Source organism: Rhamphochromis sp. 'chilingali' (genome assembly GCF_963969265.1).
Source record: "Rhamphochromis sp. 'chilingali' genome assembly, chromosome: 2".
NCBI classification, from domain to species: Eukaryota; Metazoa; Chordata; class Actinopteri; order Cichliformes; family Cichlidae; genus Rhamphochromis; species Rhamphochromis sp. 'chilingali'.
In genome coordinates, this window is record NC_137930.1 from 57,047,386 (window position 1) to 57,191,564 (window position 144,179).

The 144,179-nt window shown below is 41.6% G+C and overlaps 3 protein-coding genes across 4 annotated transcripts; all 3 read right to left on the minus strand.

The window, feature by feature from the left end:
- Positions 1-28,202: 28,202 nt before the first annotated feature.
- LOC308392682 (annexin A2-A-like) lies at positions 28,203-32,375 on the minus strand. Its single transcript, XM_080875849.1, has 13 exons — positions 32,231-32,375; positions 31,600-31,652; positions 31,221-31,314; positions 30,626-30,720; positions 30,404-30,517; positions 30,169-30,259; positions 29,900-29,979; positions 29,669-29,728; positions 29,386-29,479; positions 29,173-29,268; positions 28,970-29,028; positions 28,592-28,714; positions 28,203-28,489 (listed from the first exon to the last, which is right to left on the minus strand). The coding sequence occupies exons 2-13, from the start codon at positions 31,645-31,647 to the stop codon at positions 28,430-28,432; spliced, it is 1,014 nt and encodes a 337-aa protein (XP_080731975.1). The 5' UTR covers positions 31,648-31,652; positions 32,231-32,375; the 3' UTR covers positions 28,203-28,429.
- A 152-nt stretch (positions 32,376-32,527) lies between these two features.
- ice2 (interactor of little elongator complex ELL subunit 2) lies at positions 32,528-42,006 on the minus strand. Of its 2 annotated transcripts, XM_080875847.1 has the most exons (15): positions 41,869-42,006; positions 40,496-40,597; positions 40,048-40,399; positions 39,818-39,937; positions 39,581-39,715; positions 39,242-39,358; positions 38,724-38,883; positions 37,808-37,989; positions 36,936-37,716; positions 36,665-36,834; positions 36,455-36,584; positions 35,290-35,374; positions 35,040-35,090; positions 33,329-33,572; positions 32,528-32,855 (listed from the first exon to the last, which is right to left on the minus strand). In XM_080875847.1, the coding sequence occupies exons 1-15, from the start codon at positions 41,880-41,882 to the stop codon at positions 32,760-32,762; spliced, it is 2,739 nt and encodes a 912-aa protein (XP_080731973.1). In that variant the 5' UTR covers positions 41,883-42,006; the 3' UTR covers positions 32,528-32,759. The 2 variants fall into 2 exon arrangements, with proteins under 2 accessions (XP_080731973.1, XP_080731974.1); XM_080875848.1 differs by lacking the exons at positions 40,048-40,399; positions 40,496-40,597 and having other exon boundaries at positions 41,869-41,996.
- A 2,000-nt stretch (positions 42,007-44,006) lies between these two features.
- Positions 44,007-90,893, minus strand: roraa (RAR-related orphan receptor A, paralog a). Its single transcript, XM_080875490.1, has 10 exons — positions 90,759-90,893; positions 58,979-59,064; positions 57,233-57,374; positions 54,887-55,282; positions 54,126-54,247; positions 53,888-54,020; positions 52,798-52,905; positions 51,702-51,812; positions 51,397-51,509; positions 44,007-50,997 (listed from the first exon to the last, which is right to left on the minus strand). The coding sequence occupies exons 1-10, from the start codon at positions 90,787-90,789 to the stop codon at positions 50,833-50,835; spliced, it is 1,407 nt and encodes a 468-aa protein (XP_080731616.1). The 5' UTR covers positions 90,790-90,893; the 3' UTR covers positions 44,007-50,832.
- Between the last annotated feature and the right edge of the window lie 53,286 nt (positions 90,894-144,179).

The following is a 144,179-nucleotide window of genomic DNA, read 5'->3' on the forward strand; positions in this document are numbered from 1 at the left end:
GTGTCATTTGTCTTATTTGTACTGCATTGCTAAAAGGTTTATGTAATATAATAATGCAGATAAACGGCTGTAAGGAACTTTTGTGAATAAGAAGTCATTTATTGTTAATACAACCCAAATGTGAAACGCAAACACAACCAGTGTACAAACAGAAATGCAATATTTTAATGTGCATTTAAATCATGAAACTCTGCCATCCTACAGCTCTGTTTCAGATTCACTGGATGGTTCAATTTAATTGTATTGGGGGGGGGGGGGGGGGGGGTATATAAAGGTATTTGGTGGGCAGACAATCAACTCAGTTACAAATATATGAACACTACAAGCTTGATGAAATGTGCAAATTGATTTAACCTTTCCCAGAGCCAATGGGAGCGTCTAAATCTCCTTGCTTTAAAGTAACAGGTGGGAGGTAAAGAGACACGTCTGACACTTATGACACTGTAAAAAAAATCACATTTTTTCATAAACCCATATGAATAGATTATTTTTTCCTTTACTAGCAAACACAAACCCAGCGTTCCCTTCAGCAAATAAATGCCAGCCTTGCTGTTTCACTCCCTTCTTCAGCAGCACCAGTATGAACTCAGCGGTATAAACCAAGTCTGCATTGTCCTTATTCTCTCAACTATGTTCCACTTATACAAAGAAGAAGGTCATCTTAGGCAGGGGATGAAATATAGACCACATGCAAAACCCCAATGTTGTAGTTTAATTAAAATAATTCATTAAAGTGGAGGCCCAAGGTAATTAGCATGTATAATTTATGATTTGCTTAATGCATGCAGGCAGTGGCCTCTGCAATGAACTCAACTTAACCTCAAGCAGGGAACTGATATGGACAGGGTGCTGTTATTTACTATGTGTTTACTGTTTAGATATTTGTCACGAGGAAGCAAGTAGAAAATCCTGGCTGCTTCCAATGCACACAAACAACTTGTTTCTTCGGTGCTTATCTTGTAGATTTATGCTCAGCCATAAGAGAGGATGTCATATTTGCTGAGGGGAAAATATATTGGGATTTGCTCTCACCTTTATCCGTTTTTTGGGGGGGGGGATATATAATTGCATTTATTCAGCTGGTCACTACTGTTGAAAATAGTTTATGCTGCCTGTTTGAGCTGACAGAATGAGGACATATATGTACAACACAAGGTAATTCTTCCTCGCTCCCACTGCAGACTGCCAGAAGTGGCTTTTAGAAGAAGCAAATAATCACTGATAGACAAAATTTGCATTAATTATACTCAGCAAAATGTCAGTGCTTGACTTGCGTTTGGCATTTTGTAGCATGGCTAGTGGCTTTATTTTATTATTCCTTGCAAGTATGTGCAATTTGTATTTAAAAAAACCCAGTAAAACAAATATTTTCAGATGGAGCTGTGGACCATGGTAAACAGGTTTATTTTAGTGGTAAGCAGGGCAACTTGAAGCTCTCCTGATGGGTAAAAGAGTAGTTGTGGATTAAAAACAAATCTCTACTTTCAGACATTTACGACTGAGTCTCTTTTAAACTTGAGAGCTTGAGGCCAGTTAGGGATTTATCCCAAGGTTTAATCCCTGGGAAATAAAGAAGATAAGCTCATATGTTTAGCTTATAATAAGTACTGGAATTATATTTTACAACTTTCAAGACATACTCCTGACTTACACATTATCAGTCCAACAGTATTTGGTCAAATCCTGAGTCATAGGCTAAATACATTACATGGCTGTGTCGCAGGGCAAAGGGCAGGTATAGCGGGCAGCTGGAGCGAGAGAGACGGGGGGAATGCAGCAACATTCAAGGCTGGCTCAGCCAAACACCCATGTGTGCATGAAATTAGAGTGTCAACATCTGATTCATGCTGCTGGGTGGTGACTGTGAAACAAATTATGTCAGCGGGTGGCAGCGGCGAAATTCCACTGAGCTGCAGCAGACGGTGGCTGTGCGGAAGTTATAGGCCATCGAGTCTGTTTTATAAACTGCGGTGAAACTTTTTTTACGCCATAAAGTTTATGTGGTTCAGATCATATTCTCACTCACATCACAGAGATGGTGTTTCCAGCACAGAGGCAGGTGTTGTAAAGGAGATTCAGTGGTTCTAGGAAATGAGGTGATAATTGATATTCAAGATAAGAATGCTTATTGTGACAGGCTGTGAGGTGAAAATGAGTCCCTGTTGTTACACTGTCAGCACAGTTTTTTCTGAATTATATATGTATGTTCATATATATGTGTGTGTGTTTATAAGTAGAACCCCTTTTCTGTACAATATATTTTTCTGATTCTGTATAATTCCATGTATTTCTTCTGATTCAAGCTAACTTGAATAATAAATTGAATAATATACATATGGATTAGCTGTTACAGGATATCGTGAATTGGCGACAGTCACTGACACATTTCCCATCTTCATTTTACAATATGTAATGTAACGCCATGACACTTCTATATGTAGATGGATCACTTGTTTTTGCCTGAGTGTGTGCAACTGTTGGGCGGGTTGAGACAAGGTGAGAAACACAACCAACACAGAACTATTCATCAAATTTCGAGCTGTCATCCTGAACTTTAAGCAACTGCGTGTGACTCACGATTAAGTTATGTTGCATTTTGGCGCATAAAGGGGTTCAGCAAGTAGCTGAACGCATATCTAATCCTATTAAATGAATTACAGATTTTTAAAAGTGTTTTTACTCCCCAGTTTTTGGTAATTGGCATGCCTGTGAAGGGCGTGTTTTGGGGATTCAAAATATCTGCTCTGTCCCAGCTTGCCTTGTGTATCCTAGTGAATCTGTTGGATCGGCAATATTTATCAAATTCTGTTTTCCAAAAAATGGCACTATGAGAGATTTCACCAAATGCTTGTCATACAGAGCTTCATTGTGGGAAGCAAGTAAACTTCCTGCAAATAATCTGCTTTAATGAAGTTGCTTAACAGATTTGGCACTGCAATGTTTTGCTTCTCGAGTGCTTTAGCTGTTAGGTGTCAGAACTGTAACTGATTCTGTGGATTTTAGCAGGCTGCTATTTCCCCTTTTAAATGTGGGACGAAAAGCTAATTTATCACCTTTCCTTGGGATCTTATCGTACTCTCTCCAGCCATAAACTAACACTTACAGAGGACTTCAAAGGTGCAATAGGTAGCAGAGGTGAGAAACGCACATACATCCACTCGGGGCTGATTTCTTCCACACAAAAAAAAAGAAAAAAAGAAGAAGATGGAGCTGATTAGCAGGAGTGCGCAACAAGCCCCGTGGGGCAGCAGCTGGAGGAGAACTCCCAGTGGGAGCAGGGAGAGGTGTAAGTTTTGACAGCTTCTGTCTCTCCCCTCTGGATAGTGCGGGGTCAGGGCACCCTCAGCGGGCCTGGGCTCAGTGCCTGGTAGGAAATCGTCAGTAATTGCCATTCAGCCAGGGGGACAGAAACCGAGACAACAATAACCAGTGAAGAACATACAGCCCATTTCCTCTTTGTCTTAATGTATTTGAGGAGAGGATGCTACCTCCTCTCAACCAGAACAAAGCTGCAATAAAGTTCTCACAATCAAATCCAGTCTTCCAGAAGTTGTTGAGGAAGACGGGAGCTCTGGCGTGACCAGTTGATGCTGTGCACTTGTAGCCTTTCCTACCCCAGAGAAGGCCCAGATGGGCTGTTTGTTGTTGCATAACAAGACTGCATTGTTTTGTTAATGTAACTTCATCTGTCTTTGATCTAATCTCATGGTGTCATGGCCGGTGTGAAAATCCCCATTAAGTGCATGATCCAGCACTATGCTCTTTGTGATTGTGATAATCTTCTGCATTGAAATTCCACTTTGTTCCTTTGTTTCTTTGTTAGCGAATACAATGCGAGGTTAATTAGCAGCCACTGGTAACCTCTGCGTTCCTGGATACTTCATCACAGCTGAAGTGTACTCTTCACTGGGAAACGGGGGCCCGCTGGCACTAACAAGACCAAACACGAGGGCTTGAGCCAATTGAAAGTAAGCAGAATACAAACGCGGCAGTAAGTTAATCCCTTTCAGACTAACGCACGGGGCCCCAAAAGTATAAACTGTAATTGTCTCTTCTTCACATCATTAATTGCTCTCATCATTGTTTTCCTTTCTAGAAGTGAAAACACACAAAGGAAAAACCGACTAAACCGGCGCCGCATCACAATATATTTACAGGCGAGGTTGCAGTGGTCGCATTTGTCAAACATTAAAAGATGTTAATTCGGTTATTATCCGATTCCAAGGTGTCATAGTGCAATTTTCATTCTTCCGCGGTGCAGAAGCTCTAAGCACAGTGCATTTATCTGCAATATTGCCCTTCCGCCACTTCAGATCTCCCCATTCCCTGGTGGTCTAATTTATGTTAAGTCACAAATCTCCCCTATGGCTGTTTTGAAATGTTCAGAATGGAGACTGTGTGCTCCAGGTTTATGCCAGCGCCACAATCCCCTGTGTAATTGTTCTCTATGGGAAAGCACATCTCAGTGAAACCATCTGCAAGTCCATGGGGCAGTTTCCTAAGAATGAGTGGACTTCTTAGGGGGTTCCACAGCAATCCAGTTTCTCTTGTGAAGCAAGTAATTAATTCAAATCTCAGGAAGTCAATAGCTGCCTGGATCAGAGGCATGTAGCACGCAGCTGCTGATACCTCCGAACACACCGCTTGTCCTCTCAGGAAGTCGCCGGACAAAAAGGTCACAATGGGCTCACACACCCATACAAGGCTCACATAACGCCACTTTTTCTTAAAAAAACACAATTTTTGTGTACTCTTATCACATGGTGCACTTCATCAGTCTAATTGTCATGACGATAAGAGTCACTAGTACACTTGGGAACTGGGATTCTTTATGAATGATGTAATATCCTGTCAATAAGTGAGCTTTCAAGGTTCATTTGATCCTCTAGCTATAATTATTTATCTGCTGCTGATCACTTTGTTCCTGACAATAAAAGAAAAAATAAACTGCCCTATAACTGGCTTGCCATCATTTAAAATACTGGATTGAATGTGACTCCCCAAATAGTCCGAATTGTTTTCATCTAGAATTGAGTTTCCAAAGAAGTTTCTGTGTGGCAGCTTTTGTGATGATGCGTTCAAAAAGTGGTTGTTCTTCCCATTTTCTGCTTTTTTTTGGCTCATTAAATTCATTAAGAAAAGTGCAGAATGATGAAATGCGATGAAAGAGCCAGGGAAGCACTTTAAGAACCAAAAATGAACATCGCTTGCTTGCTTGCCGCCTCCATCTTTCTTTTCTGCGAGCTGCAAAGTAGAGCAGACGAGAACAATGAGTTACTTCAAGTTATTTACGCCTGAAGTTGACCGGCTGTGCTTCACGTTACTGGATCGCTCTCGTGAGCAGAAACTGAAGGTGCTGGACTGTCCGCACCGCCTCACACGTGAAATCAAAGTTTAGTCTCTTCCACTTGCGTGCATGATCTCCAAGCTGTCAAATCAGAAGTCAGTAGGAGGAGGAAGACGGTTAGGTGTGTGGGGAGTAAAAGTCTCTGATTCACAGGCAGTAAACTTCTCGCTTTCCTTTTTCTCAAGATGGGGCAGGGCCAGGATAAATGCCTTTCTGGGCTGCTCCCCTACAGCTCATTGTTATCCAGCCCATGGAGGAAGCCACTGCTGTGCTTCCAGCCTGTCTCTGACAACAAGTGTAAATAAGGCTCTAAATAACAAACAGAAGGCATGCAAGTCTGTGTGTGTCACAGTGAGCTTCTCGCAGCTCTGCTTTAGCCCTGCACTGGCTACCTTAATGACTCTGTCAAAGGGAGCGTGCAATGGTCTGCTAATTTCTTTTCTTTGGCATCAAGAGATGGAAGTGTAGTGGACTAACGAAATAAGAAGCCAGTATGTATGTGTGTGTATGTGTGTGTGTTAGTCAGGGATTATCAACTGACTGTAAAAGAATTGGCAAGACACAAATAAAAATATGATACATGTCATATGGTATTTAAAGGTGATTTACACTGTAGACTGGGCTACTATGAAAATTACATTTTGCAACATGTCAGCCTTTGGAACAGCTTTCTTTTGCAACTCTAGCTTGTTCTTAGCTAGTTTGATGAGCAAATTGTGGGAAATAACTCAATGCAGAATGATTGGTGCTGTATATGGACCCTGCAGCAGTGAATGAATTATATGCCTTATTTATGAATCACTTTCCGGGCATGTCAAGTAATTATAAAGAGCTACGGTCACAGCGGATTCCTAGCTTTGCCTTATGTTTCACTCTTTATTGAAGTTCTTCTTTCCTTACCAAAAGACTGCTGCCCTCAGCACTTGTCAATACTTGTTAACATTTTTGTTTGCATATGATTTTCTAAGTCCTCATGGTGTCACCCAAGTCTCCTTCCACTTGACCTTTGGCAGTCAGGAGCCCTGCTTCTTACTACGTGAAGTGTGTGTTGTGCTGCTCGATTGAGAGCCCTCGAGCATATCAGCAAGTTATCAGTTTGCCTCCTTCTGACGTCCTCCCTGGTTTTGGCGTGAGCATTGTGCAGGGCCCGGGTAAAGGGCTTGTCCTTCTGGCCACAAATCAGTGGAGAAAGCGAGCTCACATCTTCAAAGGGTGGGCTTCTCACTGTGATTTACAGCCCCCACAGAGACAAAGTTAGGCACGGCCACTGTCTCTGCACCTGGGCCTTTATCAAGCGGCCAGGATGAGCTCTTTGCAGAAGACATTCAAATGTACAAGGAGCAGATTAGGCTGACTCAATCTTCTTTTGCCCGGGGAGAGAGAGAGAGAGGGCGAGAGAGAGGGAGGGAGAGCAGGAGAGAGAAAAGAAAGAGAAGTGACTGACTTCAAAAAGACCTCTTTCCCTGTGCTTTTTGAATGAGTGAAAGAGTTTGGGAGTGAAAACAGCCTTGTGTATTCGAAGTGCTAATTCACAACTTATTCCTCTAATACACTCATGAACACTTTTAATTGTGTTAGTTCGCATTCCAAAGACATGTTTGTAGCTTTTAATTGGAGGTCTCTTTGAAATCATTGAAATGTATGACTTGTGGGGCCAACTTAAACAGTTCTTATGTGCTTGGCTTTGGAGGCTGCGTGGCTGCTTTTCATTCCCATGCCTGGGTGGCACCCAAATATTGGCTGTTAGAGTAAAAGTGGTCCTGATACCAACGTAAACACGGGTTTAAATAAAAAGAAATCTTTTGGACTTTTACAAGTTATTAAAACGTCTGGCACAGGTTTTGGTAACCTTTATTTTTCTCTTTTGAAAGACTAACAAAGATTTTTTTCTAACTTGACATTTTTTTGTTGATTTTTAAGAGCAAATAGCAACACTACAACCTCTAGAGGAAGGTATTTAGGTATAAGTTTGGTATCATATAACTAGATGCAAGTGCAATGCATGCAGAAATTGAGAATTTCACTTTTCGTGTTGAAATCTTTTAAGTTAAATAAATGAAAGTGTAAAGATGGCGCTGATGTGTAAGTGTGTGTGTTTGTGTGCGTGTATTTTTGCACAGACTGGGTGGGGTGCGGAGGGGCTGCAGCATATCTCTCTGTCAATCTTCACACATGTCCGCGGTGTTCAATGGAATCTGGCAACGTCTGCAAGTCTCAGTTACTTTCTTCCGATAAACTATGGACTCCTTTATCCTTGAATGATTTTTTTCTTAAGCCATTCTGCCTTCCACTCCTGAATCATCCTTTAATCCAGAGAAAAGACCTGGAGAACTGGCTGTCATTTAATGCTGCCACTGCCAGGACTCTTAGCTTAAATAAAGTCAGTGTAGCATGAATCTAATTCTGTGGATGTATGGGCCTGGGACGGTGAATGTTGCGTCTGGAGAGCCAGTCCCCCCTCCTCAAAACCTCAGTGTGGATGCCTGGCGACTGCACAGTTACCAACAGTGAAAGGACCACCCACTTAGGATTGAGAGGGGATTTGAAGCTTCCCTGCCTGCTCATTCCTTTCCAGGCCTTTCGGATACTGTTTGAGCTCATCCAATTGTGCCACTCTTACCATTATTGTATGTCTTTCTGCAGGCAAGTGTCAATCATTAATCTTAGGCTTATATCTGCGTGTGTCTTGAAGTACTTGACAACTTTAAGTGTACTTTATTAGGTCAGACTAGTCAAATATGTCGAATGTAACAATACAACATGTGTCTGTTCAGATATTAGCGGCAGAAATCTTTGACAGAAACAGCTAAACAGAAATTTCCTTTCAAAAAAAAGCGCTTTCTGAAATTTTTGTTGTGAAGCAGTTTTCCCAAACGCTTGTCTCGTTTGAATTCCGCTGTGCCAAACGAAGCGTCCCGGGAGCTTCCCTCTCTGCTTTTGCCAGATTTTCTTTGAGGTCTTGTATATTTGGATTTCCCGCTTCACTGCTCCACCCCAACGTGTTCATTTCCAACTGCCCATCTCCATTTACAACCTGTTTTTATCAACTTTTTTCACAAAGCGCAACAAAACAGAGGGAGGAGAGTCTCGCTGCTTGTAGGGGGGGCTAACACAGCCGGGAACATTGTCCATGAACTTCTCCTCATCTCCATCCCCCAGTGTTATAGACAAACAATCCTTTCCATATGCAGTGGAAGGGGTCATGGCGTTAACAGAAGGAGGAATGCTTTGGGGAGAAAATATTGTTCAGCAATGACACAGAAGTAATTTGGGTGTCACTGAGTGATTTCATCAGGACCCTTTGTTGCCTCAAAGTGTTTGACCCAGAGGTCCCTGTCAGCCCCGTTGTTAATGGGAGCCAATGCAGAGTGACAGCCCCAGAAAGTAAAACATTTTACTACTAATAGTGGGCCTCCAGAGGCTTAGGCATAAATATTTAAGCTCTTCTCTCTTGTCCCAAATACTGGGGGGTCTCCATGGTGTATTTATCTGTTATACAAGGAAAAAAGAGCAAATATATCTGCTTGATGCTTCTATACCAGCTTGTTGGTATTTTTGTTTTGTTTTACAAAACACAGTATGTTAAGTGCAACTTTTTGTTTATCCAGAAATCGCAACCATGCAGTCATCCTGTTAACGTTCACTAAGCCTCTCACGGCTGCATAAGCGCAAATATAAGCTTTTTAAAAACACTAATCTAATCATTAATAAGGACTGAGGAGATTTCCCTAATATAGCCCCGCATGAAGAAAAGCTACTAGCTTTGGCCTTTTCCTCAAAGTAAACTTCATTAAAAAGGCTATGTGGTTTGTGAAGGTGGTCTGACGTGCCTTGAATGATGGTCTCCACAAACAAAGCTGCTACACAAGCCATCGAATTATCTCTGTCAAACTTTGGCGTAATCTGAGCTGATCCTCTTAAAAATATTTAAATGAAAACATTTGCACATCAATGGGCTCCATGGCAACCCTGTGTGTATTCTTCTTCGGGGTGCCTCTTTAACACCGAGCTTTAGAAAACCACATCTCCTCTGTTGTGTTGACAAACAACAAAACAAACAATATTAAATGGAGGAGCTGGAGTTTTTCACATCATTGATGGATAGAGGGGGTCTAAAAAAGGCTGAAGGAACCCACGCTGAATGAATGCTCAAGTTTGAGACACTGGTAATTATATGATTGGTGCTTTTGGGATGTGTCGTTATACATGGGCTATAAACCAGACCGAGGGCATTTTGAATAAGACGACCAAGGTTGTGAGAGTGAATCTAATTCAGGACTATTCATAAGTATTCACTGAGCTGCCTCATCAGTACTTTATAGCTGGATATTATTGCTCTCCCTGGTGAGGCCTGCGAGGAGCACCTCTCCCCCTAGTGGCAGAAAATAAATCAGTCTCTTGGACCTAAAATCCATCTCCTTGCTCAGGTCTGTCTCCTCTACCCGAACAGCTCTCGCTGGCTTCTGAATACATTACAAAACAGTGGGCGCCACTGCTGCAGCAAAATGTGATTATGTTTGTGAAAATAATAGCGCTTCTCCGGTACTTCCTCTGCACGCTGTGTAATGGGCGATGTATTAATATAGCTTGTGGCTTAATTGGGTTTTGGATGGTAGATTAATTAATTTGTGGCTAATAGGCACAAACACGAGAAAACAAACTTCTTTACTCTAAGCTCGGGCTCGCTCATGTATCTAAGTAAGTAATGTAAATTATGCAGATTGTGTTGATTATTCTGACAAAGAGGTTTTTGTAAGAAGTGCTTTAAAAGATTACAGTCTTCCTGGCATTTTATCAATTGTTCACTTCCATAAATAAGCTGCAGTTTTGAATTATTAGTCTGCTTTGCTCTAACAAATATTGTGAGCTGATTAATGACACGGGCTGTTTGTAAGTGAAATAATATCATCGGTTTTACAATACAATAGCATCCGGACTATAAAAAATACCACGGATACACAGTGCTGTACAACAGAGTACAATATAATACAAATACAGTCTTTGTAGAGATACTAATACTGTCACTCTTTTGTAAGAATGACAGTATTAGTTCACACAATGCAGGATTAATCCCAAACACTAATTATATACTTTCTTGTCCTTTTAATCTGCACTTTTATCTGCAGCTTTCCCAGAAGAAACTGGATCCATGATGCAATTGGAAAATAAAAAATGATATGAGGTTCAGCTCAGCCTTGTAACTCTGTTGCAATCCATGCCTGCGAACTGATAGCTTCCAGAAATAGAGCCCTCTGGTCTTCTGCATAAAATGTGCTTTAATCAGCAGAACATCAATTAACAGTTGGAAATAAAATGTCACCTTGGTGTTTCAGGGGGAGAAAGCTTCTCCTTTCAAGCTTTCATTAAGCAAACCTTAAAAATCTTTTTTTTCCTTTATGGTAATTTTGTGATTGTGCTGTGTGCTAATGCTCTTCTCATTTGCCGGGGCGCTAATTATGTTTGCAAAGTTTTAAAACTCAACACAGCAATTAAAGCCAAACAGATGTAACCACAAAATGTCAGTATTCAAATATGTTTTTCCAGAGCTCTTGTTAATCTAAGTTTTGAATTAGGAAATGCCGACAAAGATGTTCTTTTAACACCAGCCGCGGACGGGCCAGGCAGATGATTTGAATGTTAATGCTGCTTTAAAATAAGGGTGAATGTGATGCACAGACTTAAACAACTATAAAACATATTTGCAGTGGTAAACAGTTAATTGCCCTTCGAAGCAATTCAAGCAATTGGTTACACTTACAGCTAAATTAGATGACTGATTCTTGTTTTGCACTGTGAAATGAGAGCACACACATGCTAAGACGTGACCATTTGTGGGATACCAAATTTTTATGTATGATATTTAAATCTCTTTTGTCAAATAAAGGCATCTATGCAAATGTTTCAGTGCGAGGTCAGGCCTCTATCCATTTCTCCCCCACGACATGGTCCAAATAATGTCACTAGATCTTTTAACTTAAAATGCAGGATGTATATGACACTATGCTGAGGTAGGACTGTGCAGCATATATCAGCCAAATCCTGCCCATGTGATAATTCTCCGAAGTTAAACAGCGATAAAAGGCTTGAGAACTCTGACCTTCACAATCTAACTAAGCAAGAGAAGCCAATGATGTGGAACAGACCCATCGCAGCACTCACATGATGATAAACTATTCTCCAGCTTTGCTAAAAAATAACTGTATGTCTTCGATGACATATATAGCGCCAGCATTTCAATACGATCCCAATTTATTTTGCACTAAAATGGTTTATTGTCGGCTATAAAGCATATGCAGCAAGAGGCGGAAGGACGAGGCTGCTTCTGTGCAGTGAGAGTGTCTCAAAGGCACATTGTTCTCTGTGCAGCTCAAGAGCACATCTCAGTGATGTGCCTCAGCTCCACTCGCAGGCCGTAAAAACTATCAAAACTTATAAACCTTATCATTAGTCTGCCTCTTGTCACTCATTCCCGCTACTTTGCTCACAGTTGCCTGTTTTCGTTCAACGACTTTCCGCAAACTCAAGAAAAATTTCTGTCACGAATGGGAATTTTTGGCAAAACAAGAAGAAGGAAAAAAAAAAAAAAAAGAAATAATAATTTGATCTCATGTGAAGTGTTTTATAACAACCTACCAACACAAGCACAGCATGCAAATTCAATGAGTTTACAGATGTTTAGGCTCCCAAACAGCGTTTGTCACGTCGTGTCAAAAACTTATCACAGAAGAGTCAAATCTAAAAAAAAATTAAATGAATGAAAATTAAAAAAGGGGGGAGGAGGGGGCGCTTGTTGTGACACTCGTGTCATGATAGCGGGGTCATTTACAATCCTATAAAATATTCAGACACTGAGCAGATAAGCGAGCGATACATCTTTCACTATGCCTGCCCTTCACACTTGTCATAGCAGCACCATAAACAGCATCCATAACAACTGAGTCCACAGAGGGAAAACCTCCAATATGCAGAGGAGCCCGGAGCTAGGGCATTCTTTGCAAAGCGGTGCTTTTTTCAAGTTGTTGTGGAAATATGAAAAACATTGTTCTTTTTTGTCACGCAATATATTCTCAACAACAACTTTATTTTTTGCAGAAAACACACCTGCAATTGACAAACACGGCAGCATTTAGTGAAAGCTTTCTGCCGCTTATATTGTTATCATTGTTGTATTATTTGTACTTAGTAAAGGAAATCATTATGGCCATGCAATTAATCACAATTAAGAAGATTTTGACAAGAGCTTGGGGACAGAGCAGGCAAAGCCCTCTTTCTATATTCCCAAGGAGGGTGCTAGGAGATGATGGGAGAGGTATGCAGGCAGCTAATGAGATATGTTTCTAGTAGGTCTTGTCATGATCTTTGGTTTCTTCTGTGTTAAGGGAGCTCAGTGAGGGTTACAACCGCTGGCTGGAGAAAGGGGGATGCATACCTTTTTGTTTCTCTAAACCTCCTCTTCAGATCTATTACAGAGCATTTCACAAGGCTAAGTACCATTTAATTTAGTTGCCCTCACATATTTATCTTCTGCCTGTGATTTACGAGGTTAGAACCTACGCGCTGAAAATGTAGGGTATGTCTTTACTGTGCCGATCTGCAGAATTTTTCACAATGTTGCACTAACAGTTGATACTTTTGCAGAATAATTTTGAGGTAAAATAGCAATGCATATAATAATATTAATATGCAAATTGTTCTTTTTGTATATTTTATGGGGTCTTAAAAATGATCACACACCATAAACAATGTGCAGTGTTAGAAATGTCAAAGCTAGTTTTGCAAGGCCACCAGGCTAACACCTCTGACCTGCACAGCAGACCCTTGGCTTTGCCTGCAGCGTCATCATCTGCAAATCCTGCCATGCACTTTACATGATGCACTTTTTAAAAAAACCTATATTTCTTAATTCTTTAGCCTTAATCTTAATCTGTGGAGCTCAGTAGATTGCATTTCAAGTTCAAGCTCTTACTTGCATTTGACCAAAATGTTAAAAAAACAAAACAAAAACAAACATCTAGACATCTTCTATTGGACAAGTGAAGTGCATGTGTACACACATTTTTACTTTTGGTAACACTGATAAGACAAAGGTCAGTGACCTTAAGACTGAGGAAATTTCCTGGGTGATCACTGCTTGTCAGCACTGGCTATGTTAAAAGTGCAAAGAGACAGCTGTTTGATTAAAATCCTGAAACCCTTTAAAGTCCAAAGCATGTGAGAGATAAAGAGGCGCCTATGTGATGAATGGCCTCTTCCCTCGGTCCACCTCTCTAATCCTTTTGAAAACAAAATGAACTTGTCTGTCTGTGTCTGCGCTGTTAGTTAATTGCTCTTCACAAGCAATGCTGAGAAAGTGGACGACAAAGTGAGCATACCATCTGCTGACTGGAGGCTAATGTCCCGAGAGCTTGCATACTGTCTTGACACTGGCATTTCTCCCACTGCACTGTTCATCCAATCATGAGAAACCAAAAGTTGAATAATTTAGCCATCGCCTTGTTATAATCCACAAAGACAGCCTGAGGAAATATAGCCTGAAGGTTGCATGGTTTACACATGTTTCACTTGGTTTGGGCGGGGTGGGGAGGCAGTGAAGGTACATGTGACATGGATAAAATGTGAGTTTTTTTCAGTGCAGGTGGGAGATCAGTGTATTGATTAATGCTGTTTTGATGATAACAAGAGTTTGACACTTGTAGTAATCACCGGGATTGCATTATAAGATCACGAGCAGTAAAGAGTGGAGATTTGTTGAGTGATGTAGAGAGCTGTCCCACATGGCGGAGAGCTGAATTGTGTTTGATTTCATAAATAATTGCAGTCATCAGGGACACACATTGTTTTAGGCTTAACCGTGTTGTTTACCCATGCCACATGTCTGAGGGAGAAACATTGTTGTGGATACACATCGCCCTCAAGGAATCTTACCCAGGGCCCGTGGTTGGCAAGTGTATTAAAGGCTTTTCCAGGCTGTGCATGTGTGTGTGTTTGTGTGTTTGCATGTGTGAATAAGAGAGGGTGAGAACTTAAAAGGGGAAAGAAAAACAACACGCATCTAGTACTTGAGGTATTTAGGCGAAGCTGTAAGCAAACACATCCGTAGCTAATGAGGCCTGGCATATGAAGTGATCGTTGGAATTCATCATAGCTCACAGTTGTTACACTGCAGGAGAGTTGTGCTCCATCACTTAGACAACCACTAAAGAAAAGCAGAAAAGCCTCTGTTTTTTATATATATATCCCCGTGTTAAGAAATTAACCAACACGTACGTGGGCAAAAAGGAAAGTTGAAAAGAAAGGTGATTGATTGTTCCCTTGTTGTCTTCCTGTCAGCTCACTTTCTGTCAGTAGAGGATACATGAAAGATGGAAACTATCTTACGCCTCTGGCCCAAATCCCACTTTGCTCTCACAATTGTAGAAATTCTTCGAAAATAACAAAAAGCAAGAACTTTTTCTGTCCTCGTGACCCCCAAGAGTTTTCCGAATGAGAAGAGGAAAAAAAAAGGAAATTTCTCTCGGAAGAGGTGTGGCGCTTCACTTCTTCTTCTGCAGAAGTCTCTGTGGTGGACTGGGTGTGTGTATATTCCTGTGTGCAAATGTGTACACTCCGATTTGTGTGTGTGCCAAAGAGAGCTGAGAGGTGGAGGAAGTGGAGACGAAGCTGATTAGGAATCAGTGGCTCTGCTTCCTCTGGCTGGTGCAGGAGATGAAAAGGAGCGTAGGTGGAGGTGTGGGTGCAGGTGTTTGAATCTGTGTCTGACTGTCTCCCTGCGCAGCGGAGGGACTGCTGCGTCCCTGTTATGGGTGACTGCGGAGAGCTCGATAGTCCCAGTTGCTCCTCAAAAACAGCAGTGCAGTAAGACTGGCGTGGTGCCAATTTGAACGGAGCGAGCAAACATATGCCTCTCTCAAAAAAAAAGAAAAAAAAGAAGAAAGAAATCCTGATGAAAGTGCATATTGATGCCATAAATTAGAGGAGTACAATAGATTGTTGAGCGTTTGTGTGTAAATGTTTAATTAACCTGTTTGCCTACATCACTGCTGTGTTTTGTAGCTAAGGAATCAATCTACTTAGCAACCCATTTAACAATACAAGGCCTGCCTTGTATGACACATTCATTGGGGACAGCCGAGCAGTTGTTAATGTCTTCAAATTAACAAAGCCATTAACCCAAGTGATAATGGTCTGTTTTGTGTGTGTGCGCGCAGGTTGTCCAAGGACGATAACTCTGTATAAAACCCTGGTCTAATTTTCTTTATGGCTTCAGGTGAATTATCTGTATTTTAATGATCACAGGCATATGTAAATCAGGATGCCGATGATCGAAGGTGTGCTCTTCCTGTCTGAGTTAAATCACAAATGAAAAAGGAATCATCCAACACAAGTGATAGTGGTAATTAAAAGAGTTTAGTCACTCAGGAGGATGGAGTTAGTGCATTCATTGTCCTTTCTCAGCTGCTTAGTATTCACCAGTTCAAATATTTATCCAACATTTGAGTTGTGAGTGAGATTGTTTTGGATGAGAAAAACTGTAAATGACTCTTAATTTGAACAGTCATTAGGTTCCTTGTGTTTCCTTTAGTACATAATAGTGAACAGTGTGCACTAGACCCCCCTTTTTGCAAAGATCAGAGAACACAGAGGGGGCCATGATGACCCCATCCCAGAGGAGCCTGCTGTTTTGCCTGCGAGGTAAGGAGCTGGGGTGCAGAGGAGTTTTTTTGATTTAATCACCGTGCTCCACAGTGCACAATGTGCACTAGGAGGAGATGGCAATTATAACGCCCGTGCTGGCCTGCTGTCCTGCCCGTGTGGTGATGTATTCCCCGGGGCGTCACAGGGAGATGGTGGCGGGGCACTCGAACCATGAAAGGGAGCAAAAATCCCCCCACAGACACGCCGGGCTCATCGCCCCACGCTAAGAGCCAATGACGAGCCGGATCAGCGGGGCGTGCCGCACTTTGTTAGAGCATTCTTGTGAGCAGAATAAACACTTTAAAAGAAGGTGCGGGGGTTTTATTTTTTGCTGTTGTCTTCTATGTGTACTTTTCTGCCAATCCCAAAAATCCCAGCACCGAACTGACCCAGTTTACTTTCCTGCTTCAGATCGATTTGATTACACAGCTTTGTATTCAGTGGTTTCACATTTCCCTTAATCCTCATATTAATGTTATTCTCACAGTCCAGATTTAAAGTACCCCCTTTAGATTGTATTGTTTATACTAAGCGGAGAGGATACGCATTATGATACAATATTGATATTTCCATAAATAAGTGCCAGTGCCACCTCTCACACATACTGCATTCGTCAGACTTTTTCACACCGAGAGGAACTAGCTCAACAACTTTTCATATTGGATCAATCCTACAAGGAATATTGTTGTTTATTGGCAAACATCCTGACACATCATCATACACAATGAAGCTGGCATGAATAATTAATACCCTCTCTCATACAAAATATTCACTCGCACTCCAGTGGTGTTTACTCCCCCTGCAGACATCCATACTGAGGATAACCTCTGCTGTTTAAAGCAGCTCTGCGTCTCACTTCTCTGCTGCTGAATGCTGAGAAGTTACAAGAGACACAGTAACAACATGAAAGAGGCAAGAAATAGATCAGTAAATACACAGCAGCACTGTTTAAAGAGTGGCTTGAAAATACTGTGATTGCGTTGTGTGGAATCAGGAAAAAACAGTGCAGCACAGCCAAGAAGTGACTGCAGAAAGACTTGGGCTAAACCAGGTGGCGTGACAATGAGCCTAATCTGACTTTTTCTAATTAAATAGAGACATTCAGGAACAGATGACGTATAGCTTTTTTTATATATGCAAAAATGTAGGTTGCTTTTTGTTGTCTGCAACATTTTTTGATCAAAATTATTAGCATGTTGTGAATTTTTTTACGATCTCCGCCCTGTCTTTGTTTGGTGTGTTTGCTCCAGTTGTTCACATGTATTTGGACTGGTTGATTCTAGCGTCGCACATTTATGGCATTCATTCTTCAGATTGCAGTGATTCTTCGGTCACACGAATTACGCTCTAGACAAACTGCTGTTATTGTTAATACTATTTTACTGCACTTTTATTAAAGTTGGTACCTCTGGTTTCGACTAAAACTAACAGACTTACAAGTGAATTTTGTATACCTTAGTGAATGTAACCCAGTTGGGTCCTGTAGACAGTGTACAGTTGAATATTAAGCTGATGACTGACTGACTGATGGAAGATGGTGGAGCCCTGGGGAGACATCTTTGCGGGAGAAAATGACACTCCCCTTGTAACTGTCTCGGAAGTCAATGCTATCACACTGTCAAACTCAGAACTTGCTTCCCTCATTTCTTTTATCCCCCGCCCCACCCATCTCTGCATTCAAAATCATTCCCACAGCCTACAGCTACGAGCGCAGACTTTTAGTGCACGTCCGCTCTAGACGGGAAGTGTGGGGGACGGGGAGCATCCTGGGCCACTCTCACCAGGGAAAGTGACAGCCCGGATAATTGGGACTAATCAAGCGACTGCCTGGATTGAGAGAATGTCGCTATCAGCGCAGAGAGAGACGAACAGGGATGACCCACAGAGGTAGCGCCCAAGGCCGTTACTCGCCTACAATAGATTCTGTCAATCCTCAGCGTGTGACAATCATCATCTAGCAGCGCAAGTCCGTCTTTGGCCAATATGCAAAAAAACAAGAAAGTGGAAGCAGTAAGAAAGAGGCGGGGGTGGTGGGAGAGGAGAGGGAGCGTAAGAGAGACATTTCCTATTTCACATGAAAACTAGGATGTTATGAAGAGCATACTACATTATTCTTTTTTATAATTTCTCTTACAGCTATTGCTTTGAATTACAGAGGATTTTTTTTCCATCTTTTTTTTTCTTTTTGTCAAGAGCGAGAAGGAGATGAATCAAAAATTCATCTAAAGAAGTTCTGCATAGGGTGAGGCGAATATACCTCTGGTGGAACCAACATTTGCAAAAGTTCTATCTCCTTAAGCAATTATTAGCGGTGATAGTTTGACATGTACAAGAGTTGTCAACAACTGACTTTAAACAAAGTACAAAGCAGAAGTAAACAGTGCCTTGGGCAAAATTAACTTGGGGGACTAGCCATCTCATGAATTATAAATGGCTATCTATTACTGCAGTGAGTGGTAGTACCAGGAGGCTTCATTCACTGGAATAGACTAACCTATTTTCAACACATCTGAAAGTCAAGTGTGACAGTGAGGCGCTAAAGAATGCAGTTCAGGGAAAATCGAGCCCGTTATTTAGTAAACGAGTTGTGTAATTTCTAAATTGTACCAAACTAACCATGGAATACCCTCAGGGGTTTGTGTCATGCGCTATACACATTTGCCTACTAACTGCCATTCAGTTGCAAATTAATTCCCTTCACAGAGCACATTTTAATCCATCTCATTAGCAAAGTGGCCCATACATAAAAGCCTATGTTTTATCTTTTTAATCCTCATCGCCCTGATGCCAGCTGGAAATAAATAAAATCGTGTCACCTTAGATAATATCAAGCTGGGATGATCTTGACAAATTGGGCTTGGACTTTAATTTGTCTGTGGATTCATGCAGGTGATTTTTTTTTTAAATCCACAAGCTCAGTGTATTTCCTCTTCACATAGCTTATTTCCCTTGTCATAATTCTCAGGGTGGAAATTTAGTACATCTACTGACCTGAGATGACAAAGAAGAGGGATTAGACAAGCTCCCAGATGCAGATGTGCGGGAGCCACGAGGAGTGTGGCTGGTCAACATTGATACAAGAAGCAGTTTGTCCTAACCAGGGACTTCTGTCTTCCCGCGCCTTCTGGGCTCTGTCTCGGATAGGTGGTGAAATGACTGGATTGGCACCTCTCTCGATGCAATAACCGCTGGAGAACTGCGAAGCCTGAACCGCAATGACTCCCTGTAGAACAAGCCAGACACCACAGGCTTTTTTTTTTAAAGACATGCAGAGTAAACAGATGCTGAAAGTCGATTAGACCAGGCACTTTAGGTGTGATTATAGCAAATCCCAACTGGTAAGATTTAGTCTCTTCCTCCGATTTATTTGCTTGCTAAAAGCTTCACCTTTTGGTTTCAGGTGACAGCGAGAATCTGTTCAAAGGAGCAGTGCTAAGTCAGTTTCCACTCTTGTCAGATAGGGAGACACGATAAAGCTGCAGTGGGAACACAATCACCAGATTTATGAAAGCGAATACTTTGCCAGCTCTGACTTTCAGTACACGCACGCCACACAGTTTGCTTTTCCAGCCCTGCATGTGCCGTTTTCTCCTGCTTTTCTTCTTTTTGCAATTTGCAAGTCTTTGCACAGCGTGTGCAGAAACGCCTCATCTTCAAAACGCCGGTAAATATAATCTTTTCACACCAGTGGAAATAAATACATAGCTGCATACAGTAGGAAAAACAAGACTGTGATCTAGCTCTACAAACATGGTGATTGGCAGGTGTAAGGCACAAAGGATCCAAGCGCAGCTTCACACATTAATTGTAGCTGCCTTTAAAGGATGTTAACCAATATATATTCAATGCTCTCTTTTTAGACTCAGTTCTAAGGAGGCACTCTTCAAGCATGGCAGTGTAATGTGAGCAGCATCGCTGCTGCAGATTTCAGGAGACTTGAAATACCTTTTTTCGTCAGAGCGTCACTGCAGAGGAACATTCCCTCCAGGTGTTTATTGGCAACAAAATAAACTTAAAATAACTTTAGTTTGTTTTGAATTGAAAGTCTTCCTAAATGAAAATAAACAGCGATGCAGCTATGTGCTGCTGAATATTCTTTCCCTCGCAAATGAAAATATATTTGCTTTGTACGCTGTGGCGCTTCGGAATGTCATTTTATCTTATTTGATCTGATCGTTTCGACAAGGTCCAGAATTATTTATCGCCCTACGGACACTTTGAAGCCATTATGCTTTGTTTTATTTTGTATTTTTTCTGATTAAGGGCCTCGGTTGCAAGTCTATGCTAATGTCAGTATCTGGTGAAGAACTTTGCAAATGAAAGCAGCTGTGCTCTGATAAAAGGACGGTGAACACAAACACTGCATAACATTAGTAAGGTGCCGTTACTTCTACTGACTCATAATTGTCCAACATGCCTGGGAGATACAGGGATGAGTTCATGGGACTCAAAAAAAAAAAAAAAAAATCCTCACCCCTTGTTTTGCATAATACTCAGCAGAAGCAGGGAGGGGCAGGTGTGAGTGATCTTCCCAGTGTCTCCAAGTCATTTTGTTTATCATTCAAATGCAAACCTTGTTCCATTATCCATGAGGGAGCAGGAGTAATGTGATAATGTCCCCTCATCTTTTGGTCCGAAGTGACAGCACTGTGCCATGTCATAGATGATGAGAGAGAAAAGACAGGCAGAGGGCCAAGCACAAAAACAGGTAATTACCTCCATACCTACAGTTTTAGAGAGGTGGCTCCTTCAGCATTCACATTTCTGTGTATTCTAATTAGACTAACCGGGCCACAGTCTGAGGACGAGGACACATACACCCGAGGACTTTGATGAAATCTGAGGTGTCAAGTAGACATGAAGGGACCACATCACTTGTGCCCTTCACTTTTTCGGTCTTGCATTTATGCTGAATACTGCAAAAGAGCCTCCTCATAGGGATCCTCTGCTTTTGTGGTGCGTGCTATGTGATTGATTATTTAGAGGAAAGCTCCACAACTCAAATCAGTGTGGAGCCAGCAAATAAAGTCAAATAACGAGGGAGAGTGCAGGTCTGAGGGAGGGAAAGATCTCAAGATGTTTTTGAAGCAAGTCAGAGTAGCCAAAGGCGAGCAGATCTTCACGCTTTCATATCTCCCCCTTTTTAATATTTCTCCCCATTTTAATGATGTGCTTCCTGTCCTTGAGTAAAGTTCTTCATAGCCAGTCTTTTTTGCCAGAAAGGATTTTTTTTCTCTTTGAAATAAAATGTAAGTATATATTTAGTCTCCTAGTTTAGAGGCTTACAGGCCGAGGCAGATATTCAAATTTGTGCTTTCAGGACTACGCCATTGCCAAAATGTTAACAATATTTTAATAAACAGTGTAAGTTCTGTGCTTAAGCTCTGCTGGAGGAATGTGAACCTTCAGTTTGTAAATTAACAAAAATAATCACATTGGCAAAAAAAAAAAAAAAGGTTTTTAAGGACTTTTCCAGTCATCTGCGTGTTACAAAGAGATCCCACTTATAGCATGTGAAAATAAACAGACGGGACTCAGTGTGCACATGCATAAGGTTGCATAAAGGAACGTGTAGGCTTTGCATGAAGAAAAATCAAATATTGATGATGATAGTGGAGAAAAACAATGAAAAACCAAAGCAGCAGACGGCTGTCATTACAACAGCTCTAAGTGTTTGAGGCCGGGATATCAAAGCCATTCCTTTGATATAAGCAGACTCACAAAGATCAGCTCTCCTTAAAAACCAGCTATAATGAAGGCATCTCATCACACTCTGTCCATGACAAGCCAGAGTGGCCTTGTACTTCCAGTCTCGAACCCTCAGGCCAGCTGAATATACCTGCATCTCTTTTTCTCCTCAACTAAAAAGGGGTAAAAGCTGGAATACGACATTTCTTAGTCTGTATTAGGCAGTGGAGGTAACTAGGGCCCGTGATGTGGAAATCATAAAATGTGCGAGACTGCACCTTTGAAATACAAAAGACCACGGATTTAAAAAGGGCACATTATAATAACCTGAGTATACTGAAGGCGTCAACTGTAGAGAAAGAGCGAGGGGTAAAAAAGCCAGGCTTCATATTATTTTACAAAAAATAATACAATAAACTAAAATAAATACAATCCAGAGAGGTTTGTATCATCTTTAGATTTTCTGTTACTAAATACTGCTCATAGATATGCTTAAAACTGATTTTTTAAAAAGATCATCATCTTTTTCTTTAGTCATATTGCCAGCATCTTGTTTATGCTCATTCCAGAAACAATTATATTTACAGTTGTAGTTCGCAGAGTTACAATAAAACGTTTAACAGCATATTGTTCTGCAACTTTTCCAGCAAAAACATTAAAAGCAAAATATGTATAGAACAGCCCCCACCCCTCTTCCCCAGTCTTGAGGCAGAGATAGCCACTGAAAAAGTGCTGGTTCAGTCTCCTTCTGTCTCTGGGCATAGCTTTGATCAGTCCCACCTCAAGACTTATCCTGGAGGGAACCGTGCACTTCTATTCTCCATGGCTAATCATACTTCCTGTCTTTGTCTTTATGTGCTTTAGACAAGCGTCAGATAGAAGCACAGGAACAGATTTGCCCCGAAAACCTGGAGAATAAAGCCTCTGGTTGTGCTGCAGCTCATCTTTTCCAGCAGATTTCCTCATAAATATTTCCACAGTTTTTGGAGTGGTGGATTTCAACCCCTTGCTGCTTTGAAAAAAGGGCTGCTTTTGAGAGACAAGGGAAGTCTTTCAGAGTTAAAGACGCGAGAGTATATGTACTGTATGTCACCTGACTTTAGCGTATTTTTAGCTGTACCTACAGTTGGTTGACAGAAGACATCAAGGCCAGGGGCTTATATCCTGCTTGCTGTAGAGCGCAGACACGATTTTCACAGAGCCTTGCCAAATGTGAGATGAGACCAAGGAGCGAAATAGTTAACAAAATAATTTCACATGCACAGCATATTCTTTGGGCTCGGGCGATATCGCTCTGCCTGCCACCAGTGGCACTTTTCACCAAGAAACCTGCTTTGTGTGTTTCGTGCAACTACAGAAAAGACCATTTATGCCAGGAGCCAAAAAAGAAGAAAAAGAAATAGACAAAAATCCCCTTTTCTTTTTTTCGGGGGGAAGCTGAAGGCTATGAAAACCATCCTGTGTTCTATTTTTGAACTGATTTCCATTTCCATGGCCACCTGAGGGAGGTCAGGCTGGTCCAGCCAACTTCCTCACAGGGACAAGGACTAACGGTGACAGGGACACAAACCATGTTCCATCCGTTCCAACACCCACGCCACTCATTATTCTCACTGGCACCATCAGGACTTTCACATGGATATAGAAATTAATCGCCATGAAGAAACAGAAAACAACAAAAATCCCTTCTCCTTTTACTTCTTTCTTGGTGTTTTTCTTCTGCTTCAAAGCCTGTAAGTCTCTGCTGTGCCTTAGGGTTAATTAACATGATCCAAACAGTGAATGATCAGAGAGAATGGGAAATCTCCAAAGGTTAAGTGTCACATGGGAAGCGTGTTGTCAGAAGACAAGGAGGTAGGCAGGTTCTTTTTTCTTCTTCTTCTTTTTTTCTGCTCCACGTTCAAAATCAAATGAGAGAGCAGAGCTGCTGCAGAGGGAAGAAATTTGTAGACACCTTTCCAAAACTTTGCATTTCTCTGTCAGAAGGGCAGAGCTTCACAGTCTGGCTTCAAACAATATCTGTAAATCCGTGACATTTTGATGAACAAAAGAACTCTGCAGGTTTCACCAACTTGTTCACCTTTCTGTATATCATTATCGTTCGCTTTAGAGAAGTACACACAACACAGTTTCATAATGTGATAAGCAAAAGATTTTTTTTGTGGGGGGGGGCACATCCATCACAGAGTTAATCACTCCTTTTTAAAGACCTACTCATTGAGATTGAGTCTCCTCTTAGTATCACCACAGGGGGGAAAAAGAGAAAATGACTTCATGATCCACAGATATCCTGGATAGCATGTCTTGCAGGTGAAACTGTATGATTTCTCTCTGTAATAATTAACATGGGCCCCTCTTCTCTCCCTGTGGCTTGTCGCTGACATTTGGTTCATGCTTGAGTGTCTGCCTAGCTGATTTCAATCTCTTGCATGAAGGTGAGCCTGTGTTTGTGTATGCGCGCATGTGTGTGTGTGTGTGTGTGTGTAAGTGTGCTTGGGGTCCAGCGGCCAGTCTGACAAGGACATTAAAGACAGGACTTGCCTTCAGCAGATGGGATTAAGCATCATGACAATATGGATTAGAGACCCCCTCGGTCAGTCTCAAACCTCCAGCAGGTTAGAAAGTTGAAAGCCAAACGCTGAAACACAAACGAGTCTCGTCAGTGTGTTTGTGCTCTTGCAAAACCGCATTATGTAAAGGGTCGTATCTCACTCGCCGCTGAATAGATATTTGACAATTCCGAAAATTTATCACACGGATCTTTATACATTTTGACTGCGGTGACACGCCGTATTGATTTACGCCACGCTCGCGGGATGAAAACACCTCAGAATGGTCACCTCGCCCACCGCCGCAACAGGCCTTATTTAACATTATTACATTATGTATGCAAGCTTGAGTATGGATAATGGATGAATCTAAAGCAAAGCAGTTTAATTACCCACCATCATTCTGTCTCACCTAACTGCGGAAGCACACATCTTATTAGCCACGGTGTAAATAAACATTAATATGCCACCCTGATAAAGACTGTCCTCCTCCTTGCAGTTCTTTGTATATTATTATCATTGCTGCAAAGTACACACAAACTGATCCAGTGGCATGTGCAAACAACGGAAGAGATACTGAAGCTGGGGCCAGACTATTACAACCACTTCACAGAAAATTATCATTAGTGCATCTGGCTTGAGGCCACCCAGCCTCATCAAATGATTAAACCGTACAAGGAGTATTTTTACACGGATCTTGCGCAATTGCATGATATAAAACGGGAGCTTGCGCGTGCGTTATTTTTGTCAAAGAGGTGATCAAATCAGGCGGTTAACAACACTGTAGGCAAGGAGCGCTCTTTGTCAGAAAATTTCTTGCTGCGTTCTTGGCAGACCAGGGAGTGGCAGGACAGGCAGAGGAATGACGGACGTCTCCTTGGGCCAACCTGGGACGCGACGGTATGAATATATAGCATGCAGGTTAACCAGCCACCGGGTATTTTGATCCTTTCAGCACATAGCAACAGAGAGAAAGCTTCAAGCAAAGAGAAAACTCAGCATACAGTCCAGCTCTGAGCATCAAACACTGCTGATCTAATAAACTGCAGTATGTGAAATACCAGTTATCCCCTCGGGGCGAGCTTTTTAACAAACTAGATTGTGACTTGTACCACACATAATTGATACAAGACGTAATTATTAAGAAAGAAATGGGTTTTTTTCTACTTTACAAGTAGTTACTGTATCAAACATGCTGAACTGAAGCAGCAGCATCCCAGTTTGCTTCAAGTTTAACCTTATTAAGATTATTTTTTGGCTTCTCAAAATGACAGAAGCTGAACTCTTCAAAGACATAAAATGCAGTGCATGTACACAAAGCTCTTTTATAAACTTCTCCATATGTCTTTCGTGTCTGTAGATGGTCTGACTGGAGCCAAAACCCGAGAGGAGACAGGCCTTATTCTGCTCTCTTATGTTGTTTCAATCACCAGTCGACTGTACAAAGGAAGCAGCCTGATGGCATGACGAGTGCACAGCGCTCATCTGCCTGTGCTGTTGTCTCAGTTTGAGCCTCATAAAAGGAAGCGGGCCTGACGATGCCAGAGGCAGGGGATCCAGCTCTACGGTCTGAGCCGAGAAACATCAGCAGAGCGCCATTCTTTAGAAGGAGATGTCCTTCAGAGTGGTGCCAACTCTCCCTGGGGCAGCAGCATGAGACACAGCCTCTTATTTACCATATACAGGATCTCTGCGTGCCCTTAATGAGCCAGGATATTCAGCATCACAGAGACAAAGGCCGCGCTTTCACTGAAGAAGCTGTGGTTTTGCTGAATTAAATAATGATAATTACGAAAATATTAATCAAACTCGGGCTCTCACGGCTCTGTGGATGTGTTGAGGGAGCCCGGTCTTCCAGCTTAGCCTGTAGGAGTTCTGATTTAAAGTATGCCCGCGACCTATAGAGCTGCAGGCAAACGTGCAGACACACGCAAACACACACAGATGCACACAATTAAAATCAAACCCTGGTGGCCCCCTACTCTATAATTAAACACCCTTTGGTGCTCTGCACAAATATACTAAGCCAGGTTCAGATGCGTCAAGGAGAGAGGAGTGAAGGCAAGCGTGAAGAAGCTGTCGGTCCCTTACACTGGAAGTTCTGTTTAATGCAATTAATTAATAAAAAGCACAAACTAATACCTTCCCGGTGTGCAGTTGGTATGTCTGGCGGGGCAGCAGCAGCTATACAGCTGTACTGTGAAACTTTAATGCCGCTGGATGCCTAAAGCGATTGCCCGGGCCCTTTCTCTCAGGTGGGGGTGTGGGGCGGATGGGCGGGTGCAGGGCTTTTTCCACATATTCGATCAAACTAACAAAAATGTTTGAAAGTAGAAGAAGAAAAGGATTTTTGTGTGACCTTTAAAGACACTGAGGTACAGGTGCCTGACAGGATCCATATCAGGATCCAACTGACAAAAAAAACCCTCCTCACAGAGCTTTTTCCTAAATATAAAGTATTCCAAACTCTCTTCTGCTATTCAGATGTTATTAGGTGATTATATGGTATTATTCTTCACCTTTTAGACTTCAGAGTGCTTGTCATTTGGCTCTAGTTGTTATGGTAATGTGAGGTATTCCATCTCCTTCCCAGCATGCTCTGTTTGACATTCATGGGGTTAAAGTCCCCTGAATGATGAAGTGCCAGTGTTTGGGACAGTAAATTGCATCGTTTCAATTGAGAAGAGAGTTCCCCTTGGGTTTGCTGGAGGTCCCAACGGGCTGGCCTTGAACAGAACAGCATGTTGTACATCCATATAAAAAAAGTGAAAAATATGGTGGTACTTTTCCCTTTATGATGCAGAGATTAATCTGTCACTGTATGCGTGCATAAATCTCACTCACTCCTTTGCAAAATACTGTTTTATCTTACTTTATGCTATATTTTATTTTTTTATTGCTCATAAACACAAACCATCACAAAGGGCTAATGTTCTCATCAATATTATTACAAAATGACCATAAATCTGACGCCTTGTTAAAATTTGAAGCCGTTTCTCTTCTCAGCCATTCAACCACTGAAAATATTTGACAGAAGCATTATTTTATCAGGCGGTTTCTCCCACAGTAACAGATGGGCTTCTATCATATTTGAGCCACAGCACGCCGCTTTATTTTCGCAAGATTATTGCACTTTCCTTCCGATCCTTTCCTCATCGCTGTGTTCAGCAGCACTGAACTTGCCTTTTGGGGCTATTTTTTTTCCTTATACTTCAGTAGAAATGCCTTGACAACACTGTGGTGGTTATTTCATCCTGAGAGACCACAAACTAAACAGCAGAAACACGTTGTATAGACACTTGTTTAGTGGTATGCAAATCATCTTGGCCGGAGGTAAAATTAACATTTTCAATTAAAATATTAGCACCAAACAAACACAGAAAAACACACTAATGATTAAATCATCTTGATGGAATCTCATAGTGGAAACCGAAGCTTTTTTCTTGTAATTCTTTATCTGAAAACACGCAGCACTGCTCACACTGTACATTAATGTTTTTATGGTCGTGAATCTTTATGTTTGCAAATGAGGCTTGCCATCGAATGTCTGAATTGGAAGAAAATGTATACAGTATTTTTTTTTTATATTCAAAGCTCAGAAATGTATTTTCATTTCTTGTGCAGACAAAATGTTTTTTGTCATTTTCATTTCCTTTCACATATTTATAAAATGCCCAATAATTAAGAATAAGGATAATAATGGTGGGTAAAAAGGTTGCTGTTAAAAAAATATTTTGTCATATATCTTTTGTTTTTTTTTTACATATCTGCATTCCTTCTGCAGATATAGGCAATGTAAGGCCCAGAGACAGAGGGGCAGAGCTTTCTGCAGCTGCTTTTACCGTTTACATATATCGCCCTCTGGTGGCGATTCATGTAAACATCCACATAAAGCAACATTGAGGCAAAAAAAATGAGCAATGTTCAAACAAAGCAACTTTATTTCCGTTTTGGTATAACAAACAAACCTTGACACAGACTCTTCATGTATGAAATACAAAAAAAAAGACAAAAAAAATCTCTCCTTAAATGTTGCATTCAAATGCAAATCCAGAAAACATGAGATGAGTTTAGGAGGGCTCCAGCTGATATTCAAAGCGCAGCTTTCCAGCTATGGATAAAGAGGCTCTTTTGCATCTGATGACTCTTTTTATTGCCCTGGTCCACAGAGGCCAAGCAGTACCTTCTGGTAGTCTCCCTTGGTATGTTCCTGGAGAAGGAACAGAAACAGCAAGTCAGACATGCTGCATGACAGAACAAGCTTTACTGTAAATCACTCATAGACCAGAGGCAGGTTAGAAAATTCACTTGCCATAATAGTCTGTTGCAGAGATTGCCCAAAGCAGGACTTGTATTCAGAGCAGATTTTTCTCAGGTCCACCTCACAGCGTGACACAATAATTCTGGTCACCATCTTCTCTTTGGCCCCTTTACTCTGAGGAAACGAGCACAAGTCAGCACTTAAGTTGCACACGCTCCAAACTTAACTGCAGCAGCTGATGCAACACTGTTGTAAGATAACTTTTGTCAACTTTGGATTCTCTGTGTTCCTGCAGCTAAATTACACTTTCACAAGCAGATGTATTTCTTACATCTGCTAGATTTAAAAAACAAAACAAAACAAAAAAACAGTCTAGCCCTCAAAATAGCCACATCTCAAGAAAAAGGAAAAGAACAGTAGTGCGAGTACCTTCATGGCTTCATTGAGTCTTTTGGCAAAGTACAGCTGTTTGTTTTCAAAGCACTGAACTGGAACAAATAAAAAGAACAAATATTAACAGGAGTACATCTTACATTCTGCAGATATGTTTCTTATCACTTTGAAAGGAATTCTTAAACCAAAACTGGGGAGTTGTCGTTCATTCATAATCTAAATGCACTGCTAAAGTGTACCTAGCACCAGGAAGGATGTTTGCAAGTCTCCTTTAACTTCCTTCACAATGCTCTCCTGCATGTCGTAGGGGCTGTAACTCTTGTACTTCTGAAATACTAAGACACAGAAGAAAAAAATCTTTGAGTGGTGTAATGGGTCCATTTCACAACTTGCAACAGAGGATCACAAATCCACATGTATTAATAGTGCTCTTAGTAAAAAGGATGGGGCACCTTTTTGGAGGTGGGGTACACTTCTCTCAGACATAATGGAGATCCAGGTCGCCACATCAGTCCCTTTAATTTTTATTCCAGCATCATAGAGAGCCTAGGCATGAGGAAATATCCTTAAACAGTGCCAGAATTTAGCTTGTGGCACAGAAAAGAGCCGTTCATGGACAACGAAAAAATTTCATTCGTGTCTAATTATTCTATATTAATTATTCTATTATTCTATACATGACGGGAATATAAGACCCAAACAAAAATCTGTTTAATTCAAAGGCAAACAACTTACTCTGGCATCTTCATCAATCTTTTCATAGTCTGTAATAGAGGACGGTTCAGCTCTCTTGGTCTGCAGCAAAATAAACAACATTCAGGTCATTTTCACAAGCAACTGCTGAAAAGTCATTTTTACAGGTTATATTTGGCACCAAATGCCTGCATGGATGTAATTATGAAAGTTTCTTTTAATTTGTCACCTATATGTATGTAAATCTTAAGGAACAATGCAGCTACGTCTCACCTGCACAAGAGCCAATAGTAACTTAGCGAAGTTTCCAGAAGTATCTCCAGCCACATCTTTGTCCAGTTCCTTTTTGAACACTATAAAAATTAGATTTTCACGTCAGGGATTTAGCCATCTCTTGAAACCAGAGTAGTCACATAACTTGATTTATGACTGATTAAGACATGATATGATATGTAATACAACAAGAACAATGCATAGTAAATGAAAAGCACGCAACCTCAACTGTAATCTAAACTTTACACAGGATTTCAAAGTGTACTTACATTCCTTGTAGACCTTCTTGATTTCTACCAGCTCATCATTACTACGTGAGCACAAAATCTCAATCAGTGTTTCTTCATCAGTTCCTAATCCCTGAAAAAAGGAGAATTTTAAACGATCACACCTGAAAGCCATCTGAAGACATAAGACTAATGGCTTTTTGTTTCCAGCAGAGGGCGGTGTTGCCCTTCCACAAAATCTCCCTGAGAGAGAAAAAACAAACAAACCACACTTTACCTTGATGGATGCCTTGATCTCTGAGGCATCAAACTGCGCCGTGCTCTTCATCAGTCCAAGGATTACAGTTTCCAGTGAGCCAGACAAAGCACCCTTCAGGGCTGAGATCATGTCCTATATAAATTATAACAGCATTACCTGATCATGCTTAATGTCTGGCATATTGCTGAAAAGACAAAGAATGGCGCTTTAAAGCCATGAAGGAGTTTAGGCCTGCTGTACCTTCTTTGCCCTCCTTTCATACGCAAAAGCAATCTCTCTCCTTTGGGCGTATGTCCGCTTTGTTAGGACATCAATGATGGTCTGCTCATCCACACCTGATTATACATGATTTGAACACATTAATTACACAAATGAATGAATTTTTTTTAACAATACTAAGAAATCTGATTAGGTTATGATGACAAAAGAAAGACACAATCAGTAAATCCCTACAACAACCTTTTAAAAGAAGAAGAGGGGATGGATATACACAAATATCGTGTCTGAGTAAAGGTTTAAACGCAACATGGGCATAAGGTGTAATTTCCTCCTATTCTTATTTGCAGAAAAACATTTTTCCACTCTGAACACATTCTTCACCACAGCACGATGGTGGGCTGTTAGGAGTGCCAGTAGCTCTCAGTCAGCAGCCAGAACACAGCTCTGCCAGCACTGGGGCGTGGACATGGAGATGTTCCCAATGTGGTCCAAACATTTTAAGCCACGAGGCTGACTCACAAATACCAGTCACTCATCTGTTGCAAGAATTTGCAGAACCAAGCACCATTTCTTTTTCCCTTTTTTTTTTTTCTTTTTTTGGAGAGAGAGATCTTGCCTTTGGTTTTGATGGCGGTCTCTATCCTGGCAGCATCTTTATCAGGGTCAAAGTCAGGAGCAGGTACCACAGTGGGGAACAAAGGATCCTGACCCTGAGAAGTCAAAGCAAGAAGTAAACTAACTGTTTTGTTGTTAACCTCTTAACCTCCATTAGGAAACTGGTGGCACACAAAAGGTCAGGTTGAGTGCACGAGTTCAGCTAATGTCAGTTTCCCAGAGAACGTATTTTAGTATGTGACTGAAACAAAGCTCACCCTTAAAGCTAAATGTGGCAGGCTACCGGTGGAGAAGTTAAACATTACATATACATGCAACAAATAAATGATAAAATAAGAGTTGCCATGATAAAGAAGAAAAAAAAGAAAGCAGAACTTTACCCCAATGTTGAGAGACAGCTGTCCCAGAAACTCTGATACCATAGCCATTTTCACTGTTGTGGGGAAAAAAAAATCTCATAATCAAATCTCGCTATAATCCTATCACTGACTTGCACAAGACCATGTTTATTTTGACTGGAGATGTAATCGTTTGAGAAGGTAAAGCAAGGTCTTTCTAACAAAGGCAGAGAAGTTAAATCAAGTTGTTGCTTTTTACAAAGCCGAGTGACTGCAGGGGAATTTATTCCTTTGACAAATGGTTATTTCTTTTTGACTGCTCTGCCACATTCAGAGGAGTTTCTAGTAAAAGATTTCAGACGCATTAGAAACACCGAAGTGACACGCCCTGGAAAATGTGCTGCTGCACTTCGATGTTGTAAGGCAACTGAGTTCTTTCACACGTGGACAAGGGGAAAAAACTGCTTTAAGAACCTGAAGAATTAAAACTTAACTGAAACTTAAAACAGAAGTGAGACTCTTTTATACAAACTGTGAAAATGCAAGTCATATGTCATGATTCGTGAATGCAAAATGCCTCCTTAAAACTCCTTGAAGCTTTATGCAGTGTAAACTGAACCGTACTTCCTTTTATTCTATTAACAAACAGTTGAAAAAATTCCAGCACACTTACCTGAGCTGTAAAAGCTGAGATGATGCACAGATTTGTCCTGGTGATGTTTAAATGGATTGGGTGTGGAGGCTCAACTTTTCAGAGATATGAAAAGGCTTCCCACTTCACTTCCCCTGACGGATTCCCTCCCCCTTTCTGTGGACTCATGACTCCACCCTAATCTGCTACGAGTCAGCAGCTCAGAGTTTTAGAGCTAAGTTTTCCCACACACTATTCAAAGTGACTGAAGCCTTGTGCCGTTAGGAGAAATCCTAGGTGTGTCTGATCCCAACTTCCCACAGTCAAAACATCCGAACGTTATAAATCACTTTCAGTTTATTAACTCTTTTTCACACAAAAAGTAAACAAAATACATACAAACATACCTTTGAACAAAATTACAGGTTATATAGAATAAAAGTGCATCAGGATCCACATTTATAATTTAAGGACTTTGCTTTTATTTCTTTAGGCATGCATGTGCAGCTCCTCCTCCAGCTCTCCTAATGCAAATCATGAAGTTATATGACAATACATTAACAAAGGGATCTTAAAACGACTTTTGAATTAGCTTTTTCACATACGTGTTACGCTTGGCTGTACGTTTCTTCTGCTTGCACGTCTTCTTGTTGCTTCCATTGGTTTTCTGGTAGGATGGACAATAAGAGAATATGTTTATTTGTCATTTTCAGAAGGACTGAGTGCTCAAAGTTGCTTGGCTGAAAACTTGTTTTACCAAAAGCTGTTACGGTAAGTGAATAAAGAATGCCGTTCAGCTATTTGCTATGTTAAATTTCAGACAGACCTCCAATGAATGTCTCAGAATCTAAACCAGAAAAGCCAATAACTCTTCTCAGTATTTGTCCCTGCTGTTAGTTTTAGGCTTTGCCATTAACAAATATGAGGCAGCTTCTGGTTCAACTTGTTAGAAGAGTTATTTTTGCTTTTACAAATTCTCTGGAGTGGGGGTGGGGACTTCCTAGATATTAATATAAACATAGCAACCTTTCCTCTTGTTGCTCTTTATTAACCTGGGCCACATGTCTGTTGTTGTGGAGATTTTTTCCCTATAATGTTTTGAATTAACAGGGTAACTGTAGCGAAAACATGAATACAAACCTTCACAATGGGTGTTGGTGGAAAGGTGCAGGGGACCCTTCCATGTTGCTGGTGGAAGGGCAGGACTACAGCTGGATCAACAGGTATCCAAGGCACAAAGCCAAAGGCCGGGGGTTGTGGAACAGAGCTGTGGGCCTGATGCAGGTCGTATCCCCCCAGATTCCCTTTTCCATGTGCTGCTTTGAGGATGGTCACAAACGGTTCCCCCGATTTATGTGCAATCAGGTATCGTCCTTCCTCTAACCTACAAAAGCAAACAAAGTCCTTGAGACTGTGTCACTCACAGAAACATGTTGTAGCACTGCAATGATTTCTCCATTCTTGGAAGAAATGATGAAGAATGAAGCGCTGACAAAGAAGTTGACACATGTACCGAGTGTCATTGAGTAATTCTCTGATTGAGTAATTCTCCAGCGCAAACATGAAGGCAGACTTGCGTCACAGTTTTAGCCCGAGGCAGCCAGAGCGAACAGTGTGAACACTTCATCGGCTTAAACAAAGCTTTACAAATCAATAGCCAACTTTCTGATAACCTGAAGGTGATGAGCAAGTTTGAAAAAAAAAAAAAAAAAAAAACTCCTTGGGGTATGGACTTTACATTCAATTCATCAACATTTAACCAAACACTATAGAGTTTATAAAACAGGTTGCCCTCAACAGGAGCCTCGTAATCTTGCTCATCTTCTGTTGTAGCCTGCAGGTCTTGTGAAAGAAGCTCTGAGGGGGTCAATAAAGGAGCAGGAAGTCAATGATGCACTGTTATGTTAACCAAGTCATACAGAAATTAAACCAACATATTGAAAATCAATCGACATCAACTTTTGTGTTCATTAGTGTCAGTACTCAGGGAGGGATCCCTCACTCATGTCTGTCCCGTCTGTAACATCTGAAAATAAAATATAATAAATAATAAAAACAAAGGTCGATCAAATGGACCAATACGGCAATGCCACGATGATCCATTTGGCAAAGTAAATCCATTGGGTATCCTTGTTGGTCTTCAGACAACAATTCTGATGGCTAAGGAACCAAATGGGGCAAGCAAAAAAAAAAAAAAAAGTACTCAGGGAGGGAGGGGGGGTCTTATTGCTCTAAAGCATGGTGAAGGCTCAGTCATGGTTTAAGATTAACAAAAGATAGAAAAGAGCTGTCAGATATTATATCCATACCATCTGGAAAGAGTCTGATTGGCAACTGGCTTCCTTTTCCAGCATGAAAATGACCATAAGCACATCGTCATTGCAGTAAAAGCTTAACTGGAGAGGAAAAACACACCATGGAACTCTATCAGTCATGGTTTGGCCTCCCCAGAAGCCGGGCCTCAACATTACTGAAGATGTGGGATCATGTTAACAGAGAATAAAACAAAAGACAGCCGACATTCAAAGAAGAGCTTTGAATGTCCTTCAAGAGGCCTGGAGGACGATTCCTGGAGACTGCTTAAAGAAATGAAAAGAAAGTTTGCCCAAGAGTTCATCCAGGTTGTATTGAATTATAAAGGCGGTCACACCAAATATTGACTTTCAAGTGTGATAGAATTATATAAACTCTGTTTTTGCTTTATATAATGTATCTGCATGTATGTTTGTACATTTTAATAAATCTGTGCACACACTTACAATTATCAAATAAAATTTGGGTGGAGGATCTCAATGACAACAATATACAAACAAAAATAGTAATAATATAATTTGTGTCAGCAACAACTTACCCAGTAAGTTTTTTCAGTAGGTGGTGGAGTATATTTAATGACTTGGAAAGCCTGGAAAAGAGACATCAGCAAGTTTCAGTCTATCTGCTTTACTTGGCATCTAACAGATTCAGAGGTGATGAAAAGGCCTGGATTATCAACACTGACTGAAACTCAAGAAGACAAACTCGAAATCTTAAGTAACACAATCATTCTGAGATGATTAGCTTAATCCTTTTTATCGACACACATTTGTTGAAACAACACTCACTTGAACCCACAGGAGACGTTCTGCTTCCAGTCATCAGGCAGCTTTCGCAGCAGAGCTACTTTTGATGTGTGTGCATTGATGTGCGCTACAGAGTCATGGAGACAGGGTGAAAGACAAACTGAGAGAACAACAAGAGCTAGTGTGCACATCAAGAGCTTCACTTCATCATCCGTGCTATGTCTGGTGCTCACAAAGTAATTAGTCTGTGGTGATTTGCCAGCATTGTTAACCAGCTTGAGTGGGTGTTAAGAAATGCTCGTTGGCCCCCTCTCATCTTGATCCTTCCCTGCCTCCCACTCCAGCTGGAAAGGCCTGCATATTTCAGCAGTGTCTTCCTTCATTTGCAGAGTGTTTTAGAGCTGACAACAGCAGCCATAAATACACAATAGCAGAATGCCCCATGACAAACCACATGATAAACCACAAAGAGCCAAGTAAATAAGGAAGTCTATTAGCACCATATAATTTCAATAGCTGGGGGATATTATTTATTTCATATAGCTCAATGTTCTTACCACTAGTGGCAAAACCAGACATTATTTTGCCACACAGGCCTGTTAGCCATTCTCTTGAATGGCTACATTTACAGCAGTGAAGCTGAACATATGAAACTTGTGCCAATGTGTGTACCTTTTGTGAACTATAAAGGTGTTTAATTAATCCAATAGGCAAAAGGAACACAGAACATGCATGTCAAGATTACATGAGTCAGTTCAGTGAACCTAGCACAGACAAAAGGTGCAGTCTTTCCCCGAATCTTGAGTCATAGATAAGCAGCACGGAGACACTGACAATGCAACTCAAGCCCAAAACAACACTTAGCTTAGCTTTGCACACTGCATTCACTGTAATAACACATGATCACATGTGGCTGTAGCTATGGCAACTAAGTAAACCTAACCATTACAGTCAGAGGAGGACGATGAGTCATCTGAAGACTATTTCTCTGGTTTGTGGAAGGATCTGCCCCACTGATTGTATTGTGGCCTGTTTTAAGCTGTCTAAATGATACATTGGCTATTTCCTTGGCAACGAGGTTAAAAAAAGGAAAGCCAAAGGGTCCCTCCTTTAGCTCAATTTAGAACCATGTGTGGAACATAACCATCATCATTTTAATAGTATCTCAAAGCAACAAGTTTGAAAGTAACAAGGATAAAAACGTTACCTATGTAAGATACTGTGCTGGAGTGAAGCAAAGTCTCTGTCCACAAGTTGCATACCTCGCTCCTGGTTAGGCACTCAACACCATAACACAACTGGTACTCCAGCTTAGGCAAGACATGCACTGGTGTATGCTATTGGGACAGATCAAATGTCAATATTAAAAACAAATCTCATTCTGAGGATTGTGCATATACAGAATGAATGTTTATACCTGGTTTTTCCTGCTGCCTACTTTTCTCGTGTGGGTCAGAGAGACAGAGCTGCGCACCATGAGTAACAAGTCTTGCAGACTGTAGAGTTTATAAAACAGGCTGCCCTCAACAGGAACCTCGTAATCTTGCTCATCTTCTGTTGTAGCCTGCAGGTCTTGTGAAAGAAGCTCTGAGGGGGTCAATAAAGGAGCAGAGAGTCAATGAAGCATTGCATGGTAATCACGTCACACAGAAATTAAACCACCATATTGAAAATCAATCAACACTAACTTTTATGTTCTTTAGTGTCAGCACTGAGGGATGAAGAGTTGGGGGGAACCACACAGGTTTCGCCATCCTTGCTCTGGTTTCTCTCCAAAAATGAAGACACACACGGTTTAACCAGCAATGTTGGATGAGAGTGAACTGATGGCCCTGCACATCGGGTGGGCGACTTAGCAGAGCATTTGGCCATCTCGTTGGCAGACTTGAACATGGCTGTCTGCATGCGCAGGATCTCACCTAGCTGGTCCCCAGAATCCTTTGCTCTTTTGGTTTGCCGTCTGGCCCTTGTAACTCTTTGAGGGGAAGACATCTCTGAACTTTCAGGGGTGGACTCAGAAGCAGGAACAACTGGAGGGTCTGCAGAGCACGTTACAGTTTGAGGTTTACTTTGTTTTGGGACAGTGTTCACTGGAGACATCGAGTCATCAATGACCAGTTTCTCATCATCCGAGTCTCCAGTAAAAGCTTGGTCTTCATCACTTTGCAGGGCAGGGTCTTGTCTTGCTTGTTCAGTCCCTGGTTGAATGTGCTCACTCAAAACCTGCTGAGCTGGCTCTGACACAGAGTCGTTAGTTTTTATTGAGGAGCTGCTCATCTCTTCACTGAACGTTTTAATCTTTTTTGAAAGTGGGGACCCTCTATCTTTTTTACTTTTAATATAACCACCCTGTTCATCTGGGATCTTCTTACACTTTGACGTCTCTCCAAATGTCTCCAGGTCGGTGAGATCCACCTCAAAATCCAGACCACTGTTTTCCAGAGAAACTTCACTCCTCTGGGAAATTTCCTATGTCAGAAACAGAAGAAGAAGAATTGCTCTAATGAAATAAGACCAGATAACACCACCACTACCACAGTTAATTTACACATAAACATACCTGTGAGGGGTTCTGCTTATTTACAGGAAGCTCTGTCATCAAATGGAACACATTTTTACTTCCATTCTTCTTGATGGACCGCTTCAAACTCTCTTCATGATAGATATGACTCCTTTCTCTTACTGTCATTTCAGTCTTCAGGAGTGGCGAGTCTATATACACAGTCTTCTTCTGATTACCGACTGTGAATAAGAATAAAAAGGGCCATGTGAAACAGTACCACCGTCAGGCCATATATAACATCAATACACACAATAGCTACCTAATGCCTAGTTTATGGTCACCACATTGGCTGTGCTGTGCACCAACTGTGATGTCCTCACAGTCTTGTTGCAGGAAGCAAAGACATTTTTGCCAGTTTTTGCCAGGAAGTGTCATCTTTTCAAGCTGTTACAGCAATGTTGTTACAGATTCTTCAAATTTGTGAGCTCCTGTACTGACATTTCAGTGAAATGGAAGTAATGACTGGCACGCGCACAAGGCTACAAAACTACAAAAGGTGCACAGCAAGCTAAAATGACGCTAAAGTAATGCGTGCCAGCAGTTGTGACGTCACTTTTGCAGCACACCACACTTCATGAAGGTGACAACAGTGAGCATCAATGAGGTATTAGATACTCTATGTGTCTCATAAACATATAATTTATTTCTCACTTTTAAAAAATGTGAACATGTCTTCTGCTCTTTTCTTTTTTGGTAATCCTATGAAGCTCAATTCTGCAGCATGTTTTTGTTAGGTCATAATATGCCCTATATTCTTCAAAACAGAATTTAATTTAAAACCTGTTAAGTTTAAAAAGGGTAATCTATATTTTTTTCTCGCTTCACCATGATAGCACATTTTTAATTGCTGGAAGTAAAACTTAAACTGGCTCTAATTAACTTCCAGTACGACAGCATGTGATGTGTGCTGTACCTTTTCCTTGGTTTAATTTGACCCAAACAGGCAGTTCCCATTGCTCCACAAATTCAGGGCCATGGTTGTCCAGCAGCCTGACCAAGGCATCTCGAGTCAAACAAACATGAGGCTCATAACAAGCACAGAGCTTCTCAGCATTCCCATCACCACTGACAGTCTGGAGAGGGAGGGGAAAAAACAAAACACACACACACACACAAAAAAATAAATAAATCACACTACCAGAACATGAGAAAATCTTCTGTATCAGTCAAACAAACACAGGTGGATACACAACTTTCTACAGTTAAACGGGGTTTGACATTAACATGTGTGACCTGGCATCTTTCAGAAAAATGCAATAAGGTCTAATTTTGCTGAGCAAGACATGAACACCCTCTGGTGTCTTTGGTGAAAACTGCAAGAGGCGAAAGAGAATTTCAATAGACCTGAGGTCATGAATCTCATTCTAGCAGTAAAACGTGTCTGTGGCTTACTTTGATGGAGCAATTACAAAAAGTGAGACAATTGCTTACAGCATGCATGTCCTTAGCCTTTTTAGCTGGAGGATTCTCTGATGAAACACTCTGATAATCCCATGCAAGTTGTGCATCAGCAGGCACTATCTTGTGGTCTGTAATATTCACACTGCCCTGGAGAAATAAAGGGAAGAAATATGGTAATAGAGAAACTTAATCAACAGCAAAAAAACTGATTCTGCAATTCAACACTTGAAGCTGAGAAGGTATCAAAGTGATGATAAAAAAATTTTAAACAAGGAAAAAAAAAGACATTTTAATTTCTGAACAACTAAATTATATACGGCTGTAGTCTGATACTGCTGAGACTGAAAAGCGGCTGCAGATGTACATTACCATATTCAGCAGCTGTTTTTCAAAGGTCAGCGCCAGCCCTGGATCGAATGTCCCTCCTGTTAAACTGGTCAGCTCGTGGATCTGGTAGAACTGGGGAAGCGTCCTAATGCATTCCAAACAGCTCCTTAAAAATTCCTTAAAAACAACAAAGAAAAAACAATTAGGGTTTGTGTTTCATTGCTTATGAACTAAACCACATAAAGCTAACGAGAGGTGCAACTGATGGAGTATCAGTACCTCTGAATATTGCATAGCTCCTTGTGATATGAAATTGTAGTCATCAGCACACATTCTAGCCACATCTTGGAGGTAGCTATTGAAGTGCATCACTTCATTGTTCACTCGTGCCTTTAAGACCTGGAAAAAACAAGCAAACAAAAAATCAGGGTCTTTTTTCCCCAAGTAATGGAATTACAACTACCAGGACTAAGCTCCCATTAAGAGCATTAAGATGCAAATGCTGATACCTCTGGAGGATCCTTGGTTTTCTTATTCATTAAAAAACCAAGAAATGTCTCCTGTTGTTTGCTAGAAATGTTGGACAGGCAGGGATAAGGGAGCCTGGGCTCGGGAAAGGGAGCATCTTTCTTAATCTGCTTCTGCTCTGCTCCTGATTTTTTGGTATCCTCAAAGTCTCCTGTTCTTTCAACGGCTTTGTCTGCACTTAGATCCTCACTATCACAGCTGTCCCAGCAGGATGCTTGGCTGCTGATGCAACTGTTGTCTTTAAACTCTGCAGCTTCATTTGTGGAAGGAGAGCGGGAGACTTTTGCAGCCCCATCACCACACTCCTGTTTGGCTTTGGCATTCTCTACAGGACTTGAAGAAGGAGAATGAAAACACGAGTAGAATAAACAGATAGTGTAAATGCACTTGAAATTATAGTTTACTTTAACTGTTAATTTAATGGCATACCCTCGGAGAAAGGCCCACAGTTCTCTGATATTAGGTGCAAGGGAATATTTGTCATAAACATCTCTGGAAAAGAAAGGTCCTTCAGGAACTGGGTGGTCTTCCCTTCAATTTAAAATGAAAAAATAAAAGATATTAGAGACCCTATGTTGTTATTAAACCCGTCCAAAGTGCCAAACGTTTCTAGAATTTAACTGGTGTTTTTATATTGCTGTTGTATATTAAAAAATATTGATTACTACGGTAGATAAACTTGTTTATGTAAGACAAAAAGAAATAAAAAAGCCACCTGACAGATAATTAACTAAAGTATAAATATTCAATATTCACTTTAAAAAAAGTATTTTATAAATAAAATTTACTGACTATGGGGGGGAAAACACCTTCTGAAGTTATTTTCTTAAAGGTTTGACTTAGTGTCGCAATTTCAAGGTATCTGACTCAAAGTTTCGAAAAAAATACCCCAACTTCATATTTAACTTATGGATGTTTTTTTTTAATCCCAGTGATAATAATAGCAATATCACAATATATCCAAAAAATGTAATATATACACAATTTGATTTCATTTTTCAGTTACTTTAATAAACGAAATATTAAAATATATTTTAATGCACTATTTTTTTGCACAAATATAATTCTAATTCTGGTATAAGTCTTATTATTATCAAATCAACGTTTCCGCCAAACAGAGAGTAAACAAAGTGAAACACGTGTTTCTCTGAGAGAAATGTTGCGCAGCTGTTCTCAGGTGCAACTTCCTGTTTTCCCTTTCAAAATATAAAAGTTGTTTTGTTGTTGTTATAATGAATTCTTGAACAGAACTGATTATAAATTTAAAAAAAAATTAAAAAAATATTAAAGTTGTAACGTCAGGTACAAACAATACAAAATCTAGTGTTTAGCTAACAGTATCAGCATACTGGAAAAATGAGCGAGAAAAACGAAATAATATAGAAACAACATTATTTTTTTAACTGGTAAAACAACATTTATTTAGATTTTTTTTTTTTTTTTTAAATGGTGGAAGTGTCTAACAGTTCTCTAACTTCCTGTCTTATTTAAGCAGCTTGACAGACAGCTAGCCAAGGATAAATAACATGGTGCAGCCTCGTTTTGTAAGCACATGTTTCGGCTCCTGTTCGGAGTTAAACATTAAAGGTTTTACTCCTAAGGTAGCCACTAAATGGGATTTGAGTCCATATAAATAACGTTAAGTCAACGCCGCACAAAGCGTAAGTGAGCTCTCTCAACTCCTGTTAGCCAGCATGTGCTAATCCTTACTTGATGTAGCGAGCGTACTTAGCTCAAGCTGACAAATAATATCCACAAGGATTCAAAGGACAGAAACCAGTGGCAGTGAGAATGCTACGTACCATGTGAGCTCCATGGTGGTCTGTGACAGCGGTCCACAGGAAAAACTGCACTACTGTCTGTTAACTTTAGTGTTATCTGGCTAACACACGTTTGTTGAGCGACAGTATTCGTCTTGGTAAAATTCTGCTGACATTAACCGCTCTGTGTGCATTGCTGCCCCCTAACGGATGGTAACTATTAATCAATCGATTTTATTATTTTTGTGTGTGTGTGTATTTGGTTACAAATAAGATGACATTTCTTTGCAGCTTTGCTTTAGTGCTCGGTAACAGTTTCCCTGCCCATCTATGAAAGAGAAAAATACACTTGAATGTGTGTTCACGCCAACAGCCTAAAACATCTCCATGGTGTCTGTTTACAAATAACTCTCCTTACTTTGAATTAAGGAAGACCTTTTTTCAGCAAAGTGAGGGGAAAAGAGCATGCTGTATTCTAATTTTGCTACGAGCAGGTAATTCCCTTCATGTAATAATAATGTCCAAAGAACCTTTGCTGTCCAGTTCTGAGCCCCGTCTCTGTGTGGTTTCTGAGACCGCTGTTAGTTGCTATCTTGGGGTCTGTAAAATCTTATTATATCTGGAGATACGAGTCCCAGCTCTAGTACAGATAATTATAGGGAGACCTATCTGGATCTCTTGCTCATATCCACAGCGGTCTCAGGCATTAACCTGAATGCAGCTTACATGCTCCACTACTCTGCTGAGGTGTATGAAAACTAAGATCAAAAACACCAAAAGTAATAGCACTATTTAACATTTGACAAACTTAAACCCTTCTATTGGTCTTTTCTAAAATCAAGAGACTTGATTTTTCCATTGAACTCTGGCGTCCATATAGATATTTTGTTGCCCGAGGAACCACCTTTAGCAGCAATAACTTGAAGAAATCATTGTTGAAGGATTTCTGCTCACTCTTCTTTACAAAATTGCTTCAGTTCATTGATTTGCAGGCAAAGCTCTGTTAAAGTCCCATTTGCAATGCCTTGATCAATTTATTTTTACAGCCTTTCTGGTGTAGACCTGCTGCTGTTCTTGGGGTCATTGTCTTCTTGCCATCCCCAACTTCAGCAATCAGACAGATTACCTCATATTTTAGAATACCACTCAGTACACTGTACAGAGGAGTTCGTGGTTCCCAGGTCCTGTGGCTGCACAACAAGCCCTAATTATCAGGACTCCACCACCGTGCATGACTGCTAGTATGAGGTGTTGGTGCTGATATGCTGTGTTTCACCAAAAGTGATGCTGTGCATGGCCAAACATCTCCGCTTTGATCTTGTCTATCCAGAAGACTTTGTTCCAGAAGTCTTGTGGTTTGTTCAGATGCAGCTTTGCAAACTTAAGGCATTCTGTCGTGTTGTTTTTAGGGAGAAAAGTCTTTCTTCTGGCCACCCGTCCAAACAAGCCATAAATATTCAGCCTTTTTCTAATTGTACTGTCAAAAACTTTAATATTTAACATACTGAGTCCTGTAGAGTCTGAGTAATTCTTGTTTTCTTTTCTCTGAGGTTTGCATTTGTTAGGATGTCCACACCTGTGAAGATTATGCTGTTGTATTAACACACAACGAAATGCTGCAGGTCAGAAAACTGCCATCATTGCTTTTATAGAGGTGATCACATTTGCTGATGCTCAGTTAATTAAGTGCATTTGATGAGCCTCTAAACTCCTATGGAAGCAACAAGGGTGCATTTAACTTTGCACAGGCCTGCATAGAGTTCACATGACTGTAAGCACATATAGAAAAACAATCTGAAATGTTGGATATTATTCCACAGTTTTGCAGTTAATAATGCTTAATCAAAATCTAAAATGTATTACATGGAAAACATTTAATGAAAAATGTATAAAGAGTCATTCATTAAAATAATTAATACAAGTGAAATGATTATCCAGATTTCTGGAGAAGCTTCAGATTTTGCATTCTTTTAGTCACCACAGATTTATTTAGATCTGGGTATTGTCCACATAATTCAGTCATTAAGAAAAGTTTCTAGCGGAGTGAGGCTCGTCACTCTGATTAAGTAACGGCAGAACGTGCGGTTTAACTTTTCTAGTGTGAGCTGAATACAGAGAGCAGACAACAGGAGACAGATAAACAGCCAGGGAAAAAACAAAGCCCATTACAAGCGGTAAATTTTATTATGGGATAACAGCACATAAAGCACATCTAAAATCGATGTGTCCAATGCACTTTTAATAAAGGTAATATTAAAGGTACAGTTTCTAAGTACAATATAACAACATTCATATTAGAATGAAAAGTATTTAAAAGACAACATTAAATTTCTTATTTTTCTTTACAGCCGTATTTACAAAATGAATCAAAATACTTATTTTCATATTTAAGAATCAGACAAGAAGGAGCAAAACTACGTTTGTGAATAGACTACCTGCTAAAGAGAGTTCAAAAGAGCTGGATAAAAAGGTACATGATCATCTGTCCCCATTTTACATCAGTAGCAAACATGTGACTTAGAAATTTGTGACAACCACACACTAGTTTCGGCTTTTTCCGTAATTCGTACTGCTTTTGCATGGAAAAAAAAAGAAGCCACCCTTGCTCCACCCTCCCCCACGCACCCACCCCATTTTTTATGTTAAATTACCCCAACAGACCGAGGGCACATTGAACACAGAACATTAAAGAAATCCAGATGCATCGTATGTCTGTTTTACAAACACATACAAATACTTAATATACAATGCATTAGTAAATCTTCCATCCTCAGTGAAATAAAAAAGAAAAAGTAGATTTAACACTAACAGAAAATGAAGAAATGTGGACTTTCTGTTAGGTATTTTTTGTTTGTTTAGTTCTTTTTTTTCTTTTTTTTTTGCTCAACCAGAAAAATCAAAACAATGTGCAGGAGAACACTTCTGTAATATCGTCCGCGAGCATTTGTCGACCAACGAGAAGCGACGTTCCCAGTTATGTTTCCGAAATGACGTGAGGGGTGACGTGTACACTCTAAACAGACCATCTACACATCGGAACCCTTCAACAACAACCCACGCGAAAAAGAATGAACAACACATGAAGAGAGAGAGTTTGAGAAAAACAAACAAAAAAAACAAACATTTTAAGCATGAGCGAGCGACAATTCCCCCTCATGTACAAAATACATTGTCACTTCAGTACACATCTGGAAAAACCACAAAAACAACAACAAAAAAGGACAATCAAAACCATGTATGCATTTTGTTACACCGAGAGGCACTCAGTGTGATACGTTGTGTATTATTGCAAGCATATTCTTACTGATATTTGCTACAGAGTCGAGAGAAAAGAAAAAGGTCAACTTTGTCTTCAAATGGCAATCCTCTCGTGTACATTTTAACACTTCAGTGTGGTGCAAAAGGCTTGTGCCACTGGTTCTGGAGAAACCGCTGCTTCAGGATCAGGATAGTCTTAAAATGGGGAATAACAAAAGCATACACCGAGGCTCTGTAAAATGAAATCCAAGCACCACTTCCCTGCATCAGGTGAAGAACAATGCAGACACGGGGAGGTAAATAGTATCTTAAAACCTGACAAACTAACTAGCCTCAGTGAGTGTTTTTTTCTTTACAATCACACAAAGGAAAAAGGACAAAAAAAATCCAATACTGCTGTTTCAGTTTGAATATTATAATTCTTCCACAAACCAGAAAAGCGACCTTAATAAGCTTGTTAATTCGCAGATACTAGCTTTGATATAAGTCAGAAGGAAATAAGTGCCTTATCCCAAGTCTAGCACACTGATACAGGTACTGGCTGGGTAATTTTACCACTATCATTTTCATTTTCATTATTATCATTATCATTATCATTATTATCATTATTCGTTGAGTCCTAATATCAATAATACATTAATATGCGATGAAATCAATGAACTAATAGGGCGGCCTGGCTTAGGAATCAATACTTGGTTCACAAAATTAACTTACCTAGCACCACACATCAGGGCAACACAAAATAAATGTCAGCACGCCCTATCGCTATCAAACTAATCCTAAAGGAGGGAAGCAAAGTAGAAACAGAGTTATCGTACAATATGATGTCATTGATAAACAGATAATTTTTTTTTTTCACTGGGTAGGCCTTAGTAGCAGTATTTTCCTCTTACCCTATACAGACAGAAGTTACAAAGCTACCTTTATACATGTGATCAATAATAATATTAAATATGGTGAATAAACAGCAGAGAATGAGGGAGAGAGAGTGAGAAAATAAGATATACAGCACACAGGCCGTGTCAAGTTCTTAGTTCTCCACCTGGGAACAGAACTGGTCAAATGTACAGATGAAACATAAAAAAAAAGAGAAAACATCCACAAAATCAACACAAAAATAAAACCGAACCCAATGGCGATAAATAAGAGGTGTATTTACATGCAGATGTTCAAAGACTTATTATGCACAAAAGAATGAAAAATAATACACAGACATATATTATTGCTTGACATTCGATTATGGCTAAAAGTTGCTTTTCATTGTTTTGTCTCGTTATTTTTAAACTATATTCTTAAACGTAACTTTAATCATAAAGTCTTATCACCTGTGCTTTGGAAAATGGGTTTTGTTAAAATGCGACGACTGACTCACAATTCTGGGCGACACACCGGCAACCTCAAGCGTGACATAACGCCGGTCTTCACAATTTACGGTCGAAGACGCAATCTACAGTGCACATTTTGGCTCGGTTCATTTCAATTTAGGCTTGGACCAACAAACTGATAGCGAAGAATTTTTTCTTTTGAGACCCGTGAATTGTCGAAGGCGTTATGTCATGCTTTTTAAAATCTACAACTATTATGGATGGATCGAGCTCAGCATTCCTCAAAACCTTTGCTTCTTTTTTGTTAGAAAATGTAAAAAAAAGAAAGAAAAAAAGATCAAAACCTCTTCATCCACATGACCCTGTTCCTCTGTAATTATTAAAGCCTTGTCTGGGTTTTTTTTTTAAATATTCACATACTGTGAGAACAGACAGACACACACACACGCACACACTATTGCTTTTTACAGACAACAGAGCAGAGACAAAAGGACCAGCACATTTTACTGTATACTATACACTGATTGAATAGCACAAGTAGCATCGATCCCTCGCTTAAAGTGGGATATCTCGAATGAGAATATACAGAAAGACATCACTTTTCAGGCCCGTGTAAAGGCGTAGTTTATAGTTATACACAAGCATCTGTGTGTTTGGTGACCGTTTCCTGCAATCTTCCCTCTATCGGAACCTTAAGAAGATTAAAAAATAGAGTGATTGGGCTTTATTACTTCTTTTTGTTCAGAAAAAGAGTAAACAAAAATCAACTGTATGAATAAAGTCAATTGAAAAAAGATGATGGCTGCACTGTAGAGACCCGTAATTATAACACAAGGCATATTGCTTGTTATACATTGTAGAGCACATTACCAGCTACTTGACTAAAATGAAAAACAAAACACATTTTATGAGATAAGAACCCCTTTTTAGTGGTAGACCTTAGGCTGACCATGTTTGACAGAATATTGTTTACGTGATCACATAACGTTTGAAGAAGAAATAATAATCTTCAAGAAACAAACAAACAAAATGAAAAGAATTGACAAAGAATCAGCCAAATCTCAATTTTCTCATTATTTTCTAACAAAATGTTCAGTGTGCTATGCTAAAAAAAAAAAAACAATAATTAAAAATAAAATAGAAAAAGTTCAGCCAAGCTCCTCTCATCATTTGAGTGCTTTTTAAAGATTTCCAAAAAAATCTCATAAATTCACCAAAAAAACCCAAAAAAAAGTTAATGAAATGCTCCGCGACTCCAGAGGAAAGCGAGCCGTTTCTTCGGTCTACCTGTTACCTCCCTGAGCGTTCGCACCTAATCCTTTTTTCTGCTCTTGGCGGGCCGCCGGGCCTCTCAACACCGGATTGTCTAGCAGTGTTCCAGACTGGGTTTCTTTTGCTTTGAGACTGAGGTTTTCTAGTCGTACAGGGCTTGTGCATATCCAAAATAGCATTGGATCGTTAACAGATATTATTACTTAGGTACAGCATATTTACTAACAACCCAAAACACAACAGATTTAGTATTGCATAAGAATATTTGGTTTCCTAACAAAGAGGGTTATTATTCATAAAGACCCTGATGACACCGTTTTAAACCAAAACAGATTTTTTTTTTAAATTATTTTGTGTGCGTGAAAGAAATATGCCGTGTACTGAAAAACTACACTTTGTAAATGCAATGGGGTTTGATGGGTTTTTCTTTTACAAAGAAGATTTGCTTTCATTAATCGACTTGGCTGGAGGCCCTTTAAGGACACCAATAATGTGAAATTCTGAACAACTCTGTGATGAATTTTCAAATCGGAATTTTCAACCACTTCTCATGGAACGTCCCTGAAAAAAAAAAGAGAGAACGATAGAAAGAAAAAATATCTACTAAACTATAAATCTAATGAATTCAAACAGAAAAGCACAGAAGAAACTCTTCCCTGAGGGGTGACAGCGCAAGGCATTAACGCCTCACGCAAATTGCACGGTAGAGGAATGATAGTGTGCAAACAAAAGGAAAACAACAACAAACAAACAAAAAGACAAAACAACTGGATTCAATGTTACAGACAGACTGGTGACAGATGTGTTAACATGCTTTGTCGGGTTTCTAAAGGGATATCATTTTTTTCTAGTCTTTTCTTTTTTTGTTCTTTTTTTTTGTTTTGTTCTTAACGATTTTTCTAAAAGCCGCTACTGAGATTGCTGGAATGTCTTAGGAATCCATTCTACATTACAGACGAGTAGACTGGAAAAGCGGAAGCAACGACTATTGTTTGGCACATCCAGGGTTGTTTCTTTTTTTTCTTTTTTCTACCACTTTACTACCACACTGACAAAAAAGACGCACTCAACAAAAACAGAAGCACAACAACAAAGCATTCTGAAAATAGCACTTGTCCTACCATTTTTATGCTTCTCCCCTAATCATACGAACAACGGCTAGTCTAATTATTGCAGGGATATAGTTAAGTGCTACCTGACATCTTTTTCTCTCCCTCGTTCTCTTTCGTGAGTTTATTAACCAAAACAAGTTACAAAAATAGAAGCTTTACAACCAGACAAGGCTTTGAATATTCACTTTCCCTTCACTGTTTCTTCTGTGTCCTGTCGTGGCGTTGCCGGGCTGAGACTGCGGTGAGAAGGCAGATAAAGACGCTGAAAATGTTCTTACAGAGGCTCGTAAATGTGCTTTTTAGGTTAGACCCCGGGGTCTCTTGCCATTAGGCTGTTAACTCGCTTGCTGTATCTTTATCTTCCACTAGATGGAACAATTGGATTAGAGACTGCATGTGAATTTCCCAGTCCAACCACATGGCTATTTGGGTTGATTTATAGCCTTAAAGAAAAATGTACAGATTTTCACAGTACAATGAGAAGCAAATGTTTAGTAAAAAAAAAAAAAAAATCCCCAAAATCTGTCACCCGAGCACACCTAAGTTTTCTTGTATTTTCAAAAACTTGAAACAGATGCCATGAAATCCAGATCTGTTCACAACAAAAACAAAACATCACCGCAAGGTTGTTTTGTTTTGTTTTTTTGTATTATTTTTTATGTTTGTGCATGCTCCCCTCAGAGGAGTATCACAGCTACATTTTGACAGGCGTCGCACTGGCAGTTGTTGCGAAAACAAGCGACGGAGTGTCTTTAACCTGCCTTCTCATCCACGCCTCTTTTGTTCGCCAACCGGCAGCCACGCCAGCCACCCTAACAGACATCCCGTACGCTTCCAGTAGACCAGTAACATCTGCAGCTCCCGGGACTAACCTCTGCATCCATGATTCAACTTGTATTTCTTGTGCACATGCAACACATCACTAGGTAAATATACAAGTCTTAAATTAAAGAACGGTGTAAATAAAAGTGCCTTATCAATTCAACAATTAAGAATGGTCTAACTACTAATATCATACATGTTATTTAAAATAGATTCTATAAACATTACTTTTTTCTGTATAGTAAGTACTTATGACCATATACCCTGTAGTACATTATAAAACAGGTGGAATGGACCCTTTTCATTGTATTGGCGCCCTGTGCTTCTCCAGGGCACCTGTCCAGAGAAGGATTAATAGCAGATGGCCTTACATGGTTTCACTATGCAACAATGGTGGATGGAGTCTTTGACAACTTAAATCATTGCGTTTTCATTAGAATTACCAGAATTCTAGGTTTCTTTTTTTTCTCTCTCTTTTAAACGATTGTCCACAGAGAAGTGCCGATTGCAACGCCATGCCAATGGAACCTCCCTCGAAGTCGCCGTGAGTTTTCATCCCAAGCACTGCGTCATCCCAAACGACACGGCTTGAGCACAAGAGAAAAGAGGCTGAACTTGACCAAAGTGTGCGCGTTTATCTTTTTTTTGTTTGTTGTTGTTGTCACTTTTTCTGCGTAAAAAGGTGACAGCTTTGACCATGGAAAGAAAGCAGAACTGTTACGGGAGTGTAACCTGGGAAATAATACTGATGTGGTCATCCTCTAAATGAAGAGGTCTTCAGCTTTTCTTTTCTTTTTCTTCAAAGGTGTCTCATTAATTGTTCATAATGATTAGAAGCCAGGTGTGCAGATTAAAAAAAAAAAAAAGGGAGAATGATAGGGGGTGATGCAGTTAATCAAGTGAAAACAACGACGAATGAAGAGAATTGGGTTAGAAAAGCGCATAAGAGGGTCAAGTTCAACCAAACAGAAATGATTTGTTCCTATCTCCTCTTCATGTCCCGTGGGGTGTCGGGTCCCACAATTCTTACAAAGAGAACTAGATTCAATATGGTAAACCTTGACAATCAACTCCCCAAGCCCTACCCTCCAATGTAAAAGAAGAAGTTGAACAGTGTGCCATCTGTCCGCTCTGGTGTGTGCAGGGCACCAGTAAAGTGTCTCAGATTCCTCCTCCACATTCCCCTACAGTGGGCACACTGGCACCTGGCAGGGTTGCTACCCGTCAAGGGGAATGGACTGCTCAAAGTCTGATCCAAACAGCTCCTTGTATAACGGGGGGAAGTGGGCACGCACAATGTCTGGGTATATTGCTTTGAAAGCTGTAAGCTTCTCTGTATGCCTACTGCACAGCGCCCGCAGTGTCGACACTTTGCATATCAACTGTGGAGAGAGAGGAGACAGGCTGTTTAGATTCACAGGGAGGCAAGGACATGGAGCAATGGTAGTGAAAAACATTCCTCCCTACAGTGTATTCCGTCTCACACAGGGGCAAACAGACTTGTAAATATTGAGACAAGCGCTCAGGCACAAGGAAAACTTGACACTTTATATTAAGGAGCCGGTGTAGCTGATAACAAAGCATATACTGATAAAAGAGGTATTTCATGTCACATTATGAATGTTTCCTCCGAAATCTGGGTTCATTTAATCTACTGGGGTTAAAAATGTTTCAAGGCCAGTGGATAAAGATCCTAAGCAGTGTAAGATTAAATTGCTACAACAGCAGGGAATTCCAGCTTTCGGGGATAACGGATGAAGTGTGTTCTGTATGCACTGTACCTTTGTAAGTATACCGTCCTCTCTGTGGTTCTTCTGCAGGACGTGCTGGAGGGCCAGTTGGATCTTCTGCTGGAGTTTTTCCACCTTCACCTTCTCCTGCAGCCAGGACCGGTCTGGAAGGAAAATAGTCACATCTTTATGTGGCTGTAAAACACATGTGGGGCTCTTCAAAGCCAAACACAATTCTTGAAATGCAAGATTTTAATTATCAGAAAAAAATAGGACTGCAACAGTGTGTTCATTATTGTGGTGAATGTATGTTTGCCTTTTTTTCACCCTCTCTTTGCACCGTGAATGACACCTACCAGCAGACATCAACACAAAGGCGGAGAACAGGGCGATCTCATCCTCAGACAGGTGCATAGAACACAAGTTTTTCCCAAACTCGAAGACGGAGCTGATCAAGTCGTCACAGCCTGCCGCAGCAAAGGACAGAGAGAGGGGGCTTAGGATATGGAAGACCAAAGAACAACATTCACTCTTGATCTTTATTGGGAGAGAGGCACACGGGGAGGGGAGAGGAAAGGGGGAGAAATGAAAAAGAGCGGTGTGCTGACAGCACATGGGAGCGTCTTAAGCAGAACAGGCAATGCTTTTACTGAGTTTTGCCTCCCAGACGAGTCACTTTTGGCAGTTGGGTGGCGTTATGCAAGCCAAAATGAGGTCACTATTGAGGCTTTTAGTTAAATCAATTATCGGAGATAGAGAGAGACAGGCGGATGCCACGGCAGCTCGGGAAGCCCATCACTCTGCCTCCCCCACTGTGGACCTCTCGGCACAGAATTCATAGGACACTGGTATAGTACACACACATGCTCACTCGTATACAAACACAATGATAGTGAATGCAAACTCACAATGAGAAACAGAATTCTCCACTTTTTCAGCCACTATGGGATGCATTTACATTTTTTTTTTGTCAAAAGGTAGCTGGAAAAATCCACGGCGGGACATCTTAGCAGTAATATGGCAGTCTGACACAAATTCTATTTGCTTTCGCCTGAGATGTTTTATGTCAGGCTATCAATGATAGTTTTGATAGCACTCTCCCTAAAGACACTCCGTCTGGCTTTATTTATTCCACAGTTACAGGAGCCATATGCAGCAGAGCCTCACTAAGATCTCTGTTCTACCATAAATAACCGCTGAAAAGACAGCAATGCCAGGTGAGGAAGGGATGAGTGTTTGCTTCGAGGCGTTCAGCATTGTGCAGAACAGAACAGCAGACTCTAATTCTGGCTGTTACAACAAAGAAAGGAGTAATACACTGTAAAAAAAACAAAAAAAAACAACTAAACACACTCACACAAACACAGCAGCACAAAAATACACACATGCACAGTCATTCAAATGCATGAGTGCACACGCGCACACACACGTGCCTAAACCCACTCCACTTACCTAATGACTTGAACACATCAGGTCCAGCATATTTTCCATCAAAATACACTGTGTTGTTTTGCGTGTCAAAGGCACGGCACATTCTGACAAACACAACTTCCAGAGAGCCTGTGGAGACAGACAGGAATAAGATGCTGAATCTGAGCTTTGTTATTTCTGTTTTTTTCCTTTATCCCAACAGTTACACATCAGTCAGCCATGCAAAACACATGATTTAGCTTTGTGCTAATCTTCTACAATATGACTAACACAACCACTTTGAAATAAAGAAGCCTGCTGTCAGAGTGAAGAAGAAAAAAGCCTCTGCAGATGAAAACATCATCGACAGAAGGCTATTCTTCCATAATGACATGCCTGATAAAAAATTGTACTCCATTCATTGGTGACAGTGCTTATTCATTCAACCTTTATTTAGATAGATAGGTGTTTATTGTGTTGTATAATTTGCACCACTCTGTGGGAGTGGATAAGAGGATCAAGAAAATGTAACTGAAGCCATTATTGCCTCCAAGGGAGATGCTACTGTTTTAAAATGTCATGTCTGACAAGGGATCTCGCTCTGTATTTCGTTATTCGTATGGGCTGTGCTAATGTAAAGAAACACCCAGGGAAGGACCCAGGAGAGCTGTTTGTTTGCTGGATATGAGGTAGATGTGTGTCTGTATTTGTCTATAAATATAGGTGACTGTGTGCAAAGAGCCATAGCAGGGTTATATATACACAATTCTGTGAGTGCATCCTCTTAAGAGAAGTTTAAACAGACATCGCTGATGCTTGAGAAAAGGAGAGAGAAATGGCGGCAGGCATGATAGGTATTATCTGAGCTTGGGAACACATGACTTATCTAATGCTGTGTCTGCCTTTGTTATGTATGTAATGAACGGAGCCAAACGGGGAGAGACAGAGACGGTGAGGGAAAGCAGGCGGGGTGGGGTCTCCTCTCTGTGACACTGTCTGTGCCTGTGAAGAAGAGGGCTTTGTGCAGTCAGGTCAGCTACGCCCTTGTGACAATGCCAGAGGAGAGGGGTGGAGGGGCTGGTAGTGGTGGGTGAGTTTGACGGCAACAGGCCATGTTGACAAGCTGTCATACCTGCTTTCAGCAGCACTATCTGATCGTTCTGACACAGCTCCATGAAGCCGTCGATGCGCTTGGCAAACTCCACCACATACTGAATGGCCTCTGTTATTTTGATAGCGCACAGCTGCCACATGACTTCCCGGGGCTAAGAACAGATAGGACAGTGAATGGGTTATCTACTTTAAAACAATGATTCTGATTACTGAAACTGCTGTGGAGACCCAGAAAGGCACAGCGGTGGTAAAGATACCTTGTTCTGGTAGCTCTCCACCTCCTCTTGCAGGAAAGCCTGCCAGGTCATCTGCTGCAGCTCCTCTCTCAGATACTGACATGTCTCCATGTGTGACTTAGAAATGTTCTGGGCCAGGTGTTCTGAAACACAAGCAGTCACAAAGACGGAAGATCACAGTTGAGATTCGAATGTTTCTCACAAGGCTATGTGAAAGTGAAGACCTCACTGATGAAATATGCCACAGGAAAAGAAGATTTATTTACTGAGCCTTCGTGAAGGAGGAGAGGCGGATACGCGTGGGCTTTTTTTGACTGGGAAAAGGCTTGTTGACATTTCCTTTTACTGCCTGCAGGAAGCTCATAGCTTAAGGTTGAGGGAAAGCCAATCTAGTTATGACACAAATGCATGGAAAGGAGGAGGGGTGCCACGTTACTCACTGAAACAAAGGTCACATTTTCTCTGAGAGAAATATTGAGTATAAGAATTTAAATGGTTTTGAAAACACATCTGTTAAAAGGAGTTCCTAGGCACAGGGGAGCCTAAAAAAATGATTTCCCCAGACGCCTGCCCTGCTGGATCCTGATTGGCCCTAATTAATGGAAACTAATTACAAAAAAGAGGCTCTTTTAATGAGTGTTGGAGATGAGTCTCCAACCTCCTGCTATTTTAAGCAACCTTTGTGTCGTTTGCCCCACGGTTGAGTTGTTCCCCCCCTCTCCTTCATTTTGCTGTCTCCTTTTGCCTTTTGCCTCTCCCTCTCTCTCGCTGCTGCTCCTTACCTAGTTCAGCCATGGACACGGTGGGGGAGGTTTCTCCATTGGTGAAGGAGCAGTAGGGGAAGAAGCCAGAGCCTGGGGCAAAGTCGCAGATGGGCTCCGGCTTGATGCCGTTGATGTCCAGGCCTGACTGGTCAGGAGATGGCTGAATGTCCAGGTAGAAGCTGCTGACAGCTGAGTCTGGTTTGCTGCCATCAGGAGTATGACCATCCATGTAGCCGCTGAGGTCATCGTGAAGCTCCGTGAGGCCACTGGCAGAGAGGCCGTAGCTAGGTGTGAGTGGCTCCGCCTCCCCAGGCTGTTGTTGGTGGTCACGTTGCTGCTGCTGCAGCCGGTGCTTCTGGACCTCAGCGTATAGGCTGTCTCGCTGCTTCTTTGACATCCGACCAAACTTCACTGCTGTAATTAGCAGGACAAGACAAGTGTGAGACTAACAAAACACTCAGAATTGGTGGCACTTTCTATGAAGGATCTTTGCATCAAGTAAAATAAATGTACTAAGTTTAATTTACTTATTGTATTCACAGTCAAGTGATTGTGAACCACTACTAGTTTTACTAGCGGGTTGGGCGTACATAGAATATCACTGTTTTTTGAGAATCAGTGTTTTATCAAAGCACTCTCCCCCAAATGCCTTACATTAAAGTAACCAATTAAATAATGAAATAAATAAATATATTGTTAGTTATTTACCAGTTTTGATCTGATTTGTACTGTTTTGATTTGCTGTAATTTACAGTCGAGCCACTTTCTCCCCTCTCCTGTGCTCTCGATTTCACCATATGCATGCTGTGTCAGGCAAAAGCTTGCCTACACTCAAGCTGAAGAAAACTTGCATTCATTTCAACACTTCCCCAAAGCAGTCCATCTAGGAGAAAACACTCAATACGATTATTTTTTCAAACCTAGTAAAAGATTTTAAATTATATGGCATTCTCTTTTGCCTCATCTTTAAGTATACTGACACTTGTCTCTAGGAAATACAATGGAATTGCACAGACTGAGTTTTCTCACACGTTTGGGAATTTTTTGGGAAGAAATTAAAGTCTTAGGCAATTTAATTACCCTTCATCTATAAACTGTGCTTTACTATCAGAAAGCAGCACACCATATATTTTAGCCACGGGTTATTCCCATTAATTTACAACATATTTTTATCTAGGGGGGGATCAGCATTAATTATATTGATTTAGAGATTATTATGAGCAGCTTCACAAATGCAGAGGTAAAGGTGGAAAGGAACCAGAAAAGCTTATCAGACAATCAAACAGCCCAAGTGTCTGCCTCCCACCTTAAGGTTTCCAGACTAAACATTGGCTCTGTGAATGAGACTTCTTGGCCGGTGTTCTGGGGGCCTGGCAATAAGTCAGCCGGTCACAGTGTGTGTATGTGTGTGTGTATGCACAGTGGAAAGTGAGTGGAACAGCAGAGAAGAGTTCGGGCAGATGGGCTCTGGTGTGTTCAGTGAAGGTAAGAGTCACCTTCTACTGTCCAGAGTGTGTGTTTATACATGAGTGTGTCTTCATACGTGCATGTAATAATGTATACTGGATAGCTGCGCACACGGTGCTAATGCACTTCTGTGTTAATTTAATAAGTGTGCATGTGTGTCTATGAAGTTGTACCAGTCTCTTCGCTTGTACTCCGTTCAAGTTTTCACATGTCTGTGCACATCCCTCTGTGCCATTTACAGAAAAATGGCATGGCTCTGCTCTGTTCTGATAGAATCTCTTAAGCCCAGTCTAGTTTGGACCAGCCTGGCACAGCAGGAGCCCCTCTGCACACACCCCCACCTGTGTGATCCCATTACTGCATCTCAGCTGCAGCAGGACTAATGACAACCTCTAACAACCTTGTATTTCATCAAACCTAGTTTCTATCACAGCAACAAATTAGGCCCACAGACATAGTGCTCACCTACTACTGGCAGAGAATGAACACAGACTGACAGCTTAACATGTTCTCGTGCCAAGAATTCCTTTGGAAATGTCTGTTGTACCCCTTTGAGAATAACGACATTATCTCATCTCATTCCTACAGATTTTCTTTGTCTCTCCAGCGAGATTCAAATACACAGCTGCTAAAAGATATAGACTGACTTGATAATGTAAATTAGAGCTGCTTCTCAGTAAGTTTGATATTTTCACTGCCACAAGGAAGCTCTTTTTGCTCCCTTTACGGGGAGGTCAGTGTCCAACAGTTTCCCTGAAGCATCGATCCAAAGGCGGTTTAGCGGAGCACACGTTTGCCCACACAGGAGCCTGAACCGGGGCTCTTCACATCTCACCACTCACCATGCCACCCTGCTAAATCCACCCACTTGCTTCTCCTCTTCCATAGAGGACTTACCATCTCGTGACATGCCCACTGCCAGGCACTTCTGCAGCCGGCAGTGCTGGCAGCGGTTGCGGCTTGTGCGGTCGATCAAGCAGTTCTTCTGACGGGGACAGGAGTAAGCTGCATTGCTCTGCTGACTCCTCCTGAAAAAGCCCTGCATTAAACAGAGGACAGACAAGGAAACAGCTCGGGTTACTGGAAAAACTTGTGTGAGTGAAGTCGTGTTTTCATCTCGAAGGATCAATTCATGCCCCATGTCAATAGCATAGCCGTAGCTCAGGTTGTAGAGAGGTTTGTCTGCTAATCATATGGGTTCAATCGCTAACGTCCTCGACATGCTGAAGCTTCCTCGCGAAAGTCACTGAACTCCAAGTTGCTTCAGATGTGTGTGCGTGAATAACAAACATGTAAAATGCTTTATAGAACCAGTAAGGTTAAAAGGTGCTCTGTAAAAAGTGATCTGTTTACCACTGTGCTTAACATATTACTCATTGACCGTGACTGTTTCCAAGTGGTGTTTTTTTTAAATTATTAATATGAAATTGATACATAACAATACTACCGTGACTATATTTTCTACTGTAGTATCTTAGGAGTGCTGCATTTCAACCGTGAGTACAGCATGAGGGTGTTGTGTTTGGGTAGGAATGATAACAGTGGATGGTTATTAGTGTTGATTAACGCAGCACTGGCATGCGCGGTGTTAAAGGATTGTGAATGCACACCGACCGGATTCCTCATCCTTTGACTTAATGAATTGATTCCAGCACATCATTAACATGCCCCACTCTACTGCTCCATACACATATGTCTTAATTAGCTGCTCATTGGCTGTTTAATTACAAGAAAACAGCTGACAGCTGCCAAGTTGCTTTATAATAGAAGCCATTATGGAAACCGACTAAAACTGCCAGTGACAAGCAGCACTCTTTAATAATGCTATGATTTATGGTCCAAACTTTTGTACTCGCACATATCATTAAAGGCCTCTCTGCCTGGACTAATTAGCAGTCATTAAAGATAGATTTCAGCAGTTTATTCTTTAGTGTTTTGTCCCTGCAAGCTCCTATGTGAGGGAGAAGAGTGCAGGAAAGGAAACTCTCTCTGTCCCTCTCTTGTCTGCCTCTCTCTCCTTCACACACACACACGCGCGCACACACACACACGTGCACATATATAACCAGGAGCAAACAGCAAAGGTGCAGGCTGGCTGAGGAATGCTAATGATGTGCCTGGTGACAAGCATGGGGACAAGAATACACTCTAAGCACAAAATTCCTCTCACTGTGAATGGTTGGTGCATTTGAAACAGTACAAAAGGTGGCTTCAATAGAAGCAACACACTGTAGCAAACAGCCAACAATCTGCTATAATTCAAAGCACTGTGCTTTTGATCATTTTATTTCAAGAAGAGCAGGCTGCAGCAAAAGCAAAAACAGCAAAAGACACGTCCCTGGGAGGGAAAGGCAAAGCAAGGCAGAGGAATGACTTTGTCCTACTAATTGTGGTTTTCTGTGATGTCCTCTGCGGTGCTTGACCACTTTAATGATCACACTCCGCGTGTCTTTGCTTTGCAGTCCCTCTCCAAATCGTCGCAAAACTTCAGCAACATTTTCAAGTGTATTTTTTCCTCGCAAGCAACTTTCGGCACTTCCCCGGCGTTCCCAGTCTTTCCTCTTTGAGCTCTTCTGTCCCTTTGCGTGCACGCAGGCACACTACCTCCCTTGGCACAAACGGGTTCGGTCTCTTGATGCTTACCTTACAGCCTTCACATGTTATCACACCGTAATGGATGCCTGATGATTTGTCTCCACAGATCTTGCAGGGAATTATTTCGATTTGAGCTGCGGAGAAGAAAAGGAAACGAAAGAAGAAGAAAAAAAATAAATAAAAACGTTGCTGTCACAAGTCACCGTACAACACCCTCACCATGGATCCATGTCGGTACATGAAAGAGCACCGTGCTTCTAAAAACATCTCATCCGATGGCTTTTGAATCTTCACTTCCACACAGCATTAGCTGAATATTTACCGATTTGTAATGTGTGTCTGTGTGTGTGTCTGTGTGTAAGCAAGGAGGCCATTTTAACTCCTTACAAGCAGCAATGTAAACAGAGTGTCATTTTGGATCCTAAACACAACCTCTAGAAGAAAAGTTACCCATAATCCTTAATGTACAACAGGAGCACTAATATTGGCCTTGTATTACGGCAATGACTCATTTAGCCACACGAGGAGATGTTTTCCTCGCTGGAAAACTTGACTTCATGAAGCCTCGTATATATTTCAGAACCATAAAAAACCCAGGAGTAAATCCACCGTGGCCACAAAGAATCATAACATGCCCGCTGTGCTGCAGGGAGCTGTGGCAGCGACTGCATGTGCACCTCTGTATACGCTACAGGGTTCAGTTGCGGTTTGGCTGTGGTGTTGTGCTGTTGACAGGCCTGTGATTCACCCGCCTTAAGAGGACAAAAGCAACGAGGGGACAGGCCTCATCCATCGTTGGCCTTCTCCTCAGGAGCCGACCACAGGGCAACACAGCAGAACAGACAGAACACACAGACATCAGAGACACAGAACTCCCAGCTCGTCCCACTGCTTTCAGCTTTATCACTGCAGCCACTGATGCTACCATCCCTCTCCACCTCCACCCCCACCCCACTCCAGAGATCTCTATCTCAAAGCCCTCCTCCACATCTCTAGCATCTCAGTCCCGCCATCCCAACAGTGCACTACAGCGGCAGACAAACGCCACTATCTGATCTAAATCGAGGAAAGATCACCGCAGGATATTTTCTCACAATCTAATGGTTTTTGGGATTTTTTTTTTTAACTAACCAACCTGGAGCCAGCCAATCACGGTGCAATGAGTTGTTGCAGCACAAGTCTATACCAATTAGTGGAGGAATATTATGATTTGTCTTGCAGGGATGAAATAGAAATTATAATATTTTAAAATATAGTGGCACGTTCACAGTGTCAAAGTATTACATCAGCCTCACCCCTCTAACAAGGCCTAACTGTCTACTACAATTCTTCTAAAGACAAGGAGCTTTAAATATCCCCTTCAACACCTTAACAACCAGCCTCTTTAAACTAGTTTGATCACATCAAAAGTACTTTTGTGGGGTTCAATCCAGAGATCCCTGCCCATTTTAATCAGCTGCCTACGAGCCTATAATGTGTCATGTGGATAATGTCCTTGTCCCGGAGGCATGCCCGGGAGAGGCCCTTAACACACAGACTCTAATCCACTAACCCGGGAGCCACACTCTATTCATTCAGGAATCTGTCTGTTCTCCTCGCACTGCTGGAGTCAACAAGACCAGCCATGTTTACTTGGAATTAGCCTACATTTTAGCAAAACGAACAAAAGGGAGTGGTGGAACATGCACAATTAATTCTCCTCCAGACAACACCTCCTGTGATTTGCGATTCTCACATACAATAGAGGGCACTGCACCTCATCGGCCCGGATTAGAGTGAAATCCAGGCAGGAGGCGGGCTTTGACAACCTAACTGAGAGGGTTAATTCATAATTAATCTTCTCCTTACTGTGCACAGTTACTTGTTATTTCATTTAGGTCTATCTCTGTATGAGTGCACTCTATTGTTTGTTTTTGTGTTCTCCCCGCATGAGCATTAGCAGTGCAGTGTGTTTCGACTCCTTTAGCATTTTCAGCCTCATTACTTACATAATTTGTTCTGACATGCACTCACAACAACTGAAGCGTGCTGTAATTATGACTAGCTGCGGTTATGATGAACTAAAGGTTGTAGCGGCAGGCCCCAGCCATTGGGTGGCAGTGCAGGGCTGTAGCTATGGTTGTCTTGCCAAGTTAAGCCAAGCTTCCACCCACCCTATCCAGCCCACAGGCTTTTGGCTCTGAGCTCCAGCCTCTGATAGCTTCAGGCTTAGGCTGCTGCTAGCTTCCCCCACCCCCACAGCATAGCTGTGAGATGCCTTCATCTCTCCTGAAGAAGCGGAGCTGGCTGGGCGCTCACTCAGGCCTGACAGAGGCTGTGCCACATCAGGTGAAAGCAGTGGGAGTATAGACACAGGGGTGCCAGGCTAGGCAGGGCATACATTCACACAAGCATGCCTCACATAGCCCTATCTGCAGCATGAAGGCCCTGAGTGCACACAGTCTCACTAGCTAACACTCTTCTCCCTCCACCGCTGCACAAGCCCCTAGATGTTCAGTGCACTCAACAATAAAAAGGGTTTGTCTCTGGACCAGCTGAGACAGGCTCCATAGCTTCTTGTAGGAGAAAAGACATCACTTCGAACATATAGTTATTTCCACGCTAGGCTGAGCTGCTTTCATAAAGAAAGGGGTCAAGGAGAAGAAATGAGCAATGGCACAACGGAGATCAAATACACCATGAAGTCACCTAAATCATCAGTCAATATTTGCCCCTTTGAGTGACTGGTCATGAGGCCCCTAAGCCACACTTCAGACAACTGAGGATGATTTGAACTGAATTCACAGAGGGGACCCAATCAAACAGAAAGGCCTACACTTATAAGCACTCCCAATCTGGCAGTCAATATCTATTGACATGAGCTGCGGTGTTAACTGCCTCTTGGTGTGAAACAGGCAGCTGCTGGCTCGCTTGAGCTTGACCGGTGCAGTGCCACTGATCCCATTCACCGCGCCTGCCTGCCTGCCTGCCTCTCTGCCTGCCACTTCCCTGTCAGCCAGCCTTGCCTGCTCTGTTTACGACATCAAAGCCAGGCACAGTTAGACAGGCAGTCATGCTAAAGTCCATCCCAGCAGCCCGCTGCTCCTCACAGCACTGTGAGATGGCCTCTGCACGCAGGACACTTCAGAGACACCTGCTGAGATGCCAAGATTACGTTTGAATCACACCACAACACAATCTTATCACGGATAAGACCATGAGGGTCGTACAGCGTCTCAGGACTGTATACAGCATTTGCAGCGAGGTGCGGGTGGGCTTGGGTGATAGGCATGGCAAAGAGAGCAGACAGTGAAACAGAATGTTAAAGCTTGTTCTTTGTCTGTCTGTGTCTGAGCAGTTCAAGGACACTGATTCACAACACTGGCAGGCCTTTTGAGAGGATGACGTGTCACTCAGAGCACATGTACAATGGGGCAGTGAGGCCTCCGTATGCTCACTCGGTGCCCTTCACTGTCTTCTTCACAGCCCTGAGATCATCAGCCCCTTTATTAAAACTTCAGCACACATTAACAAGGACCAGGAAACGATCATTCAACTCTGACCGCTCATAACAATTTACAAAGTCCACGCTAACAGTTTACCGAGGCTGCTTACTCGCTGCCTAACCACTGAGTAAGCAGCTATTAGCAGATAAAAACACATTCGCCTGCGTGATGCAAATTTAAATTAAAGATGTAAGGAATGATGCGCAAGATTCTATCAAGGTGAAGAATAAAATGACTGCTGATGAAAAGAACAAGTAAGTGTGCACTGAGAGGACCTGCTCATGGTATCAGATAGGGCTGCGCAATATGACCAAAATCTCATATCCCGATATAAGACATTTATCGTCCTGACAACGATATAAATCACACGTTTTTATATCGTCATCCGATATATATCGTTATATCGAACAGCCCTAGTATCAGATATAGACTGTATTCTTGTCAGATGTAAACAAACCATTAATTCAGGTAATTCCTCGTTTTTTTCTCTCCATATTATTCACTGTAGCATGCAGATAAAAAAAACAACCCATAGAGCAACTGAAAATCCTACAGGCTTGTGCCAACATGGAAAATCACTACTAGTCAAAATCTCCTGGCTGTTCCCACTGAACCCTTGGACTACTGACATAACGTTGACGGATTAAGATTATCCCTTACATTACAGACCCATGCCCGGGCCACCATCATAATGCTGAGAGCTTAACCCATTACTCGATTGGACCATTAAATCATTTTCCCATAGCCTTCATGTGATAGATGTGTAGAATAAATTAGGTTTGAAACCAAAGCTTCTACGCTGCTCCGTACGGGAATAAAATATTTCTTTTTGTTTTTTTGGGGGGCTCATTTACAATGTACACCACTCTGGGGAAAAAAACCCAACAAAAAAACCCCCAAACATTGGCTTCTCTATGTGTGACAGCCGTGTTGTGCTGACAGCTGTCAATGACAGAGTGACGCAAGCCAGCGGGCTCATGTCAGAGATTATGTAAGGAACTGGACAGGGCACAGCATTATGAGCAGATTAGCAAATTCTCTCCCACACATAACAAAGTGTGCTAATATATTATCTTTCTAAAATATTTAGCAACAAATCAAAACAAAAGCTTATGGGGATATCGGCTCCCAAGACAGTTATACAAAGCACATTTTCTTACAGAGCCTTCAAACGCGGTCAACACGCAAACACCAGAGGCACTGAACTGTCTGGCAAATGCGCACTAAGCAATGTTTCTCCATCATTATGCGTCTATTTATTTTCCTTACATGAACTTCCCATTTGGAAATGGAGATCAGCTGTCGGTTGATAAACAGAGTCTTCTCTGAACAGATTCCCGTAACAGTCAGATCGAGCTGTAGAGCGACGACAGCCTAACAAGAGATGGAATCAGAATTCTGCCTCTTTTTATCTGCCAGGGCTCGGCTGTCATGTGAAGTCACACAACACAATACTTTTTTATTCCCATTTATGCAGCAGAAGAAAGGTTATTTGAATGTCAGTGGCAAAGGACAGTCATGGCACGGAACACAGGCAGAATAGTATAAATGTGTTATTTGTTTAGGGATCGGAGGCAGTTGGCATATTACCATAGTGCTGTTCTAATGGCATTTACTGGTCGGCAGCACACACGCATACACAAAAACAACCCACAAACCTGCAGACCTAAACTCTATATCATCACTGTGAAACAGCTTCTATTCAACCTATAAATATACACAAGTCATCAAAAATATTTGGACCAAAGGGATTAGCGTGAGGAAGGACATAATTGACACATTTTGATGTCTTTATGCTGAGTTTTGCTAATTCCCCCCAATCATTTAGCTGCCTAAGCTGTGATCCCACTTCACTAGAGACCAGCTATATCTGAAGACCTATTCCAGTTTCAAAAAAAGAAAAAAAGAGGGGGCTCTTTAAGCCCTTCCCTATTATTCCTTCATAGAAGTGCAGTGACTTTAGCAAAGCTCAGGTCTGGACCATTGCCCTGGGCTGCTTTTTGGATGAACTCAAGCATACATCTCTGTGTTTGTTTGTGTGTGTGTGTGTGTGTGTGTGTGTGTGTGTGTGTGAGGCCTATTAATATTTAACACTGCCCAACTCCAGATGCCTGTACAACACAGCAGTGCTTCTCTCTTCATGTATCTGCCTGTATTTACTTGACTGTTTTATTGAAGTGCATTCTGACACCCTCTATGAAGGGGGAGCAGGAGAGAGGGGAAGACGTATTCCCAAACCACAGCACAAGACATCTCTCTCCATGTCTCTTTCTCCACCGGCGTAACAGTAATTTGGGCACTAATTTATGTGTTGTTGTGACAAAGATTGAGGAGCTTCCTGACTGGGAGTCTGCTTTCCTGCACTCTAGGGGAAACAACAAAAGCCTGGGTTTACTGAGCAGACGAGCACCATGAAGGGTAGCATGTGTGCGGTGCTCTTTTCCCTCCCTTGTCTTTCCCACCTGAGCTCAAATCTCCCCCCCCCCCCCCCCCCCCCCCCCCCCACACCCCATCACTCTTTACCCCCTCTATCCATCTTCCCCCCACATATTCCCATTTCGTCTGCAACTGTAGTGACAAGTGAAGTTGTGCCTCGGTGCTGGGGACCAGAGGGCACGCCCCTTGCGTGCACGCAAGCGTGTGCACATGAGCATACATGTGTGCCTCGGAGAAAAGCTCGCGCTGTTTGCTTTAATGACAAAACACAACCGGTACGACAGAACTCACTTATATATTGAGCCACAAAAAAATGCATCACAAAGTTGCAAAGTATTTAGTTCATTAAGATCGTATGTCATCCATCCTTGGTTATTATGACGTATATAAAAAATAAAACTCGAGTAAATGTGCATTTTATGCTCTACTCACACGTTCTGCAGCAAGTCATTGGGATGCATCAAAAGTCAAAATCACTGAGGCTCAAATCACACAGGGCCAACTGATGGACTGGTGCAAGAGCTGCTGGTTGAATGATTTGGTTGAGGATCATGTGATGTTTGGAGCCTGCATTCTGACCACTTCAACTAAAGGGGCAATAGTTAAAGGCTCGACTGTGGTACAGTGCCTTAGTTAAGCACCTCTCAGTCCCAAAACTCCCTGCAGCGATGGCAGCCGAGTAGGCTCTTCCAGAAAAAAACTCAGGAATATATAAATAATGAATCTTTCAAAAATATCCACTGCAATTACACGCGGAAACCTTTACATAACAACAAAGAGTCTTGTTCCAGTGCACCAGGGGAATTTGCTGCTGCCACACTGCGACACACCACAACTTCCTTCCTCCTATAATTGCTGTATTAGTATGCGTTTCTGTAAGACAACCAGGATTCTTCTGGGCGTTCTGAATCGAATCATTCTGCTGTTTCACACAAAGAAATCAAAACATACACTCACACGTGCGTTTTTCGACATTTAAAAAAAATTTTTGCTCACTTCAGTTCATTAAACATTGGGGGTGAAGCAAAGATGTAAAGGGGAAAAGAGGAGGGAAGCTGGAGGTCCCATCTCATGCTGCTGCTCAGGGTCAGTGGGTCAGAGGCACACAGCCAGAACACACATGCAGAGCAGGCTGAATAGTTCAGCTGACAGTAATTGTCCCTCTGTGGTCTGCTTAGGAAAACATGTTTCCAGACAACGCGGACTGGCTGCACGAGCCAGATAGTAATCACGATCTTGATTTGCTCCATCGAATGGGGAAGCTCGGCATAAACCTCCAGATATGGCTCGAGTCAGTATTTCCACTGGAGCTGACATCAGCTGAAGCAACCTCTGGGCAGGAACACAGCACAGCAGTGTTATAATACAATATCTCTTCAAAAATTAAATAACATAGAATAAAATCTCAAGAGAATCCACACTGCAAGTCACCCTTTAAAAATAAAGTCAAATTTTTACTATTTTATTATGCCGTGCAAGACCAAATTAAACGGCAGATAATATTACAATACCAAGATTTTTTTTTTTTATCCCACTACCCACAACCTGAATTTAAAAAAATCCTTTTAATAACATTTGTTGTGACTGCCACATTTGTCAGCTGCTGGTGCTCTTTACCGACTCCAGCGGCGGACAAAGACGAACGCTGTTGAAACGAACCAAGATAAAAGCATATGCTTAAGCCGTCTTGTGACAACGTGCTAAAGAAATGTCAAAGTAAATCCCAAAATTAAAAAGTCATGTTGCCAAAACATGTTTGTCTTTGAAAGCTATTCTAGTCTATTAGTTTAAACAATGAATGCTCCGCGTGGCATCTCCGTTACTCAACAACTTTCGCAGCAGGGCTGATGAGCACTACCTCTGCCATTCTGCTTGAAGGTCTTTGGTTTTCATCAGCTGAAAAAGAGCAGGCAAGGACAGGGAAGATGAATGACATCAATGGCCAGCCGATACTTCCAGGGACGTGTGATTGAGACAAATGAGCCTTGTTACATTAGCTGGGATACTGAATCCTGCTGCTCAAAGATCCAGAGCTTGATAGAGCTGAAACTAGAGGCACCCAACCTTTCTACAGATCACCGGTGTCATGGGGCCCGAGAAGAAGAGCTTTCTCAAAGTGCCTGCTTCGCTGGGCTCACTCCCCCCCTCCCTTTTTCTGCTTTTCTCTTGGCCCACATTTGCTTTGCTCTATTTTATACCAGTGCACCCACACACACAAACACACACAAACATTGTGGCTACATGGCCTTCAAAGATTATTTTGGCCTTTTCTAGGTGTAGATGAAAGTGAAATACAGCCATGATCTAATCTATATACAATACACTTGAGCATTAGTGTCTATGAGCACTTCCTTCATTCATTATGCATTCCCACTGCTACTAAATGCACAAAATGATTGCATTGACATTGCAACAATCCAAAATATATTTGCATTGTTGGCCATGATAAGCAGACTGAGGCAATGAATTTTAAGGGTTCTGCTTAAGTGTGAGCACACTGCTGTGTCACTTTAGTGGTAATCATGAATGCAAGCGAGCGTCAAGTTACACAGTATCTGACAGGCTTGTAGGAAATTAGGTGTATATTCCATTTATATATATATATATATATATATATATATATATATATATATATATATATATATATATAGTAGTGATATCTTCTTATAATTCCTGTGCATCTGAGCCCCACAGTTAGAGACTATACTTCTTCCTTTAAACCCTCTAAATATACATTTTTGAAAATACACTGCCACTGAGCTCACAATCAAGTGAATTAATTCCGTTTTTGAAAAGCTTACATTTGTCCCAAAAAAGGGGTTTTCAGTCATTTTTGCAGAATATAAAAATAAAATCTGCGATAATCTCTGCACTGACGGTGGAGGAGCTGCTGAGCAATTTCACCGTCATCCTCCTTTCCTCTAGATGTAACAGACCGTATGAAAGGCATTCCTAGACGACAGGGGTGCACAAGGAGTACCTACTGCCACACAGAGTTCATAGACTGCTTACAGCGTGTGAGGCACATTTCCCCCCCACACTGCTGTTTTCATAGTCCTACAAACACTGGCCTGGTTTTGTTTAACATGGCAGGATTAAGCAGCCATGCGCAAAGCATGCTTCCCTCCTTGCACACTTTGCTTACAATGGAAGGCCTGAGCGCTCTTTGCTACCTTTTGGTGAACCAGCTTCCCTGACTGCTGGTGCTTTGGTGCTCTAATCCCAGGCAAATAAACAAGTGCCAAGATTAATGATTGCATAAACGCGTCCCCAAAGCCCTGGAATAACAGTCGGCTCTTCAGCCTGTTCTGCTGCCATGCAAAGGCTCTCAGAGTCAGCTGACAACCTGTATAGCCCTCTTCCCTTCCTGCTGCCTCAAAACAGCCAGGAATCGTCTGTGCTTTGTTGCTTCATTAGCGACAGGAAGCTGTCAATATTTTCTACATGACGGGGGTACGCAACGCTGCACTGGGAGGATGCGTCTATGCTAGAGCGTAATAAAGGGTCCTCCACAGTTCTTAAGCTCTCCACTTCTTACTTCTTGTTGCTAATCAAGGCCACTGCACAGCATGTCTGGCCCTCAGCGCCTGACATAACAACCCCGTCTGTCTGAGGCCATAATGAAGGCAACATGATAGGAGGAAAGTGGAGGTTCTCGAAGACTTTTGATTAGCTTGTCACCCTCATCAGGACTTGTAAAATACTTGCATTTATGACTTCTTGTTTAAAAAAAAAAAGCAATCTAGTAGATATTTAGGAGGACATTAGAAGTGTGTGTGTACAGAAATAAATCACAACCCCAACAGACCAAAAAGGGCCATTAAAATGACATTAGGAGCATGGTCCATCCTCTCATTCCTGTCATTCCAGGTCTGTGACGCTAAGATGAGCTGCTTTATGATGAGGAGGAAGTAGTGGAGACGGGGAGAGCGAGAGGCTGTAAAAGAGAAGTTGGGAGGAGCAGTGCAGTCCACTAGTCCAGGGGCAAGAGAGCGTGGGACGTTCAGATGAAGTGGGAGGTCCCACTCCAGGAGGTTGCTCCTAAACATGAAGGCAGAGGCAGCACCCCGCCTAATGAGGGGTGAAGTGGAGCCCCCTGTGGGATCCCCTCAGGCACATTCATTAGGAGATGAAAAAGCATTTCCTGCGGCAGAGCAAGTGCCTGCCTTAGCTCGGACATGTTTAATTTAGGGCCATATGAAAACAGAAGGCCACACTGCTCAGGTCTGCTGTTGTCAGTCAGGGGGAATCAACACCCCATATGGCCAGTAAGTCAGAGCCAGGATAAATGCTGTGTGCAGAATTGAATTAAGATTTTTTCAATTCCTGTTTTGTTTTGTTCTTTTTCGTCCTTTGGCTTGGTTTCCACCCTTTTAGCTTACAACGTACATATTATTAAAAGGTCAAGTACACTGACACTTTCAACTCTGGGCAGAAAATTCATTGTAGACAGGCTATTATAGAGAAAATGTGCATCTTATCGCAAGTTTCATTTCCCTCAATGCATTGCATTTGGTTGCATCTTTTTGGCTCCAGGCAAAAATAATAGATTCGTTTAGCCAGTGGTGGCTTGTGGAAGGATTATGGTAATGCAGCACTGAACGCTGCAAGCGAAATACAGTAAAAAAAAAGAAAGTGCTGCAGTAAGAGACACAGGAAGAATATCTGAGAGGTTAATTTATATGATTGCACAAATCTGCATTCACAAATGCATCCTGAAAATCTCATATCGCGCAAGGTGCACTGTTTGCAGAGGCAACAGAAGAGACAACTACTTCTTTTATTCCACTGTATGAACAAGGGCATTACGGTGTATCAATCCACAGCGATTCGGATACATGTCCGCTTATCACGGCCGCTTATCCTTGTTCCTGATGAATCCTCACATTTATTAAGGCTGTCTTCTTGCCTTGTTAGATATGTATAACCAATCTCCTGTAATTAGCAACTGCTAACCTTTGGGGTGCTAATCCCCCGTGAATTGTGGATTTGTACATCAAAGCCCACACTCTTCCATATAGCTGGTGCTTGAAATTACACTATTTGAAACCTGCAATTATTTGTATAGCACGGATGCATACAGTCTCCTCTTTTTATGTCTCTGAGAATCCCGTGGGTTTGCAGTAAAGAATACTTAATCCACTCCAGTGGAATCCAAATATAGAGTTAACACCAGCTTCCCAAAATTTAGATGCACAGCCAAGTGCCTGCTGAACACGTAAAGTGGAAAAAGCTCTCTCTCTCTCCCCCTCTCCATCTTCCTCTCTCCTTCTCTCTTTTGCATAGTTAAGATTGGATTCCTTTAGTGGCTTAGAAGCATCATATAGGAAACAACGGGGATTGCCCAGCGGTGCAACACAAAGATGCTTCAGTATCAGAGAAAGGCTACAAGAAGAATGGCTGTGTTGTCCTTTTCACGGGCAATACTTTAAAGTTAATGAAATAATCAATAGTCTTGCCTGTTGTTTAATGTAATCACATGTCCAGTCAACACAGTGAATGCTGTTTAGAGTCAGCCGCAATTTGTGCTCTCACCCTCTTCAAGGCTAAGCTAAATCCATTGTGCAAGAAGGGGGAGATTATACGGAGTGAAAATAACTGAGATAGCTTCCCACACATACACACACACACACACAAGCACACACAAGTGTGCACGCAGACGCGCATGCAAACCCGATGCTTTTGCAGGGAGAATGCCTGAAGCATTTACTTTCTTTAATGAGAGACATGAGTCTCATGTGTCAGTGATGCACAGCATGGGAACAATAGGGTGGGCTTTAATTCCATCACTCTACTGTATTTATCCCTCTATCTCATCAATACCTGCCAGTTAAGCAGGATGAAATAAATCATGTCAAGTAGACTCAGTCAGGACCACACTGCGCTCAGCAAACACGCAGAACCCGAACTTAAAACTCGGGGTGAATGCAGTTTTACGCAGTCGGTGACAAATTTAGTGCACGGGTCTTAAGCAAGGGAATACAAGAGATTGTGTTCAGAGACAAAGATCATCCTTCCTGCACCTTCTCTAGCAAGTCATTAAATAGCAATGAATTAACAATGATGTTGTTGGGTCTTTAGAGGAAACGAATACCTCTGCTGTCACCTAAGCCTCCCATGGAAATCTCTTTACTTACCCCAGTGAAACATGGATACCTCCGCTACACGTCTTTTAACATCTTAAAAGGCAACTAACGCTCCACCTTCTTACATTGCACAATAAGTGCATTAACAATTGGGCACGGGGCTTTTGAATGATATTGAAAACTTGACTAGTGTTTCTTTAAGTGTACATATGGCTAATACTGCTGTAAATCATGTGCAAATATGGCTTCATGTGCGAGCAGCAAAAATAATAGCCAGTGAGATCTTTCAAAGTCCTCCCCACATATATGCAATAACACCAGATTTATCATCAGATAAAAAAGTAACACATAAAACACTTCAAGGATTGGCTTTGAGCGATAGCAATAATCCTGCAGGCGGCCAAATTATGATTTATCTACTTTGGCTTGAGAGCACATGGGGCAGTATTGTATATATCTGTGGTAGCTGGGCTTCTCACTGTAGCATAGGAGCGACTCAGAGAGAATACATTTGGTGTAAAATTGCTTCATCTGTTTACAATTCCATTTGGAGTTTATGAGAAAGACAGGCAAACACAGCCTGATATATTGCCCCTGTGTCACGGCATGGCAGGAGCATCCACACAAAGATTCATCTCTCACTTAGAAGCCAAATGATACGTCTAATTTGCTGCAAGCACAGTTATTTTTAACCTCTCCAGCTGTCAGATAATGGAGCTTGACTGTCAGTGCTAGTGTGTGCAAGTGTGTTAAAAGGTTGCAAACTCTTTTCAATCTACCATTCCCTTTGAGGGAATTACAAAATGCGCATTCCCATTAGTTCACCTGATTGACATTGCTTCTTCTTTTATCAAAACCCGAAAAAAACAGAAGAGAGTTGACTGAATTAAGATGGAGACTTCCAACAGCAATCTAAATACAGTTTTCACACGGGCTGTCAAAAAATTATGGTGGCTAGAAGAACATCTCATAAAGTTCAGAAAGTGTTTTGTGGTTACTGACAGCACAATAGGAAGTATTATTACAAACCCGAGTAATGGTGTCCTTTGTGCAGCGTGCCACATTAAATCGTGTACCATCACACGCTTCACCTAACACCTCTAGAGTTACGAGAAAGCACGTGAGGCTTAATATTCACAGCTTTTATTTCATTTTGTACCGCCACAAGGAGAAGGCCAGCGCCGCTGAACTGAGTGAAAGGGCCAGTTACGTAAGACCACTGGAAACTGTTCTTAATCAATGAACTGGCAGCTGACTGCACACTGGTGTCAGTGGCTTGGCTGATATAATTTAGATGGACACTAATGGATTCCTAGCCTCGTCAAACATTGTTGTAAATCACAGCACTTTCACTGTTAAGGGACTTTTGACATTTCTAACAAGCGGCACTTGTTACGCTGCACTAACATGATAATGCAACAGGAAATATGTCCTCGAGGACGTGTGGGCTTATGCGCAGTAACATACAATAAAAGAAGGCACGTCAGTCACTTTCGGAGGCGTTGCATTGAATGTGCCCGCTTTTTCAGTGACGCGTTTAAACCCACCACGAACTATGTAAAAAACACAAACAACCCAAAAAACACACAGCCATCTCTATTCCTCTACAGTAAATAATTCCACTGTCCCAATAACCAGCTGACCTCTAATGTCCGCTAACTCCAGCTTAACAGCGCATTATGTAAGAGAAGTGAAGGGGACATGTGGGAACTGAACTCTGTTCACTTCTATTTGACCATGCGAGTGCAGGCAGCTGGATGTGCCTGCTTTTCTGCGTATCGCTGGGCTCTTAGAAAAACGTCTGCAGTGACACTTCGTACTGACCACGTCTGACTTCAGCTTCAGGGTGGCTCAAGATATGAACCTCAGTCATGGCACAAGCTTCCGTCCGCCGTGTGCCTATGTGGTTAGACTAAAGCTCAAGTAAACTGTTACGAAACGGCCTCCTTTGTGGAACAATAAGCTGAATTTGCTCTTGCCTTAAAATCTCCCTGCAAGGTTTTTCAAGCCCATCACGACTAAAAACCGCTACCATGTAGACAATGTAGCTCACCTCAAGAAAATACTTGGCCACAAATGTTGTATCTGGCCTGAAAAGCGCATTATTTGCGATTCAATTCACGTGATCATAAAGGACCTCGTTATTGTAGACGGGAATGCAAAGAAAGTGCTGCGCTTGGAGGAGATCAATAAGTAAATGTGCACCTAAATAAAAAAAGGGGAATGGGGGGGGGGGTCATGTTTTTTTTCCCCCCTGCAAAATATTCATGCTTATCAACACAGATTTTTTGCAAATAGGCTGATGCGGTACAATGCTGCTCTTGCTCAAAAACCTGCTGAAATAGCTTTTATGTATTCTAACCAAGCGCTCGCACATCATGCTGTAGCAAGTGTACTGTGTATGCTTCCACACTGGCAGTGTTTCCTGTCTTACTACATTGAAAGCTAAGTTTCATACTCAGGTGCCAACAGCAGTGCTCTTAGTTACACAAGCAGCCGCTAATGGTGCCGGGTCAGTATTTGGGATCTAATCCTCAGAGGTAATATGATCCACCACAACAACTTTCTACATGCCGCTCTGGCCCTACAGGAAACATAACACTCTTTATGAATCGAAACAAACCACAAACACGGGTGCCGAGCAGGAAAAAAGATCTCTCCCCCTTTGCCTCCTTGATGCACAAGATTTATTTCTCTGCCTGTTCATTTGGCACAAACATCACCGCGTTACAAAAGAACACAAGGCTTGGGGAATTTTCTCGAAAACCCATTGCAATTCTCCTCCATGCTAGTTAAATTACAGAAGAAGTCACAGCAGGGAACTTGGGAACACAGCTACCAATCAACTGAAGCAATTCTCCCGGTGTGTTTGTCAACACTGCTGCCTTGTGTAATTGGCATAATTGTCAGGTTAGTGCTCGGAACAAACTGGGCGTCCTCTTGGCGAGCACGGGCCGTGTCATTAAAGGGACATGTTTCTGGAGGCGCTCCCGGGGATACGTAACACGCGAGCATGTTGGAGCGACAGCTCGCCTGATAAAATGGCTGCCTCTTATCTCCACTATGCATATGAAAGGCTTATGCCTTCTCCATGACAGATTCTACGCCTCATCACCATGGGATTTGCCCAGATACACCAGAACAGAAGCTGGGAGAAAAACAATGTATCACATGTATAGCCTCATCTTAACACTGTCAACCGTTCATGTGTAGCCACCGTGTACGAGCACACATATTGAGGCTCGCGTAACGCAGCGCACGGACTCAGTACTGGTTTGCTGTGGATAATGAAATGTGTGTGTTTCGCTCATCAACAGTAATTCCCAGTTTAATGGCTGCATAGTCAACTTGGCAATCCTGGAGCAAGCCTCAATTATCTTGATAATCTGTAATGAATACTTGATATAATAATGATATAGTATCTATAATTACCATGATGATGTGGGGTAGAGTGTGGTGAAAAATAATCGTTTGTATCATCACCGCTGGGTAGCATCATTATTAATCTGACAGCTCTCATAAAGCGCTTTGTTTGTTTTCTCTGATTGCTCTTTTACTACCAAAATAAACAACTTGGCTCCTTTGAGTTACAGCGGTATAATTTGTTGGAACAGCAAACGCATTTATCTATAAATTTATTTTCAATTTGAGGTAAGTTGCAGTCACGAAAGCTAAATCACTACCAGGGAGAAGATTATTCTAATTACTAACCAGCTGTCGCACATGCTGCATGAGCACAGGATGTGTCAGAACACAGAGCAACCAGTAATCAGTTTCACAGAATCGTTTGAGCACACATTTACATCTTGCACACGATGATAAACATGAAATTGTCTTCATTTGTATGGTAATGTTGTAAAACTAAAAGAAGCATATGCTATAACACGGCACGACTGAATTTAGAAACACAAATTTTATGGTCAATTTGTCAATCTCAAAAGCCGAGTGTTTATTTGCAGCTGGAATAAGCCTGATGGTATTTTAGTATTTCATTCAAGCATCGTCAAAGACATGTCGACTACCTGAATGCAACTCATATACTCACACTAATGTGGGTAATGTTTAGTTTTCAAATGGAAAGTGGGTCCAAAGGTATACTGTGATTCAGTCACACAGTAAGCTGAGGCAAAGCAGGGGAATTTTGTCATATGAAAGTCTGTCTTTTCCCAGCTACACTATATCTGAATAAGACCATAATGCAAGCATGGCTTGGTCCCTGGGGTTTTCTTTGCCATTTACACTGCTAGCGCTGCAATCCCCCTGACAGGCCTGTTTATGACTGCTCTGCTATCAGAGGGCTGAGCAGAGCCAGGGACGAGCCTTCATTAGAGATTAAAGTGACCGTCACAAAGTCCAAAATCATCACTGCTTCCCACAGCAAGGCGAGGGGAGACACTGAATGGGTTTAAGCTCATGCATCAACAGCAAGTCAGTATCAGACGGATCCTCTGTTTAACACAAGTTCCTTTTAAATTTCAATATGCATTCATGAATGACATTTAAAGACATTTTTTTAAATTGGCTACAATCAGACTTGTCATATTCATGGCTTTGCTGCCATGAAACAGACATGCAAGTAAATACCAAGCATGACATTACCTTGCAAAGAGAGCGATATTTGAAGCAGGAATATTTTTGATTCCATAGCAGTCATTTAGCAGACAAACAAGGATGCTCTGCATCATAGGAGGATCAGATGCAATTTCCTGCATATTAGAGCTTTCATACATGATTTCTACTAACTGCAGAGCTGGGAGCCTGGCTGATTTGCCTTTAGTGGTAAAGCTTATACATCAACTCAACCAGCCGCTGTACATTACGAATTATAATATAAGACAGAATACGTGCAGTTGGGTGGAAGCCTTGGCCTTTTGTTTTGACCGTAACCACTCAAGATGCTATTCCCTTCCAGGCATTATGTGCTCTGCACCCATCTGTCTATTTCCCCAAACTCTGCAAATTCACAAAGAGAGCGATCCTACTCCAGCACTGATAGTTTTTCTCTGTGGGGGGAACGCATTGATGTTTTTAAATTCAGACAATCTGTGAGTTCCTTTACACCTACACTGTAGGTAACAAAGAGCAGTGTAACACAGGAAATTATGGGAGCGAGAGAGGTTAAACAAAGCAACAAAGCCGTTATACACATTACGCCATTTCTCCTTCCATCAAAATTCTTGCTGCATCTCCAGAACAAAGCAGCTATTCTCAGAGGAACATGAAAGACAGACACCTGTCAATCACAGCTCCTGCAACTCCATATTTCCTGTGTCTGAGCCTGCAGAATGGAGAAATGTGCAATATTCTGATAATATTTCATGCAAACGAATGCAAGTCAGAACACTTCCCTGCTGGCCAGAAGGAGGGGGAATGAGAACAGGTAATTATCGGATTGCCTCAAGGCAAAAAATGATAGAGATTGCAAAGAATGGGGATATTTAGCCCAGCTAATGAAGCCCCATGTTTTGGGAGCACTGGGAAGAAGGAGCAGAGGGAAGCTAGGCTGTGGCTCAGCAGGAGGTAGAGCCTGATAAGACCATCTTACATAATGGCCACATCCAGAATTTGCTCGCCGTTTGGACCGAAGCTCCCTGTCCCTCACATTCTGTCCTATACAATCACCGTGGCCGACCGAGGGAGTGTAAGACTGCCTGCATATCCAGTTTCCTTAAACGTGACCTTTTAATATGTTAATTCTCACCAAATAATCTGTGATGTTGAGGAATGGGCACTGAGTCTGTTGCAGAAGCGCAGCTACAATTGAATTATGGTCATTTAAATGTCTTTTAAATGCAGTTTCTTTGTGTATATCAATACCAGTTCTAATCACTAAGGAAATACAAAAAAACTTGAGTGACTTGAGTGAAGGCTCATCCCTCTTGGCCCAGTCAATTTAACCCCACTGAAGGGTTTATGTTTGCCCATCTCGACAGCCTTACTTAAAGTGCTGAAAAATAAAAAGAGATTGCTTATTTTGTATATGCAGCACTTCCCCCGGACGGATATGAAAGTTTAATCATGGCATTAGGATTCACAGGCATTCCCTTGCTAGACCTGCTTGCCGACATCAGAATTGCTAATTTGCCAGTTTGCCCAGGGAGGGCTGGCTGGTGGTTGAGGAGGGGATGAATGGAAACAGGAGTCTGATTTGTCCAGATAACCTTGAACCTTAACGCTCAGCTTCCTGTGGTCGTACAGAGCTCAATCAGTCCCTCTTTATCATGTTGATCTGAGCTCCTGTCCAGTGTAGCGGCCGGCACAGCGCTGCACTCGCTTTCACCTGACAACTCCGGGAGTGTGTCATCGAGAAAAATCATTTCCCGCTCTCTTCCACAGTCATTAACTTCCGCTGAAACCCCATGAATAAATACAGCAAAATAATTGCTTTCAAAGACAATCTAGCCTCTGCAGTGTGATTCCGATCAGATATCAACATTAAGCGAAATGTAAGTCTTTGAAAAAAAAGAATGATAGTAATTGTGGCTCAGTTTCTAATCTGAGTAATTAATTTCTATTGCTTGTGATGAAAATCCACCGGGGGCACAGGCATGATAAAGAAGAAAGGTCCTGACAGGGTTATGATTCAGCAGAGATGTGAAATTCAAATTAGCCAGGCTAAGCAGTTTGGAGCTGATGTTGATTTGAGTGGACTTACTGGTCAGCCCTACAGTACAGTACAAGAGCCAAGGGCTGAAAGATGGTGGAGTTACTCATTGGCACAGGTGCTTTATCAGCAAATTACATGTGAGAGATGAAGGACTAACGACTGCAAGCTATACTCGCACTGTAACTGTAAATTTACAGTAAATTAGAAAGACATTATTATGCAAACTAAGATTTCCAGTCCTTTTTTTCCCTCTCCCAAATACACCTTTGTGATTACAATAATCCCAGAGAAAATTGGTGCAGAATAGCCGTGTCTAAGTCCACTGAGAGCCAGACTCTCGCTATTAACAAAATTAAAGTGAAGATCTATCATTGGCAGGGAGAGATGGAGCAGCAGGAGCAGAACTCTCACTGTTTTCTGTCACAGCCTCAGCTGTGTGCACACACTCTCCTTACACACTGCCATCTTTCACTCAGCCAGGCACTTGCCTCCTCGCCCACTGTGCCCACCAGGCCCGGGCAGCACATGCCACTGCCAAACATCCATTTACTCCCCGCAGGACTCCCACGTATCTGAAGTGTGCCTGTCACTGAGACCTGTTTAGATTTTAGACAGCACTGAACACCCATTGCACAGGTGAATACCTGTTATTTGGTGAGCCACACAGATAAACACACACAATGCACGTAATTAAATGCCTCATTTGAAATCCGATTCGATAATTTCTCCGGGAACACCTTGTCGGGTGGAATGACTCGACGGAGGGTGGTAATTGCATCCCTGTAGAGAGGCTGGTAGCCTTCGATGGAAAGCATGGATTTATGTCCACTGGATTCGGTAGCGAGAGCTGAAAAACACGCACCATAGTCCAAATAGGAGGTAATGTGTACTGTATGTGCGTCTGCGAGTCTTTGTGTACACATGTGTTCACAAGTTCAAGCTGTGGGAGCAAACATACAACACATTAATTGGCTATTATATGAGCAGCATGACCTGATGACCAGAGATGTGTTTTCTCTACAAAGAATCCCACCTCCAACATCTTAGCCCGGAGGCAGGTTTAATGCTAACCTGCAGATGCTGCTTTTGTCTTTGAAGTGGAGCGATGAATGCACCAGAACAGATGGAGATGTTGGATGCTTTCAGGAATTATTAATGGCAAGCTATGATCCCAAATGACCTTCAGCAAATAGTCTCCCAGCACTGGAGTACACAGGCAGCCCCTCACATCCATACTGTAGTTTTAAACCACACCTGGGTCAATGAAGAAAACACCAAGCTATCATTACTGTACTTCCAACTACACAATAACCCATTTGGGAAGGTTTGCTCCTTTTCTTTTAATTTCCTGCAAAGAAAACACAGAAGCATCCATCACATCAAACTCAATTGTATGTTTCAGGAATAGATTTGAGGTTTATGCAGCAAACGCACTAATTCCGTAAAGCCCAATTTGTTTCTCCAACAATGTGAACCACACACTGGAATTAATCTGCAGAAAGCCTTTCCTGTTGTTTTAAAAATAAACCCTTCATCACTGCAAGCTTTTGTTGTTGCTTAAGGGATACACTATGACATCAAATCTATCTTATGAACATACATCAGTAATAGCCACATAATATCGGTTGCCTATGGATAGCATTCAAATTACAAAGCAAGCAATCTTTGAATCGCCTGGGAGAGAAACTGAGCTGCTTTATGTCATAAACTAAAACGAATGTAACAAAAGAAAAGCTGCTTTCTCTTAATATATGCAAAAAATAAAGTATACAATGCTTCAATCAATTCAATCTATACAAAAGGGACAAGTTTTCCACTGGTTTTCTCTTGTAGTGTAAATTTGTCCGACTAATAACGACCAGATTTGGCTTTATACAGTTAATCAGTCTATGTGGAGAGAAAAAGAAGGATATCACTGGGTGACAATTTAGCTATTTATAGATTTTTTTTTTCATACTGTATCTGCATTTGTGAAAAAAAGAAAAAAGTGAACACTTCATGAGGCAGGATGGCTTGGTAAAGATTGCGATATACACTCAGAAAAGCTCAGAAAAACTGGCCCTGTCAGCAGACTGGCTCATGTGTTCCTAGACTAATTTCTAATTACCCGTTTAGAGAAACAAGCATTTTAAAAGTGGAATGATTACACAGCCCCTCATCGTGAAATGAAAAAATAATTGTTATGCACTATAAACAGGTGTAACAATATGTTTTACGGGAACTATAGTGAAACATGAGGTTTTTTAAAAGTGGGATTCACGCTTCAGAACATGAATTAATTCATGTGATATTAGTTCTTTCTTGAATTAGTTTCATCTTTTAGTTTCATTTCAAGTGCATAATCCTAGCTATGGCGGCTGGTGTAGGACAAAGGCTTTATTCGGCCAACAGAAATCAAAAACATTGTATTTAGATTGTATATTCTACATTTGCCCATAATGGATTCGGTCAGTCACGGCTATTGTGGGGAAATGCAAAGCAGCTGGCCACTGCGTTTCTTCTGTTTGTGTATAAAAACTAGTGCTGTCAGCGTTAATCTCGTTAAAATGACGTTAACGCCATAAGCGCATTAACGCGGCAAATCTCCGTTAGCGCTAATGCGTTAACGCCATGCAGTCCCACGCCGTGCAGTCCCACGGGTTAGCACGTCCGATCCGTGCTAACCCGCTAACCGAGATTTGTCGCGTTAATGCAGTTATGGCGTTAACGTCATTTTAACGAGATTAACACTGACAGCACTAATAAAAACATTTTTGTACGCACTATATTTTAACAAATTTGAATATCATCAAAACTAAGCAATAAATCAAAAATAGAAAAATTTTATGTGTCAATTAAATATTTTGTGGTAATTTACGATGTGTAGGCTGCCAGTCCGTTGTTTACCTCAGCTGGTGTCCATGTCTATTTACTCTTGAGGGGGGTGTAAAACTTTGTGAAAGGACTTAAATATGAGTCGACGAGTCACTGAAACTCCTGTGTGACGACAGCGATCCAGAGGTGAATTATTCAGGATATCTCAAACTTTTCTGTTGATAAGCACTGCTATTTTTGCTCCATTGCTAGCTGGTGTTAGTTTCTTTTTCTGTTAATCAAAACAAATGAGTGTAGAAAAGAAAAGACAGAAACCATTTGTAATCATGATTCTGTGAAGTTGTGCCTCAGGTGCCTGAAAACATAAAATCAAAAAAAGATTTGGGTACAAAAAAAGAAAATGCGCTCAAATTACTCAGGCCATTTCGTTTCAACATCAATAAACAGCAAACACCTACACTATAGCTAATATTTTACATCTGTATGGGTGTATTGGGTTCATACAGTTCTTTTATTTAAGGGGAATTGAGGACTCCTAGATTGAGTCAGGCAGCCAGCACCCTGTAATATTTGTACAGAATTTGCAAGGTCTTCAACTCTCAGTTTCTAGAGAATAAATACTGGGCTAGTACTCTCCTAAGACACTGCATGCCTTCAAAGAGCTACATCTAAGGGAGAAATTGATCAGACACTTTTTCTCACACTTGGTTAGAGCTGAAAGGAATAAATTATTTGAACGGTGTCTATCTACTTATATACCACGGCCACTGATTAATTATCTTAGGCCTCGCTAATGAGAATTTGTAAACAAATACAATGTTAATCTACTATGTATACTATGTTTACTCAAGTTTGGTGAGGCCGAAAAAAATCCCTTATGTATAAATTATAATAATCCCACATCAAGAGATGGAAAAAAAATCCATCCTGAGATCAAAGCCCAGACGGGCCCAATGTAATCATGTGTCAAAAGATCAAAAAACACCTTCCTCACTAACTCTACTAGAGAAGGTATGTGAAACATAGAGTGGTTTATCATAGAGGGCTGAATTTGCCATAATTAAAAATAATTAAAAAAGAGTAAATGAATTAATTAATATGCCAATAACAAAAATAAACAAGTAAATCAATACTGAATTACCTTTATATTCATTTCTCTATTTAGTTACAATTTTCCACTTAATTTATTTTATCTGTGTATACATTTCTGCATTGATGCATACACAGATAATGCAGATACACACTGCATGCATTAATGCATTTTTTCTTTGCATTTTTCCCTAAAACTTTCTCACTTCTGATTTTTATACATTTCTTGAAGCATTTTTTGCTTTATTATGCAAATAAAAAGGAGCTGTCGTTCAAACTGTGCCATGGGGTCAACATTTTGCTTATTGCGTCTTTTTTCCACAAACATTGCCACAACAGAAATGCCCGCCTCCAGTCGGGAGGTCGTTAGAGAACTGAGATGCTTAGATAATCTAACCTAAAATAATACAGACCGTTTGGGCTGTTTAGTTAGACACTCGCATGGATGGTGTGTTGCAAATCACCATATATGAACACAGAGGGTCAACTTTTCGTTTCAATAAATTGGAAGCAAGGACTCATTGTGGGTACCTGCACACGTACATCGAAAATAACTGTGAGGCAGAAGGCGGCACAAAGTTAGTGAGAATGTCATATTTGGGTGGGACTGCGGTAAGACTTAAGACATTTTATCTAGGAGTGTTACATCGACTTTGTGCGCTGCCAGTGTAGCTAAGCTATGTAGCTACATTGACTAGCTAACGTTTTGACAGCACACCCACGAGTGCAAAATTATTACTATTTTTTATTTAATCAGTAACTAAAATGTAACAACCTGATTTAAATAAAAAGAAAACAGAACAGGGGACTTATTACTAAAGCAAACACATTTACTTGTTTATAAATTCCTTGGTTTTTGTGCACTGAATAATTAATATACAGTTATTAAATTATTAGCACTGTTGTCTCAAAGCCTGAAGGTCCTGGGTTCAAATCCACCAGCTGGCTCAGGTGGGTTCTCCGTGGGTACTCCTGGTTTCCTCCCACAGTCCAAAGATATGCATGCCTTAGATTAATTGGCAATTCTAAATTGGTGTGAATGTGAGCATGACTGGTTTTCTGTCTGTGTTAGCCCAGCGGTAGACAACCTAGATTGCTAGATAGGCGTGCCCCACCTATCACAGCTTGGAGATGCTCCAGCCCCCCACCCAAACCTGACTTGGATAGATGGAAGATGTTAGTATTATATACTTATAAGTCAGTTTTATTATCAATCTGAAAATGTAAATGTGCTTCACCTACGTTTTGATCCCCCCTCTGAGGCGTAGTTTATGATCATACATGATAAGAAAAAAAATCAAGAGAGTAAATTGCCTGTGAATTATGTCACCTAGCAATGTTACTATGGGAACCTCTAAGCACAAGGTAGATGGGGTTTTTAACAGAGTACCACCTAAACATTTTGTCCATATGAAAATAATGATACTTAAAAAGCATGCAATTCAACATGCAGTTGTGCAAAAAATATAAGTGTAATTGTCCACCCCTCTCCCCACCTAAGAAACACACACAGTTTTACAGGAGATTTCCCAAAGATACTTTAGACTGTCACATGAAACATGTTTGGTGTCTTTCACCACCACAGTGCAACATTTTAAGACGTTTCATTTACACAAGAAAGCAGAGCTCAGACAACAGTCATTTGATTACCAGGGCTGATTGTGTCACATGTGGAACTCCATTAGCTTTACTCTAAAAATACCTTTGGAAAAAATAGAAATGATTTCTATGTACCCTTCTTTGACTGTGTGCAAAACTACATACACTACTACATGTTAAATAAACCAGCCAACACACCATAGTATTTATAGAATAAGAAAGTTTGCATTGTCTTTCTCTAGCTGGGTTTTAAAACAAACAAAAAAAAAATCAATAACATACACAATCTATTTAATATTTCAATATTTAACGAGCATTTCAGCGTTAGGCACTAACATTGTGGCTGATGTGTTTGACAGTGAAACGTCAATAACGGTGGGCTGTGGAGCTTTTACAGTAATTAAGAATGCTCTATTTGGGCAGATTTGTCCTCTGTTGCTCCAGGTCGCACTTTAAAGGCATTAAAACAACCATTAGCACAGTAGGAACGGCGCTGTCTTCCTCTACCCTCCAACTATTGACAAAAACAAAACTTAAGAGATGACAGCTGCTGATTTGTAACTAAGTGACAGATCCCTGTGAGCAAATAAAGCAGTCATGCAGTCTTTTTGCTAGAAAACTCCCATTTGTTTTCCTGTGAAAACAAATGGGAGTTTCCTGTGAGAAATTTACTGAATGGCACATAAATCCCCAAAACTTAACATAAGGGTACAGTTTTGAGGAGCTATTTATTTCAATTTATCTGATGCCTATGTCCCATGTATTGGATTCCAGGAACTCTGAAAATGAGCCAAGAGAGAGCGTTATTACATCAGGGATGAAGATGCTTCTTTTGCCCAAATTAGGCTCTTATAAGAGGGAGATCATAAGCAAATCCTGAGACTTTGAGCGAGGGTCTTTGCTGACGCTGCTGTTGTTAAGGCTGGACTGGGCTGAGCAGCCAGGTTGACAAGGACCTGTGCTCAGCACTAGGAAAGCTCTCATCCAGAAACAAGAAGCCCTGGGGGAACAAAGACAACAATATGCCAAAAAAAAAAAAAAACCCACTTGAAAACAACAAAACAACCCAAAAGCCTGTAAAAAAAGAAAGAAAAAAAGTCAGTGGTGGGTGATTGCCAGCTGCACTCTAGATTACCAGGCTCTCTGAGAGTCTTTCAGCAATTGCTAAGAGCTGTAGCATCATCTCCAGCTCCTTAATCAGTTCTGCTGGGGAGGGATGGATCCTGACATGCAAAAGGCTCAGCACGATAGGGAATAAACTCATAATCAGCAATCAGATATTCCACATTGCTTGAGGGGGCGGTAAGCTCATCTCAGATAGGTCAAGGATCTCTCCACAGCCAGTTAACCCCTTTGCTCCAGCTGGGAAGCATGCACACGCTCATTGTCTAAGACAGACATTGTGTATTTGGCGCTGACGCCTGACTTGCTGAATTAGGATGATGAGACCAACACATACGAACGGAGTGTATCTTTTTCATCCCGTATATCAACCGTGTAAACTCAGTTTTAATTTCAAAACATACTTCACGAGTCCATAAATGGGCCTGGATTTCATTAAAACGTTATGTCCCTGAATAGGATATGCGCTGTGCCTTTAATCAAAGTTCATTGCCTTGCACATTCTTCCCCTTTCATCTTTGCAATTAGCACTGAAGCAGCATTTCTTTTATTCCAAATGAATGCATGTGCATAAAAATCAATCTTAAGCAGTCTGTTCTGGCGAGGCTGTTTTTCTTTGTTATTTATGATTAGGAATTCCTTTTATGCATCTTCGCTGGTGTGAGAGCACCTTATGCTGCAAACCTTGAGAGCAAGTTCTCACTTTGATTCCAGATTCAAACATGCATCGCTCTGCCTGGTGGCAACACGTAACCAGCACCGGCAATGATGGTGAACTTAGGAGGCGGTAAAAACTTTAAAACCCTGGGGGACAGATATTCTCATTTGTTCCCCTTGAAGAGCACCCCCTAGTGCTCGGGAAGATTCGCAATCTTTGTTTGTTCATAAGCGCACACAACAGATCAGATGAGTGTAAATGAAGCCATCCTACAAGTAGAACCTCTAATGGCCTCTACTGGGACATGCAATCAAACGCCTCACACACTTCTCTCCCTTTTGTAATCAAGTGGCGGAGCACATGTTGCGACGACCTTTGTTATAACGTTGCCTGTTCCCTCATCTCATCAAAATTCTGCACGCCTCTCATTTTTCATCCTTTCTTCCCCACCAGGCTCCCTAGATGCTGCCGTAGCTCTCCACGGAGAAGAAGGGAGTATGTCTCAGTATGCTGTGACCTCTGACCCTTCCTCAGCCTCTTATTCTGCAGCACGCTTTCACTGGCAAAGTCTTCGAATTTCACCGTCATTTTCCGAACTAAAAATTCCACAGAATCGCGTATGTCTTTCGACAGAGTTCACAGAAAACGGCTAAAAGACGCCACGCATCTGTTTAGCATAAGTGCTGAGTAAGGAATATTAGAAACAAGCTCTTATCGGTTTCTATCACTAAGAGTTTCTTTCTTAGTCACCTTAGGTCAGATTAACACCAGAAAAGTACTCCTCTCCTGTGTCACCTCTGCTAGGCTGACGCATGCAGGAAGAGGGCGAAGAAGGTGATAAACCACAAAAAACAATACTCCTCTTCTTGCCTGCTGCCAGCATGCTTGCCTAGCAGGGAGATCTGATTACAACTGAGAAGAGAGCAGCTTGGTGTTTCATGGAAAAGCAGGTCAACTGTAGAGCGCTGTCAGACCTCGGGAGTCACCGGTCTGATGGAAAAGCTATCCGACATGGTGGGGAAAGACAGAGGTTTGTCTCAGGCCGTACAGTAATGGGCTTTATTTACTCCGCCATTAGGAACAGAAAAGAGAGGAGAAATGATGGAAGTGAAAGGACTGAGCATACGACTCTAGGGAGAGATGCATTAGTGTTGTCTGGTGTTCCTCCTCACCTTCTACCTCTTTCGATATCTCCCCCATCTCCCTCTGGCTCACACACAAGAGACGGAGCTGCCCCACTGCCAACACCTAACTCCTTATGTGTTTTTCTGTCCTCAGTGTTTCAGTCAGACAAAACGCAAAATCAATAATGCTTTTTCTCCCCCATTTCCTCTTTGATGCAACTTCAAAAAGCAAATGGACAGCCCTCCAGAGGCCCACAGAGGAAAAAAGCCAATGGTACGAAACATGCTCAGAATGAAAGTACAGGGGAATAAAACTTCATCCTTCACTCTCTTAAAACACTGCTAACTTTTAAACCACAGGCGGCAAAGCACACGAGGGCAAGGCAAAGCATGCGAAGCAGAAGAAGTGTACGTTCCTTATTAAATTACCGGTACATAGTCATACACTAATTTTATTGAGGCACTTTACTGAGTAACGCTGATTTGCGCTGGGAGGATGCGTGTCAGTATTTCAAATAACTGCAAACAGCAAACTATTAGAACGCAAAGATTGAGGGCTGCAAAAAAAAAGAGAGAATCTATATTCTTTCTACATTTTCTGCTTAGAACGTTACAGAAGGCAAGAAAAAAAATGAAAGTAAAAATGTTCTCTAACTCCATAGCCTGTGGTATGTGATTATCTAATGAGTGCTGACAGAGGAAGTATTCTATCAGAAGCTAAATGCTGCATGACAGCGAGATACTTCAAAAGGCTCTATAAGTGACTCCTGAAATACAGACTGAAAGTAAAGTAGGAAATTACCTTTAAGTTAAAGGCATTAGGCTAAGCCCAGCTTGGTCTGTTACCTGACTGGGGAGCCAAATAGAGAACCCTCAATGAACCTCAAGTTTTTAAGGATTTAGTCCGATGGTTACCTTGAGCAAGTGCTGTTTGTTGTTGCCCGCTGTTTGATTGGACATAGAACAGGGGAGTCGTTTAACCTTGCCTGTGATTGGACTAATCTGTCAAAACCACAAGGTGTGACTGACAAGACAAGATGACTGACAGAGCTGTCTGGCACCCTGGCAATGCTTCGGATGCCGCTGCAGATTAATGTTTGTACAAAAACTATGCTCAGACGTGGTTACAAAGAAATGGCAATTCTTCTTTGTGTTGTTACTGGAAGCACAAAGGCAAATCATATACTTAACACACTTATATCCAATGCACAAATAACACATTTCTCAAACCCAGAATTTGAATTTTTTTCAAATTCATAATCACCTAAAACGTGCAACATTAAAATGCAAAATAATCCCCAGTTCAGAAACTGGTGTCTATCCGTAGGCGCCTATCCTCTCTGGAGTGCACATCCTTTTCTCCCCAACTTCTATGGAGCCAAATCAAAAATCCATGCTCTCAATGGGCAGTCAATATCTCATTAACCAGTCCCTCTACACACAGACAGGCAGCCAGGATGTTTGTCTCAGTGTGCACAGCGCAGACTGGCACAGCTCACACACTTTAATAACCTGTGGGGACACCAATCCACTTCCTCGGTGAGCTAAGAGGCAGGAGAGAGGGCTGAAGCACACACTGCACGTCTGGTAGGCTGACTTGTTTGTCCTGCCTTGCATCTGCTCAGATGTTGTGTGCATGCTTTTAATTGTATTGTATATAACCCCTTAAATTAATAAAGGTTTTTTTCATTGCAAATATACAGACATTTGTGGTTCTACTGAAGTAAATGTAGCTGTCTAAAATTACATACTGACAGACTAAAACGTACCCCGTATTTATTGATTTTTTTTAAAAGATCAAAACGTGCATGAATGCCTCGTCCTAAAATAATTGGGTCTTTTATTTTAAATCCTTGCAGGTGGATTATAGGTGGCTATATTTGCCTTCACCTTAATCTGTGGCATATTTTTCCCCTTTGGCTCTTTATGTCCTCAGTCCTTAACTGGATAATAGCCAATCTTGCTAACTTCTGCTTTAATGTGTGAGAGCCTGCAGCACTGGTTAGTGAGCGCTTCAATCGGCCACTGATTGAAAGAGACAAAGAGTACCAAATCCACAGCAAATATTTACAGCCTTGTTAACATAGCCTTAAAGCGCCTATCATAAGATATTTGGCTTTACCTTCTCTAGGGCCCCAAAAGATTTTTCACAGTCTAGTACACACTCATGCTAGATCACATATTTATGTGTTGTCTGCACGCGCTGTAGTAGCTTACTGGCCACTGCTTTCAACAATTTTGAAACATTGATGCTACCCATCTTGCCACAATAATTCTCCTTTTCAAGGGTTAATTATATGTGCTCTGTGTGAGACACTTTTTCTTTTTTACCTTTTCTATCCACACATCAAACAACTTTCTTTAATTATGTAATTGGAATTTTCATCTTAATTGTGTTGAGTAGGCTGGCTAATTTGCATGGGGTAATGAGAGGGACGTTTCCATTACAGGTAATTAGGTACTTGAGAGGCAGTGGTGTGGTAGAGAGGCTGAATTGAGAGGGAGAGGTGGGTAGAGGGTGGTGCAGGGTAGAGACAAAGCCACAGAGGCACAGAGAGATGTTCGTTATAATACATTAGCATTATTTTTTGAAGTGCAGAGGATGAAAAACAGTTTTCAAAAACACCACATAGGGCACATGCAGTATGCACGGGTAACAATGTAAACTCTGTGTCTGTGGCAATGCAGCAAGTCATCGTGCACTTCCCTGACCACATTCAGGAGAAATGACTGCTCCTATTTAAATTAGCTTTCAATTATCCCCCTTGTTGACGTTTTAATTAATTTCTGACATTGTCACAATATCCTTTCATGACACTAGACACCCCTCATCAAACTGAAAGTACCAATGAGGGAACAGACGGAGCTAGAGGAAGACTGGTGAAGAGACTCATTAGAGCACAAAAAATAAGCAGTTTTTTTGCTGTACATATCAGATCTGCTTATTTTTTTCTGAACCGAATGAGTAACAAAAAAGACGCAATTCTGTGCCAAGTCAAGCGAAGCACAAATAAACACAATAAAATTTTGAGCATGTTACACTTTAACATAAAAAGATTAGAAATGCTACACAGCACAAAACTCGTTTTTTTCTCCAAAAATATGAGGTTTCATAAAAACCCTTCACTATGAAATGCATGTAAAAGGACATTAGGTCAAACGGGTCTTTTTTTTCATGAAAATAAGATTCAGGACTTTGCTCTTTCTCAATTTCACACACGTCAGGCTTATCACAATTGACTGTGAGCTTCACTTTGTAAATGACTTCCCTTACACTCTTAACAAAAGAGAAGAAGAAGAAGAAAAGAATGAAAGGAATTAATACTGTGGTCGTGGCAGCTTGAGTCAAACGAAAGTCAGACAAGCTGTAAGTGTTACTATCAATATTACTAATACTCTAATTACATATAATATCACACATTAATTTCATTTGCTTTTAATAATATGCATGTATGCAGCCACTGTGTTCTGAAGATGCCCGAGTGCTTTTTTCTTCCAAACCTTTCAATCTACTGGGAAGGAAAAAATAAGAAAGCAGCACATATCAAATCAAATTATTTCCAGCTCCATATATTTTTTGTCATTTTGCACCGAATGACAGCTGCCTGTGCCTCAGCGGGGTTATCGTTGCCTATTTAATTATATTAGGAGTGCATCTCCCCACATATGTCTGCATGGTTGTTCACATCTCTCTGTATGGAAGAACTCATAAGTGTGGAAAAAACGTGATTATGTGCATGTGTGTGTGCGCGTCTGTGTGTATGTTTGTGTGTGCAGGCATGCGTGAGAGAAGTGTGGGGATGCACTGTATGTCTGACTACACTCACTATCTGTCTGCACGGGTGTGTGTGCGTGTGTGTGTTTGCGTGTGCACATGCTCGCCTGTACAACGGAGAGGGGGTGGAAGAGCTGGGATTAAAGCGTACTAGATCAACATCAGAGACTGGGAGGACCCAGTCCTGCTCTTGTGCCAGATGTAAACCCGACTACCCCAAAAATAGGTCAGTGGAACACAACACTGTCACAGACACGCAGAAATAAAAATTTAAAAAGTACATATAATTATATAAATATATATACACACAGAGAGAGACAAACACGTGCATCGGTATCAACTCAAACAATCTCAGTCTGCCAGTCGCGCCAGTGCCTCGTCGCTCGTCTGCGACCCGCGTTCAACACTACCACACACATCTTCCTGCAGCACAGACACGTTCCCTGGACTGGAACGACAGGATTAAGAAGAAAAAAAAACACCCCTCCAACCCAAGCCCCCTCTCCATCGCATGCCACCTCGCATCTACGCCAATAAAAACTTCTACTCTTGAAACCCTGGAGCTATTTCATGTAATAGACGAACTAGTGGGAAAAAAAGCTGCACCGGCTGTGGTTTTCTACAGCATCCTGCAAACCTGCAGCGACAAAACGCACACTGTAAATAAAAAAATGAAAGCAAACCTTTAATTTTTATTTTCTTTATTTTTATTTTTTGGAAGATGCAAATTGCTCCTATTGCGCCATCTCTTTCTTTCTGAGAGTTCAAAGCAGAAATTCTCGAAGTGCACGGACAGACATATTAGAAAAGCTTAACTGACTTGGACACAATCAGAAGCAATGTATTACTATATCTCTCCCTCCCCTCCTCTCTCCCCCTCACACTCTCTCTCTCTCTCTCTCTCTCTCTCTCTCTCTCTGTCACACTCATGCCTTGCAAATGAAATGCAAAGAGTTGGCAGGCTGTGAATAGCGTACTCGTACTTCCCTACTTGTTACTCTGGGTGCGCGATCGGCATGCATTGTGCTCTTACCTTTCATAGCTGAAATCACAAAATACATCATTGAGCTTCGAGTCCATAAGAGAAGAACTATCACCAGCGCAAAGCCCTCCACTGCTGTCTCAGCAGCAGCTGGCCAGCACAGCTCTGTCTCTCAGCCTCCGAGCATGACCACACCAGAATCCATGTGACTGTGACATCAGTGTTCATGTCTGACTGCTCCCCACCCACTAGCCTTTGATTGGCACAGCATGCAGCCAGTAGGGGCGCTGAGAGCTCAGGCAGGGAAGCTGGCCCTCTTCCCACTGATTGCAGTCGGAGCCGTGTATACCAGCTTTGCTAGACACAGCACACTCTTAACTATCTGCGTCTTATCTTTTTAGTGCAAGGGTAAAGACAAAACCAGCTCTCGCATAAAAAAAGAGAGAGAGAAAAAAAAAATCACATTCTGGTTCTGCACCTTGTGCTTTTGTTTTGCCTTTAAAACTGTGCAATGTGAAGGCTAAGAAAAGAGAGGAGGGACAGGAAGACAACAGACTGGTGACTCAAAAAAGAAAAGAAGAAAAGAAAAGAGAGCAGTGAGAATGGATGACAGAGGAAGTGTAATTTTTTCTGTGACTTGGTGATACAAGTGCCCCGCTCTTCTCCACCTCCCTGTCTGTAGATATGAGTGATCAGTGTGAGGCCAGATGTCGGCAAGCAGCAGTGGGCCCATCACAGAGAGAAGATGAGTGGAGCCTCAGCATCTTCCTCTGACCTCTCAGAGGACCTGCATGCAGCTCTCTCTCTCTCTCTCTCTCTCTCTCTCTCACACACACACACACACACCCCTTCAGACAGGTGAAGGAGGCGATATAGATACTGACAGAAGGCTTTTGGATGATCCCCCCCACCCCATCGCGACCAGGCGATGAGTTTCTTGGTATCACTTCTCCGTCTCGTCCTCCTTTTTGCCCCTCACTCTCGCCCCCTGCTTTCCATTCCAGTCTCTACCTCTCTCTCTCGCTCCCTCTCTCTCCGATCCTCTCCTCCCCTCCTCCTCCTCACTCATCCTCTCTCATATGATAATCTGTTCTGACTCCTAACCAGCTGCCTCTCTCTGATACAATATTCTGGTTTTACTGCAATCCAGCCTTGGCCAATAACCATTTGGCATTTCCACGAATAAGCTGGTGCTGGTATCATCTTGTCTGAAGACAAACATCACACAGCTTCGGTTTCAAACACTGCAATATTTCACATCTAAAAAATAAACTAGTGATTTTTTTTTTTACATTTCTTTTTTACATTTTTTTTTTTACAAAGTCAATATTTCACATGTAGAAATGTGAATTTTACACCCTCGTTTTCTCAACTTCTCTATATTTGTTTCATTTTACTAAACCTTTTATTAACCCCACTGTATCCACGCCACAGAATTATAGAGAATTGCCTCCTGTTACGACTGCTTAACAAAGCAGTTGCAACATGAAATTGAATTATTTATTCCCACGTTACACTTGAAATATCTATATTCATTTGGTGTCTTCCGCTGTGTACTGCTCATTGAATAAAGGTACATCTAACCACATATAAAATGGAAATGAGAACTCAGCAGCTTGCAACATAAATCTTCCCATGACAATGTTTCATTAGCACCTCTATGATCCATTAGAGTCTCTAAACACATTAACTCAGGTTGTGTCAACACTGGTCTCTTATTGCACACTGTCTAATGAGCAAAATATCATTCAGAGGCTGATAGAATCAAATGGAGCGTGCCTGGTATACAAACTAGATGCAGACACGCATGCACGGCAAACTATTCGAAACAATATGATGTAACAGAAGGTACAGTCCTCTCATTTTGATGTAGGCATCTCCCCGCAAGATCTTCAAAGTTCAACAGATGAGTCAGAGGGCGAAGGCCCACGCACAAGCAGGTTTAACTGTCACTATCTGTGGTTGTCTCTCAGAAACTGGCTGCTGCATCAGACTCTCTGGAACCGAGCACGGCGCGACACACTGGGACATAACACCGAGGTACCGTTAAGGGGAAACAAACAAGCACAATATGATAGCAGGGACATAGAGAAGGAAAACACCCATACAGTACTCCAACCTGAGCATCAGGAGAGAGCTGAAAGGAGTGCATGCTTTCTACATTATGTTTCTGCAGCGTGAATGTGACGAATAGCTTCTGACAAGAGAGAGAGGTTCATAAAATAACCATGAAAATGAAATAGCCGTGCTTCTAATAAAACCTATTTGTTTCCTCGTAAAAGAAAAGAAAAGAAAACAAAGTTAAATGCTACAGCAAAATAGAGACGTGTAACTCTCTCTCTCTATATATATATATAAATATATATATATATAGAGAGAGAGAGGTTCATAAAATAACCATGAAAATGAAATAGCCGTGCTTCTTTTTTTTTTTTTTTTTGGAAGTGAAATAGCCGTGCTTCTAATAAAACCTATTTGTTTCCTCGTAAAAGAAAAGAAAAGAAAACAAAGTTAAATGCTACAGCAAAATAGAGACGTGTAACTCTCTCTCTCTATATATATATATATAAATATATATATAATTAATATGAATAAAAAACTACATAAAAACGAAACACAAGATACAGAGCTTTTGTGTAAATTGCAAGGTTAAATAAGGGTCACACTGTACACTCAGTCCTCCTTTTCAGCCTTCTTGCAATGCAAAAAAAATGTTCAATAAAAGAACAGTTGACAGTGTTTATGTGGATCATACAGAGTGAAACTGGAAAAAGACGCTGCTGCTGCTGCTCTGTCTGTCAGCCATGCAACAAATATAGTGCCTCCAACTGTATATAATTGTGCTTAAAAGCCGAAGCTTCCCTAAGGACAAATGTTTCCAGCAAGGCTGGTTCATTAGCTTTTGATCACACACTTCCTTGACTGCTTCACATTACCAGTGACAGTATGCCAATACGCTGCTGATAGTTGCTCATTAGGGTATTGATTAAGCCACAGAGGGACTGATGGTCAGCTGTCTATGGGTATTAATGCAGCGATGTGGAGCCCTCAATAGAACTGTTTTAGCTGATAATTTCTTTATATCCCTGAGGGGGGAAAAAAAAGTCTTGGTAGTGGATGCTGACACTGAACTGAAGCGGACACAACACAGTAAATTTCTGCATTTAGACTGGCCGAGTCATGTATCTCACACTCCTCGTGGATTAATTCAAGCAAATGTATTTACCGTAAACAAGCCCTGTGGAATGAAATTCAATTGAGATGTGGTACAGAACATCCACCGGTGCCCCGGGAGAAGAGAAGAGGACGAGACCTGATAATGGCCTCATTAGCAGTCTGTCAGTAGCCATTCCCTGCACAGGCTCACCATGCAGCTGATCCACGTTAACTCTTACAACTCTGGACTCGCCTCTTAAGAGCGCGGACCCAGTCGGCTGCGTGGTGTTCCGCTCCGCAGCCGTTAACCCCGCAAGATAAACACTTTTGGACTTACTCATTTTGCGTCCCAGTCATGTGAGATATTTTAGAGAGCCGAGGCTTATATTCCACCGCGCCACCTGGGTGTTTGGAGCTACACCACCTGCCTGAAGCAGCGGCAGAATTAACAAGCTCCAACAGGCACTCCATGAAAACAATACAGATCAATTTAATATAGATGCCAAGGAGTGGAGGGCATAATATTAGAACCATAACAGCACCGGCCCACACCACGCAATCATAAACCAATTTAAGGCCATTCCAGGCAATTTCCTGGGGGCTTCCACTTGTGGGAAGACTTCAATAAATCACACAGACAACAAAGGAAATACCTATTTCAGTGAAAATAGAGGACACTATTGGGTTACGTCCAGAGCACTGCGGAGGGTTGCATTTAAAGACAAGTTTAAATAAGAAAGGTGTGAATTTAAAACCATTCATGCCACTGCTGTGCCAGCATTTCATAGCACGTGTAGCTACAGGAAATGCTGTTAACTCATTACCGCTAATGGATTTTCCACAAAGCAGTGCAATATGTCTCCTCTAAGCAAAGTAGCAGCTGCAGGTAAGTAATGTACTTTCGAAATTTTTAAAGTTCCTCTCAGATCAGATGACGATATACACTGCCCTTCCTTTGTATGCACAGCAGCCCCAGGGCCAGATCAGCCCTAGTCTGTCTCTAAATACAAATACACACAAACACAATATTTATAGAATAGTAGGGTCAAAAGCAAAAGGCATGAAAGCAATTCATTCCTACATAGGTGAAGTATACACCTGTCAACTGTCATGTAATCAGAATCAACAACACAGCACTTATAGTGAATGGCTGACAGGGCTATAGCCTTTTGTTTTACAGGTAGTTATTTATAGACTTCATTTAAATATTTTTTGAAGGAAAAAGAACAAGTCCAGTTTTCCAAATCAACTGAATCATCACGTTTTTGTCAAAAAAATTAAAAGTACTGTGTCATTTTTACAGCTAAGCCGATTTATTCTCCACGGACTGACCAAGTCTCGCTTCATTTAAGGCATCCTTACATGCCTGTTCCACATTAAATGATCTCCTCAAGGTACAGATGTGGTGATGACAAGATGATGGGGACAATAATATAAATTACAATGGAAAAGAACTGCTCTCAGCTGCCTTTTTATTTGCTTGTTATTTAAGATTTAAAGCGAGGCTATTTCTGGTTATTTTGGGTGTTTCTAGAGTAAGAAAAAGTGATTAAATGGATGTTCAATTGGTCGAATCAGCCTTGAAAAAAATACCAACTTCACACGCAAAGCTGTTGAATAGAGGCCGTCATTTAAGTAACCAGTATAAATCGGGTTATTTATTTATTTTGTTATATGGAAATGTGGCGGCAAAGTGAGCCCGTGGACACTGCCGGAGCACTACCACACATCTCCCGGAACAATTTTTCAATAGGTCAATAGAAATCAGATTTATCAATGAATTGTACTGCATCTCTTTTGTGTGAGGCCGCCCTTGGGGACAGAAAGGAAAGGAATAGAAGGATAGAGAAAGAAGAAGCGAAAGGGAACGAGGAGAGGAGATTATCACAGGCATGGCAGCCTGTGTGAGAGGCTTAGCTTGGCTAGGCAGGGAGGTGGAACCCTGTGAATTCTAATGAACTGGCAAGACTCCCCCAAAACCAGCTCCATCTCCATGGCATGAGGACGATAGGAGGGAAGAAGGAGGTGATTAGGAAGGCGCAGCCCCTCTACGGCAAACCAAACAGAGGAGGTCATTTTCCCTGTGATAATTATGGCTATAACCAGGCATGAGGGATTGGTAATGGAGCTGCTTATTCTTCATGCTCTGCAAAGGCAACCACTGAGTCTGTCAAGGAGAAAAGCATGATGATGTTTTTTTTCTCACTCTGTTAGTAGGGTGACTCTGGTAAGAGTTGCAATGGCTGCTGAAAAGGGCAGCGGGGGAACTTGGCCTTTGAGGGAGAAGTTAACGAATGAACTTCATTATTGAGGAGCATACCAGGGAGACCCCCTGGTGTGTGTGATGTATTACCTAGCGCCAAACTTACTCACTCCCCCAACATCACCAGTAAAGCCTGACATCAGCTCTAGGGGGAGGCAGGCGTGTAAACTAAAATAGTTTAACCTTCTGGCTCAAAGCTAGAAGAAGACAACAGAGGAGCAACCTGATGTACAAGATTTGCATCCAAAAAGTTGTTTCCAAAGAAAAAACACACACAAAGTTCTGAAACAACAAAGTGAATAATGAGGGAGCGCCTTTTTGTTCCTCAGAAGAAAACCCTTTTAGCTTAAACTAACACACATTTAATGTTCTCTCTGTGACTTCTGGTAATGTAGGTCCAGGGAGGCATTCCACATCAACACAATGTAGATTACTCTCATTTATTAAAATACAGCTCTGGTCAAGCATGAAAGTAACTTTTCCTGAGTTCTATGAGCTTTAAAAAAAACAAGTGACCCACTCGAGGGACTAATGTTTTTCCTCAAGATTGAGGGAGATCTTCAGGCTATGCGTGATGTGCACCACTTAGCCTTCCCCCTTTCCCTTCTTCCAGCGGACCGGGATCGAGCTGCTCTACGGTGGACAGTGCGAAGGATCTCTTTACTGAGCGCACTCTCAACACTTTTACTCTTGACTTATGAGGATGCCATGGGTGCAGGGGAGTGATTCATCATTGGATGTGTTCTTGCACCCTCACACATTAGTAATGTGGTCCGCTGAGGAGGAGTCCTGTCATCAGTCTGTACCTGGACCCTCTGAACAAGGTAGGTCAACAGGAGGCAGCAGCGGCTGGCCCACTTTTAGTCTTTCACAGCACCTTTAAGTTTCCTCCAGCTCTGCCACAGCTGAGCCTGACGGACACACTAAGACCAGTTTGGTCAAGGGGAGGCACAGCCTTCGCTATAGTCGCTATATCTGTTGACTCAGTGAAGCCCGTCCTCTGAGCGGCCAAGTACGGAAAGCCACAACTTGTTGAGAGGTTAAAGTGAGGCGGAAATCTTATTTTCATTAAACGTTTTTACAAAGAAAATGGCACAAAAACAAACAAGCTCCGAGTCGCAGTTTGGATAAAAAGTTCCCACACTTACCCATCTGAAACTCCCTGCGGGAATTTCATCACAAGACTCCCTAGTATTCCGTAATAAAGCAGCAACAAAATAACAAATGGCTGTCTGTTCCGTCACAAAATATACAGCCACTTTGAGTCAGCGTAAGCCTTTGACCTTAACATTGCAGGTAATGCACATTTAAATACCTACCTCTGTATTCATGTTTGTCATTTTACTTGTGAAGATTAGGTGTAAAAAGGCTATTTGAAACCAAAACACAGGATTAAGGGATAATGCTGCTCTGTGTCTTGTGAGTCGACCTTGATTCTGTAATCCAGCACAATACTGGAGAACAGCGTATTTCTCGCTCTTGTACATTCAATACTCTCACTGTAGAACAGCTCACACTGATGTAATGGCACATAATGGCACCACGCTGACTGACAAAGTAATCTGAATTAAGGGGAACTTCATTGTTATATCTGTGTAACAGACCTGGAAATACTATTACAAGATTTGTACAAAGAAAAAAAATATTCACAGCACTTTTATATATCGATTACAAATGAAAGGAGGAGGTATACACAGAAAATTGTGTTGCAGGTAAAAATACAGAGATGGCAAATAATGACCAAAACAACACAAATGAATTGTTTTGAGTCACCTGAACTTTAATGACCACATTGAGGAATGAACTTGATCTTTAAAAGTAAGCCAGTTTGAGGTCAACCATGGTGTTATTAAGGGCTGTGCCACTTAATCAGAGTGGATGCCAATTTAGCAAAGGGCTAACTATGCAGGAGGGACCATCTGAGGCATCAAACAGATCACTGAGCATTGTGTCACCTGCCTCTGCATACCTCTGTACAGTATACACGCGCTCCTTTCCACTCAAAATCTGCTTTATTTTCCTGACTCCATATCTCCTTACCTGTTTTTTTCTTCTTCTTTCCTTCACCATGCAGCAGACACAGTAGAATGAAAACCTGCCTTTGATGTCTGGGATCCTATAATGCTGAGCAGTAGAAATCCGCATGCCTGTTATCTCCTGAATCTTAATGATGACGGCTAACTTCACAATGGGTTAACCACATCTCTCTGTTATCGCGCTGCACACCCACAGAAACACAAATTAATAGCAACGTGGAAAAAAAACAAAAAACAGCATTCCTCTAATAAAGCAGATTCAACAAAATGGGCACAATGCGATCAGCACAAATGTCAATGTATAACATCACCAAAAGCTTTTGTGAGCACGTCTGCTTTCGTCTCTGTGTAGGAAGTTTATTTTCCCTCCTCTCCTTTACTTTTTGAACAGCTTATTTGTTGTAAAGTTCTGATCCTCACTTGAAATTATCTTTTTTCCTTTCATGATGCAGTAGCTGTTTTGATGGCACATATTTGTTTATATTTGTTTTTGTTAATGCACGAAACTGTCGATTTTTATTGCTAAAAAATTGAAAAGAGTAGAAAATTGATTTTGCTTCACTTTCCTTTTGCATAACTTCTATGAAAAGACCAACAATATTATAAACACACTGATCAATGAAGAGCTCAGTGAAAGCTGAGGAAGGCACGTCAAATTATGGACCCATCATTTAAAATTTCCCCATCAGCATTAGTGAGGATCATATCTTATAGAGCTCTGTGACCTCTGCAGCTGTCGCCCTCCATGAATCAAACCTTTCATTACATGCTGACACTCCTGTCCTATGCCGAATGTGTATACACCATAGGAAAGTGATGAGGCATTGGAAACCCGATGAGAGACGGCTAACCTGCGCTTTTGCAAATGCTGGTTGACTGCGTGCCGCAGCGAGCGAGAGGCCAGCCGTGCCCTCCCAGCCATGCCAACTGCTTCGCCTGGCAGAAGCCACCATCCCAGCACAGCCCCTCGCTCCTTGGCCCCTTTCACCTGAGGCGGCAGACAGCCGGCATAAGAGAAATCGCCCGCAGCAGATGGGGCCACTTACTTTGGCTGGCCCATCCGAGCATTGTGTCCTTGTCACATGTCACTTACTCTTGTTTTCCAGTCTGACAACGCTTCAAGACAGTGCTTTCGGTTTTGTGTGAGACACAAAAGGAAGAAGAAGAAAAAAAGGTGAGGAAAAGCTGACGAGGTGTCTCTTCACTCAAGCTCAAATTTTCTGAAAGAGCCGGCACCACGAGAAGAACCAGATTATGCGCCAACAAAAGCAGAGCAACCCCCCCGACAAGAAGCGGTCTTGCACCCCTACGGCTCCCCTCACCACACTTCCCCTTAGAAAACAAGCAGGGCCCCTCGGAGGTGATAAGACGAAGAGACTTTACATCCAGAAACTTATGCAAAGAAAGTGCACGCACAAAAGGCCATTTGCAATTTTACAAAATGGCAGACGTAATGCTTTTACTGAAAAATGAGGACCTGCCATATTGAGTTGGAGAGGAAAAGACAAGGCAGGAGGGAAAAAATAGAGAAAAATCATGTTGGCCTGGTTTACGACAAATAGATAGCTCTATTGATTTCCCTGTTACAGTGACTGTCCATCCCTCACTGTTGTGATTACACTGACCTATTTCAGAAAAAAAAAGCCATCTATTATAGATTAAACCAAAATGTCCAAAAAGAAAATACTCCCTTTGTGGAACAAACAAATAGAGTAAGACGAAAACATAACCTACAGTACACAGAGAGAGAAAAATATTGTGTCAATTTAAGCATTCAATGTTGCTGTGGGAGAAGAGGAAACAACCAGTTCTAGTACCATGCTGAGAATCAAATAACTTTCCAGTGAAATAGAGGCGGTGTGTTGTGAGGCCCTTTTTATTGTCAATTTCACATCCAACAAAAAAACCCAAAAAACCCCCCACAACATTAAAATGACTGCGTTATTGCTCAACTAATGTTTAAACATCATAATGCCAATTTAACAAATTCAGGAAAATGGCCGGTAAGAAGAACAGATTATAATGGATTTCATAATCTACCTATGCAATACTCTGTACTGCATTGTGTTTTTCAGTGCACCACAGTACAGCGCGGTTCGGTGTTGTATGTTTTTGTGCTGATGATTCCTTTGTGTCTGTACGTATTGCTGCGTGCGCTCGTCCTGCTCCACTATGTCTGTAGCAGCGCGTCTCACTAGACTATCTCTCTCCGCTTAGCTCAGGGGACTCTGGCTGGCTGATCTTCATTATCAGCCCTAGCTTAACAATGTACTGGATGCACTTCCCACATGAGTGCAACTAACAAATCCCCACAGAGCTGAATCAAGGCAACAATGTGATGAAATACCTTCAAACAACCACTGAGCATGGAACACTGAGCTATGCAGAGACAACTCACACTGCCCTGGGCGATTCCACAGGAGTGCGCCTGTTGCCAAGCAAAATTAGACAGCAACTGGGACATATTATTCTCCTAAATTGGCAATGTACAGCACTATTAAGTACCATAAATCTCATGTTTGATTAGCTGAAAATACCTCGACTCACAGAGCCAGTGCATTAACATTCTACAACTCAGACATCCAAGCCGGATCTGCCATGGCATTTTTTTTTAATAAAGTAGATTCTTCACAAGGGGAAAACTGTCATTGTGTTATGTGAAGACAGACTGCATTATTGGGATTAATAAGGCTGTTAGCATATTTTTAAAAAACATGTATCAGTCAACTTTTAAGAGTGTTCTGTAAAAAGAAAAAGAAAAAAAAACCCACACACAAAACAAAGACATGAAGTCTACAGACTCTTATAACTTTGAGAGCGCATCAATGGGCGATATAATTTCTCTGTAACTCGGAACTGAAAGCAGCGCAGAAGAGTCTGAATCATCGGGTTTCTTTTGGAACAGATTAGCCGTACTATTAGTATGTGAATGCACATCGCTGACGAGAGAAACTCAATAAAAGCTGCTAGTAAATAAATGATGATTCATGAGCGAGGCCATGTTTCTCAATCAGTGCGAGAAGTCTACCAACACAATGGAGATAAATATAGGGTGAGGGGGGAAAAGAAACGCGGGGCTCTCCAAAATGTATCTGTGGACCGATGAAAGGAAATCGTCTGTCTCTTTTTCTCCTTTCCCCGGGTTACATTTGTACTACTGCCTCCCTCTGGTAAGTCTATTCCCAGTCAGATATATTACACATAGACTGCTACACACTGACACTGGTATAATAATGTAAACACTGATAAATATATCACAATACCATGACAGGATTAATTAAGAATAATATATTTTTCAGCTAAATTAGCTATACAAAGAGTTTTCTACTTTTAAAAATTTTCTGTGCTGGCTGTCTGATGGTTCTGTTATTTAGATATATTTGGGTATTATTATATTGTTATGGATGTTCTATTTATGCTTTCATAGATAAAGCTGTGCAACTACAAGTGGATTTGCAGATCTTTGTCTTGCTGCGAATTATGGTCTGAACAGTCATCAAACAATCAGTATACTGTAAATCTATAGCTGCAAGTGAGAAAGACAGGGAGGATTAGCTCTAAGTAATCATGAGATCTGCTCTGTTCAAGCAAGAGCATCCTGTCCACATGACCTGCGTGTGTATGTGTTAGCTAGTGCTCTGCTATTCGAGCTGTGAGACCCAGACTGCTGATGGTAGATTAGAGGTGAGACGCCTAATCTCAGTGTAATCAGCTACTGCATCTGAGCCTCCGCTCCACACCATCTCTCTCAACAGGTCCAAACAGAAAGTCATCTCATAGCAAAACAGCCCCGCTGAGGTAGAAGAAGGTGAAGAGACATATCTGGTGTCCAACATCAACGCAAGAGGGGGAAAAAGTGCAAAATTTAATTATCTTTTACTGTCACCTCTTCCTGACATGGGCAGTTTGAGACATAAAGATGGAAGGAGAAATGAAAGGGAAAAACCAACAAGAAATGTGCTGGGGGGTTATAGCAAGGACAAGTGGAGCCAGCAAAATCCCCCAACAGCATACAAAAGCGCTGTTGAATCAGACGTTACGCGTTCGGGGTTTTCCTTTAATTTGTCACAAGTGCGTAAATCAACTGCTACTCAGAGAGTCCATAAAACAGATGTAAAACTGCCAGGGAAAGGTGCAGGAAAACCACAGCTGACTTCTTGCTCAGAACTGAAGCTTTGTTGTAAGAAGAAGTGATGGCGAGGGACAGCCCCTTTGAGGAAATGAAGAAAGAAAGGGGGAGACAGATAAAGAGGCTCAGACAATAAATCTATGTAAGTCCTGAATGGGGAGAGGACATTACAGTCAATGACACAATGATATAAGTATCTGTTTTCATCTAGAATACTTCACTTTCTGATGGCTCAATGATTAGCGATGAAGGGGGTTCGAGAGGAGAGGAGAGGAGAAGAGACGAGAGGAGAGGAGAGGCGAGGAAAGGAGAGGAGAGGAGTCTGCCAGTGAACAGCTGCCCCTGTAATTTATATTGATGAGGGGACTGGCATGGCGGGGAGCTTCCAGCAGTTTGATCACTCAGGCAGAGTGGGGAGTTAGTCAGAGACACAGCCCATCCCTGTGGTCCGGGTTGGACCGAGAAGACCTCCTAAACACACACACAGAAACTAACATACTTGCACACATATGCACATGAAATCAAGGCTGCCAAGCTCACATTACGCGTGGCAGCGCGGACTGGCGTATTGGGGAAGCCAATGTTTTCACTCCGGGAACAGAAATAGATCTACATCTTGGCTATAACCATGCAGGGCAGAGCCATCTCCCTCATTATTACTCCACCAGCCATATAATCACCAGGCTTCTCAGACCGTCCGCCCGCATTCTCAATGACCATTAACTGGCCCTTGAACTTCTTCTTGTGCACGCAGCTCTGACGAGGCTCCACAGCCGCTTCCTGTCTGTAAGGCACAGCAATCAACTACTTGTTAAGGGGCTTTACTTTGATTTCCGCACATGGATAAGATTTGAATATTTCTCACTGAAATGAGACAGCGTAGTCCAGTCTCTGCCCAGGGCTTTGAACCCAAGACTCCTAAATCATGCTCTTTGATTTGAGCCCCCTTCCAGTGTAGAGGTGCTTAGCGCCGCACTAATTAAGATAGCGGGGTGGTGGATGGCGGGTCAAAGCGTTTCTGTTCTACCTTGAAGATATCCTGACACAAACATGAACACTGACACACGCATCAAAAAATAAATTAATTAATTAAAAAAAATACCATAGCCCCTCCAGACAAGCAAATAGCTTAACACACAACCATGCTGCTGTTTTGACGGGGCTGTTTGAGTAAGGTAGAGCTGTCTAGCACTGAAGATCATATCCCTTTGCCCTGCTGTCTGATGTAAGAAAGAGCCGGGGTGTTTAACAGGGGGAGATGCAGCCTCTCACAATCTGAAACACTCCGACCGCTCTTACAGAAAAGCCCCCTGGCCTTCCCTCTCCACAAGTTTCATCAGAGTGATCAGAGAGAAAGGATAGCCTTCAGGGCTAGTTTCTTCCATTCACACAGTGGGGTATGAACACACATATGGATGTACACGCATGCACAGACACACTGCAGAACACCGCACAAAAGCGTTTTTACATGCTTTCTCGATTGCACTTCACATGTGTCAAAATACAGTACAAATCTCTTGGAAATCATTGATTTCTGCAGGTTTGACTGCTCATCAATTCTTCATAAGCGCACCGAAATTGAAAAGGCAGCGGTGGTAAGAAAAGGCTGTGTACTATTGTTGTATTGCACAAAAGGAGCCTTGCATCTAGCATGTGATACATGTGTCACATACAGTGTCTGTATCTTTCAATTTTAGTGATAGGATCTGCACTTGAAGAACACAAAGTCTGGTAGTTAATGCAGCCTCAGAGGTTAGAAACCACCACGCTGCACCACATCCGTGTTTTTCAGCTGCAAGGCCTTGCAGAAAACAAAGAGGTGCTTCACCACACTGTCTGCTTCAAATGTGCATGATTACCAAGCAGTCATAAGACTGCATAGCATTTTAATTTCCTCTCTGGGGTTATCATCATATTCTCTCCAGTATGGAGACGGAGAGATACAAAACAGTGAAAGTGGATGAACAGAAATCTAATTGAAGGCCTTGATTTATGACAGTAGTAGGCAGACAACAGCACATTTATAGGCAATGATGAAAAAGAGTCAACATAGACACAAACATAATGATCTCACCATCTCCACTATACATGAGGCAAGGGGTTGTTTGTTGTTGTTTTTCACATTAAGTATGGGATTCTTCTTTGAATTAAGTATCACTTTTACCGTCTTAAAATTGTAGTAGAATAAAAACCACATTAATAAAAATTGTACTTACAAGTATGTGTCTTCTTTGTTACTGAGATACCTGTGAAGAAAAAAAGCAAATAAAAATGAGAAAATATATTTAAAAAAACAAATGACATGAACTATTCACATGGGGCTCTTATTAATAACTTATAATATGATAACAGCAGCAAAGAAGGAAACCCTGTGTTGCAACAGATTGCAACAGACCAAGGTCACTTAGGTGGCCCTGAGTAATTATGTGTGTAGGCTGGTGTTTAACTTAGGGCCATTCTATAGCAACATCTATGACAAGGTGGCTGAAACCCCATTTTCTTCAGGCAGTGAATAAAATTTCAAACTAAAGGGAAAAAAAACATTTGGAATGCTAATGTGTTGAGTCTCCTCTCCGATTGGGTCCGAGTGCATGACTAAGCCACTGGCCCTAAGGGAGATAAAGGCATTTTGACCTTAATGTTAGCTAATCCTTTATTTAAACGGTTTCAATACAAAAGGGATTTTTGAAGTTATTTTGTAAATAAATTGTAAGCCCTCGCTCGTCTGACCGGCTCAGGAGGCAAAGAGATGGCTCACAAAAACTCCCTTCTTAATGTGTGACAGAGTCTCCATTTTAAAAACTGTAACATGATCAAAGAGAGAAACGATTGGATACACTATAGAACAGATATAAGCAGTGCCAATGTGGGTACAAACGGCTTATAAGAAGCAGGCAGTCTGACCAGGTTGAGTCAAACCTGGGCTGTACTGCAACTGCAACTTATACTTCCCATCTTCACCACTTCAGGTGTCAGCTCCTTGAGTGAGCCACTTTGGGGTTTTTATTTTTTTTAATTTTTTGGCTCTGGCTCCTTCTCCTGTCTGCAACATTGGTCTAATGCCCCAGGAGCCTGACGCGGACAAGCACACAGCCAGCCGAGGTCCCCTGCGGCCCCTAAGATGCTAATGCTTTGCAGGACGAGAGCACACTAATAGATCCCACTTGTCATGCGGAAGCAATGGCTAATTTTTCTACAGCTTGCATTTGAAACTCGGGGGACGGCAAGTTGACATGATTCAATAACTCTCTGTGAAAAAAGGCGTCTGGCCAGAGATAACAATGTTTGAGACACGTTTGAGGGGAAACGAGTCAAAGTGCAACGAGGGGGAAAACAAATAAGCCCTTCGGTCTCCTATAGACATACACAGAGAAACACATAGCTGATATCAACTCCACTGAGCAGGAAGAGGGAAAGCCGTCACCTAGGGGCCAGCAGCCTGTGATGGAGCTAGCATTGTTCCATTGCTCAGGGCCAAAAGCTTCTGTTCTCTCCAACTGTGACATTACGCAAGAAGAAAATAAACAGTACTCGAGTCTTAATTCTGCACTAAAATCAGATGACATGGGAGCCAGCGAGACCTGATGGTTCATTAAAAACCAGCAGTGTCAAAGCTTCTGTTCTAAGCTTCAGCTTATGCACAAGGCAGCTGCAAAGGACTGTATCAAGCAGCTAACTGGCTGATGGTTAAGACAACTCGTTAACCTACGAAGGAACACAGTGGCTGTGCTTAGCAGAAACCGAAAGAGCAAATAGGGTGGCTTTCTGTCAGAGCCTACGCTACTGCATAAAACAGACACTTCACAGCTTTCAAGAGGAGTGTGGTCAATGACACATATAAGATATTATTTGATTTAAGGGCACGATATATCTACAAAATGCATAAAACATACAGAATATGCAAAAAGTTACAGAGAATTTAAAACAACTGCCTCCAGCTTTCATCTGTCATCTTCTGAAGTGTTAACAAAAGTGTGGTGGCCTGGCTGGAGAACTTAAAGTTGTAAACAACCCTTTGCTTTGTGAAATGTTTGTGACAGAGGAAGTGAAAGAAACAGCTTGTGTGAGGGTGTGTACATACAGTACATGTGGAGGCTTTCACCCAGCTTTAGCCATACAGACCACACTGATAATGTTGAGTAGATGCTTTGCTGTCACTGACTATTTCGCAGTCAAAGTCAAGAAGAAACCATTCACGTGAGGACGTATGCTTCTAAAACTCAAGTTTTCAGCGCTGCAGTCTGCCTGCCTGATCATTTTTACGTTGCTTCATTGCCTAGCTGATACACTGAAGCCGTCATGAACTCGGTGCAGAGCAGTTCTCACTCTTGTGCCTACCACATAAATGCTTCATTAAGTCAACTCCATGCAAAAGGGGAATTTGCCATAAAAGGTTTTAGGGTATTTTCAGAAGTAAACCATTTTGTTTAGCTTATCACCAAAATTTTTGTGTGCTCACTTGGAACAACAAAAAAAAAAAAATCCTATCGAGTGCATTTCCAGCGTGTTTGAAAAACTGCATTATTTAAATCATCCTGCAGTCGCCTCGTTTTTTTCCACACACGATAACCTATTATGAAACTTTTACTGATAGCAGATGATAATATGCAGTCGGTAGAAATGTTTACAACATGCTTTTGGTGTGTGTTCTCACGCAAACATTTCCTAGAAACAGTTAAAAACAACAACAACAATTTCACAGCTTACTCGCTATCAGGTTTGTTACTGTAAATAAGCCAGATGTGCTGAAAATGACAAAAGCCAAAGACATATTGTGCCTGTAAATGTAAGTAAAGTGAGAGAAACACAGAAACTGGTAAGACAGCAGAGCTTGTATTATTTGCACTGTAAATAATAAGGGCTCCAACCAACTACTGTGCTACTCCCATCTACTTAATGCAGCACGCCTAATGATAACAAAACTACTCCCACGGTAATATTTTCCAGGGTGCTGATATAAAACTATCACCATACAGACAAAGGCTCATCCTTCCTGTTGCTATGCAGGTTAGAAGAAGTAGGAGGGGAGGTTAGTGGGCCCACTTCCTCCTCTATGTGTCATTCAAAACCCTGTGATTGGAGGTGGCAAGGAGAAGGGGCCACAAAGCCAATGAATGAGTCAGGCGGTGAGAAAGAAGGAGTTAGCTCTGGGCACTGACATTGGCAATGCCTGCCAGCTCCTGTCTTCTCCACTGGATGGCAGGTTCAGAGGTCAGTCTGGAGGTGAAACTCTCCTTGGCTGATAAACAGGCTGCTATAAACAGACGTATAGCTTGTGGATTTTCTTTTCTAAACATCTACTGTGCGCGTTTATGAGCGTTAATAGAAATTCAAGTTAAAAGGCTGTTGCCTGTGTGAACTTGTAGCTGAATTCCAATTTCTAAATTATACATTTGTCACAGTGGAAGGAGGGACACTCTTCGCTGCCTTTGATCAGTCATACTTTCCCCTGCCTGGGTAAACAATTCAGCATTTGTTCTCATGAGACACTGCCTATGCTATAGAGGAAGAGAGGTACCGTGCAAACGACTGGAGGTTAGCCTCCACCACATCTATCTGCAGGGGGGCACACATCCTGTAAACATGCCACTTAAACAGGAGGAGAGTGAGTCGGGGGTTTGGCAGTCACAGCGCTGCAGCCGGCTGTGGAGTGCGGTGCCATCGCAGGCGACTCAAAGTGACAGCACTGTAATGAAGTCTGAGGCACACGGCAGGCTGTACGTCATAATTTCAGGTTCCTTAAAGCCTGACAGGGAATGATTATCATGGATGGTTATTGTCACCCTGCCTCCCTGGTAGACGAGGCGTGCTCTGGGGTTGTTGCACCATGACATTCAAAGTTACAGTCTCCTTCATATAATGGAGCTGTCCTCTCAGCGCGCTAATGGGAGCGATCCATTTAACCTGTGCCAGAAACACACAGACGAGGAAGTTCCTAATGCGAGGCCTCTCCCGTGGGGACGTCACACTCCCCCCCCGGCTGCTCCCTTCCTGCTGCTTGATTCATTGACTGGTGCTCCTCACTTATCCTCATTCACTGTTCAGTCTGGGGAGACAGGGAGGCTCGCTTCCCGCTGCCTGCTCCACATGCCGCTGCTGCACGCCCGCCGCACACAAGGACGGCGCCGCCGCTGCAGACCCAATTGCAGTAGGAGGCAGTGAGGGTCCAGTGAGGGACTGGCTAGACACCTACTGGAATTACGGGTCAATACCATAGGCCTTGGGAATGCTAGCAGTATCCACTCTCCACAGTTAATTAGTTAATATGGCCTCGAAGATAGAAAAACACAGATCATAATGGAACGTTTGCTTATTGTCTTAATGATGGCAGCTGTATGGGACTGTTAATTTTAGGCTACTCCTGAGGTTGCTGGTTAATAATGGTGGGTAAGACGAACATCTTAAGAATGATCGATGTGGTCGCGTTCAGCGGTCCATCTCTTGACTGCTGCTACCTGCCCAATTAACAAATTGCTGCTACATTCCTGAGAGAAAATAATTAGAAATAATTAATGTGTTGCTCTTCTTAGCCATCACAAAGCTCCAATGAGCGGCTCGAATCGTTTAGGAAACGTGATCTTTGGAGCTGTGCTTTTAAGAAATTCAACAGTGGTACAAATTCAGGCTTGGAGGAAATTAGAATATTCAGTGGGCTAGGTGACTCATTTAGGTAGTCAGCAATCCATGAATGCATTAAAGGGGGAAAAACTAACATAGCGGGTTAGACAGTACAAAGCGCTGTTAAAAGCATAAAGATATAATGCAAGGTCGCTCTTAAATTAATGCTCGTCTCATCAAAAGTCAAAAAATGTGGTTTAGCTGATTCAAGAACCTCAGTGCTCCTCTTTGGCAGTCTTTCTGAAACTTTCATACACAAAGTCACTTAAACAATCCGCCCCTTTTTCTGTGACACACTTAGACTTATTAGCTATTATACAGCTATAAACTATACATGCAAAAATTTAATGATTAAAAAAGCACAATGATTCTAATCAGCTGCCCCCTAATATACTAAAACACTTAATCCATGGAGAGGCCAACTCTCTGGGGAGGCCCAAAGAAAAATGACTTCTCTGTCTCCAGGCGCTGTTATTTCTGGTCATTTCTAATTGGTTTTAAATAAAAGCAACCACTCTGAGACTCTACAGGTTACTTCATTGCATCACTATGGAATTGTCTGCAAATAGAAGATATACATCCAAATTAGTTTTAGAGGACACCACAACTGTCTTTCAGAAGACGAAAGAAGAAAGGTCAGGAAAAAATAAAAGGATACGTGAAGGTGGTAGATCCCAAAGGAAGAGCGACATTATCAGGATGACCCTGAGATCGGAGAAGCCCTGGCTGACTTGAGGCTTCGTGTCAGGCGCACCTCGACCCTTACAAATGTCCCCCAGGTTCATGTGCAACATCTCCCCCAGAGCAGTTCTGCATTGCTAGGCCTGCAAGTCTCCAGGTGAGTTCTCAGTGCTGTTTGGTGGCTCGTGAATTATACATTGCAGCAGAGGAATTGACGTGGCCCAGGAGGGCCAAAAAAACAGCAGGCATGGCTTGGAGGCAGAATGAAGACTCTGATGGAATTTTAATTGTACCGCAGGGAACGCTGCGATAAGTGCTATTGTTATTGGTAAGACACCGCTGCACAGGTTAAGATGAAAAAAATGACAGAATCCAGAACAGTGTCCACCTTGACACCAACTCTGTATTCTAAAAAGACCGGTACACGCATTGTGATGGCAGATTCCTAAAAATATTTATATAATTTAGATATAATTTAAATTAAAATTGTAGTGTTTGGATCATGACATTGTTTTTCGACGATTATATTTTTTCCATGATTTGAATCTTTCTTACGGGCCACCTTCCAGAGCTGTTTACCTTCTATCGTGTATTTATGTGTCCTCTTTACTGATTGGTGTTTAGACCTCATCCGTTTCCTTTATGTTTAATGTTAAATGACTGTTTTTTTCTTCAAATAGCACCCAACAATAAATATACAGAAGACTGCTTATTACTGAATGACGTTACGGTTTGTTTTACTGTTTTTTACTAACATGTGTGGCTGCAAAGTCACAGCGCTCTATACTTATGGACAACATGCACAAAAGCCCAAGAAACATCGCAATGGAAAAAAAAGGGTCAGGAAACATCGACAAATACACAAGAAACGGCTCAATCTGCAACTGCTGAGCCATCCAATTCAGTTAGATTGTTTTGTGACTTAGTACTGTACTGCAGGTAAAAAAACCAAAAAAAAAACCCAAAATGGTTATGTTTCTGCAGCTCTGATGTTGTTCGTTCTGATCTTGGCTCTAACATACTATTCAGTAATTCTCCTCCGAGTGCGGGCTGGTCCCAGGGGGCCTGATGGATGCAGGAAAGCCCTGGGCAGTGGTCAGAGAGAGGCCAGCAGCACAGGCAGGCCTCTGTGTACTCTGTGCGCTGTCGGTTCCCAGCCCAGCAGTAATCTCCCAATGATCCAGCTTCAACCACACATGAAACCCAATAGCCTTTCAGCCCGCACCATAAATAAAGACAAACCGCATTCAGCAGACCACCCTGACTTACTTTACTGTTACGGAGCTGCACAGAACAGCACGAGAGACCACCACCGGTTGTGTTTACACTTATATATAAAGGCTCTAACTACATAAAGTTTAAATAGATACCCTACTCTGTCAGAGGGATGCTTATTTCAAATGGTGCTCCTCCATAAAATAACATAATCGAGCCCATTCTTTAATTTTTATTTACACAGTGCGTACAGAAAACTCCATAATAACATTATGCTTTTGAGGTTAGCGTTTGCTCTGTCAGCATAGAAGAAAACAGCCTCACAGACAACACTTTAAAATTCCCGTTCACGTTACAATATATTACCTTATCTTCACGCAGGTGCAAATCTAAAGGGGAGGGGATACAATTACCTCCAGCTCCCGGGGCAAACACACTACTTATGCTCCTTTTTTTTCCTCCTTTGTAACAACAATAATGGCTTGTAAGAGTAGTACAGTTGGCCAACAGAGATGAACCCCCTTGGGTTAACCTATTCAGAAGAGTTTAAATATTCATGAAAAGCAGCGTACAGCTGGTAAATAAAGATCATCTCAGATCTACAGTTTACTTGAGATTGCTTGTTTTGTTTTTCTCTGTGTTCGGTTTTCCTTGCAAGGCTGCAAAAGATGATTCACAGGCCACCTGCCAACTTCAGGAAACCACAGTGTTAGACTGCTTTTGCCAGAGGTATATGTCATTTTAACAGATGAAGCGCCGTTCAGCATCTGTTTATTCAACTCCCATGTCCGAGCTTGCATTTTGCATTATCTCAAGAATAGAATCGAAAGATAGGATTAAAGTTTATATGGACTCTGACGGCTTGTGACAAGCTGTTACAGGAGCTGCACGGGCCTGTCAATAGACTGTAGACACAAGGCTGCTGGAATAATCACGGAGGGAGAAAGGAGGCTAGAGCTTTGATGGCAAACTAATGTCAGCTAATATCAGCTCTATAAAAGCTGACTCAGAAACATACAGGAAACCTTTCATTACCATCACTCACTCAGTCTCAATTCTCATCCAGCAAAGTAGAGTACTGCACACTTGTCTAATGAACAAGAGTCTACGGGGAAGGATCACTCTATGCGAGTGTGGTGGAAATCAAGGTCCCACAACAGTGGACTCGTGGCGCTGCTGATAAGGACTTGGCTGTAATTGCTCAAAAGGGAGGGAACTGCAGCCCCATTAGGTCTGGTCTTAGCACTTGCCAATAAGCCAAACTGCCCCTCTGAAGCCTCCCATGTAATGAAAACTTCCTCTGAGATGAATTACAAGTCTGTCAATCCACTAATTAATATCATGGACTTGTCTTTTTTGCTTCTCTGCAGTAACAAACTGAGTGAGAGAGACCCGAGTGGAGGTATTGGAGGCACTGGAAGACATAAAGGAAGGAAAGGCAGAGGCAAACCAGCAAGCGCCCTGCTACTGTAATTCACTGCAAGTCACGGTCGGCACTTAGTGAAGCATCTATTTTTCATGTATTTCATAATTAAAACCTGTGAGTTCTGTAAGCCCGCCATGCTCCATGTAGATCAAAGATAGCGCTATTAGCAGGGAGTTCGTCAGTGGTGGCATTACAGAGCCCTAAAAATGACACTGCCGTATTCTCATTTACATTTCAGGGGAAAATGTATTTTCTTGAGGATTATGTCTGTTTGCTACATTTCAAAAATACATTCCTAATCAACATATATTTGGCATTTATATTTTTTGCTTTCCCACTGTCGAATTTTTTCAGTCAACCAATCATATAAGACGGCCGGGACTCATCACTCTAGCAAACCAAAACAAAAAAACGAAAGAAAAGCTTCTGATGCCTTTAACGGGTTGGTACCTAAGCCTAACCTAACAAAACAGACACTAAAAATGAAACAAAAGTAATAAAGTCCAAAATGAATATTTAAGTAAATAAACAATAAACACACAAATAAGAGGATGAACGTCTGCGGGATGTCGACACCAACGTGACTGTCTTATTTGGGTTTTTAAATTGCGATGTGTTTCGTTGAGAAGAATATACGTTTTCCATGAAACAACAACAAAAACAAAAATAAATAAAGGAAATCCACCGTATTTTTTTTTCAGGAGACAGAGTTTTATTATTAAGTACAAAGATACACTCCACACTTGATAACGGGGCAACCGTGGAGGTGGACTACGGTTAACGGAACAGATCACAGCTTCTGGCTCCCTTTTCAAAGCGTTGCAGACAGAAATAACCCATGCACAGCAGATAAAGTGGTTGATGAAAGACTGAATATATATTTCACACATTGCCTCTTGTGGTACAGGTGGAGTGTGCTTCAGTTTGTTGCCTTCTCCCTCCCTGCTGCATTCTGTATGTAAATGTAATCGGAGGATAACACGGGATAAAGCTCTGCAGAGCAGAGACATGATGCCTCCCTTCTGCGGGGATAGAGGGATACAAATCTACCTCACATGGTGTAATGAAGAGAGTGAGCTGCGTAGCGTTATTTATTTGTCCCACTGACTCCTGGGTAAGTTGCCGCCATAGGGTGCACTTGTCTGGATACTCCATTTTCCCACTGACTGTAACTAGACAGATGATAGCAAAAGTGTCCCTTCTTTCATTTTGTATATATGTGAATAATATATATATATATATATATATATATATATATATATATATATATATATATATATATATATATATATATATATATATATATATTAGGGGTGCAACGATATTCGTATCGATATTGAACCGTTCGATACAGTGCTTTCGGTTCGGTACGCATATGTATCGAACAATACAACATTTGTAATTTATTTTATCAACTTTCCTTCTGACGATGCTGTCTGTGTTGAGCGCTCAGTGAATCTGCGTTCGACTACTCTGCCTAGGCTGCACTGTCGAGCGCAGATCCACTGAGCGCTCAACACAGACAGCATAGTCAGGAGGAAGAGCGCAGGGCAAGCTAGCGAGACAGAAGTTAAGCTCTCCTTGCAAGATGGACCTCCCCCACCCTCATTCAGATCTGGCGTTTGGAATTATTTTGGTTTTCATGTGACGTATGACCCTGAAGGTAAGCGAGTCATGGACTAAAGTAAAACAGTATGTTGGATGTGCCATGCAATGCTTAATTACATTGGTGTGAACTAGTGTGTTAGCGCAGTTAGCTCGTTAACGTGTTGGCCGTCTAGCCCCATGCACGGGGCGATCGGCGGTAGCTCGTTAACGGAGATTTGCCGTGTTGTGGCGTTAAGGTCATTTCAACGAGATTAACCTGAAAGCACTAGTGGGAACACAACGAATATGACTGCACATTTACGCCGACATCATCCTAGTGCAAAGACAAAAACAACAAGCATGCTACTAACTTTAGCCGAGTCATTTAGACAGCTGTTAGCACATGATTCTCCTTATGCTGCTGAGAATATAGCCCAGAAGAAGCGGATAGTATAGCTTTTATTTTGGAAAGAGACATTTCTCTGTAATAAACTCTCTTTTCCAAAGATGAGTGATTCCTCAATCAGATACAGGGCTTGCAAAATCGCTAGCCCGACGTCCCGGAGCTAGCGATCTTTCCAGTCGGGCTACAAAAATCTCTCTGCCCTGCCCGTCGGGCTATTGTAGGAAAAATATATGTCAATGCTTTTGCATTCTTTCAGAAATGTAGCTGGGTAATTATGTCATTGGCATCGGTGAGCCACTGTCAATATGTGACATATTGAAATCGCGTTTGAATTTGCGCTTGTTTTTTGCTTTCACTTTGCAATGACAGCACTGATCTGTGAGTGATGATAATTTGTGCACCAATTCCTCTGACATCGTCTTATTAATCGTTAGCTTACTATGCAAACATGACAAGTGAAATCTCCCGCAGCAAGCTTAAACATGTGAGAGGTTGATCGCGCAGAGAATCGCTGAGCTTATGTGAGTCGTGTGTAAAAGTAGCAGTATATATATTTTAGTTCTGCTGAGCCAAATAAGACAGGTCGGGGTGAAGAAGTGACAGCCAAAGAAAAGCTTACCACAAAACGGAGAAGTTATGACAAATGAGACTATAAGGCAAAAAGAAAGTGCAGCTTTATGGTTTCATGGACAAAAGAATTTCTGTGGCTGCAATTTGACGAGCTAAATAACCAGGGGTGCACATAAGTGGTCCGCAGGTGCGCATTCGCTGTCAAAATAAAAAACGCGCACAAGCGTTAGGGTTAAATTTAAAAACTGTACTTTTGAGTTAAAATATATATTTATAATTTTAATAAATGACAAATTAAAAAGGCATGAACATTTTTTTGTATCGAAAAAATATCGAACCGTGACACCAAAGTATCGAACCGAACCGAACCGTGAATTTTGTGTATCGTTGCACCCCTAATATATATATATATGTGTGTGTGTGTGTGTAGTTTCCACTTCCTTTTTTGTTACAGGTTGCATTTGTTTAGCATTTGCGATTACCATGTTTTAGGTTGATTTATCATGACAGAAAAGTGGAAACTAGAGGGAAGTCTTAAGCAACAAACATTGCAAAAGTTGCAGTATTACAGTATAAAAATGTTCCATTAAAGTTAAGACTTATTTGGGTTATTTTTTGCCTTAATCTGCAAAGTAATTGCTGCCAAATGTAATGAAGTAAAAATACTCTACAACAGATCTAAGTTTGAAATGACATCAAACACTCACTATTTATCTCAGACCACAATTTAAAAACAAAAGAGTAAAAGTACGGCTTGTACGCATCAGCCCTCGAGAACAATGAGCTCGTGCAGTGATCAAAAAATGTACACAATTTATATTTTCTACTTGCTGCCTATGGTATCTTGCTGCTGCAAAGCTTCCTGCTGTCAATGGTGTTATTGTTATGCCATTGCGTAACAATGTCAGAGGAAGAACTTGTGGTGAAGTCATATGAAAAGAAACTATAATTAGCCAGCCATACTTGCTTTTTCACACTCACGGGCATAGCTGTCGAGATATTCATTCTTCCTTTCTTACTGAAATCATAACAGCTCCCCGCTCGACGGCCAAGTTAACAGCAGGGAGCGAATGGATGAACTTCCTTTAGGCTCATGAGGTCAGTGACAGTTCACAGCACAAATGCCCCGCACAAACATCAGAGCACTGTCAGTCTATCGATGAAGATGACAAGCCTAATGCACCGCCACTTTGTGGAATGCTGACCGCTGGAATACATGTTTATTCATCATGTTTTATGCAGCTGTCAACAATGTGACGCATTGAGCTAAACACGCCGTCTGACTATACCTCACAGTGGGCATCTGAAACATATGCACAGACAGCCCACTGACTCTCGCTGGAAGTGTGAAGAGAGAGGTGTGAGGTGGAGGCTGGGACGACGTCTATACTGCGGCCACAGCCATACATTCTCAGCAGTATGAAAGCTTGCAGCCGTGCCCAGCAGTAATAATTAATAGCATACTCTATAAGCATTCCATTAGGTGCAAGCAGCTGTCATAAACATCTTAATTAATTTACAAAGCATGCAACTAGGGAATTATGGCGACGTAAAAATCTGCTTCCCTCTGCCGCTCCATAGCACTGGAACAGATCGGGCTTTTAAATTTTTAAACATGCCTTTCATGTTCTCTAGAGCACTAAAAAGCCTTTGAACAGTCAGCTTGTTAGGAGATGCACCTAGCAGCCCAATACCTACGGGTCGTCTTGCTATTCTTTTCATACAGTGACAAGAGGTTTTGGGCTTCTCTTTGCTGCTCTGGCTTGACTCAAGGAATCTCTCTCCCCCTCGTATTTTCTTTGTCACAGTGACATAACTGCACAATGATTTTTTTTCCTTCTTTTTTTCATTCACACACTCCATCGGTTTTTCCAGTTTGCTTACATTTTTTTTGGTCAAAAGGGGACAAACATTTAGGAAAAAATAAAGCCACTGATGAGGGGAGAAAAAAAGTCTCAATTAGAGATTTTATCTGAAATGCAACACTTGAACCACAGAGGCGTAAAACAAACTGCAGACCTTTCACAGTGTGCTTCACATAAAAAAGGACATCCTCCTGAGGATAAGAGGGAGAGAGCAGCAGAAGGGCGCTGGCAAAAAGAACGAGGATGGCTCTCTTGCTCTCTTACTGTACCGCGTACGATATTGTGCCAAAGCAAGGGTCAGAGTGCTGTGGTAAAAACGCTCTTCCTTACCAGCTCTCACTCAGAGAGGGCAAGATTAGACTGGCCACTCCATTATAGGAGAAAGGCTTAAGAGCATTTCCACTTTCAGAGCGGGGATATCAGCAGCTTCTGACACTAAGCATGGCTGACCCATCGTTTTGGAGGGAGGTGAGTGGAGGGTATCAGCTGTCTTCCCAGGAATAGTTGAGTCTGGGCAAGATTTTTTTCCCCCCTGACCACTGCAGCTCTTTGAAAGAACAACACACACATAAAACCCTAACAAAAGAACTCCCAAACAAAACCCAGCACTCTGAGACACCGACACAAGCTGCTGTTGTTAATGTACAGAATATTTACAGTCTACAAATCAATTTAACCATGCAAAAACATCTACAGGATGCCATTTACCAAAGCGAACACAGAAGTTTAATGTGCCCATTACTCCGTGATGATAGCCAGGCATCATACATCCCTTTTTTCCCACTCCCATTCTAACCTGTCCCCCCCCCCCCCCAACCCATCTCTCTCCATTTCAACCCATGCCATATTTGCTTAACCCAGCCAGTGTGACAGCACTCAATGCTAAAGCACTCCCAAGGCAGATGATCAAAGTCAGCAGTCAATTCACATTACAATGCATTGATTTGATGTTTCCTAACCTCCCAGGCCTTTCTCTAATGCTGCCAAGGACCTTCAGGATATTTCACAGTGTACCGCCTTTCCCAGCTTTTTCTCTGTATCCCCCCTCTCTCTCGCTGTGTGTTTGTATACCATATCTGCAAATGAAAATTTGGTTGACTGAGATGTTTCCCCCGTCATGTTTGCATATGATTCATGTATATTTTGTCTGCTTCCAAAAAAACGGCCTGACACTCTGTAATTCATACAAGACCAGCCGCTTCTGTTTTTTTTTATTTTGGAATGTAATTATTGCCCCTCATCCACCTCCTCTTTCAAATATTGTTTTAGAGTAAATCACTCCCTTGTTCTCATATACCACACTTCGTTTGTTCCTCATCACTTATTCATTTGCAGTTCTTTACAGAGTTGGCTTCTATGCTTTAGTGCCTGCCATTTCCCTTTGAGGGGATGTTCAGAGCACTTCCATGTTTTATTCAATTATGAAAATCTAATATAGTGGAAAGAAAGGTGTGCATGGTGCTCGCTCATAACCATGCATTATTTCACACATATTTATTCTGCCTCTCTGTTTTTGGGTGATGAAGACTTGAGCAAGCAGCCTAGAAAGACAAATCTAATTGGATTCGTCATTGACCTCTATTTGCTATAGACAGAAAAAGAAAGCGAGTTACTGCATCAGTGTATAACAACCAAATATATTGGCTGTATTGCGATTTTGGAGAGAAGACAGCTATTTTATTTTCCTGTTTGTTTGTTTGTCTGTTTTGGTTTTTGTGCTCAGAAGTTGTCAAAATGCCTGAGCATCATTGCCACGGCACAGTGACACACTGACCTACAAGCACAAAGGAGAACTTTGTCTGCCTTGATAAACACGCAAACACAGAAAGAGGAAGAAGGGAAAACGCGTGTGAAAGAGAGAAAGGATGAGAGAGAAATAAGAACTACTGATTCACGTACATTCCTTAAACGGCATTAGTCATCGTGGTTGTGTGAAGAAAGCTGGCTCTTTAATTATTCGTCAGAAACCAGACAAAGTCAGCGCCGCGTGAAGAGAGCCTATTGATTTCTGCCTGGCAGATGGGACACACTTATAGCAATTCAGAAAACCGTGTGGATGATCAGAAAGACAGAGATGGTGCTTACCATTCTATCTACAGAACAACAACACTGAAACTGGTATAACTGGCATTAGGCACTAGGGTAGGCTCGGGAGGACATCAAGTTAAACTCCTGAAGTAAGAGAACCCTGGTACTGTGAGGGGATTGTATTCAACAGATAAGTGACACCTGTTGTGGCATATCACAATGAGAGGTCCCTCCAACAGAGAAGTAATATGGCATTAGCTACAGGCTATATAGCTAGTTATAAGTACCTAAATAACTCTTTAAAAAGAGGACGGTGACAGCTATTTGATTTTTTATATTCATGCAGGATCTGCAACTTTTTTCATTGAGTGATTGATTAAGTATAAAAGGGTGATTTGTGTATGTTATAGTGCAAGTGTTAGTGTTTTTTCAAATCCACCCACCCAATTGCATCTCTACATCAGGTCAGTAGGAGCCCTCCTGCATTTATTTGTGAAGTAGAATGTATGATTTTCATTCTAATAGAAAGCAGGATCCACGTGAATAAGTGCACATAAAATGTTGAATGGTGTCTTTACCTTATACACCTTGAAAACTGAGCTTTCTGAGGTAAAGTATATTTTAATCCAAACCAAGATCTTTATGCACTTTTGGCTCCTGAATCTACCCTATGTTCATGTTTCAACATGTCGAGGCAGATTACGACCTGCCCTGAACCTTGTTTCTGCATGAGGTTTCTTCCTGTCAAAAGGGAGTTTTTTTTCTCCCCGCTGTAACCAACTGCTGGCTCGCAAGTTATCACTGGGTTTCTCACTATGATAATGCAAGGTCTTTGCCTTACAAAGCAATGTATGCGCCCTCACATGACCTGTGCTTAGACAGAATTAGAACTACCTGAGCCATATAAACAACACTAAAAGTATTATTCTTTAATCATGTGCCTAAACCCAACAGATCCAAAAGGGAAAACAAAAGCAATAACAAAAGGATGAGTGAAAGCAAAAGTCAGATCCAAAAGCTCGTGGTCAAATAAGTGTTAACTGCGACTTGTGCCACCAACACCCCTTCAGCCTTGCTGTGCTGGCTTTTGTGGTGGAAACAAAGTCGGAAACATTTTGCCCATAATCTCTGTTCATCAAGGTGGTATGACCACCATTAAATAATGCCTGGCTACCCGGACTGCTAGTTAGTTGAAGGATGACGCCTGCTGGTGAGAGCTATGGGAGTTACATCTACTGATAGGGGCTGTTCGATGGGTAATCAACAACACAAATTGCTGTTAAATGGTTTATTTTGTGTCAGCAACAGAAAAAAAGCACAAGAAACTCAAAGCAAAATATTGTAAGAAGAATTAGAATTACCACTTGTATGGCTCTACTAACCAGTTAAGCTGCAGTTTCTATCCACATGTGCCCAGACTCTGTTACAATTTTCATTGAAAATGCTGAAGGAAATGAAACAAACATACCAAGTGTGGTTATATGTAGCTCTAATAGAATATAATAAGAGAGAGCTAAGAATTCATCTCCCTGACCTGGATTTCTTTCAGGTTGTCAATGATCTGAATGGCTGATTGCATCATTATCGAATGTAATGTGGAAGAATAGCGAACGGAGAACATGACAGTGCATTTGCAGGGGGATCGAGAGGAGTTAAGAAGGTGATAGGGTACATACAGACATTCACATACACTACAATCATTTGACTGATTGTTTCATCACTGAAGCTTAGTCTGGATTTAAAAGATAATCTGAAGGTGCGTCTCTAATACAGGATAAGAAAAGAAAACACAGGAACAGCTAAAAAAAATGATGTGTATGTTACTTGCTGGAGTAATCACAAGAATTATATTAAGTATTACACTAAAAATATTGAAACCAAATCTAAAGTCTTTTGGGACAAGTGCAAAATATACATTCAAAGGCTTTTAGAAGAAAAGTCCCTCTGTCTGTCTAGCATGCCTTTTTGGAGCTGACTGTTCATCTTCTGTGAGGTCTGTGTTCTAAAGTGCGACCCTATTGTTTTTTTATGAGAAGGGCTGAGCGCAGAGCCACAGCCTCGTCTGAGCTGTGCAGGAAGAATTCCCCCTGCATGGCTACACAATACACAGACAGCACATTTAGAGATGTCAGCTCCTAACTAGAGAACAGTCAGTGAGGTAAACCCTCTAACCCCACGCCTTCGCCACGTCTAGCCGGGCTGTTCTAGAAACCCGAGTTAAAAATGCATTTGGTGTAGCCGATGGAGCAGGCAGACCATGATACTTAGGCATGCCACGCGGGCCAGTGGGCTCGCATGTGTTGCTCGCAACCCTGGTTAGTGAAATGCCACTACTGTATGCATCATCACCGTTGCTTTCCCTGCACTTACATAATTTACACAAGGGAGGGGAGGACAGGAAAGAGATGGTGGTGGGGGTGGCGGGGCAGAGCTACGGGGAGCTCACGTCCAATTGCGCTTGGCCATGTGGAGAGACAAATATGGCAGTATGAGGGGAGCTCATGCCACAGCGGGATTTGATGACTACATGCTGAGACACCCCTACGACATGCTGATAGACAGTACGAGACCCCACCCCTCCTTTGCATTTACAAAGCCAAGCGGAATATACAGTAGACACTACGGGAACAAGGCAGAGAGTCTGAGCACATTAGAGGTGCACTGATCCAAGACCATGGCATGGTTATTTATTAATCAGCTGAGCTTAGCTAACTGCCTGCTTAGATGAGCAGCACGAGGTTGTGATACACTGCAGTAAGACGGGAAAACTGTTGGCATAACGCAGCTTATAATACACGATGCATTAGCTTGGGTTAAAGCTATGTGCCACGGAATATTTTGCATCTGCACATATCTGTATTTTTTACATAGCGTCTATTCCATTAATGCTCAAAGAGATTGTAAAAGGAATACAATAACACAAAGTGAGCAAACAATCTAAAGCTTAGCACTGTAAATCCATTTGTGCTTATTTGGCTGCAAACAAAACATTACTATGTGATCCAAAGTAAATACTGTCACACAGTGTACAGCAAACAAAGAATGTTTGCCCATTTGCACATTATTCATCTCCTAGGGTGAAGTCAGTGATGAGTAACAGCATGGCGATGTTGTCAGTAAATACACTCTAACATACACAAAATCAGCCCTTTCATGTTGTACTTTTGGAGTTCAGTGGCACCACAACGCTGCGCGCTGACAATGTTTTTTTGCCAATTTCAACACCTCACAGCTGGGGTGTCAGCACATTGAAATGGTGTTGGGAAACACAACTCTTTTAACTCAGAAGAAACATCTCTTGGAGGTAAAAAAGAAAAGAAAAACAGAACGGGATGCAATTCTCCCGAGTTTATCCCCCTCATGTCTTTTCCACTGTTTTTTTGGCAGGCCAAGTAATACACAGGGAAGCACTGGCACACAACACTCTCTACCTGAGCACAAAGGGAAACATCTCAGCCTGGAGTTGGGCTTCAGAGACTAATATGAGGCTTCGACTTCATCACAGGGAAAACGAATGTTAGGATCTCCATTGGATTATACTGTTGATGCAAGGTTTACAGACTGCAGTGGATTTGCTAAGTTCTTCATTACTTCAGGAGCTTCTTACACAGGTGCCATGAGGCTTCTGAAAACATCTGGGGCACAGCCAGCGGAACAGGAGATCCAGACTGTGGCCATTACAAGACACTTTCTTTCATCATCTGTGAGACTATCTTGCACATGCTCTCATTCTCCTAGAGTACTTGCAATGCTGAGCTGAGAAAGCCAAAGACTGTTGGACAGTTCATTTAGGATAATGCAGTGATGAAAAATGGGGACTCTCTCTCGTATGTGTACGTGTTAGCGCGTGTGTGCGTGCGCCAAATCATTTCTGGTAAATATATCTTTTCAAAAATGTCCCCTCTGCATTTCAAGCAAGACACAAACCACATCAGCGAAGACAAGAATGATTATTTTCATAACCTGCTGAAACATAAAAAGGCAATCTAAAGTGCAGACATATAATTATTTTATGAATTCAAACGAACAACACAAAAAGGATATTTCAAAGAAATTTCCACATAAAAAAAGATGGAACAGAAATTATCTTGGGGCTTCCCCCCCCCCCCCCCCTTTCTTCAGACTTCAGAAAAGAGAAATTTATTTCTCCCTTCATCTCTAAATTGGATGCAATTTATTGCCTCTCCAAAGCTCATTTTTCACTGGCTTGCAGGATCCATGGGCCATGGCAGGCAATGCGTATCTGCCCGCCTCCCCTGGCCTCGGGTGCTAATATGTGGAAACTGGCCTGGGGATATGGAGTCCAACCAATGGAAGAGGAGGCAGAGGGACAGAGGAGAGAATCAATCCCTAATCGCTGAGGAGTAGGCAGTAGGAGGGGTGAAGAGGAAGTGGAAAAAAAAATCTGAGAGAAAAGACAGAAAGCAGTGTGTTTACCAGCAGACATTTGGGTGCTGTCAGCTGACTGGAAGAGCTCTGGGATATCAGAGAAAGAAAACCGAGTTATATAACCAGGCTGTTAAAGCAGGGAGAGCGGGTGTGAGAGACAGGCAGACAGAGACAGAGAACAAGACAGGGACCGGGAAAAAACATTGCCATTTAAAGTGACAGGGACAACATTATCAAAGAAAAAACAAACATGGCACACACACACACACTGAGACTGAGGCAGGTGAGTGTCCAACAAGCAGGAATCTCTGGTGAGTAAAAATACAACCACCACACAGATGTGAACACAGGTCAGAGGTTATCACATTCATCATGCATGCATTATCCAGGCACAGGGTCTTGTGTAAGCAGCGGCTGCATGCCCTTAGAGCACATTGTTGCCTGAGTACTTCTGCATTCAGAAGGTTTTTTGGGATTCCTCCAGCTCTAAAGAAAAGACTCCCAGATTGTCCAACCAACCAACACCACAAGCCAGTACCCACTAAGGCCACTAACAGCCTCAAAAAGTCCTTTCACCCCCAACCAATGACTACCATTAGCTTTGCACCCCATTTCCATTTATCTGGCTTACCCTAACATAACAAATTAACATTCTCATTTGCACAGGATAGAAAATGAAGGGCTTAATTTGAGAAATCGGTTGTGTTCGACACCACACATGCTGTGCACCCACACACAGACATTAAGTACAGTTAGCTCAAGGTGCATTCTGTCCTGTGACCTTGCTGTTACACTTCTGCAGAGCAATGAATAACTATCACATTTCTTTGGCTGACAGCTGACACCAAGAGGCCCAGGTGATATACGAGACATGACAAGTGATTCTAATTAAATGTAGAGCTTGTGGATGTAAAGTGGCAGGAAGGGAACAAATCCTGTCCAGGCAGCAAGCGGCAAAGCGGCATGCCTTGCTCCAAACGAGATGAGCTGGGCTGTCAGGGCTGCCTCAGCTGTCCTGTAAACCCGGGCCCAGCTCCCCAGGGGGACTGACAGGTTTCAGCTGGAGGGGAGAAGGCGCACCGCAAGCCTCCTGCCCTTCCACAACAACAAACACATGACACACAGGCAGTTCTGATGCAAAGCAAAAGCCACGTGGACCATGTGCATCTGTCACATAACTATGTACTAACAAGGTACAAAGCATGGTTGTCTGTACCCTAAGCCCAGATGAAGTCTACATGAATGCATCAGCTACGGTGCGATTCGGTGACTCAATAGAAAAACAGGCTACAATCAAAAGGAATCAATAGATACAGGAAGCAAGACACCTCTGTTGATGCTGCATCCCACTTGTATTTTCACCATGACTGTATTCATCCAACTCAGGTTGAGAACAAAGAACTAGACATGGCGAGAGCTTTTTTTTTTTTCTTTTTCGTGTGTGTGTGCTTTTCTACAGACAGCAGAGGACCCAATGGTACTCAAAGCAAACACAAGTGTCAGTAAGTGACACAGGACTGCACTTTACAGAGGACACTCACGGGGTCTTCAGCTTCCCAATCAGACCCCTGGAGACGAGCCTCCCCAAATCAGTTAACCTTCGACCTATCTGGAACAACTTAGATCCCAGGAGTCATGGACACTCAGCTAAAAGAAAAATATACATTGCACTCTTTTCACCTGACGGGATCAGTCATGTTGGCTGGCATCTGTCCTCTCCAGAAAGTGGAAGAAACACAGCCTATCATGAGCCTTTATGTACTGTGATAACACAGAGTCAGGGCAACAGGCTTTCTGCTCTTTCCAGCAGCTTGGGCCTGAATTGAAAGATCTGGTTTACAACTTATTGATTTTCCACTATGGCAATATATTATTTAATGTCTTCAATCGGATACAGAAAATGATTTGAAAACACCAAGCACTTGGTTATTAAAATGTTTCTTTTTTCCATTTGACTGTTTCAGACGTACAATATCCAGGCACTCCACAAGAAAAGCTGTTAACATAATGGCTTTGACCAGCTAGTGGAGCAATGTAACAATGTATTGAATTAATCTACATCTATCCATTCCCTAAAAAGATAACTGTTTGGTACAGATGGACCAGTAGAACATTGTTGCCCTACGTGCATCAGAAACAGTGGGAGACAGGAGAGAGAAAGACACAGGGGAGTTTATTTTCCACTTTACAGGCTGCACCAGTGACAGAGCACCATGTTGGTGATACATGCCAATATAGATTTTTTTTCCTTTACGGAACATAATATAGAAAAACATGCTTGGAGTCATTGTGATATGAAAATAGTTTTTTAAACTATGAAAACAGTTTACCTCTCAAGACAGTAGTAGTCATATAGCATATACCTTATGAGAAATTATGCTACATGCTACAATTATGGTTCAGGCATCTGACTAGGATGCCTTCTGAATGCCTCCTAGGTGAGGTGTTTTGGGCATGTCCAACTCTGAGGAGACCCTGGGGCAGACCCAGGACACACTGGAGAGATTATACCTCCCAGCTGGCTTGGGTACACTGAAGGAAGTTGATGGGGAGAGGGAGGTCTGCCCCCACAATCTAAACCTGGATACAGTAAGTGGGAGAAAATTAATGGATGGTCAGTGCTCAGGACGTTAAAATGTGATGCAAAAGAGCATGACCAAGCATCCGTACAAGTCGAGGTCATGCACCCACTGAAATTCAGACAGCTCAGTTTGATGTATTTGTCAGAATTAAAGTACCACATGCTAATAACATTGCAATATATTTGGTGGAAGACAAGAAAGAGTGAAACGTAACCCCAAATATTGCTTCTACAGAATTACATCCCAATCGAATTTGCAGCATCATCTACCTTTTTTCCGGATGCGTATTCCTGAGCCCCAGTCAGTTTACTTTCTTTCCCCCTTAGCAACCAGATTCTTCAGTTTGCCCCACCCTCTGTCCAGCCCACAGTCCCTATATTTTGGGTGTCTTACAGAGCTGCTGATGTGATTAGAGAGGATGATGATTACAGTTACATAACAGAATCAAATTAATTTGTGGACTGACTACAGCAGGAGCGGTAGGAAATCACTCAACTTCTCAAGTCTCCCCTTTCTCCTGCTTCCTCTCGTGTTTCCTATCTTCATTCACCCTTCCTTTCGTGCACCCACTGCCCCCTCCTAGAACACACAGACACACCCCTCTCTCCTCCCCGCCCCTCCCTCTAGTCAATTAAAGTCACATCGAGGGATTAAAAAGAAGTAGGTCAGTGGAGCATTGCTGGAGGAAAAATGCAACAAACCACGTCAGAAGTCACTATGTCGACCTTGTGAAACACAGACCGAACTAGCGGCGGCTTGTGATCTCCCCGTGCCTCGGCCAACACCGGGGCTCCCTACAGAACCCAGATCAAATCAAAATCCCACAGACCAAGCTTTGCCCTCACCTTGATTTCTCTGCAGCTCACAGGAAAACCACCTGGAGGGCAGCCTGGGGAGGTAGGCTTTGGTGGCGAACACTTGATACCCTCTACAGAATGCTTTGTCTCTAGTCCCCTGGACAGATCCTCTTCAATTGCGGGATTATAGCAGTGTTACGGGCAATGAGAGCCCCATAGCTCCACTGCAAGAAGACAATGCCAATAGCCACCATGCTAGACAAAAACAGCACTTAACCACGGTGAAACACTTATGTCCCTTTCATACGGGGAGAGTGATGCAGGTCTACAGAACACACATTCTGACTGACTGTGAATAATTCATATTGTGCTACAAGACTGCCTGTTAATTGCATAGCTTTCCTGTTTATTGTCATATCTGCAACACAGTGCATTACTGTAGCTATAAACACTGCAAAATACTTCAATTTCATCACATAAAAGTAAAGATTGAGGACCATGATGCACTTTTACTCCTCCTCCCGGCAATTACTGGTCACCATTTATTTCCATGCAGTGTGAAAGTCAATAATCAGACTCCTGCTTGTTCCTGAAATCAGTCACAGTAAATATTAAATTTGTCACATTACTGTTGGATGAAAATCAAGTTTATCAAATATAATTTAAGCAGGCATTCTCTTCAACCTAAAAGGAAATACATTACAAGCTCTAAGTGTCTGGAATTATAGAAAAAGTACATTTAAAAAAACCCACGTACTTACCTGTGACATAAGGTACACAGAGATGATTTGCAGTTGAAATACTAAAACATTTAAACCTCCTGGTGGATTTCTCAGTGATCAATGGCGCCATTTTTCTGCCTACAAATTATTGTCTGTGTTTCTCTGATTTCGAGCTAAATGTTGTTTTAAAACTGTTAACATTTTTTTAACCCAGTTCAACTCCTAATATAAAGTAAATGCTCATTAACCAAAGCGAAAAACGTCCGAGATTTGTTGAAAACGCGGTTCACACTCTGACAAATTACAATTAATCCCAGAAAACAGGTTTCTGTTCATGTGGCCCTTCGTGTGAATAAAGCCAGCATCGAAAGGCCTTGCATGTACTGTGCCATGGCATCAAGGTGCTGCTGTCAACATAATGCAGTGTATCTGTCCAAATGAATCAGCCTCATGCGCCATGCACACTATAGAGCAGTGAATAATAACAGAAAACAAAATAACAAGCTTGTCATTGCTCCACATTAACAAGTACAATTTTTACCTTATCTGCTTCCAGCTGTGAATGCCTTTACAAATAATGTAAAACAGCATTTTATATGACACTACCAGAGACGAAATGACAAATCTAATTGTTTAGCAGCACCGTGGAGTGAAATGACAAAGGGTTTGAAGTAAAGGGATGCTGCAAGTAATTTGTTTACTTTCTTGATAACAGCCATACTACAGACAAAAATGAGATTAACGGGCTGAGAACAACTGAAAAATGATGGCACTTTTTATAATGCTTTTCAGCTACTTGAGCAGTCTGTCAATCCTCAGACTGTGTTTTAATAAAGAGTTGTAATATATAATGTGTTAAAGTTGTATATTTTAATTCAGTTGGGGGGTTGTGTCAACTACTCATTAACACAAACATCTCATTAGGTTATCACATGGCAGCAAAGTGCATGCAGACGTGGTCAAGACGACCTGCTGAAGTTCAAAGTGAGCATCTAAGTGAAGAAGAAAGATTACTTAAGTGACTTTTTCAGTGAAATGGTTGTTAGTGCCAGACGAGCTGGTATGGAGTATATCATAAACTGCTGATCTATTGCAATTTTCCCACACAACCATCTATTGAGTTTACAGACAATGAAAAACAAAAACAAATCTAGTGTGAGTGCCTTATTGACGTCAGATGTCACCACCATGGTGCAAAAAAGCATTGAAGCCTGAAGCAGATGGACTACAGCAGCAGAAGACCACACCAGACCAAGACTACAGGACCAAAATCTCAGAGCAATGTTTCCAGTACCTTGTTTAATCTATACCAAGAATAATTAATGTAGTTCTGAAGGCAAAATGGGGTCCCAACCTGGGAGTATACTAAACAATGTCCCCGTGTAGTTACCTCATATTATTTTGCATATATAAAACCCAACTTATGTGGAATCAAACTTATGAGTGCTAAATTCCCACAACAGCTGCTTCTACTCTGAGGACATGACTCACTGCCCATCTGAGGTCTGTGTAGTGGGATGCAGTGGTTGTTTCATTTTAAAAAAAAAATCACGTAAGTATTACTTCACTTGCAATAAATGCATTAACTCACTTAAGCATAGCTTTTATCATAATATGAGCTCAACCATCACATCATCACTCTGGTTCTTTGTTTGCAACAAAGACCTGTAATGAGTCTTTAACTGGTGACTACCTGCAGGCATTAAATCAGCTGCAATTCAGCCAGGTAACACGATAAAAAGGTCTTACTGGTTCTGAATATAAAACCATGACTTTTTTTTTTCACATTCACGACTTCTCTACTGTTAAAAATTGCTAATGGACTGCACATGACCAGTTTTACTATGTAAATAATTTAAATAATAAAGATCCATTTGAAGATGATTAATTTTAGTGTACAGTAATCTTCACTAAGTTACATGATACTGATATACAACAGTAAGCTCAAGATACAACAATGCTCAAAAAACAGAAAAAACTGTCGCTGCAAAGTGGATTTAGAGAGCCGCGCTGAGATCAACAGAGTTGATTCAAGGTGTGGGCAGAAAAGCAAATCTGCAGTCACACCAAAGTCAGAGGGATTTGCAGTGGCATGCCTAATGCTCCCTTATGACCAGTAAAGGGCCTAGATGGAGGAAATGAAATAATTCTCTTTGACATCAGATAATTTAAAAAGATTTTTCCAAGCTAAGCTCATAATGCAGTTTTCTTACTCCCCATATAAATCTTTCCAACTTAAGTCAACAGTATGAAACCACCGCTTAAAAATAGTGTCACCGAGTGTTCCTGGAACAGCTGTAGTCCTTGTTATGCTTAAATTATGTGATTTCTCTTTTTTCATCAATAAAGATATATTTGAATGTGATTCCTGTATTTTATCTAAGAAAAATCAAAGGAAAAAAATAGAAAAGTATTGTGACAATAGCTCCGATGATGACGCATCAGGAGACCAGTTCTTTTTTAATTGGTTTAAGTAAGCAGCAGTGTTTTTGCTTTTGGAGTGAACAAGCAGATTATTTCCAAATAAGGATGGGTGAGGCCGACTATAAAATTTATAGTATGTGTTTTCTTACATAGCTGACAATATACTGAGGTTGAAGCAATTCGGTGTAACGTAGTGATATAAAAACACGTAAGAATAGTACACTTTTGCAAAGTATTTAGTACTGGGATGTTAAAGTTATTTTTTTTTATTCATGGACCATTTGGAGTACAATCTTTTGGCCATTAAATAAGAACCTATAGAAAACTTCCAAAGATGCTTCCCCTGTTTTTTTTTCTTCTGTAACGAAGTACATCTTAAGAAAGGTTAAAATTAATGAGCAATCCATTTGTAAACCAGAGATGTCTAATGAACATAAATATGTGCATTTTTAAAAGCATGTCTTAGTTTTTCCATTTTTTGGATTACAAAGAAAAGTTTGGGGGTAAATGAAAGAAACATGTCTAAACATCTCCTTGGTTTAATCATCATTAATGTGGCATGGTAGTACATTGGAAATATATTTGTCATTAGCTGGTCAGCAACTTTCATGACATGATAGATTATCAAATACTGGGAACGCTCTTCATTCTGGTGACAAAGACAGTGAAAAGTCAAGAAGGCATTAATCCAAAGGCTGAACTCGCCTCTTTAATGGACTGGTGCTGGGCTTTGGGCCATATGTTTGGCACTCCTGCTTTAAAAGCAAATAAGGACATAAAAAATTTCTCCTTTCCAGGTCTTAAAATTAGGTGCTGTAAATGCAACCTCAGATGAACAACATCACGTGCCACATTAAACCATGTCATTATTTATTTAAGTAAGTCTTTATCAGTCTCTCACATCACCGTGGAGGAATTTTGGCCCAGTCCTCTTTAAAATGATGTTTTAGTTGACTGAGGTTTGTAGGCATTTGTTCTCTTAGGGTCTCCCCACAGCACTTCAGTCAGTTTGAGGTTTTTGATTCGGCCGCTGCAACACCTTGATTCTGTTCTTTCTCAGCCATTCTGTTGTAAATCTATCTGTATCCTGTTGCATGACCCCATTTTCAGCAACGCTTTAGCTGTCAGACAATATTTCGTTATACTGAAAAGTTCACGGTTGACATAATGACAGCAAGATCGGAGGTTTTGTGGCTGCAGAACAAACCCAAGTCATAACCCCTCCACCACCGTGCCTGACAGTTGATACCAGACGTTTATACTGATATGCTGTGAATTTCTCCAAATGTGGCGATGTGCTGGGATGTCTGCTCCTGGGAATACGGGCAGCTGTCTTAAATGTTTTTCACTTTTGAATAATCTTGTTCACTGCAGAATGATGAACTTCAAATTATTTGGAAATTACCTTAAAACTTCCCAGATTGATAAGCATCAGCAATTACATCTCTAAATCATTATATAATATCATTATAATATCAATGCTGATGCCTTTCCTCCTCGGCATTGTGTTAACATGCAGCTAAATGCTCCAGACCAACAAACCGACAAAACATCTGCTTTTAAATAGGAGGTCACATTTGGCGATGACCGATTATTTGAGTACAATCTTTTAATTCCTACTGATGCCTTAAGGATGTACTGGATTCTTTCCCCCAACACTGCTTCTCATAAATAAATAAATACACTGTCATGTTTTGTAGTTCATCTGAGGTTGTATTTACTTAATTTTAAAATCCGCTGAGAACCAGATGTCTTTTATTATGACCTAATAAGTAAAACCTTATAACTGAAAGAGGGTGCACTTTCTTTTTACCGTGTTGAGATGTTCCAGCCCGATGAATGGAAATGAATCGCTTGTGGCATTGCTGTGTTCATAAGGATAAATAAAATAAACCTGAAATTGCAAAGCCCTCCTTTGAGAATCAAACCAGAATGGTTTAACAATCTTTCAGTGGTTTGATCTCTTTTTAGGAAACACTTTTGTAATCTAAGACCTCCTGAACAAACCCGAGGCCTGTGGATGTGATCTAATCCACTTGTTAATAGTGCTTAACAGGGCTCTCAGCAGCACAATGCTTTCATTAAGACATCAAAATAAAAAGGAAATCACTCCACTCCTCCATAACAGTACACCGGGAATGATGTTATTGCTAGTTGATGATAGGCTGATCATCCTCAATGCAACTAGAGACACTTGCAAATTGACTCAATTTCTCCTCAGCCTGTGTGCTCTAAGATTTAAGAAAAATGATAAATACAGTCGAAATGAATAAATAAACAGTAAACATTAACACCAAATCACCACCCCTTGTTGCTTGAGTCCATGTCTTCAGGATTCCTCCATAATGAGCATCTTATCGCATCCTAATTTCAATTACAGCAGGGCCCATTTCTAGACTTCTGCATTTTAAAGTGTCTGTACCTCAGGATTCCCCACGCTTATCTGATGAGGAGATAACTGAAACAAACCTGATTGGTTTCATGACAAATTGCTGAAGGTCATGGTTTGAAACCGACTTGAGAATCCATTGGTTGCGCCTATCATACAGAGCAATCACGCGATATGTTGATATCAGAATTTTGATTAGATAAGCACTGTCAAGGATAACAGAAAACTATTTTGAGTTCTCTCATCTTGGCCTGTGCGAGTCTTTATAATGCGCATGCATCTAGTGCTTTAATTCACGGCAATGCAAACACACAAAAGAGATTATTAAATATATATCTTGTGATAAACACACAAATAAAGACTTGGTGTGATCTTAGCAAATTGAGAACAAGACTATTTTCTTCCTTATGTAATCAAAGCACCGTCAACAAAGAAGTGCACATATACTATAAGGGGTACAAATTGAACAAAGACAACAATATTGCCGGCAATTCTGACCCTGAAATGGCTGTGACAGTGTGAAATTCCACAGACTCGTCACTGTGAGGATGAAAGTCTAAGAAAAGCAAGGGATGAAATCTGCATTCCCGAAAGAGCCTGCTGCTCTAATCTTTGCATTGTGAAGGCAAAAGACGAGTGAGTCAGATTTACGTCACCATTTGTTTGCTCTTTTTTTCCACCCACAAACGGCTCTTCCTGCTTCCTCTTTCAGACTTGCCTTTAGGAGATGAATCGTTTTACAGTTTAGTTCCTCATTTAAATGAAGTGGGCGGGATGTGGGGAGGGTATTTTAATCACTTATATAAATATTTGCATTCACATGGGCTGACCCTTGGAATAGTCTATTACTTCATCTCGTTCACCCGCTGGCCCCCACCTCTCATCCAGACACGCTTATTTACCTCTTCTGCTCTCCCATTCAATAAGACTTCAACCAGCCTAGAGACATTAGCATAGCCACAGAGCTCCACAGACCAGACGGCTATGAAGCTTTGTTCAACGTTTTGTTCTGAGGGGACAAATAAAGCCTGCTATGTGAGAGTAGTAGCAGACGAGAAGAGGGGGGTTGGACCGCTAGGGAGACTGGCAAGTCCTCTGTTTTTACCCTCTAATGCTTTGACAGCAAGTAATAAATTGATCACGGCGTTGGGCATGATGCCGACCTTGAGATTTCCTCTTAAAGTAGTAGCTGGGCAGTAGAGAGAGGTGGTCATCATCCGACTACAATGCCAGTATGATTCACTGGGAAGACTCAACGATAGTGATCTGGGATGGATCTCAGAAGAGACAGGGCTCCTGCATCTTTAATTGTTCAGAGGAACAGAGCCTCATCACAATTATAGAGCATTCAGGAAGCCTCCAAACTCATTTAGCTCTCCTCATCTGGGAACAGGAATCCACTAAACACAAATTCCTCTTCTGCCGCCTGCGGCAAAAAGCCTTCTTTTTTTTAAAAGATTAATAAGATAAGAGATTTAAGAATATCCAAAAGACAGAGGAAAAGACTCATTGTTGAAAATGAAACATCTCTACGTGTCAGCATGTACAGAAGGGAAGAAAGACGGGGGGGGGCTTGACAATACCCTTATTGTCCATTTCATCATTTTAATTAAACCTCATGTAACCTTTAAACTTACATGTGTTTGTCTCCGTAGATAAAACGCACGGCTCACTTAGACTGCTTTCTGTCTACGCCGCTGCTGTGATGAGACAAGGACAGTGACAGAAAACATACAGAAAAATGCACTGTGTGTGCAAGTGTCTTTTCAATCTGTGTGCTAGTGATCTACATCCCTTCTAGCGCATGAGGTAAAGTACAACTCAACTGAAACAACGCACATGTTTAGCAGATGTGGGCCCGCAGCAGCCAGAAACATTTGTCTGAGATAAACACATCTTCAGAAAGGTGGTACGTCATGAAGCGAAGATGTGAATGAGGATGATGTTACTGGAATGGGTTTGTACACAGAGAAAAAAGGCAAAAAAGTTATACTTTTTCTTATATATCTATATGTGGGTGTTCACGTTTTAGTGGCTATACCAGCACTCTGTTTCCTTGGCTTTGATGAGATGCAGCAATGCAGAATAAAATCCTTAGTGATAGAAAGGTGTGACCAGGGATGTCTTTCTTTTTCTCTCTCAGACACACACACCTAGATACACACACACACTTGCACAACTCAATATTTTTGCCTCTCAAGCAATCTACACTGAAGCTTTCAAGGGCCATGAGAACAAATAAATATTTGAGGTAAAGTAAGCACACTCTTCCCTGAAAATGTGCATTTTTAATTTTGTCTCACTATGGTCATGCACTCCAGTGGTCTTTTATATCAGGGGGGGACAATGCCTAAGTCTCTACCTCAGTGGACTTTATATTTATACTCATCTGAATGCACCTATACGTCAAGCTCATCATCAGTAATTCATAGGTTATTATTTATCACTGTAAATCCCCCCAGGATCTTCTAATCACAAAGAGAGAACTACTATATGAGCACACTGAGCTCACCCACACCTGACTCCACGGGATGTGGAGCAATCAGTTTTAGAACGTCACCAAAATACACCTGTAGAGGGCAGTGTAACGCAGGTAGGGAATGGGGGGGCCCGTGTTGTGCCATAGGAAGCTGATGAAGAAAAAACAGACAAGGCAGAACTGTCACCACGATACTAGTCTCCTTCTGCATAATCACATCACCCTGATCACGGCTCTTTAGTCATCATGGTCACTCGAGAGAGGGGAAAAAGAAGTGACATAATTTCCTCCATTTCAGCACATCTGTTCCACATCTGACAGCCATCCAGACAGATTTAGTGAGGTTTTCTGCCTCTGCTGTGGAGATTGTAAACAGGCCATTCAGCCTGTGTTGTTAACTCAAACAAGATGTGAGGCCCAGGGCCAAGTCTGCGCTCAACCTGGGGCCTTGTGATTACACTGGACTCGGGACAGATTTGGCCCCGTGTTGAATGCTTGCCTGAGCCGCAACACCTGGTCTGAGATCAGCGAGGAAGCACAGAGAAGGCACAATATCTGAGAAGAGGGGTTTGTCTGCCATAAGCCAGGGGGCTGAGTGCTGAGCAGACAACTCAGGTTACATAACACTGCCTACTTCAACACTAGCCTTAATGAGGAGCAAGCCTTTCAATTCGCCTCACAATGACGAGCTGTAAAGGAGGGAGTGAGAGAAGAAAAGTGCTCGACTGCAGGAATCCCATTTGTATTTTCAAGACGAGCTCTTTCAGACAAAGGTGTCGTTTGGAAGTATCACTGTGTAATGTGGCTAATCTCACACCGAAGATATTGTAAATGACTGTTTAAGACCTCTCATTCGTCTGCGCCACTGTTAGCACTCATCCATTTGATCAGCATCATTTAGCACGTAAACACGCTGCCAGTGACAGGTATCAGAGCTGCCTTTCTAATCATACACATTTCTCACCACTGTGGCTTGTCCTCATCTATCTCCCTCTCCTCAGAGGCAGCGCAGCCTCCCAATCAGTATGGATAATACCCTGTGGACTGACTACCACCGTCTACACAGGCAGAGGAAGACTGCAGCTAAAAAGAAAAGACAGCTCAGGCCCATTTAGCACTGGTGTGTTGACACTAATGGACACACCGACTACACCCTCATGTTTGAGAATAAGGATATTATGCAAACATCCAGCCATCCCTTCCCTTTCCTCCCTAAAGCATAAGGTGGTGGGGGGAACAATTGGTTTCATGGGTGCTGTGGGGTATCATTTGGTAAGGTCTCCCTGTCTCTGCCTCTACTTCCTGAGCTGGAGCTGGTGGAGTTTAAGAGGAAGGGGTATTATCTCAGACTCTTGCCAGCCCAGTGCACTCTTTGGGATAATGTTCTTATTGGGCGTGATCCTCCGACTGCAGAAGTCATGCTGTCTTTACTCAGGAAAGCGCGCGGGGAGGGGGGGGGGGGGGGGGGGGGACTAGAGGTGGGTGGCTGGCTTTGCCCCAACAGATTTAAAAAAAGGAGAAGAAGAAAAAAGTTCCTGTTCCACTTGCTTAAACCCACAAAATTAGAGAATTAGTAATAAGAAGAAAAGGGGTCATATTACTATAATTATTTTTAAAATCACACAAAAAATATAGGAATAAAACCCCAATTTAATAGCTTTCTGTAGTGAAAAACCGATTTTGTAACTTGAATTATTTTTATAGGGAACTTCTTTTCATTTTTTCTCACCCTCTATACTAAAAATCATATATTTGGCGATTTACTTTCTTATGTATAATATGATAAGAATATAACATGATAACATATATAATAATTATAAGTAAAATAATAAAGGTTTGACCCTTTGACCTGGGGGTGGAAACCCAAGCTGCTCATTATTATATACAGAATAACTGTTAGAGAGTGACAGTTAGTAAGAGTGGACCTCAGAATCCGGTTTGAGGAATAGTCGGTCAGTTAAGTGTGAGCTATATGTGTTGTGTGTGGGTAAGCAATAATATGCATATGTACGTAATGATGTGTGTACACTTTATGAACGGAGATAGATACCAGTATGCAATGGTACTCCAAAAGTCAAATTAGTTTAGATTCAACAATAGTGTCATTGCACAATTTGCAGTACATGAGAACAAAATGCAGTTAACCTTCAAAGTGCACGAGCAGATGGATAAAACAGACAATATGCACAAGACATGAATTATCACACAAATGAGTATATGTGAGAAATAAACAATCATTGTAGCTTTATATGGAAATAATGAATAACTAAAGCTGAATAGAGGAAGTTCTGCACATGGCTATGTAAGTAAGTTGAGTAAATGACAAAAAAGTGATATTCGCCTTTGCCTCTTGAAGTTCCACACAGAATAATTATCAGTGTCAGACCCACAGAAACACACTGGCCTGAAATCATCCGTAACAATGACTGTGTAAAAGTTCCTACAGTCACTGATGGTCCATAGATACCAACCAGAGCGTAGATGATAATCACTGAAACAAAGATTAATATTTTGAATATTATATATTATAGAATGTTTATTTATTCTTCAAAATACTCTGTGATCTGAGGCTGGATATATAAAATATAGACATATAGAAAAACATTTTGGTACCCGTATAGCACCCTGATATATTTTACAGTGAAAAACTTCTAGAAACAACTACCTGACTGTGCTCTCGCTGAACAAACAATCCACTCAGGAGGCCTTGCAGACCAAAGAGAGAACACTTTATCCTTTCTCTACACAGCAAACCTTGAAGTTGTAACTCTAACCTATGTATGTCAATATTTGACTCAAACCCTGGTAGGATGCTCAGAGGGATCAAGAGTAATATACAGTTCCACGAGACATTACAACACGGGAAAACAATAACTCTATGGCACTGTATTGGCATACAATAGAGACAGGTACAACTTCAGCAGACCAAAATAGTTTGTTTGGATGGTGCCATGACTGTCTCAAAGCTCAGAGAATTAAACATGGCATTATGTTAGTGCCTCCCCTCCAGCCTCACATCACAGAGTCTTTTGAAGAATAAATAAACAATCTATGATGCTGCAGGTGACAACACAGCATACTGGCAGCACCTCAGCATCTGATAAGGTCCATCTCCTTGCCTGTGGCTCGCAATCACAGAGATCAATTTCAATCTGGAGACGTGATAAAGAGAGTTGACAATGCGCCCCTCAGCTGTAAATACACAATGTCATGTCTGAAAATAACTGAAGAGAAATGATCTAAGCTCAAAATGTGCATTGATTTCATCGCCTCACTCCCATCCCATTCCAATAATTTCAGTCTTCAGTTCTGTCAACAACAGAGCTCTGGTGTCAAACACATAAAAAGATCACTCTTCCTGCAAGCAAATGAGTAAAAGCTATTTCATTACAGTCATTTTTCATTACAGTGTGGTTTCTCTGTTAGCTAATCTGAATGATACAGTGTCATTTCATAGAGCAAATGCGTTCTTTATTAACCAACGGACATTCTAATGTTGCCTGCCAGACGGAGGTGATTGTGTTATCTGTGAGGCCGGCTGTGCAACTCTCCGCTGGGCTCCTGCAGCTTGCGGATTGTCCCTTACCTCTCCACTACCCCGAGCACTGCGTCTCCCCTGCACTCTAATTGCCTCCATTACTGTATCTGCAGTCAGATAAAATGCTAATTTCACAGCACATTAATTTCTCCAGGCTGAACAATAAGCAACACAAAGCCCAGGCCGCCTGTCTTTGCCTGGGCAAGCACGTCTGCGGCGCTGGGCTCCTTCCCAGTGGTAGAAGGAGTGAGAGCACCATTATGCACAGGTCAATGAAATGAAGGAAAAATCCATCGATTCTACATTTGAAAAGAAAACACAGGAGAAGGGCTGGGGCAAGGTGATTTATCAGTCTCAGACGCAGTCTGGCAGTCGGGCCTGGAAAATGCAGAGGAAAAATGCTCCATCCTCATTGGCCTGCTTCAGCCAATCCATAATATAGTAACATCTGTCTATGAATAGGTATAGCCTTTCAAACTCTACGTGTAACATGCAAAACTTTTAGAAAAGGGATCAGACCTGTGGGTAAAACTGTAAGGTAACTAAAAATGACATGGTCTGGACATTTAGGAGATTTTAAAACAAACATATCTACTTACATTAGCTAATATCATATTCATAATTTTTTCCTTTAAGAGTTCATCGATCATCCCTACTTCTCTTGCTCTGAAGCACCCGTCTGTATACATCAACCTAATGTTCTCATATTATATGCATGGCTTGATTCCTCCCTCCAGCATCCACAACTGTCTCTGGATTAGCAAGTCCACACCCCACTTCACAAATCAAAATGTAACAGCTCCCATCCTCTAATGACTACACAACACACTTCATTTATTTAACCACAGTTTTTAATAAGTCATTATCAACCTCTTTTTAATTCTATTCAGCCCTCCAGGATAGCAGGAGCAGTGACAGAAGTGCGGTTAACCCTATGCAAAATTTGCATTTGTTTGTAAAAGCATGCGTGCGTCTGCTGTGCCAGGAGCAGAGTGAATCCTGACCCACAGAGTCTCTGTCATCCTGGGAGAGGCAGATTTCCACACTGGAGAGGGGGCTGGCCGTGACTTTTTCCGATAAGCCCATTAAGAGGACTGGAGGGCTTGCTACAATTTGTACCAACACATCAACTCATAATTCTACTCTTTAATTATGCAGTATATAAATAAATGTCACTAAATAGTAACTGAGAACTGTAAAAAAAGAGTTTGGGACTAATGTCTACAAAAGTAATATCATACACATTTCTTTCCTCCTCTAAAACAGCACCAGTTATACACTGATGGAAATAACTATTTGATCACCTGCTGAATTTTGTAAGTTTGCTCGCTTGAAAAGAAAATGAGCAGTTTGTAGCAAAACTACAAAAAACAACAACAACAAAACAAAACACAAAAACATTACATAAAAGGCTGATTTGCATGTCATTGGATGAAATAAGTGTTTGATCCGCAGGCAACACATGACTCAATAATTTTAGGAGAAACCCTTGTTGGCGAGCACAGCGGTAACATGTTTCTTATAGTCGATCACCAAATTTACTTAAATTCTCTAAAACTTTTAGGTTTCCTGTCTGCTGCTTCGCAACTCGACGCCTCCGCTTCCTCCACAGATCTTCCAAAGGACTGAGGTCTGGAGACTGGTTAGGCCAATCCATGACTTCAATGCGCTTTGTCTCCACACTTCTGTTGTCTTGGTGGTATTTTGGGGTTATTATCATGCTGTTGAACATCTCTGACCGATCTTTGGTATTCTGGCTGAAGAAAGGATGAAATCATCCTGTACCCTTGGCAGAAAAAACATGTATTCACCTCCAATCTTGACTGTGTGGATGTTGTTCTTTGGGTCATACTCAGCATTTTTCTTCCTCCAAACACGTTTGGTTGAATTGATGTCAAAAAGCTTGATTTTGGTTTCATCTGACCACAGCACTTTCTCCCAAGCCTTCTCTAAATTATTTCGATATTCATATTTAGATATAAGACAAGCCTGTACATACGTAGGCACTGCAAGATTTCAGCTCAGTGTTGGTCCTCTTGGTGACTGAGAACCGACTTCTTCATACTACTAACGAGCTCTTCCTGTGTAGTTTTGGGCTGATACAGCACCTTTCTCATGATCATCCTCATGCCATGAGCCAAGATCTTATATAAAGATCGAAGCTGAGAGTGACTCATACTCATTTTCTATTTCTTTCATTTCCCAATAATCACATCAACAGCTGTCGCCTTCTCTCCAAGCTTCTTGCTGATGGTCCTGTAGCCCATTCCTGTCTGTGTGCAGGTTTACAATCTTCCCAATTGTCCCTGACGTCCTCTGACAGCTCTTTAATCTTGCCCATGGTGGTGGAGAGGTTGGAGTGGAAGAAATTGATTCTGTGGACAGAAGTGCTTAATACATATAATCAGTTGAGATCAGGAGTATCTGTAATTGATTGATTGCAATCTACGTGCCACATTGATGGGCACACAGCCAATCTGTGGGAGCAAGTGTAAGTGATATTATTGTGGGCATTTTTTTCAAGTTAGGTAGAGCTGCTCTCAGCATCTTGGACAACTTGTAACATCGATTCTTTGTGGGCCCAACTCCAACTGTTGCAGGATCTCTTCTGGTTGAAAATAATTCTTCATATTAATGGTTGGGTTGCTGAATGAATCTGGGAAACATTTGTAGTGACATTTGCAAAAGCAACATCTGAAAACATCTCAATTCATTAAGATTTTTGCTTATTACTGTCCCACAAGGCCTTTGTTAATGAAAAAGTATAAGCTTGTTAAAACAACACGACCCCTTCCTGAGTACCGAGGAAGCTCAACCGAGTACAAGGGGGAAAAAAACCATGTGCAATTTATCATCCCCCTGTCTGACCTGGAAAAAAAATAAATGTTACATAAAATATTTGCGCATGTCAAAAGTTGATTGACCTTCTTCATTCTTGTGTAAGAAATTTAAAGTGCCAACATGTAAATTTAGTTGAATCCGCATGTCCGTAAGATGTTGTATTTTATGCAAGCTGTCCCAAAACATCCCACCAAACCCGTCTCAACACAGAGTGGAGACAGAAGGCAACACATGCACACAATTGAAAACAGACTTCTTCCCTACAGCAGATGATGTATTCAGCAGGAGCCAATCTCAGGTCAGTCAGTCAAACCACACTTCACTTCTCAAAGCACTCGAATAGTCTTCGCTCACTCAGTGTCTGGCAGCTTAGGTTTTGCAGCTACACAGGTGAATATCAATAACATGCATAAATGTATTTTGATAGTGAATGTAGGCACAATAAACTAAAACTGCTAAATGAATCTTTTACATATATCAGCCCTGGACCTCAAACTGAAGGACTCCTGCGCACCTCAGAATGATGATTTTTCTCTCCATGTTCATATTTGTCAGTTTGAATAAAAGATTTTTACGTAAACCATTTTTCCTTCTTTAAACTTGCCATTTAGCATTCATAAAGGAAGCTCAAAGGACGGAGGCAGATTTGGAAATAGTACATGAAAGGGGAAAATCTCTAGTCAGGCTGCTCAGTCACTCACTACACTCACTATTTCACTACAATCAAACATTTGGCTAAACTCACTGATAAGGTTTGTTTAGTGCAAAGAGTTCTGAGCGCACAGCAAAAACTCCAGGGTAAACAGCCACACCACCAATTTGAAGTGCTCTATATAACTTTAATAAAGACATTAAATTCCCAGCACTGCTAATTTTGGTAAAGAACATGGATGTAGCTTCTGAGTCAGTAAAATGAAGCTGATACAGAAGCGTGCTAAACCTGCAGTCTATCTGAGGGCCACCAGATGGCAAGAGCTGTGGTTGCAAAAAGACTTCTAGTCCTGTAAAAGTCTATGGGCTTTCTGTCTGAAACTCTGTAAACACTTTTCTGCTCTGTTGTTGACTTAGTCATTCAATTCAGGTCACAGTAAATAAAAATTGTAAATCGCGGCCATACCATGTTTCAAAACGGAGGATTATCTGTGCTGTGAAACAGCATGCTCATTGTTAATGAATTGTCAGTAGCCAATGAGCATGCAGTTTCGCAGTCTGACCTGCCCCTCCTAGTCACATCCATTGTTTTGTAACTAAGATGCAAACGGCAGAAACGTGGGATATCAGAAAACAGTGGGTGACGTGGCGGTAGCCACGTCCATCTTTTACACAGTCTATGCACATAGAAAACATAAAAGTTTGATGCTTTGTAAAGATGGCAAGATCAAAGTTACTTTAGAAACCAATATCCTAAAGAAACACTGAAATAATTTGTATAGGAAACGAGATCATTTCTATCGCACTAATAAAATTCATCTAAGACCATTCAACACACAAGTACTTTTTAAGGAAATTTTAAATGATATAAAAACCATCTAATAATTCTTCAGTGCACTGTGTGCAGCATATTAATCTAAACAAAGGCCAGTAAACAGTATTTAACAATATCAAAATGTTTGCCACCTTTATAATAAGAATGGAACTGAACATCAAGTAAAACACAGTCAGTTAACATGTGCCAAGTTGAGTTACATCACACTCTATCTGGTATTAACCCCCTGTTTCTAAAGGCTGCTCTGCCAGGTTCCTCCTGTTTCAATTCAAACACTCGAGTGCTGCACAAGTGTTGACAGACTGAGCACGCCTGCCCTGACTGGCTGCCTGGCTGACTAGGGACTGGGTGGAGTGAAGAGAGCCTGCTAGACGAAAGAGAAAGAGGACAGTAGGCTGTGGCTACAAGCTCTGTTAATTCTGCGTCGCAGGATGCATCAAGCAAACACAATGCTGACAGCTTGAAAAGTTATCACTCTTAGTGTTTATCAAAGAGTATTGAGAGGACATACGATAGACTGAGAGGCGTCTTTGGTATCAAAATCACTTGGTGAATGTTTGAAAAGTGATGGCAGGTGGGATGCCGTGATGGCTGCCTCCCCTCCCCTAATTAAACCATTACTGCAGGGCGTGGAGAGTTGGAGGGGATTACATAATGCACTTCAATGTGCTAGAATGGGCCAGTCCCAATGGACAGCAGGCACTGAGAAGAGAAAGAGTAGAGGAGAGAGAGAGGCATTCGAGATTAAGTCCCTTTCATCTTCAACCAGACTCATATTTCCTAAAGTTAAGCACTAGATGAAGACTGTGCGATTACTCCCTCCCTCTCCATCTCTCCCTTTCACACACTTTTGCACATATACACACACTCTCTCTTGGTCTCTCTCTTTCTTGACTTTAATGGAGGACTCACAGAATCTGCATTCAAATGCCTGTGGAAGACTCAGGCTCCCCATCCCCAGTGCTAAATACAGGAATTTCTAAGAATCACAGTTCAAAAAGGAGACACTTAGCTAACTGCACTCACATTTCACAAGCGAACCAGAGTCAATGGATGCTCTAGGACGCTTAAAGCAGATGCTTCACCATGGGGTGAATTATCTCAAATGTTTCACAGAATGCTTCAGTGTTGCCTCACCAGGCAATAAAGGTTATCTCTAATCTTCTCTCCATAGTTACTTTAGGTGAATACATAGAAAGATCACAAGCATCATAAGTGAGGTCTAGAATCAACTTCACTACTGCAGAAAACTGAAACAGATAAAAAAGATGCGGTGGAGGAAAGAAGATGTGGTGGTGAGAGGAAATATAGGCGTGTGTTTGTGTTTAAGGAAGCATTCTGAAAATGATTTGAACATAGCAGATGTAAAGTGCTCAGTCTTTCAAACCTGCTACACACTGAGAAAACACTTGTGCTACAACCCACGCAGGTCATAACTCACACTGAAGGTTACAACTAAAAGACAGTTCTCACAAAAACACCCTCCTCCAAACAATTTTATGCGCTGCTTTTCTGTCTCAAATACCACTTGTGCAGAAATTGTCATTTCTTCACATCGCGTTTCCTAACACTCGAGATATGCTCTGATAGGCACTTATAAAAACAAACAACAAAGCTCAGATGGGTCACAGGCACACGAGTAGACGGATGCATTATTCTAAATCTCACATGCAATGGATTTGTTTCAGCCAGACGCGGGAGGCGGGAGAGTAAATCACCGCGGTTGCTCACAAACAGCTGGATTCAGCCGAGATGCGCTCAGGTTGGGGAGCTATCACTCAAGCCCTCAGAGACAGAGCACTCAAATCCGCTCTCTTTGAGCCCTCTCCATGTCAAGTGGATGGG

What these genes read in the sequence shown, in the direction of transcription:
- ice2 (XM_080875847.1), bottom strand. An exon ending in AGGCTAAGGACATGCATGCT is followed by an intron (nt 38,884 to 39,241) that starts GTAAGCAATTGT and finishes CTCCCTCTCCAG; the next exon opens with ACTGTCAGTGGTGATGGGAA. An exon ending in CACCAACACCCATTGTGAAG is followed by an intron (nt 32,856 to 33,328) that starts GTTTGTATTCAT and finishes CCATCCTACCAG; the next exon opens with AAAACCAATGGAAGCAACAA.
- LOC308392682 (XM_080875849.1), bottom strand. Translation starts at nt 31,647, where the DNA reads ATGGCTATGGTATCAGAGTTTCTGGGACAGCTGTCTCTCAACATTGGG. An exon ending in AGATCAAGGCATCCATCAAG is followed by an intron (nt 30,260 to 30,403) that starts GTAAAGTGTGGT and finishes TCCTTTTTTCAG; the next exon opens with GGATTAGGAACTGATGAAGA. An exon ending in CAAGAAGGTCTACAAGGAAT is followed by an intron (nt 29,980 to 30,168) that starts GTAAGTACACTT and finishes TAATTTTTATAG; the next exon opens with TGTTCAAAAAGGAACTGGAC.
- roraa (XM_080875490.1), bottom strand. Translation starts at nt 90,789, where the DNA reads ATGATGTATTTTGTGATTTCAGCTATGAAAG. An exon ending in CGTGTCCATGGCTGAACTAG is followed by an intron (nt 54,248 to 54,886) that starts GTAAGGAGCAGC and finishes CTTGTGTTTCAG; the next exon opens with AACACCTGGCCCAGAACATT. An exon ending in GATAGTGCTGCTGAAAGCAG is followed by an intron (nt 52,906 to 53,887) that starts GTATGACAGCTT and finishes CTGTCTCCACAG; the next exon opens with GCTCTCTGGAAGTTGTGTTT.